The 144,179-nt window shown below is 39.6% G+C and overlaps 1 protein-coding gene and 1 long non-coding RNA gene across 2 annotated transcripts; both read left to right on the forward strand.

Annotated features, from left to right (window-relative positions):
- The first annotated feature begins 31,558 nt into the window (after nucleotides 1-31,558).
- On the forward strand, nucleotides 31,559-79,217 carry LOC124799221. The gene is made up of 2 exons (XR_007016985.1): nucleotides 31,559-31,649; nucleotides 77,065-79,217. It is a non-coding gene; the product is annotated as an uncharacterized LOC124799221 (long non-coding RNA).
- Nucleotides 79,218-87,243: 8,026 nt separating this feature from the next.
- On the forward strand, nucleotides 87,244-88,395 carry LOC124798156. The gene has a single exon (XM_047261438.1). The coding sequence runs from the start codon at nucleotides 87,244-87,246 to the stop codon at nucleotides 88,393-88,395; it is 1,152 nt and encodes a 383-aa protein (XP_047117394.1).
- Nucleotides 88,396-144,179: the final 55,784 nt, after the last annotated feature.

Consider the following 144,179-nt stretch of genomic DNA (forward strand, 5'->3'; position numbering starts at 1 on the left):
TGCTGCTGCTACAATTGGAGGCTGCACTAAGCCTGGCTGATTTCGGTTGAATTGTTCCATGATTGCATCGCACAGTGCTACTTTCCCTTTCATGTTTCTATGCAACCCATGGGTAGTGAAATCTTCTCTTTTTCGACTGTCTGCATTAATATATGTCACATTGCTGAAGAGCTTGCATATTTTCTCGAACTTTCGGTTAGTTGCTTCGATTTCTGCATTCACACACGATGTTTTGATGAGGTCATGTCTCATAGGGATGCTTATTACGAACACTTTCATGTCCGTAACTTTTGCCAATGTTTCCCTTAAAGATAGCAAAGCGAATTTTGCCTCGTTCTTGTAGACATCATTTGCGCCAGCTAAAATAATGCAAGAGTTACAACTTCCATGGTTACTGTGTGTGTCAATATGCTGAGTAACTTCTCGCAGTAGAACACCTGGCTTCACAAATCCAATAACACTTTCATTTATTAGTTTTTAGTTCATGATCTTTGCCAGTCCTTTTCCATGACTATCAGAAAATAAATAATGCCAGCATCTCGTTTTTTACGTTGACTGTTTTCGTCTGTTGTTTTCGGTTCCGAAACTTTCGTTTGTATATTTGCTTCACATTTCTAAGGCAAAGTGAGCTATATGTTATACGTACATTATAATCAAAGTATCTTAATGTATTGACAATATTTTTGAGTGTCCATGCGTAAATTAAATTTAAAAAAGTAATAATTTTCTATCCAGCTTCGTGCCACCAAAGAGGAATGGCTGAAAATTGCCAAAGAATATGAAGAAAAATGGAATTTCACCAGGTGTTTGGGAGCTATAGATGGGAGGCACATTGACATTGTGGCACCACCCAACAGTGGAACAGTTTATTTTAATTATAAAGAGCGCTTCAGCATTGTTTTGCTAGCAAATTGCTGATGCTAATTATAGAATAATTTACGCTGATGTTGGCACACAGGGGAGGATTTCAGATGGTGGTGTCCTTAAAGTCACCACATTTTACAAAATGTTAGAAACCAAAATTCTAAATATACCACCATCAACTCCTCTTCCTGGTAGGAGCAAGCCTGTTCCATATGTTTTCGTTGCTGATGAAGCCTTTGGCAGGTGTTCTCTCCATGCCCGCGTGTCAGTGGTTGGTGAGACGCTGGTGTCAGTGTAATTGCCTCGTCCGCCCTAGTTGCCCGTTCATTTCCCTTGCTGGCCGTCTTTTTAATTAGACTCAGTGCTGGTTCCCATGTCCTGCTTAGGTTGTAGCCGCAGTCTCAGTTGATGAGTCCATCCCTGGTACGAATTTCGGTAGCCTCTCTAACGATGCTGTCCCAGTATTTAGATCTCTGTGCCAAGACCCTGGTATGTTGGTAGTCCATTTCGTTTTTTTCGGACAAACAGTGCTCTGCGACTGCCGACTTGTTGGGGTACCCAAGACGAGTGTGCCTCTAATGTTCCCGGCAACAATCTTCGATGGTGGGCACTGCCTGTTCAATATAAGTCTTCCCACAGTAACACGGAATGTGGTATATGCCAGCCTTCCGCAAAGAGAGATTGTCTTTGACACTTCCCAATAGCCGTTTTACACTCCTGGAAATGGAAAAAAGAACACATTGACACCGGTGTGTCAGACCCACCATACTTGCTCCGGACACTGTGAGAGGGCTGTACAAGCAATGATCACACGCACGGCACAGCGGACACACCAGGAACCGCGGTGTTGGCCGTCGAATGGCGCTAGCTGCGCAGCATTTGTGCACCGCCGCCGTCAGTGTCAGCCAGTTTGCTGTGGCATACGGAGCTCCATCGCAGTCTTTAACACTGGTAGCATGCCGCGACAGCGTGGACGTGAACCGTATGTGCAGTTGACGGACTTTGAGCGAGGGCGTATAGTGGGCATGCGGGAGGCCGGGTGGACGTACCGCCGAATTGCTCAACACGTGGGGCGTGAGGTCTCCACAGTACATCGATGTTGTCGCCAGTGGCCGGCGGAAGGTGCACGTGCCCGTCGACCTGGGACCGGACCGCAGCGACGCACGGATGCACGCCAAGACCGTAGGATCCTACGCAGTGCCGTAGGGGACCGCACCGCCACTTCCCAGCAAATTAGGGACACTGTTGCTCCTGGGGTATCGGCGAGGACCATTCGCAACCGTCTCCATGAAGCTGGGCTACGGTCCCGCACACCGTTAGGCCGTCTTCCGCTCACGCCCCAACATCGTGCAGCCCGCCTCCAGTGGTGTCGCGACAGGCGTGAATGGAGGGACGAATGGAGACGTGTCGTCTTCAGCGATGAGAGTCGCTTCTGCCTTGGTGCCAATGATGGTCGTATGCGTGTTTGGCGCCGTGCAGGTGAGCGCCACAATCAGGACTGCATACGACCGAGGCACACAGGGCCAACACCCGGCATCGTGGTGTGGGGAGCGATCTCCTACACTGGCCGTACACCACTGGTGATCGTCGAGGGGACACTGAATAGTGCACGGTACATCCAAACCGTCATCGAACCCATCGTTCTACCATTCCTAGACCGGCAAGGGAACTTGCTGTTCCAACAGGACAATGCACGTCCGCATGTATCCCGTGCCACCCAACGTGCTCTAGAAGGTGTAAGTCAACTACCCTGGCTAGCAAGATCTCCGGATCTGTCCCCCATTGAGCATGTTTGGGACTGGATGAAGCGTCGTCTCACGCGGTCTGCACGTCCAGCACGAACGCTGGTCCAACTGAGGCGCCAGGTGGAAATGGCATGGCAAGCCGTTCCACAGGACTACATCCAGCATCTCTACGATCGTCTCCATGGGAGAATAGCAGCCTGCATTGCTGCAAAAGGTGGATATACACTGTACTAGTGCCGACATTGTGCATGCTCTGTTGCCTGTGTCTATGTGCCTGTGGTTCTGTCAGTGTGATCATGTGATGTACCTGACCCCAGGAATGTGTCAGTAAAGTTTCCCCTTCCTGGGACAATGGATTCACGGTGTTCTTATTTCAATTTCCAGGAGTGTATTTGGTGGGCAAAAGACTGTTCCTACTTGTTGTTTCCTCAATATTCATCCTAGTTTCCCTGATAGTACGCTAGTATATGGTATATAGGCAGTGGCTATCTCTTTCTCCATGTCTTCTTGGGGCAGAGAGCGCGTCTTATCTGCCATTCCGAGTACCCGTTTTTCCGGGATACAGTTTTGAGGTGTTCCAGCTCTTGGGGCAGATGCTTTGCATCAGAGGTGGTGCACCAGTGTTTTTAGCACCCCATTCCTCTTCCCGGGGAGGGGGGGGGGGGGGTGCCAGCTATCCGCTTGCAAATACAGGTCGGTGTGCATTTTCTTCCTGTATACCCCATGGCCCAGGGTGCCATCCGCTCTTCTTTTGACCATGACGTCCAGGAATGGTAATCTTCCTTCTGCTTCGGTCTCCATAGTGTATTTGATGTTCGGATGTATGGAGTTCAGGTGTCTAAGGAAGTCAATGAGCTTAACCCTTCCATGGGGCCAGATCAAGAACGTGTCATCCACATAATGTAGAAAACTTTTGCAATGTGGTAGTTTTCATGTGGTTAATTTTGGTATGGGTTTCTTGAAGTTCATTGACATGACTTTGAGGTCATAGATCTCGCAGAATTCTATCAGGTGTTTCCCATTTAGGTTTGTGTCACGGTGTGGTGTGTATCTTCCAGTAACGTGTCTTTTTTTTTGTTCTTTCCCTAGTTTTGTGTTGAAGTCTTCTAGAATAATTTTAGTTTGATGTTTCGATATTTTCTTGATTGTCTCCTCCATTACTGTCCAAAAGTCCTCGGTAGTGTTTGGGTCCTTCTTGTTGTGGTCATTTTTGTTAGTGCGTGTGTGTTTATGACCATGTATGCCCTGTTTGCTGAATTAATTGTCAGTGTGCTGATTCTTTCGTTAGGTGATGTGAAGTCCATTACTGCGTCTATGATCGTCCTGTGTACTGCGCATCCTATGCCATAGAACCTGAGGTTCTTCGTGTGTACTGATGGTTTTCCCTTGTATATTTTGTAGTTCCCTGTGTTGAAATGGTCTTCATCTGGGAATCTTGTTTCTTTAGTGCTCAAATTTTTATCTTGAACCTGTCTGAAGTATATGTGAGCTGTTTCATGTTGCCTGTCTTGAGTAGTGTGTTCATGTTGAGTGTTGCGATGTAGTGTTTCTGTTTTGTCTTGAGGGAGTTTGAGAAGCTGAGATACTTCCCATGATATCCGTGAGCCCCCGGAATCTGATGCTCACGACTGTTCCAGTCTATTGACTGGGGCCCAGGGTACTGAGATTTTCCTCATTGTTCCATCATGATGTTTAGTGGTTGGATTTGTGGTGTGTTGCCGAGTGCAACCTGATTTAGGAGAGGTTGGTTGAGGCTGCCACTAACATGTGATACAGATGCCTTTTGTATCCGCCCATTGTGGGAACCTACGCTACTGATAGTTTTGGTCCACCCTGAGTATTTAATTTCCTCAGTACCATCTATATCTAGAAGGCATTCCCCTATCACCTGGTTGCATGTCTGTCTATAAATGCCCCAGAGATTTTTTTGTGTGTGTGTGTGTGTGTGTGTGTGTGTGTGTGCGCGCACGCGCTTTTTCATTTAGTGTTTTCTGATGTTAATTACAGCTTCCAGTTCTTCATAAAGGTTGAGTTTGTGGCCTTTGTGAAGTATTGTTAGATTGTTCTCCTTGTTGTCAAGAATGTCCTGTGTCCTGAATGTATGTAGCTACGGGAGATTTATTGGGTGTGTTGTATCGAAATGCGTGAATGTGCTCTTTTTCTAGTTCGAAAGCTTCATCAGGTCTGGCTTACATATTGTACAGAGCATTGATTGTATTTTATCTTGTATACACGGGTTGGAGAATTTATCTGTATTGGCTTTCGTATTACGTGGCAGTCTATTACCTAATTTATTGTTTTTGGAGAAAGCAACTCTTACATTGTAATGTCACAATACATTCGCAATTTTTGTGAAACAGTGGCAAAGTAGGGAAGGCACACTGTCTTGGTGTCTGTCTTCTCTTATCTGTGTGTCTCTCTGTATTCCTTTCTTAAATATCTTCTCTATGATTGTAGGTTGAAAACCGTTTCGGCTGCTACCTGTTTGATGGCATCAATTTCATTTTGGAGCATTTCCTTAATGGCATTTTGTGTGCCCTGTGCAACATTGATCTATAGGCTGCTGATTTGGTGTGTTTGGTATGAATCAGCATGGGTATTTACATCTGTAGTTGTGTGTTTTCTGTAAATACTAAGCACATGTTCATTGTTTTTTCTAGTGACGGGGAGATCCATTGACTTTATTGAATTATTGCCTTCATATAATATGATATTCTCAAGTTCTGCTCTCAGAATAAAGAAAAATTACCTCACATTGTCTTGAGTAAATCCTAACTTGTCAGTGATTTTGATGTTCTTACAGTTGGGAACAGTTTTTCAAAAACATGTCCAGCCAGTTTCAACCTGCCATGTTTACTGGTTCAGAAAAGGAAATGAACAGATTGTTCCTTAAGGCAAGGTGGAATGTCATCCACTTTAAATGATTTTGAGTCAAACCAAAGAGATCATTTCCCACTTCCATAGAGTACTCAACCAGTTCTTCCTCTTCCACAGCATCAGCAGAGGTTTCCTGCCAGGTCTCTGTCTTATAGTTGCAATTTCCTCTTCATTGATTCCTTTTGTACATCTTTTAATGTCCTCTCCAGCCACTAATCTGGATAACTCGAATGTCTCCGATACTGTCAGCACATTTCTTCTTTCTGGAGAGTCTGACATGCAGCCTTATGATTTGATGCGCTCCAAATCTCGCCTTTTCCCTGGGTGTCTTGTGTGTGAACACTACAACAGCGAAAATGAGCAATTTAATAAAATCAGTTTTAAGAAGAAAATAAGTTTGGGATAAGAGAAAACATATTTTATCATTGTTAATAATACAAGTGGTACCTTATTTAACATAATTTATAATAGAATAAATGAATTTATGATATGTGTACACTTACCTGATAGTTTCCTTGATTCACTGCTGGCAGTAAGAATGTTTGACCCGGCCTCAGACACTTCAGATGCCATTCTGTTTCTGCTGTCACTCATAAAGAAGCTTCCAACTAGTGCTGGCCATGGGAAAAGCACATAGATGCCATATACCATAGATTGGAAATACAAGTAGATGGTGTTAGGCACGGGGGGGGGGGGGGGGGTTAGTTTGGGATACCTACCTTATGCTAGTTAACACATATCTGTTCACCATTTTTTTTATGAAAAACGCACTTCATCTTATTTCTAATTACATATCACACACATTGCAAATACAAATTCTTAATTATCAACATCTTATAAAAGATTATGCAAAATGGTTTGAATTGAAAAGAACATAACAAATGTATAAAATCTTCTATAAAATATTAATGATTAAGAATTTATATGTGTAATGAAAACTGGAATGTGATGTGTGATACATAATAGAAACAAGTAGTAGTGCATTTTTCGTAGACAGTGATGATGAGATATGTGTTTATTAGAATATATTTGACGAATTTTACATTTAAATGATGTACATAGTATTTGAATTGAACTAAAAAATAAAACGAAAGAAAAAGACCATACCAAGATTGAAGCTATGACCTGTTGATTACCAAATTACTGTGCTATAATGATGTCTTAATTTTAGTGAATTAAAGTTGCTCAGGAAACTTCAAAGGTGTTTTCTCAACAATTTTTAAGAGTTTCATTGAGTTTATTTGGTTAATTGATTTTTGAGTTCTGAGCAGCCAAGAAAACAATAACTGCACGTTAGTACTGTTTGAATGCATTTGGTAATAACATCGCCATAGTTCATATTTCCACATTTACTGCAAGCATGTGGAGATACACAAATGCCACACTAATCCCTTACCTAAACATTGATCCTTGTATACCAGCATCAGTGCCGCGCTGTTTTGCATACACAATGTGGCTATGTCTTCAAATCGAAACTTTTTGTTTGCCCGTATAGTTCATTGTTAGTGATTAATAGAACTTGTACTGACTATTTTGCAACATCACATAAATAACCATTCATTTCAGAAGCATATTTCAGCTATTAAATTATCAACTTAATTTTTTCTTTTGTTAGTGACATAATTCCTGTATCATTAGACACACAAAGCTATAAATGATACTTAAAATGAAAGTAATACTTCAAAATTAACTTTTTATTCTTTAAGTATTTACACAAATCTTTACATCAGCACTCAGTTTAGAAGTTTCTGTAATGTCAAAAGTAAACCTTGAAGAGAAAGCATATCTTTGACAAAAAGAGATTAAAATCAGCAAACAGTAGTTAAAATACTTGCATCGCTATGAAATATGGGTAGTGTATTACTTTAGAATGCAGATAAAAATAAATATAACAAACAATGCAAGTTACGAAATTCTAAAACAATGAGTTGCACTTTAGCTGCTTCTTCTTCTTCTTCTTCTTCTGAATAACCCATTTGAAGGGTACGATTAGTGAAATTTGGCTACTCTTCATTGCATAGATTTCCTTAGTTTTCAAATTGCTTTCATCCTTTTAGAGTGTTGTTCCCTTTCTGGTTGAGTCCACTTTCGTCTAGTTGTTTTCTTTCTCTCCTGAAATTCTGCCTTTTGAACTGCGTTTCTGAAATGTGTTTTGTTTTCTATTGTGTCTATTGTAATTCCAGTATTTTACATGTCGTTTTTAGTCTCTATGAACTGAACTGTGCGGGCTTGGATTTGTAGCTATTAAGTAATGTGAATATCTGTTTGGTTAGTCTGTTGTTATCCATTCTGAATATATGTCCATAAAACTGTAGTCTTCTCTTTCTCATTACACCAGTTAGTTTTTCAGTTTTCAAGTATAGCCCTCTGTTTGGTCTTAACATGTATTCAGCATTATCGTTTGTTTTAGCTCCCAGTATTTTCCTTAAAATTCTTCTTTTGTACTTCACTAGTTTCTCAAGATCACAATTTCTTGTTAGTTTAGGTGTTTCTGCCGTATACAGACTTCAGGTCTGGCCACTGTTTGGTAGTGTCTTAATTTCATGTTCCAGGACAAGGATTTTTGTTATAAACATTTTTGGTCATATGAAACATTTTCCATTTTGTGCACTCTAGTTTCTATAGCTGTCTTTTCTTTTGCATTGTATGTAATCCATTCTCCCGGGTATTTAAAGGAATCGGTTTTGTGTATTGTATTGTTGTCAACTGCAATATTTTGAGGAGCATCACAGATGTTAGTCATGAACTTTGTTTTTTCAAAGAATGTTTGTAGTCCTACCTTGGCTGCTTGTTTTTGCAGTTCTGTTATTTGTTCTTGGGCATTATCTAGTGAATCTGTTATCAATGCCATGTCATCTGCAAAGGCTAAACAGTCAACAGTGATCTTGTATGGATTTCTTCCTGGTTGAATCCCTTTAGTATTCTCCAACTACCATCTCTAACACACAATTGAAAATCAGAGGTGACAAAATCTCCCTGTCAGTCACCTGACTTTATTTCAAATGATTTTGAGAGCTCTCCCTTCAATTTTACTTTCAATTTTGTATTTGCCAAGTTGCTTTAATTATTTCAGTTGTTTGTCCCAATTCTTTTAAGGTGTCAAGCAGTATATTTCTATCAATTGAATCATAGGCTTTTTTTAAATTCCACAAAAGTAATCACATATTTTAAGTTGCTGATTTTCCTCATTTCTATTATGTTCTTTAAGTTTAATATTTGTTCTGCACATGACCTTCCCTTCCTAAATCCGGTTTGATACTCTCCTAGTTGTTTGTCAAGCATTTCTTCTGCTCTTTTTAAAAGTGCCTTAGACAAGTCATTGGTAAGAGGGAGATTCTCTTATAATTGATAGGGTCTGTTTTCTTCCCTTTTTTATGTAGGGGATGTGTTAGTTCAGATGACCATTCTGGTGGTAGTCTGTGTGTTGTCCAGATTTCTTTGAGTATTTCTGATAGATATTGTATCATGTTATCACTAGAGTGGTTCCATAGCAATTTAGCTGATATTAAAAAATCTTATTTTTTTTTAAAAAAAAAGCTCATGGTTTCACATGTATGTACTCTAGTATTTCACTGACAGTTCATTAAAAGAATCAAAGTGAACTCAAATTACAAATAAGCAACACACAATTAAAAAAGTGAACAACAGATATATAATTTTTACAACTCATATTGCTGTTTAGGTAAAACCATATCCAGTGCAGTCATCTTCACCCCAGTCTTCACCTTCCCCTTCCCCTTCCCCTTCCTGCGAGTGTGCTTCTTTTTTGTAGGAAAAAAAAACTGCTTTAGAGGCTTTTTTTCTGGAAGTGGAAGGTTTGGCATAATAGTTTGCCATGTGTACGCCTTCTGAATTCTTCGCTACAAACTCCAGGAAAGAAAAAAAATTTCCTTAGTGCTTGCAGTCTTTGATTAGTTCCAATTGAATTTACAGTTTTTCTGAATCTATCGATAGCCACCAATTTTTCTGTCTGCAAATTAGTTTTGTGTTTGGAAATACTATGGGAGACATGTGAGGATAATTTTTCCTTCTTGTAAGCTTTATGCATGCTTTTTCTGGATTAATTACAAAGTCTTACAGATCAGTTCCATCTCTGGCTTTCACAGACCAACAGACAAGGCGTACAAGCTTACACATGATTTAAGCAATACCTGCATCACTACAAGTTCAGTTGAAAGTGTGTAAGCAAGCTCTACATTCAGTGCGTCAAAGTTTACAAATAGGCTGACTTTTCCGCACTGAAACCATATACAGTGCAGCTTACCCCTCTCATATCACAGTCCGTATGTCACAATCTACCTTTCAGGCAGAATCTCCAGACAGTTAGAGAGACAACTTATTTCTCAGTCTTAAGAGTATAATTTGTTTGTAACTTTGCCTTAGTGAACAATATGTGTCCCATATAACTGATCTGCCAAGAACTTCATCAGAACATGAATGTTCTTAGCCAGTCTTCTAATCATTTTGGATATGAGATAAAGGTGATCCAGATTTTTAGACAAATTTTCCGATGCCTTCTTTGCATTCATTCATGCAATCTTGTGTGCACGCCGTCTGAGCCCAGTTTGAGGCTTAATGAATAAACTACTTTAATGTAAAAGTGTCTTTGCAAATGTCATGGCAACAGTATGGACACACATACTGCATTAAGGGGACTCGCCCCTGATCTGGCTGAATTTTTAGCATTATCTTCACCCTCATAGTGCAACTGATCTATAAATGAGAGTTAGCTGAAAATTCTTACACACAGTTAGCGTCATTAGTCAAAGCATTTCCCAAAAAATCATTCAGATATTATTATATTTTGGTACTGACAACAATATTGATAATAGTTTAAAAAGTGAAACACTATTTCACTGTGGTACCATTTTCTTTGGAACCACTGACGGCACAGCTTGGAAGAGTCAGAGTACAGACAGCATTCACATAAGTGTTTTATGCCTTCAGTTTCTTTCCCTGATGCTGACTTGTGAAAAAGACAAGTAATTTATTCTACTACAACAAAAATGTTTGAAAATGTAGCTCAGATATCACTGACATCATCATGATGTTATACATTTTTCAGGAAATAGTAAGCAAGGGACGTAGAGAAGGTCATTCTAAATATCTGTACCAATTTTTGTGAGTTTAACTTCAGTTGTTTATGAGAAAAGTGTACCTGAATGATGAAAATTCAACTTTTCAGTAAATCGCACTAGACGATTTACAGATTTATTAACTTATCACTATGCTGCACAATCCAGTTTTCCTCTTGTTTCCTTATCCTCCATACTCTTTCTCTTCATTCTTTACTTTATCCTTGACTCCTTGGTAGCAGCTTCTGCAGCTTTCTCTGCTTCAGTTACCCGCCGCTTATCAATAGCAGTTAGAGCTGAAGCCATATTCCTTCCCTTCGGGATGTTCAATTTCTTCATAACATTGATCCTTGAAATTGCACCATAATTGAATATTATCATCCATTACACCAATCTTCAGCACTGTCAGCCCAACAAATACAGTTTTGGGTATTCTCTCCCATATACAGCTGTTGAAGCTTTCATTTGCATTCTGAGAGAGACTATACATACATTTCCTAAGTAGATTTTCATTTGCCAGATCCCTGTATATAGGCCTAATTGCCTCCATTTACAGCAAGTGGTAAGGAATGGTTGTGGGGTATATTGTATGCCTGTAGCATTGCTCAACCAGTACTTGTACCCTTTTGGACACAAACCGTGCTGTGGGGTTTCATCTGTTGACACTCTGTGAAATAATGTTGCCCAAACACCTCGTCTCATGTTCTCTGAATCTTCTACATTTCTCCTTATTGCTAGTCCATAATATTGAGTCAAAGAATCAATTTCACTTACTGTAAGATGACCTGGACCACCTATGTGTTTTTTGTCTGACCGTTTTTTTCCACTGAAGTCTTTACATAATTTTCTCAACCGAACTCCCATTCTTTTTGTACATGCCCAACACATTCAAGCTTTTCTATCCGTGTGTTCCCATATAGTCTGTCATTAACAACAGTAGTGTGTCCTTTACAGTCTCCATCCCCAAGGTAGCCTACATACCTCACACCACGACTGACCTCTGGTCTTAAAAAAATGTTTAGAACTCCTTTCGTTTCCACTTGGGCCATCAAAGTTCTTTACACAAACATGGGTGCCAATAAATTTACTTTAACAACCCTGGCTGCTTTGTTAGACATTCATAATCTAGTATCTTACCAGTTTCAATAAATTTGGCAGTTAAAACCCGATTCAGAGAAGTATGACCTCTCTTCTGCCAAGATCCATCAAATGCTGCTACAGTGTCTGTATTCTCATACAAGGGTACTGCTTCTTCTGCTGCTCTTTTCATTGACTGTTCACTTACACCACATAAAGCATTATGTATTAATTTATTGTACCTGTCAAACCTCAGTGGAGGTGGAGGCAAATCCATCACTGCACAAAAAGACTGGGCAGCTCTCTTTCACCTTCCAGTATATCAAATTGCAGAAGCAAGCTGAATATTTACACTGTAATGTTAACTATCAGTTACTGGTGATATATCATCAATGTGCACGTTACACGAGTTACAGGCAATCACTAACAGACTGGAAAGACCCTTCCTTGCTGAAATGCCCCCAGAAACGTCAATACTGTCTTCGCAATTGCAGTACTTACATTTCACAGCACTTTTCAAAATTTTGACAGCATATTTAGGTTCACAATAACATTTCCGTCATTGTTGCTGCTCACAATACTACTAGGCTTGTTCTTATTACATTTAGAAAGTGAAAGTTTACGTCTTGAAGCACTGCTTGTAGACACAGTTTCCACCAGCGACTTTTGAAGCAAGTGACGTGTATTATTCGATGTGTTTGGAACTGGTTGCCATGAACCATTCGTTTGGTGCTAAATTTCTTTACTCGGCATTTGTAGCACAGGAAACACACACAGAAACAACACAACACACAATAACTACAAAACCACACGCATATGAAATTCCGAAATCATATATTCTCAGATTTTTGTTTACATTCGAACCATTGTATTCTAGACATGCCTGTACTCTGGTTACGGGAGTCAGTGCTTTCCAGAATACACCTGTGTTAACGATCAGTAACTGGTGATGGAAAAAAACAGTACAACAAAATAATGCATTACATATTGTGATGCACTTCAAACTGACAGATGTACAACATTACAACAACATTACAACAACATTACGTACAACATTACGTTCAACCTCCATTTTAGAAAGCCGAAGTGATTTGCCATATCAGCATATGTACTGCTTCCGGTGCATCGGGGTGATGGTTTCACTCACTTCTGTGAAACCTCATTCAGATAGTAGGACAGCAGAAGGCGTCTGACTAATATAATACTGTCTTTTTCCTTCCTGTGTTCTACCAATGAGAAACTCCCAGCCACAAGGACGGAATGCAGATATGGTCTCAACGTGAGTATAGACAGAAGTGCTCTCAATCACTGAACACTGCGTACTTGACGACTCCCTACCCGGAGGCGAAGTCCAGAATCGTATAAGTTCGCAACAGTACAATGCCTAACCATTCACTAATTACGAGGTTTGGAACTTAAATAGTGGCAGCTATTTATTCACAACTGATACAAAAGAGTTAAATGTTTGCACCTGTTACTATTGTCCTTCAAAGTAGTCACCAGCGTTGTGTAGAATCCATTGTCAGTGATGTGGAAGGCATAGTATACCGTTAGCAGAGCCTGTTCTGCTGATGGTGTGAATGGAGCGGTTTACTGCCTGTCCGTTCTCTGGAACTGTTCTGAAGCGAATGCCACAAAGTTGTTGCTTCGTCTTCGGAATCAAATCAAAGTCACAAGGACTTACATCCGGAGACTATGGTGGCTGGTACAGTACTTCCCAGTCCCATCGACCGAACAGAGCAGCCACAGCTTGTGCTGTATGCGCCTGCGCATTTTCGTGCAAATCAATGGGTGGGTTGCGCAGAAAGTGTCGCCGCTTCTTTCGCAAAGCTGGTCCCAGGTTATGCTCCAAAAACGAACAGTAATACTGTAAATAAACTGGAAGCAGTCTTGATTGCTTAACTTTGTTAATGGTGACCAGTTTTGACCTTTTTATCAGATCATCTTTGGACCATGAATGTCTGCTGGAGGTGGTGGCGCATGGCAATCCTCTTGCTTTTGGCTGGTGGAACTGTGTTCTTTAAAATGTTAGTAATACTGTGCATTGACGGCCTGCTGGGGAGGAACGTAATGTGTTAGGATAACACCATCACAGTCATACACGAGAATCACCGTAACTTTCACCATACTTGGGCTCTGACACACTTTCGACTTCCGCAGCGACCAATAATGATGCCATTCGTTGGATTGGTGTTTCAGTTTTGGCTCGTGCAATGTGTTCCATGTCTGATCCACTGTTACGATATGGCATAAGAAAGCCTCTCCTTCGCGCTCATAGTGCTCCAAGTGTGTCTGAGCAGCGTCATAATGCATCCATTTCTGCATTTCCATCAAGTCATGCGGAACCCATCGTGATGGAATTTTTCTCGTGACCAGGTGTTCCTTCAGGATGCGGAGCACAGTCGTATGCGCTAATCCGGTTTCGTGGGCGAACTCACGAATCGTATGGTGCCGATCACTGTCCACTAACGCAGCAACAGCATGCACTACTACTTCAGAGATGCTAGGACGACCTTCCCGATGCATGTCTGCCACAGTTTGCCGACCTTCGTTGAAGATTTTCACCCAATTTGCCACTCTTTTGTACAGCAATGCCGATTTCCTGCACGCCTCTTGAAGACCTTGATGACACTGTCGTGCTGACCACTCGCTCACAAGTGGCTGTGTTTCCCTCGATCGTGTGCACACCTGTGACATGGGACGGGCAAGTGCATTTGCTCGGAGGTTGGGTAAGTCAACAATGTGTGCTATCAGCGACAATAGTAGATTCCATTGCATAGTGTCTCCACAGCAGTGTTGCCACTATTTAAGTTCCAATGTAAGTAAAATTTAGTATTTTAGGATGTTTCTCTAATGAAGACATAATTTAATAACATAAAAACAAATTGTGATAACATAATCTAATTTCAATAACTGGTGCAAAGTAACCCCATATTAGCCTCAAATCAGTCCTGGGGACAACATTGTTCTCTGACACGAAATACTTTCACATGAGATTAACAAACTATATCAGACATTGTGAATAAATAAATAAGAAGTAATTTGATATGAATCTTACCTTCTTGTAATGCACACTGGTTGTGATGGAAGATAATTAACTTCACTTATATTTCACTCGCTGGATTCTGTAGATTCCATCCCCCCCCCCCCCCCCCTTCCCCACCCAGTCACAATATTGTCAAGCGTGTATGATGCTCTGGAGTAATGGGCTGACCGAGATCATTCACAGTCTTTATGGCAACTAAACATTTACTACACATCTTTCTCTTCACCAGGGCACTTACAGTTGCACCTGCAATATAATATAGGTAATTTTCTTTGGCATCTGTCAGATTTATGGGCATGTTCACATTTTCTAAATCATTGTCATCTGACAGGCCTGGTGTTGTAACATCAGAAGTCACTTGTGAAATCCAACAAATGTTTGTCAATATCAGCAGTATAATTAGCATTCGATACATCTGATACAAACGGTGAAATAACCACAAGCTATCGTGGCTCTCCTAGCTTCTAATGCAGTAGGTTTAGCACCTGTTTTTCTTCGCACTTGAGAAAATACATTTTCCAAACCATCCTTTGTCAACCTTCCTGGCATCACAAATTTTAATCCATGTTCAAAAAGATCTCTTGCAATGTTCATTACACTAATACTAGACATTATAATTCCTGTTTGAAGACGTTTCCATCCTTTCCCAAATTCCATGTCTTGGAAAATTTCAACAAAAGATGTGAAGAATTGAAATTTCTTTTCACTTTTCTTCACTGTTATAGACTTCAAGTGTCTAGCAGACATGATAGTAAACCACTCGTGCACTAACCTAATCCACCAAGCAGTGGAGAGAGCATCTTTACTTATTTGTTGTAAACTAACAGCCTGCTGTAAAGCTGCAGCAGTTTTAATGGAAAACAGTTGCACAGCTGGCACAACATTCATGGTGTTAAAATGAGTTGGAAACAAATGCATCCTGCTTAAATGACAGAGATCTCAAACGTTAACTGTTAGGCAATGCTCAAAGCTCTTTAATGTGTCCTGAAGATACAGCTTTAGTTGGTAGACTTTCTGCTTCGCTTATTTACTGAGGTAAAATGATAATATGGGAAAGAAAAGCAGATCGTATGTTTTTTAATAAATGAGGTACATCTGCAAAAGTGTGCATATTTTGTGAGAACCATCTATTTGAAACGTAATATTTCTAGTGCTCCTGTTAACACGAACTCCCAGAGAACTCCACAGTGCCTTGTTATTGCTCCCCATGTCTGACAGTAAAGCTCTGACACTGAGACCAACAGCTCTAACAGCAGTAACTGCATTTGTAATGAGCTGTTTCATCTGTATGCCAGCGGTAGATGGGCTTGTAATTTCATGGGCAATAACTTGTTTCCATGAGTTTTTAAGTCCTCATAACAAAACAACTTTATAATGGTTTTCAGTCTTTTCTTTGGATCCCAGGGTAACATGTCCAGTAAATGAATTACTTGCAGTATCATATGCAGTATCTTCACAGAGTTCCATTTCATCCACAGACATGCAGCATTCCCAGTCATTGAAGTCCATGACCTCTACTTTTGTTCTGAGTAGTGCTATTATGGATTCAATAATCCCATAATTTAAATCTATGCCACTTTTTCTCCTATTGAGTGTGCTGTAGTGTGACATGGGATATCCAGTCGATCTTAGGAAGTTATACCCATACTTACCTAAAGCTAAACGTAGTTTCAGGCCTTTAGTAATTCCCTCTCTTGACCATTCAGGTATTAATGTGTCTCAATTTTTGCCATTTCAGTCTGCTCCGCAGATAAAAATTTCAGCATGCTTCTATTTTCTGCTTCCAACTCAGTTTTTAAGGAAGCATTCTCTCTTTTCAAAGTTGGGTCATTCCATGTCAAATCAACCAATTGTACTACATGATTTGAACCATGACCCCTCAGATTTGGTTGAATTTTTTTCAGGTAATGTACCCACTAACACTAGTTTCAATTTGAAATTTCAAATTTTTCTGACCTTTGGTTTTTGAGTTTCAAGGGTTTAAAAATAAAAAATAAACTTTTTGATCAATCGATGATTTTTGAAAAATATGTAATAATCTGCCAACCAGTTGCATAGGTTTCCTATATACCTTGACCAGGTTTCGTCACCTCTAAGGGTGACTTCATCAGAAGGTAAGGTAATTAACTAAAAAGAATATGTCAGATTAAATATCTTATCTAATAAAAGTTTACATTAATGTAAACGAGTGTAAAACAAATAGTACTTACATGAAAAACATATCGTCAAAGATGTACAGTGATTTAAGAGCTCAGTTGCTCAAGTCAAATATTAAAATATGAGACATAATGTTCTTCAGAAGGTCAAACATTAAAACGTAACGAACATCGGTGTGGTGTGAGGAGACTGACTGTGTGGCAGTCACACTGCCAATTAAACGTAATGTAGGGCACACCACAAGCGGGCCACTAGTAACGTGAGAAAAACAGTTCTGTATATTACACATTTTCTGAAGTAAATCATACGTATAGCCAATATAGCTTTTAACAAAAATTAATTTTACAAATTATTGAGTAACATTTATAATTGAGCTTCAAACGGGATAAAATAGTACAAAGTTCGCTACGTTTTATGTAGCACAGGTAGAACCAGAGTTAAATACGGCTGGAATTACATACGTAATGAAGAACATCAGTTCATTATTTGACACAAAATTTGAAAAGAAAGCTTGCATAACTAGGGCACAGAGGTCATCTGGTGTGTTAGTAATGAGCGTAACTTAACTGAGGTAAAATAATGTTTCTGAAAAGGAGGAGAGAACCCGGATTATAAGTATCATAAAACAGAGAGCAGTGGTTTAAAAGCATTAAAGAAATATCTATTTTTCAACTGTACTTGTTCATTCAACATGTCATCTTTATTTAGTGTGTGCCTGAAAATTTCAGGTTCTTCCAAGACATCAAGTTTTCTCCCTTTCTTTTTTCTATGCAGAATTGTCATTTCATTTAATTCTTTGGGGTTATGCCCTGTTATGAAAAGATGTTCTGCAAATGTTGAATTGTGCACATTAGTGCCTTTTTTGCCTAAAAGATGTTCTTTGTAACTTAGGTTGAAAGCTCTGCCCGTCTGTCCAATATAAAATGCTGGACATGTGTTACATGAAATTTTATATACCCCTGAGCAATGTAAAGGTTCATTTGAAGCTTTTAGATTATGAATTAAATGTTTTTGTAAATTATTTTGTGTGGAGAAAGCAACCTTGCAGCCGTATTTTTTAGTTAACAGATGCTGAATCCTATACGGTATGTATCCTAAAAAGGGTATTGAGATGTACTTTTAATCATTATTATTAGTTTGACCAGTACCTTAAGTGGTGACTCTTTCTTTAGTTTTTTCTTTAAGGATGTTTTCCACTAGTAAGGGTTAATAGCCATTATTAAATGCTATTGTCTTAATTACATCAATTTCTTTCTGCAGTTTTTCTGGTGATAAGGGAGTAACCACGGCACGGTGAATTGCTGAATGAAAGAAAGCTTTCATATGAGATTGATGGTATGTCAAGTCTGCAGGTACAGAATGATGGTACTCGTGGGTTTTCGAAAAATGTCAAAAATTATTTTATTCTCTATTATCGCCAACTTCAGATCTAAGAAATTTAATTCGCGGCGTTCATTTTGTAACTCACACGTGAAACTAATTTTTTCATGGAGGTTATTGAACAATTGATGTACTCCTTCATTTTTTTTTAGTACCATTGTGTATAATCAAAATGTCATCTACATTTGCGAATAGGATAAAATACCTAATTCTGTAGAGTCGTACCTTTTGTAGAATTTGTCTTTGAGCGAATTGATGAAAATGTCAGCTAAAATTCCCGCTAGCAGATTACCCATTGCTAGGCCGTCAAGTTGTTTATACAGTTTGCCATTAAACTCGAAGTATTTATATTTTACTACCAATGACAACAGACGTATGAGATCAGTAATCTGTTCGTCTGCTATATCTTTTTTATAGGTACGAAGGTTATTCTCCACAATTTCTACTGTATACAGGATCGGTACATTAGTGTAAAGGTTAGTAATGTTGAACGATATTAACTTTGTCTCCTGTTTACATTCCAAATTTTTTATTTTATGAATCAGTGACTGGCTATTCGTTATTGAATAATTATTTTGAAATACGTGTGATTTTTTTAAATCTTGTCATGAAGGAACCTGGCTAAATCGTGATATCCGCTACTAATACTGTTTACTATTGGAGGGATAGGGTGGTTTATTTTATGTGCTTTGAATTGAGAACGAAGTTTGGGAATCTGGGGGTTCATGTTTATCAGCTGTTTCTTTTAAAAGGGCTTTAGCAAATGTTTAGCCTCATTTACAGCACATCTAATTTCTTTTTGTAGACCGAGAGTAGGGTCCTCCTCTATTTTAGATACATTATTAGCCTCAAAAAATTCTAAGGTTTTACAGATGTATTCATTTTTACTAGAGACAATTACAGCGCTGCCTTCGTCAGATTTAGTAACTAATGCGTCATTGTGCTTTAACTTTGCATTGATACTTTTGATTAATTTAACATCTGAATTTTTAGAGGGCTGACAAAAAAAAAAGTTTTTACTGATAATCGATGATTATTTTAAAATGCTGTAGCTCAAAAACTATACAACCTAGAGAGCTCAAACTTGCACCATTGTTTTCCTCTAAAAATTCCCTTCAATTTGATATGTAACATGACTATGCTACCAAAATCTGAAAATTTTAAACTATTCCAAAAAAACATTTTTTGAAATTTCCAAAATACGTACCCTCTGATTTTTTTATAAAAATTGTATGTGTTGTCCTGTCTAACTGACTACATACATGCAGAATTTCAAGACGGGATCTCAATGGGTTCTTGTATAAAATAATATTTTACTACCGCAATACACACTAGTGAGGTGAAAAGCAGACTATTTCTAGGCTATGAATACTAAGGTAGGCCTATGTAATTACTTAAATTATTATGTTAGCCTTTTTATGCAACATTACCCTCTTATTGTTTGTTAATTCATTAAATGATATAGTGTTGGTTTAATTTAATGTTCATGATTTTTTTAACTATGCATCAGAAGGAATTGAACACATTTTAATTGGTAATATACGTGCTACAAGTTAAAATTTTGAATAAAGTCACTCACCTTCATCCTTAGTTGTAAATGGCAGAGATTATCTTTTTCGTTGTTTTCCAGTGTTACTAGTAATCATTTACAACAAGTTCCTTATATTAGAAATTGGCATGTAAGTAATTTCATTTGGGAAAAAGATTAACTTGTTGATATTTGCATGGGTAGAACTCTGTATTTCTAATACTAATTGGTATTTACAAAGTTAATACACATGGTATTTATACAACTTGGTGTTTAGTGAGGGTAGGTGTAACATAATTTAAACGTGCTTCTTTTATGATCTTTTAAGATATTTTTCCAAAGCAAGAGAAAACAATTTCATTTCTGTAGCACTTAAAGTGTAGGTTCTTCCCGTAGCTGTTGTTGGATTTGCTGTTTGTACAAGAGTATTTCTTGGGACATCTAATATATCTCTTGGTTGTGGATAGTAAAAAGACTGGGCTGGACCCTTTGGGTGTAAAAAAATTTATTCGGTGCATGTCATCTTTTTTTTCTGTGCATCCTAGCCACCAAGAGTCATCATATGCTACTGTCACAAAATCAGCAGCAATATTTTCCATATGTGATGATGTTATTTGGTTCAGTGTTGTCACATATTCAAGAGACTCATCCAGACTAAAATGATAAGGCTTGACATTAATTTGACTCTCTGTGCGGGGTTTATATGAGTGAAACTTTTGTGTTCCCACAATCTCTTTTGATTCACTAAACTGAGAAAGTAAGTATTCTTTGGTCAGTTCATATCCTCTGTTGTGCAATATTCAAAGTCAATGTTTTTTATGTTTTCCATGGCAAATACATAAAGTGATTTGGGTGTTAGGAATTGTTGGTCATATGGCCTTTGTAACAGTTCCGCCAAGGCCATCTCATGCACTCTTGCAATGGGATGTTGCAAAGAACTCCGACTCTGCCTCAAATTCAAAATCAGTTTTATGCAAACACAAATTAAGGAAGTTTTTCTTATTTTTATATTGTGCAGTGCTGCCATCAGAAAAGTAAGTAATCTTTTTAAGTGCAAAAGGCAAGGTTTGCTTTATGATTTGTAGCATTTTTTTCTGCAATAAATAGGAAGCGACTGTATATCTGAAATGAAGACATAGTGCAGATGTTTTAGTTTTCCCTCCCAGTTATAATATATGATGAAAGGATGCAGTGCAGCTTGTGTGGTAGTCCAGTGGAATGATTGTATTTTGTCTTGTACTACAAAAGGTAGTCTTCTGCAAAATCACAGTTGACTACTACATGGCCTTCAGTTAAATTGTCCTTGATTTGGCTGTAGTATTCTTTCTGTTGACTAGCTATAAATAAATGAGTTCTTACCTTCATTAGAGCGTTCAAACACGTATCTACAGTTACCAACTTTTTGTAGAGAACTTCATCAATCATATCGTCAGTGAACTTTGCATTCAATAGAGCTTTAAGTCTAGAGAGACCAGGACATTCTTTACAGATATCCATAAAACATTGTTGCGATGGTGGATTGCACATCATCTTGACTAGGCAGGAACGATAAGATTTCAAATCAGTTTTATCTCCATCCAAAACAAAATTTTGCATCTTAGCACCATTCATCATTAGCTTAATGTTTTGGTGTAAGGTACACACACAAACAGTACGTGTGCCACTTCTTCCAGCCAGGATACAGTTCCTTGGTCTTAATTCGCAAAACTTGGCATCCCAGTTTTGTTTGCAGGGATCTTTTCCTTAAATAATTGGTATATTTCTTGCAAATTTGCCAGCACTAGCCTCTTTTGAACCTGGATCTTTCCATCTTTATTTCTTATGGTCACACAATCTTTTTTTCCCCGGCATCATTCTACTGTCATCATCAGAATTGTAGAAGTCTTTTACACAGTCAACAATATTCTCATTTAGAGTTCTTCCAGGCTTAGGATTAGGATTTGTCAAAATTCCTTTTTCTTTTACTAACAGTTTTACTGCATGAGCCATGCAGTTTGTCACTCCAAATTCTTCTTCTACTTTCTGACAGCTCCAACTCATAGGTAAGATAGACAAAATCATCATGTTTTCACTTCTTTTTGTCGTTTGAGCAAACTTTTCTTTTAACTGGTGAATAATCTCCGTTCATCTTTGGAATGTTCAGTAATAACTTCTTCAGGGCTCGATTCTGGTAGTAAGTTCTTTTCTAAGCTAGACTTTATTTTATCAAGTTTTTTCTTTGTATAGCACAGCAAACTTTTTCTTCTTTGGTGGTGCCTCACCAAAGAGTTCCAGTGACTTGTTCAAATAGTCAAAGATTGAGGATCAATAAAAGAATCATTTATATTTTTCTACTGCAGGGTAAAATTACTTCTGTTTTGTGTTTGTCACTAACCTTTTTCCTACATACATCACATATTTTCATACCACTAATGATTCCTAAGTCTAGAGAGCACATCCAGTTTGTTACATTTATTAGTGATTGTACACGGACTTTCTTTTGTTCTACTTTAAAAGGGTTACAACATTTAGCAGCAATAATCACCCAATTCTTCTGAGATGCCATTTATGTAAGGTAACAAAAAGTAAATATATATATACAACTTAAATAACTACATTTCTGTCATTTGGAACATTCTAGAAAAAATAAATATAGTAAATAATCGTATTTTATGATGTTTGGTATATTACCACATACATGGCACGGCGTACACCAAGACTACAGTGCTCTATACTAGATCACTTGGACAACTTAACACTAAAACACAGTACAATATAGAGCACTCACGTTTTTTTGCTATGATTATTTCATACACATTTTAATGTAGGGTCGAGGCCCCACTTATGGCCACATTAATGACATGTTTTTAGGTTTCATGATGTTTAACTTCTAGAAAATGCGAATATAATACTTAATCTTACCTCTCAATAAATTAAGTTTCTTCTGATGCTTTGTACAACATGAAAAAACAACTAGATTGTGTGTTACTTAAAGAAAAACACTACATAACTCAACTTCTGCAACACAGATCTTTTCATTAAATGGTGACTTCAAACAAGACCAAACAAAGAAATGTTTCTATAGACAATTGAATAGCACATTTCGTATTACTTATTATAATCTGTTGTAGGACTGGCTGGTATTCCAAAGGAACTTAAAATTGCACCTGTTTCATAGATGTGGCCATAAGTGGGGTAGTGGCCATATGACCCTATATGAAAATCTCACGTTTTTTTTATGATAAAAAGTGAATGTATAAAATCGTAAGATTCTTAAGTTTTTTTTAAATATATTTTATTCTTGCATTAAAATATCAGTTAATGAATTAACAAACAATAAGAGGGTAATGTTGCATAAAAAGGCTAACATAATAATTTAAGTTTGTTAGAATTACATAGGCCTACCTTAGTATTCATAGCCCAGAAATAGTCTGCTTTTCACCTCACTAGTGTGTGTTGCGGTAGGAAAGTATTAATTTATACAAGAACCCATTGAGATCCCGTCTTGAAATTTTGTATGTTAGACTGGACAGCATACACAATTTTTATAAAAAACATCCGAGGGTACGTATTTTGGAAATTTCAAAAAATGTGCAAGTTTGAGCTCTCTAGGTTGTGTAGTTTTTAAGCTACAGCATTTTAAAACAATCATTGATTGATCAAGAACAGAGGTTTTTTTTTTTTATTTTTAAACTCTTGAAACTCAAAAACCAAAGGTCAGAAAAATTTGAAATTTCAAATTTAAACTAGTGTTAGTGGGTACATTACCTGAAAAAAATTCATCCAAATCTGAGATATCAAGGTTCAGACTGTTAGTTGATTTGAGATGGAATGACCCGGCTGTAATTTCCTTATTTACTGCAGGTGCATTAGTGTCATCAGCATGACCCTGAAAGCAAAGGAGCATTTATTATTATATTATATGAGAATGAACATCACATACTGAAATGTAATGAATAAGTGGAAATGTGGGATGAAATTCATTAATTCCATGCATTAACTGTTTAATGCATGTTATTTTAACAGGTAATAATTATGTTATGTGCGCTATTCTGAAATACAAGAGTGAGTTCAAATAATGGGAGAATCATAATAAATGAATATTGAAATAATCTAATATTAAAATTGTAAAGTATTGCGGTATGAAAATCCTAACCAGTGTACTGAAGAATTATTATAGCTATGTAATGCAATGAAAAAATATAAGATAAAACTGTTCAAAACTTACACCTGTGTCTGTTTGGGACAATTTCAGCAGGTTGTGCAAATGCAGCACAGCCATTTTCCATTCTCTCAACAGACTGAAAGTAAAACCAAAGTAAAAAATATTTTTTAGCCTAAGAGTGTCTCTTCGTCAAATTGTCAAAAAATTACCTCTTCGGATGATTTTGCATAGTTGTGAAAGTGTTTCTTTCTTAGGGAGCCGCAGGCTCTTCTTCCGCTTACTGGCTAGTAACTTTGGAGGATTGGGTACATCAGATATAGTTGGCACAGCTGTTTGCTTAAGCTTTTTCCAATTATCAAGTCTGTTGTTCTCAAACAGCGACCCTTCAAAATGAGCCTGAAACAAATATATATTATTAGTTCAAAATATGAACTGTGTTACTAAGTGTGTGTGTGTGTGTGTGTGTGTGTGTGTGTGTCATCCATTGCAAATAATCACTTTTTGTTAATGCAAAAGTAGATGTATTTAGTACTGTCACACCAATCAAGCAACAAAAACTGTAGTTTTTGGAGCAAAAAAAGATAGAAATTTTAGTCACAAAGGTTAAAATTGCACTGAGGTGGCGGTGGTGGTGGTTCCAAGTGCACTTAATAGTAGTTTGTACCGCACAGCAAAACAATGTACTGTATTTTCAGAAAAGTGATTTTCATTTATAACTCTAGTGTCACTCCAGCATTAAGCAATTGAGTGTGATTTTTTGGTATTGATGTGTTCCTGAAAAATTATTTTCTGAAATAACTAACATCTTTTCAAAATATTAATATTATTAAATATATATAAAAAACAAAGATGCTTTAACTTACCAAACGAGAAAGCGCTGGTATGTTGATATACACAATAAAATAAAAAACGCACACACAAATATTCAAGCTTTCGCAGCCCCTGGTTGCTTCACCAGGAAAGAGGGAAGGAGAGGGAAAGACGAAAGGATGTGGGTTTTAAGGGAGAGGGTAAAGAGTCATTCCAATCCCAGGAGTGGAAAGACTTACCTTAGGGGGAAAAAGGACAGGTATACACTCGCGCGCGCGCCCACACACACACACACACACACACACACACACACACACACACACACACACACCCATCCGTACATATAGACACAGGCAGACATACGTAAATGCAAAGAGGTTGGGCAGAGGTGTCAGTTGAGGTGGAAGTACAGAGGCAAAGATGATATTGATTGACAGGTGAGGTATGAGGGGTGGCAACTTGAAATTAGCGTAGGTTGAGGCCTGGCGGGTAATGGGAAGAGAGAATATATTGAAGGGCAGTTTTGCAGTCTGGTTAATCTACTGATTTTGGGTTGTAGATTTCATGCACCACGTGGTCTACATTGAGGTTCACACAGCCTCTTACTAAAGTGTGGTGGGAACAGGAATGTTCCAGATAGTATAGATGTTTTCAGCATTTTCCCCATATTGAAATGCTTGTGCAAACTTGTGTTTATTATAAACAGTCCTATTCACAATTACTCATTTCCATGTGACACTATATACTAAATTCATTCTGGATTTTCCCTCCTTTCATCCTTGAGAGAATTGTTGACTGACTGGAAATAACTACGGAAGATGAGATCCTAAAATATCATAAATACAGATTCTGTTTAGCATACCTATCACTGTAGCTCAAATTTTTCTGTCCTTAGTGTCTCCAAAATGACAAATATTACTTACTTTACTTCACTCCACTGAACATGTGGCAAGGCCCTTATTGACCATATGCTTGCTCTATGAGCCTCTTCCACTTCGTTCTGTCCGATGCGCTTTTTGTCCAGTTGCTGTTGCTGTTCACCCTAGTTGTGTCCTCCCGAATCCTCCATGTATTGTTCTGCTGAATACCATTCTAGGTAGTCTATTCTGTCATTCTTGCTATATGGCCTGCCCAATTCAACCTTCTCCTCGTGAGCACTTCGACGATGTTACGGTGTTTGTACAGCCCTTTTAATTTTTCATTTCTTCTTATGCTCCGTTCCATGTTATTTTCGTCATATACAGGTCCAAAAATTTTCCTTGGTACTTTTCTTTTGAATATTAACAGTTTTTCTTCATCTTTCTTTCTAAATACTAATGTTTCACATCTATGTAACATCACAGGTGTAATGATAGATTGATATAAGCAGATTTTAAAGTTACTGCTAAGTGATCTTTTGCTTAGAATTTTGATGAAACTAAAAAATGTCTTGTTTGCTGTTGGTAAACGGGCATCTATTTCTAGGCCTATATCTGTTCCATTGTTATTACTAAAAAGACTTCCCAGGTATTTCAAGTGGTCAACAGTTTTTAAATTGAATCCCTCTACCATCAAAGGTGCATCTTTTCTGGTTTTCTTACTTATAGGCAGTTATTTTGTCTTTTTTTCATTAACATGTAATCCTGTTTTATCAGCAATTTTGTAGTAATTGTGCATCATTCTGATTAATTCTGTTTTGGAACTACTTATTAGTGCTACATCATCTCCATAGACGAGTCTTGTAATGTTCACATCCTGTAGCTGGATGCCTTGTGGACTGGTTTTAGAAAATTCTCTATTGATATTCTCTAGGACAAGATTAAATAAAATAGGTGAAATGGCATCCCCTTGTTTCAGTCCAGTGTACACCTCAAAATCTTAGATTTCTTCTACCGGTGTCTTTATGCGACATAAAGGTTCGTATATACATATTTTAACTATTCAGATTAATTTTGATGGTATTTTAAATTCCTTCATTATATTTAGGAGTGTCTGTTGGTTTATGCTATCATAAGCCTTTTTACAATCTACGGCAAATATGTGGACATCTACATTGAATTCCCACGCCTTCTCAGTTACTTGTCATAGGGTGAATAAGTGATCTAGGCCTAATGTGGATCTGTTTCTGTGGAAACTGCATTGGTAGTCCCCAGTCAGTTGTTCTGTTACTGGAATCAGCCTGTTTAATAGGCAGCTCAATAAGATTTTGTAAGCGACATCCAGTAAGGCAATTCCTCTATAGTTAACACAAACAAGTGGCTCATTCTTCTTAAATATGGGGCACACAATTGCAGTTTTCCAATCTGCAGGAATGGTTCCTGTCTTCCAAATTGTTTCTATTAACACCTGTATTTCTAATTCCAGTTGTGGGCCTCCATTCTTTAATAACTCAGCGTGTATCTGGCCTTCGCCACAAGCCTTGTTACTCTTTAATTTCTTTATTGCTTGCTGTATTTCATTTACTGATAGGGTAGTAACTGTATCAGCTGTATCAATTGTATCGGGTTCTTCCAATTTAAAGTAAGAGTATGGGTCATAGGAGTTGAGAAGTTGTGGAAAGTAAGTCTGCCATCTTTTTTGTATGTCACTTTTGTTGGTCAATATTTTCGCATACTGATCCTGTTGCCTTGTATAGAATTTACCAAAGGATTTTTTTTTAATATTTTGATCCATCTGCCTTGTCCTGTGATGTTGGAAATCATCCTCTGCTTCTCTGTTCATATTGTTATAGTATTACCTTTTCTGTTTTCATAGGGTTCTTTGGGTTTCTTGGCAGAGTTGATAGCATCATTCCTTCAATGCCATATTGTCCCTTTCTTTAATCCTTGAATTCCCCACATTTCTTCTTTCCAGCACTTTTTCATGACACTTTGTGTTAAACCAAATTTTGTTAGGTCATTTTCTTTTACCTATGATTTTGAAAGATGCTTGTTGAATACAGCCCTTCAGGTGTCTCCATCTGCTTTAGACATCCTGTGGTTCTGTATTGGTCAGTCTTGGTTTTGTTAGAGTGCCCTCAATTTTTTTTGTAAAATGTTGTTTTATATTTACTTCCACCAGGTTTCCTATGTTATATCTTGTAATTTCTTCTCTATTTCTATTTACTTTCCTTTTGAGTTTCACTTTCGTTTATGATATGATTAACATGTGGTCTGTGTCACAATCTGCTCCCCTAAAGGTTCCGACATCTTTAATACTGTTTTGGATTCGTTTTATAGCTACCTGATCTATTTGGTTGACTACCTTTCCATCTGGTGATATCCATGTTCCTAAATGAATGTGTTTATGTTGAACTTTTGTGCTGCTTATCGTGAGACCATTTGTCATTGCAAAGTTTGTAAGTCGAACCCCATTATCTGAACTTTCCTCGTGTAAGCTAAAATTGCCGATGGCTTGTAGATTTCGTGCTTTCCTTGGCATTAAAATTTCCTAACACTATTTCCACATAGTGCGTACTTAATGAGCTCGTTTGTTCCAGTTGGCTGTAGAATTCTTCCTTGGTGTTGTCATCCTTATCTTCTATGAGTGTGTGTGCATTTAGAAATGTAATGTGTAATCACTGCGTCTGAATAGTTACATATGATATACGATTATTAACATGTACTGTTTGAGGCTTTCCCGGCGCTGCATCTGCTTGATAGGTTCCCAGGAATTACGGCGGATGATATTGTAAAAACCGCACAATATTTCAGCGAGAGAACTGCCCGCCATCTTCAGTCGCGTCGCTGAGAAGCTAGCCAGTTTATATGTTGGCTTTCTAGAGCAGCGCAGGCGCCAGCGGGGCAAAACGTCATCGAAGACCAATCGTAGACGGCGTTGAGTACCAGAACCCTCTGCTGGAGAAAGGGGTCGCGGTCTGCGGAAGCACGCCACGGCGCGGGAAATGCGTCTGGGAGCGACGGACCCCGTTCGCACGCGCGAGGTGTTAGCGCGCGATTTAAGCATCTGCGCTAAGGTTTCCCATCTGCGTTGACTCGGTGCAGTTGCTGATTTGCGGCTGACGACTCCTTAGTTCCGCCAAGGTTGGCTCCCAGGCTTTGCTCAGGTGAAACCCCGTATCTCTGTTTATTAGGTCACTGCTTATACGTATTTCGACCGCCTCTTTGATGGTGGAGTCCCAGTATGTGGAAGCATACGAGAGGATCTTGGTTTCTTCATAGTTCATGCCGTGTCCCGTGGCTAGGAAGTGTTCAGCAAGCGCAGATTTCCCTGGCTGACCCAACCTTTTGTGACGTTAATGTTCGTCGCATCTGTCTTTAACCATACGACACGTCTGGCCAATATAAGACTTCCCACAGTGGCACGGGATTTTATATATTCCTGATCTTCTCAGGCCGAGGTTGTCTTTAACAGAGCCCAGCATTGATTGCACTCGTGCTGGAGGCCGGAAAATACATTTAATCCGGTATTTCTTGAAAATTCTGCACATCTTAAAAGACACGCCACCGACATACGATAGAAAAACCAACCCCGTGATGTTCTCTGCTTCTTCATGCTGTTCTTGAGGTTTGGACCGTGCTGGTCAAAATGCATTCCGGATCTGCTTCTCGGAGTACCCGTTCTGGATAAACACAGAGCGGAGTACCCGTTCTGGACAAACACAGAGCGGAGATGGTTAAGCTCTGCCGATAAGCTGTCCTGATCTACGATGGCTCTAGCCCTATGCACTAGCGTCCGTAATACACTGCTGTGCTGTGAGGGATGATGACAGCTCGCAGCTTGTAAATACAAGTCTGTGTGCGTAGGCTTCCGGAACACACTGTGACCCAAGGCGCCGTCTCCTTTTCTACGAAACAAAACATCCAGAAACGGGAGCTCACCATCTTTCTCTACTTCCATGGTGAAACAGATGCTAGGATGGAGTGAGTTCAGATGTTACAGAAAAGAAGGAAGCGTTGCTGTCCCATGCGGCCATACCACACACACACCCAAAAACATTTGGGTGTCAAAACCGCCGTCTGAAGTGCTTTGTCCTCGAAATCTTCTATAAAAGATTAACTACTATGGGAGACAGAGGGCTACCCATAGCAACACCGTCAGTCTGCTCAAAATACTGGTCGTTGAATAAAAAGTAAGTCGAGGTAAGCACGTGTTTGAAAAGGTGTAAGATGTCCTCTTTTAGCTTAGCTCCTATGAGTTGTAATGAGTCCAACAGAGGCACTCGTGTGAGCAAAGAAACCACATCGAAACTCTACTAGTAAGTCGGTAGATCCAAGGCGCAGGTTCTTCAGTCGCCGTATAAAATCTTCTGAGTTTCGAATATGGCGTTCACGTTTCTCCACCATGGGACTCAACAGAGAAGCCAGATGTTTAGATAGGTGGTATGTTGGGGCACCTATATTACTGACGATATGGCGAAGCGTAACATTCTCCTTATGTATCTTTGGCAGGCCATAAAGTCGTGGCGGAACTGGTGCTCGTTCTCTTTAGCTTTTCTTCAGATGGTCAGGAAGTTGGCTGGATTTGAGGAGAGCAGATGTCTTTTGTACGGCACCTGTCGGATCTTTCTGGAGACGACGATACGCGGTATCCTGTAGTAAGTCCATTATCTTGCCAAAATAAGATGTAGCAGGCAGAAGAACAGTGGCGTTACCCTTGTCAGCTGGCAAAATTACTATATCATTGTCTTCTTTTAAAGAACGGAGCGCTCTTCTTTCTTCAATGGTGACGTTCTGCTTGGGTGCAGGCATCCTGGTTATTGATCTGCAAGCCTCTCGCCTTGTTTCTTCAGCAGCATCATTCGGAAGTCTTAAAACACCTTGTTCAACGGCACTGATGAACTCTTTGATGGGCAAGGTCTTGGGAGTCAGCGCAAAATTAAGTCCCTTTTCAAACACTGACATTGCACCGTCACTCAGTGGTTTATCTGTGAGATTAAACACAGTCCGTCTGCTAAATTTCTCTTCTTGCAATGACCGGTGTGTAAGGCGTTGGAACTTAAGTGTTTGATGCGCCGTAATTAGCTGGTATTCGACGCCATCTACGATTGGTCTTTGATGACGTTATGCCCCCGCTGGCGCCTGCGCTGTTCTAGAAAGCCAACATATAAACTGGCGAGCTTCTCAGCGACGCGACAGTAGCACCTGAAGATGGCGGGCAGTTGTCTTGCTGAAATATTGTGCTGTTTTTACAATATTATCCGACGTAATTCCCGGGAACCTATCAAGCAGATTATTAATATGTTTGAACTCCCGTATTGAGTCATCTATTGGTTAATGAATGTAGAAACCGGTTCCAAATTCATGACGCTGACTACGGTCTCCATACATTATTGTCCCGTCTGCTACTTTCAGTGAAGCTGTTCCCTGCTTCTTGGAGAGCTACCAGTTGCACTCTATGTTCTCTTAATTTGTTTGTTAGTATTTGGGCAGTTCCAGGACGATACAGGTTTCTAATATTCCATGATCCAAAGGATAATTCCTTGCAGCTTTGCCAGTTTTTGTTCCAATAAATCCTGGCCTGTTTCCGAGGCTGGCGTTGAGTATCCTGACGTATGACAGTTGAACAGGGAAAAAAACATGCTGTAAGACAGCCACATCTAAAGACACTTTTCGTGCTTTCCTTTGAATTCTTTTTCAGTAATTTTTCAGGTGTCCTTTTTCCACGAGTTTCGCAAGTACTTGAGACAATTTTCTTATCAAAGTTTCTGTTAACACCACATTACTTGCAGAGGAATCAGTATTCACACATGTTTATGCAGAAAGCAAGTAAGGTCATTTTTGAGTATCAAGGTGCCTACTGCTGCGTGTTTACATATGAGTCTCAATACAAGTGGAGTATTTTCATTAAATCTAGAGAAGAATTCGTGTTGAAAATGGGTGGCTGCTCAGCTATGAACTGTAGTAACAATTGTAAAAATGGTTTTCGCATGTTCAGGTTTCCGAGGGACCGTAACCGAAGAAAAAGACAGGCCATAAATTACCTCAGAGAGAACTAGGAACCAGGACCTGGTGCTCAATTGTGTATGGTAAGTTTATGTTGATGAAAGTAGTTATAAACATGAAAACTAATTCTATAAAACTACGTTTTTCCCTCCAGTCGAAGACTATACTATAGCTGTTAGTCTCCAAAATTTTTCGAGGTCTGAGAATTTTTGGAAGTGGCAAAATGAAGAGGAATTCACTACGGTAACTTTCCGTATTTTTCAGCAACACTTGAAAATGGCTATCCAGCCTAAATTGCAAAGTGTTAAATAAAAAATAGTGATTGGCGAAAATTATATCCTTCAAAAAATATATATTGTTTTGTATTTGTATGTCGTTATCATAAATAGGTATACATACACAAACTGAATAATACTTAAACTCATGTCTTATTTAGGTACAGAAGGACGAGTGAAATTAAGATATTTTTATAGCGGATTGCAAAGTAACATAATCTTCAAAAAATAGTTTTGACCACAACTCAACAAGTAACAATTTTTGAGTGTTTATAACAAGGACACAATACCAGTATGAATTCTATATCATGGCTAAGTTAATCGAAAAATATTGATCATTTTGCCCGAGATTGTCCCGCGTTTAGACGGCTTGTATCAAATGTTTTTCTATATTCGCAAACTCGAGGGCAAAAACGCGGTAGGCCCTTTGTAAAGTTTTGGGGCAAAGATGGCTGACAGTTCAGCTCGATTTATAAGAGCCTTATCGTAGCCTGTGACCGGTGACGTCAGTAGGCTGGCTAGGCCGAGTTTACAATTGAACCGGTGAGTGCAGAAACCACTTCAGTTACAAATTGCAATTTTTTCGGGAGCGAGAAAAAACGTCATAACTCCTCCAAATTATCCCCCCTGTCATAACATGCATTTATGTTGCTAGTCTGCAAAAATTTCCTAATGTCAACATAAATTAAGCTCAGGAAAATTTAAAATTTGATCCGGACTTACGCTGTTTCTGCTTTCAAATGGTTTTTACAAACAGCTGAAAACTTAGAAAAAGGTAATCATTCATTTAAAGTTTATATTTTTTCATATTATATAAAAAATGAAGTTACAGAATTGTAAAGTTATCAGAAAACAGGAATATACCAAAGTAAAACGCTCTTAAAATAGATCCTTCTCGACCATTGTATCATTGTCATCTGCAGTGATTGGCCAGGTAAATAGTTCATCATGAACTTTGAAGTTTTCAGGAATATGAATTATCTTCTTCGTGTCTTCCATTTTCTTGATTTTGATTGGAACTTTCCCTAATGGGTAGGCTGCGATGCTTGAAGGAAAATCAATATGTACGTTCCGGGAAGCGGGTTTCCGCAGCTTATAGCTGTGCTTTTGTAATTCAACAGTGGAAGTGTATGCTGCGATTACCCCTTTTTCTTTAGGGTTATAGTGCAACTCTTTATATCGAGTGGGAGCAAACTTGAATTTTGCTTCTTTTGGCACATTCTTCCCTTGACATTCTCTGACTAAACGGTTTTCTGTGTAATATTCATTCCACCAACCATCAAAATCTTTTACGTCAGTGGTGAGTAAGTTCGCGATGTGACAGTTGTTACTGGACTGAGCACTCAGCTCTTCATATTCATGTGGTTTATACACTCCTGGAAATTGAAATAAGAACACCGTGAATTCATTGTCCCAGGAAGGGAAAACTTTATTGACACATTCCTGGGGTCAGATACATCACATGATCACACTGACAGAACCACAGGCACATAGACACAGGCAACAAAGCATGCACAATGTCGGCACTAGTACAGTGTATATCCACCTTTCGCAGCAATGCAGGCTGCTATTCTCCCATGGAGACGATCGTAGAGATGCTGGCTGTAGTCCTGTGGAACGGCTTGCCATGCCATTTCCACCTGGCGCCTAAGTTGGACCAGCGTTCATGCTGGACGTGCAGACCGCGTGAGACGACGCTTCATCCAGTCCCAAACATGCTCAATAGGGGACAGATCCGGAGATCTTGCTGGCCAGGGTAGTTGACTTACACCTTCTAGAGCACGTTGGGTGGCACGGGATACATGCGGACGTGCATTGTCCTGTTGGAACAGCAAGTTCCCTTGCCGGTCTAGGAATGGTAGAACGATGGGTTCGATGACGGTTTGGATGTACCGTGCACTATTCAGTGTCCCCTCGACGATCACCAGTGGTGTACGGCCAGTGTAGGAGATCGCTCCCCACACCACGATGCCGGGTGTTGGCCCTGTGTGCCTCGGTCGTATGCAGTTCTGATTGTGGCGCTCACCTGCACGGCGCCAAACACGCATACGACCATCATTGGCACCAAGGCAGAAGCGACTCTCATCGCTGAAGACGACACGTCTCCATTCGTCCCTCCATTCACGCCTGTCGCGACACCACTGGAGGCGGGCTGCACGATGTTGGGGCGTGAGCGGAAGACGGCCTAACGGTGTGCGGGACCATAGCCCAGCTTCATGGAGACGGTTGCGAATGGTCCTCGGCGATACCCCAGGAGCAACAGTGTCCCTAATTTGCTGGGAAGTGGCGGTGCGGTCCCCTACGGCACTGCGTAGGATCCTACGGTCTTGGCGTGCATCCGTGCGTCACTGCGGTCCGGTCCCAGGTCGATGGGCACGTGCACCTTCCGCCGACCACTGGCGACAACATCGATGTACTGTGGAGACCTCACGCCCCACGTGTTGAGCAATTTGGCAGTACGTCCACCCGGCCTCCCGCATGCCCACTATACGCCCTCGCTCAAAGTCCGTCAACTGCACGTACGGTTCACGTCCACGCTGTCGCGGCATGCTACCAGTGTTAAAGACTGCGATGGAGGTCCGTATGCCACGGCAAACTGGCTGACACTGACGGCGGCGGTGCACAAATGCTGCGCAGCTAGCGCCATTCGACGGCCAACACCGCGGTTCCTGGTGTGTCCGCTGTGCCGTGCGTGTGATCATTGCTTGTACAGCCCTCTCGCAGTGTCCGGAGCAAGTATGGTGGGTCTGACACACCGGTGTCAATGTGTTCTTTTTTCCATTTCCAGGAGTGTATATCTGATCATTTCTACGTATCATCCTATTAATAGTACTAAAATCTCGATCGTTTGGAAGATATGAATGCCCTCGAACCGGAAAGTAATGAAAAATCTGTTAAAAGAGCAAGGCAGAATCTTATCGTGGTGTAATTTAAATTCTGTCCGCAGATGCCATCGGAAAAGAAATACAAATTTTTAACATTTGATGGAATATTAGTGTCAATGTATTTGAATAGCATGCTGCATATCTCATTGGCTCCTTTGTAGGCTACTCCTTTGTGGTACAGGAATATTTCAGATTTCATAGTTTTTAGGTTTTTTATTCCAAAACAGCTTACCCAAAGTTGCCTCAAGAAAAATTATCTTGAACTGGGATTGCTGGAAGGGGGAGATTTTGCATAAAATCAAATGAACGTGCGACTGTGTCATCACATTTCACACATAACTTGATCATGCTTTTAAGTTTATTGTAAAAGTTCTTGGCTTGTCTTTTGTGGATAGTAAGTTAAGCAAGAGCAGCCCTTTTTAGTCGTATCACCAATAGAGGAGCTTTTGATTTTTACATCAAGTTCTTCACATTTTATGCAGTTATCTACCTCCAGTCGTCCGAACCTTAATGAAAAGCTGTCATGAAAATATGTAAGATAAAACTCATATTTTACATCCAAATGAGGGTACTTTCTTCAAACAAGGAATGCCTTTTCTTAACATCAAGGTTGGCATCAAGATAACTGGTATGTTTGGCGCCATAGTGGGTAATCTTGGTAATGATGAAACATTCTCATGTATTTTAGAACAGACTTCGGCAGAAATCCTGTTCTTCTTGAGATTTTTACCTCATTTATCTTGAGGTGATTTGCTCTGTATTAGGAGATTAGTAAGCCTTCGAACCCTGCCCTCAGTAATGCCGTAGAATGAAATAAACGCTTTCTTACATACCCTTTTCCTATGTCCTCTGTATAGTAAGAAATAGTCGAAACTGGCTGCTGTTTCTCTAGGCTGTTCAGAACGAGGCCTACGGTGCTTAAAGGCGTGTTTTTCAATCAGTTGTTGTTAAAAAATATCTTGCTTGTTTTTTGATTTCAACTGATTCAAATCAGCAACAAAATTCAGATTTTTCATCATCACTGAACTTAGTAAAGCATTGTAATTTACAGTTACAAGCAGCACCTGTTGTTCAAGATGGGATGAGACGAGATGCCCTTTCCAGTTGATGTGTTCAACCCCACAAACTTTAGAGGTTCTTTTTTGGATGTGAGGTCCGCTAGTTATGCAAAACACCGTTTTTCTCAGTACCCAAACATGTTTCGGCACCACTGTGCCATCATCAGTGGTTTTTGTTTTTATTTATTCATTACATTTGGTGTGCATCAATTTTTTGAATCACTTTTGTGTTAATTACTACGGGTAGCGTGTCATGTTTTCGTGTGGCAAGCCCTTCCATTCTCCGCATCATGCTGAAATATTGTGATGCATATGTAACTCTTCTTCTTCTTCGGTTATCAACCCACAGGTTGGTTGGCAGCAGCACGCCATTCCGTTCTTTTGTCAACTTTCTTCTTCATATCTGCATAGGTCTGGCACCCGATGTCATTTATCACTTGTTGAATGTAGCTTAATCTAGGTCGTCCTCGGCGAGTTCTTCCTTCAATGATTCCTTCTAATATTCTCTTAATGAAATTGTTATGCCATAAAATGTGACCTATGAAGGTTATTCTTCTTTTCTGTATATTTCGCCAAAGAGATCTGTTTTCTTTCACTCTTCTGAGGACATCTTCGTTTGTAGCCTTGTCTCGCCAGCTGATTTTTTCCATTCTCCGGTAGCACCACATTTCGAATGCCTCTAATCTTCTCTTTTCTTCTTTTCCACTAGTCCAAGTTTCACATCCGTAAAGGGCTGTACTCCACACATAGGTTTTCATGACTCTCTTTCTTACGTCTAAACTAACATTTCTACTCGTCAGTAAGTTTCTTTTTCCATTGAATGCTATTTTGGCAAGTTGTATTCTGTTTTTAATGTCACTTTTGCTCCTTCCATCTGCTGTTATTTTGCTACCTAAGTAGTTAAATTCTGTAACCTGCCCTAGTTTCTCTCCCTTTATTGTTATTCGTATGGGTTCATTGTAGTTCAGGGCGCCACTCACCATCACTTTAGTCTTTTTCTTATTTATTTTCATTCCATACTGTTCTTTTAAGGTGTTTTCCATTTCATTGAGTGCGGCTTCTAAATCTTCTTTCCTTTCTGTAATTATGGCGATATCATCTGCATATCGCAACATATCTATTTTCATTCCGTTAAGTTTTATTCCTACTTCAATATTCTCTCTTATTTTGTCTATTGCTTCTTGGATATATGCGTTGAAAATTACTGGAGATAGTGGGCATCCCTGTCTCACTCCTTTCCTTATTCTTGCTGTTTCTTCTTTGTTTTCCTTCTTAACTAAGGCTGTTTCATTTTGGTATATTTTAAAGATTATCCTTCTATCATTATATTTCAGACCAGCCTTCTTCAGAATTCTAAACATTTCTGGCCATACAACATTGTCAAATGCCTTTTCGAGGTCTACGAAGGCTATAAATACTTGTTTGTTTTTGGAAATTTGTTTCTCAATTATTAGTCTTAAAGATAAGATTGCTTCCCTCGTCCCTACACCGCTTCTAAAACCGAATTGGTCTTCACTTAGAGTGCTATTCAATTGGTTTTCAACTCTTTTCAAAATTATTCTTATTAGAATTTTTGATGCGTGTGAAAGAAGACTGAGTGTTCGATGGTTTTCACAGTCCATAGTAGATGCTTTCTTAGGTATGGGGACTATGATGCATTTCTGATAGTCTTCAGGAACTTCACCTGTTTTGTATATTTTCTGTATGAGTTGCAGTAATGTAGCTTTCATTTTGTCTCCTGATTTCTTAATTAGTTCAGAAGGTATATCATCAACACCTGCCGCTTTCTTATCTGGTAGTTCTTTTAGTGCTTTTTCAAATTCATCTTTCAGAATTGTGTCCCCTAGTTCTTCTTTCTCTACTTCTTCGCTTAATTCTATCATATTATCTGTTAGAGGGTCTCCTTGATATAGCTCTTCAATGTATTCTTGCCATCTCTTCAGCGTGTCATATCCAAATAGTACCTTGCCCTCTTTGTTCTTTATAGTTCCTGAAGATTTTACTTTCCGTTTAGCAAAGTTTTGTTTTATTGTTCTGTAGGCCAAGTCAGTTTTTCCTTTAACCATGTTTTCCTCCACCTCTTTACAAATGCTGTTGAGGTAATTTTCTTTTGCTTTCCTAGATTCTCTGTTTATTTGGTTTCTAAGCTTTCTATATTTGTTTTCGCTTTGCTCGTCAGAGGCATTTTTGTATAGTCTTCTTTCTTCCATTAGACAAATTATTTCAGGTGTTATCCACTCTTTCCTGTTTACAGGTTTGGCTTTCCCAATAAATTCTTCTGCTGCTTTATGTATGCCTTCTTTGATTTGTTTCCACTCCTCGTTAGTACTCCCGGGAATAATGTTTGATGCCATCTCATCAGTTTTCCGTGCATAAGGGATCACTAGTTCTTCAGACTTTAGGTTATCTCTGTTCCATACTCTGTTCGTTTTTCTCTCTAATCGCTTGAGTTTGAGTAAGCATTTCATCATTACAAGGTTGTGATCACTATTAATATCCGCAGACGGGTAGCTTCTGCAATCCTTGATTTGGTTTTTAAAACGCGATTTTACTAATATATAGTCGATTTGGTGTCTTCTAGTATCTCCTGGGGCTTTCCACGTGTACCTTCTTCTTTTATGGTGGTTGAAAAGGGAGTTCGCTATGACCAACTTGTTTTTGGCACAAAATTCAATTAGCCGGCTTCCTCTTTCGTTTCTATCTCCTAGACCATATTTCCCTACAATTCCGTCAACTTTCTCTTCTCCAACACTAGCATTCCAATCTCCCATTATAATTAAGTTCTCTTCACCTTTAACATAATTTATAACTTTGTTGATGTCTTCATACACTGTTTCTATTACATCGTCTTCTTCTGTCGATGTCGGCATATAGACTTGTACTATTACCGTGTTCTTTGGTTTGGTTCCAATTTTGACTAGTATTATCCTAGAGTTAAATTGCACATATCCTGTGACTAGATTCCCGAGTTTTCCTTTTAGAATTATTCCAACTCCACCGATTCCAGTTGTTCCTTGGTTAGTACCTGTATGAATGATACGATAATTTCCTGATCTGAAGTCTCCTGGTTCAGGCCATCGCATCTCAGATATTCCTATTATGTCTGTTCCCATTCTGTCCATCTCTAGTTTGAGGTTCTCTAATTTCCCGCATTGGAGGAGTGTTCTTACATTCCATGTTGCTATTTTTAGTGTATTCTTCAACTTTGCCTGACCTTCCATTGTCCCCACCCGGAGATCCGATTGGGGGACTATTACTCCGGATTTATGTTTAACAGAAGATTCTGGCATGGTGCGCTACTGATTCTTGGGATATCTTGAGTGATCTTTAATGGAGTGGTTTCCCGTTGCCTTCTCCATCCTATGCCGTTGACTGTGAAGTTCTTCCGCCTTTAGGAGCAATTTCTCACTCCAAGGACAAGAGAGTGCCCTGCCTCTATCCGCTCATCCGCTCTCTTTGAGACCGTTGGCACTTGATAGGGGGCGTTTCCTTATCCCGGGAAACACTCGGTCGTCAGAGCCTCGTTAGCAATAACAGGGTGTACCGTGCAGCAATCCTTAGCTGCAACTCGGGTAGGTGAGGTTGACATTTGTACAGGAGAGGCTGTTAGAGTCGCTTCACTGTACCTTACACCCCTATATAAGTATTTTCCACAAATGACATAGTAAAACTGATGTAGTGAAAAGTGTTTTACTACGTTATTTGTGGAAAATACTTGTTATAGATATGTATGCATGACACCATCACAACATGATGCGGAGAATGGAAGGGCTTGCCACACGAAAACATGACATGCTGAAATCTCCCAATAAGATTTTTACATTCTTTTTATTTCCTCTGTTCACAGTTTGTTCTAGAAGGTCCCAAAATTTATCTACCTATTCCTTTGTTTTTGCTAGACAATTTTTTTCATTTGTTGGGGCATGAGCATTTATTATTGTATAGGTTTTATTCATTGTTTTAAAGCTTAGAGTCAAAATTCTTGGTGATACTGCTTGGAAATCCGTTACTGAATCTATTATTGTTATGTTTACTAAAAACCCTGTTCGAAACTGGGGACATTGTTTCATTGCCCTCGGTCCTGGTTTCCCATTATAAATTCTGTATCGTTGTGATTCGAATGGGTCCTCTGTGGTGTTTCTCATTTCTTGGATCCCTGGTATTAAAATTTTTTTTTTTTATTTAGTTCATTTGTGAGCTCCTTGAGTTTTCCGGTCTGAAGTAGTGAGTTTATGTTGTGTGTTGCTGTAGAATTTAAATTCTTTTTGTGTTTTAGTGTGCATTTTGATGGTTGCAAACGCTCCGATTCATTGCTGTCTTCTAGTTGACTATCCACCGAATCCGATGTAGCCTGTTTCTGCCTTTTTGAGCAGGATGGTGGAATTTTTTCTTAAAAGATCTTTCCTTTTTTGACTTTCGATGGTTGTCAACCTTAGTTGGAGCAAGCTCAGATTTACTACTACGGTTGTTAACTGCAGAGGGTGTGTTTCGTCCGTGAGAGCTATTTTTGTACACCGGTGAAGACTTCCCTATCCGCCACCTGGTACGTGCCCCATAGGAGTATCACCTCTCCTCCTACTATGACAGTCAAGTATGATGACATCCAGCTCAGAGATTTGCCTTGAAAACCATAGCGTGCCAATTTTTGGAGAAGCAGGTCATGATTTACTGTGTCGAAGGCTTTGGACAGGTCACAAAAGATGGCTGACACACACACACATTCTATCATCAAGACATCTGCTGACTTTTGTGACTAATTCATTTATTGCATGGATTGTGCTGCAGCCTTTTCTGAAACCATATTGATTGCCTAAGATAATGCTGTTAGATGAATTGTTATTTTCGATCTGATCACATGCAGGTCTTTCAAATATATTTGAGAAAATTGGTAACAGTGAGATTGGCCTATAGTTGCCCAATTCATCTTGTTTGCCTTTTTTATGTATGGGCCGAACTTCTGCATATTTTAATCGATCTGGGAAACATCCCTTATCAAAATATTGGTTGATTATGAAACAGAGTGCATATGCAATACTGTGACGGACTATTTTTATTATTTCAGTGGGGACCTCATCCCACCCCGCAGATTTTGAATTTTTAGGGGACATTATGATTTTGATGACATCTGAGATGGATACATGAGAAAACTTAAAACATGGGCAATTGCTGTCTGTCATATTGGGCTTTGTTTTTGGTGGTGAACAGTCACCAAATTTGTTACAGTTTATGAAAAAGTCATTGAATGGTTCACAAATGGCACTGGGTTCTGTGACAGCTCTACCATTTATCACTATTTTAGAAGGGCATTTTCTCTCTGCCTCACTGCCAACTTCTCTTCTTATAATAGACCAAACAGCTTTTGATTTGTGTTTTGCATTTCAAATGAAGTTATTATTCACAGTACGTTTTGCTAGTTTAACTATTTTGTCGAATGTTTTTTGTATGTGCTTACATAATTAAGAAACTGAGGGCTTCGATTTACTTTTGCCTCCATATGCAGTTTCCTCTTAGTAGCACTAGACACTCTAATTCCTTTTGTTACTCAGGATCTACTTTTTTGGGACCTGGTCCTCACTGTTACAAAAGGGAAGCATTCATTGAATATACCCAAGAATTCAGTTAAAAAGTTGCTGTAATTGTCACTTGTGGAAGTGTGTTTGCTGACAGTCCACTTGGTTTGGCTTAGGTTTTTGAAAAATACTTCCATATTTTCTTGACTGAAATTCCTACATCTTTTTGTTGTGCAGACTGAATTTTGCTTTGGTAGTTATACAAATAGCGCTTTATGGTCTGATATTCCTAAATCTAGAAGAAACTTTTCTTTTACGTAATAATTATGAGTACTTACAATATTGTCAATACATGTTGCAGAGGTTGCTGCAATTCTTGTATACAGATCAAAATTGAGATTTAGCCCATTTGTGGCTACTAGGTTCTTTAAGTGCAAAGAAAATGTCATCAGTCCTTACATCTATGTTGAATTCAGCACATATAACCACTTTCTTGTACAGTTTCTCACTTTTTAATTTATGTAGCAATGTATCAAACTTACCTAAAAATACAGAGCTTATATGGTACCCAGGGGTGCAATATATGCTGATAATTAATATGTTATACTCTTTAAGTTCTATACAACAACTTTCAAATGTACCTTCATTCAGATGGCTAAAATTCTGTCTGATATCATAGTCTACCATGGAATGAACTAGTATGCAAGAGCCTTCCATACCCATTGATCCTACAAAAGCTGGTAGCTAGTTTATAACCTGTAAGTTTATTCAGGATTTTCAGATTTTAGCCATTGTTCGTTACGGCATTTTACTTTCACAGGTTGTTTCATGTTTTCTAGCAAAATTTCTATACCATAAAGCTTCCTGATCATTCCTTCAGACAGACCTCTGATGTTTAAGTGCATAATGAAATTACTACTGCATATGTTATTAGGTAGAGGGTCTTTAAAACTAATTTGACTATAAAGTAATGGGACGTCTCACCTGAGTGTTGACTACTTGTTCTGGATTCGTTGTATTGGGCCAAATTCGGAAAGAATTGGCCCCTTTCGCCAGTTTCCCTGTGTGTGAGCATCTGGATGATGAGTAGGTACAGTTTTCTTGATGATGATTTCAATCTCTGCTGTATCTTCTGAGGCTGGTTCTGGCACCGCCTCATCTTCTGGGTGTGATGTTCCTGTTGGAGCTGGCGCTGTGGCTGCGACTATGTGTGTGATTTTGAAATTGTTTTCCCGTTTTTCCATTTCCTTGGTCGAAACTGGTTGTATGGCAATTGGTTTTCTTGCAACGTCGTCATCTTTTTGTATTAATTTCGCTAGCATTTTGCCAATGTTAGACTTTCGTAACCAAATCTCTTGCATCAGGAAGATCAAAAAATGTTATATTTTGTTGGGACTTGCATATTTTGTAGAACTGTCTGTTTACTTCTGCAAGCTCCAGATTTATGATGGAATTGTCTTGCAGGTCGTATCTGTGAGGCAAGCTAGTAACTATATGTTCGGAACTTTCAGATCAAGTACGGTAATGTAGTTTTTAAACACTGGGGCGCATGTTTAGCCTCATTTCTGTACACATCATTACTTCTACCCATGATTATGACGGCATCATTCTTAGATACTTCATGAAGTGAGCAATTTTCTTGGCGTGGCTATCACCAAGTACAACAACTCGTCGTTTGATGTTCACTGATTTATTTTTCGTAGTAGATGTTTTCTTGACTGTGCACTCTATTGGAAGTTTTGTCACTGATTTTTGTTCGTCATTGTTCATTGTCTTATCACAATCTTCGTCTAGTGCTGTGAATATATTTGATAGCAGTATCGCCGGAACTGTGCTCACTGTTCCTTTTTTTTTTTTTTCTGGCACACACCACGTTTTTTGCGCAGAACGACGGTTAACAACACTGTCTTGTGCTGGACGATGATCTCGCTCTGTCTCTTTGTATTTCGTTTCCAGTTCTTGATATTTCTGCGGAAGTTCTTCATATTTCGTATTTATAGTCATTAAATCATCTCTAAGCACACTTATTATCTTTTCTTTTTATTTTATCGTGTCCATTACCTCGTTTTTCGTGACACTCACAAAGCACTGACGGCATGTCCGGTCATGTTCGTCTTTCATATATTTTAGATTCACTTTAACACATTTATCGTGATACCACGACCTGCACTCGATGCATAGGATACCTCTCTTTACCTTTTTTACGCAGATTTTACACACATCACTATCACATTTTAAGGAAACTGAGACATTGTTACAGAACAAAGTTTCATTCGGCACCATCTTGGTATTAACGTGTATATGTTGATAGTGAAGTGACAGGCTGTACAGCATATCACATACTTAACTGTGTACAACTTCTTACTGAAGCAGCAGGCTTTCAAATACAGCTCCTAGGGGAAAAAAAACATGTGCTGGATATATACTGCTCACCTAGCTCAAAAGTGGGTATAGCTCACACATTCGTTCTTTGTGTCATGTACTTCTTATCAAGGAGGACACTCTTCAGGGAAGTGGAATGTGTGAAGATCTGCATTAACATGAGACATCAGAGAAACTTAATCTGTAAACTGTACTGACAGTAAACTATCACAAAATTGCTTGAAGCTATTCATGAATATGCCATCTAAGTTGAATCACATAAATTAATAAAAAAACTGCTACTTTAAAAACAGCTGCTGCCTCCTTAGTTTTATTATATACCCACTGTCTATCTGCTATTAGTACCTTAACATTGATTTGATTACAATTGCATTTTTCAAAGAAATATTTGTGATCTACAAATACTAAGTACTTGTTTTGCAACTTGTCACATAGCTGGCAGACATTTTAAATCCTCACATCCAGAAATTTGGATAATTTGTAGACAGAGTGGCTAATTACTTTTCTTTTGAATTGGTTTGGATTCCCAATTCCTTGTTTCATGTTAGGTGGCAGCTTCTTGAATATATTACCACCATAATACATAACTCCATTCAGAACCCCTGGACAAGGAAGCAACACCTAAATGAAAATTATTTTTGTGCTAGGGTTGTGCCTATGTATATCACAGTTCAGTTGAAACTGGTTAACTGTTATCGGCATCAGAAACCATTAAGGAGTAAATATATTGTGAATTGATAGTAATATTTTAAAGATCATTAAAAAGGCTTCTGGATGATGTGTAATTATTTACTTCACATCATATTGTTACTCCTCATTTCTGCTGAACAATTAACTTTCGCTGCACTGCCCCAGAAGATAATTCACCATAACAATAGGTCGTGAAAACATCCAGTTATCTTGTCTTTGGGTCTACACAATGGGAGATCCTTCTAAGGACATAACATCCTGAACTCCACGTTCTGTATTAGTTTATCTATCTGTTGACACTTTTTTTAACATGTAATTGAACTTCACCCCAAGGCGTTTTACTTACTTTGCTTAATTCATTGTATGATCATTAATGTTTCTACTGGTGTTAAAAAGGTAACGAGTTCATGCTTACAGTTTTCTGAGTGTTTATTACTGGTCTCTTTGCCTGAAACTAAGATTTTATGTGACTAGTAGTTTCATTGACTGTGCCTTAAAGTATATCTTTCTCTATTTGTTATTAAAATATTTGTATCTGACCTGCTGTAGGCAAATTCCTTGGGATTTCAAATATCCCCTTATTGTCCCTTTTCATTTATATACTTATAGATGCAGCTGTCAGCAGCACCTATGATTCAAAATTTATCAAGTTTTGCAAGATTCAGCTAGGGGTGACCAGGTCAAAGTCTTGGGATTCATACATTATTAACTGTGGTTGGCTGTATTTTACTATTTGTGTTGGTTGTCCTATTGTTCGTCATCCTATGAAATAAAGAGATCTAGTTTTTTACCCCTAGTTGGGCCTAGAATTTTTCTTCATACTTCCCATACTTACATTGAACTCCCAGGCTGTACTTTATTTACGTGGAACAAAAATTGTTTTGGCACTGTGAATTTGTGTGAAACAAGGCAAGGAAGACATGCCAAATACGAACAGACTGAATATAACACTTCGGTATTCAGAAGAACTTCATCATTTAACAAATCATAATTTTACAAATAAGTTGGATAGCTGATTAATAATAGATAATCCATTCTACAGTTTAAGCGAATTATGGTAGTGTACATGTAGAGTTGTAAGATTATGACTGCAGCTCTCTAAAAGTGATTAATATAGGCTGACTAATTGGTATATGTAAAGTGAACATACACTGTCTTCCTCACCAAGTGAAACAAAACTTGAACCCAATACAACTTTCATGTTGTTAAGCCCTTTTGTCAGGATTATGTCATTACCTCTATTATTTCTGTGATGAGAGTCTTGTCAAAGTAGGAGAATAGGAACTTTTTCTACGGACTGTTCCACTATTTCAAGATGCCACAAAAATATAATAATTGAAGTTATATTATTTACTAGCTCCAACTGTATGCCACAAAGCAAACCCCACTATTACCTAATCAATTCATGTGTGGAAAATGTAACTGTCCCCAGATAGTTTGAAAATTCTTAGAGTATTACCCTTCAGAAAGGGTGATCCCAAGTGCCAAGATAATTTCAGACCAGTTAGGCTATTGCCCATTTTGTTCCAGATCCTAGAATGCCTAATATTTATTTGGTTAACTGCATTTTTTGATAAAAACTGTACCATAAATTGCAGGCAGTTTGTGACAGGGAAAATCTACAGTGTCATCTGCATTTGAACTGATTAATATAATCTCTGCAGACCTAGATCAAGGCCAGTTCCGTGCTAGAGTCTTATAAGCTTATCTAAAACATTTGATCTTGTTAATAATAATTTTAGAGGTACAAGATCCTCAGTATCACAAAGACATTTCTGCAGAACAGAAACTTGTACACTCCTGGTAAGAAAGATTAAAACTGGAAAAAGATTACTATTTGTGGTGGTTGTCCTATTGTTCGTCATCCTATGAAATAAAGAGATCTAGTTTTTTACCTCTAGTTGGGCCTAGAATTTTTCTTCATACTTCCCATACTTACATTGAACTTTCATCATGTAGTGGATCATATAAGAGAGAAGAAAATTTATGTAAATCCTACATATGTCAAATACAACATACCAAAAGGATTAGCTTACATGTAAATGCCAAAGAATCAGGCTCCAAAAAATTAATACCTTGTTAAATTTATGAAACGAGAAGTAGGTAGCAAATTTTCTTGGCCTGACAATGAAGGTATTGCACTTGCTTCAAACCAAGACATCGGGAGGAAACTACCCAACCCACTACAGACAGGAGACTACATCTTATGTTTTCTGTCTCCTTTGACTGCTTAATAATGGATTCAAAATTTTCTAGCAAGTTTTTTTTTTTTTTTTTTTTTTTTTTTTTTTTTTTTTTTTTTTTTTTTTTTTTTTTTTTTTTAAATACAGTACGTAACAGTTTGTATGAATGGGTAACACACGTGATAAGACAAATTCATGTTTAAATTTCTGTTTCTGTTCAAAAGTTTTATGATGGTGAGTAAGAAATATATCTTATGCCTTCATTTAATTTTACAAAAAAAGGCAAAATTTTCACTATTATCGTTATTAAATTTCTTAGCTTGTATAGTAAAATGAAGACATATACATATCATTTTTCTGTTAAAAACACAGCATTTTTTAAGTGTATACGCATTACTCATACTACAAGTTGAAATACAAAACAATTATTATCAAATATGTCACAAATTGAGATCATAGTTTTCTATTTCTGATCAATGTCCCAAGGAAAAATAGCAACAACACAAAAAAGTATGTCCAACTGTTCAACTTTTTCTCCAGATTTCAATTATGGGGTCAACATGAACATCACTAAGTAAATAAGTGGCTGTATTTGGAAATATCTATGAGTGTTAATCTTGACCCTATTCCCAGGGTGAATATGAACAGTACTGAATTTTTTATTTTTTTTGTTCCATATGTAATAGTACATTAATCTCTTCTGCATGTACAGTCACAGAAGTCCACAAACAAAACAATAAGTGTTTTTCACAAATGTTGGCATGGTTCCTGCTTTCTTGTGGTATGATCAGCCCCAATTGAACAGCTCTGTCAGGATGGTCAATATGGAGTTAAGTCAGCTGCTTCGGGCATCTACTTTGTCAGGCACAGGTTTGGTTCCTGTTGATACTATTGGAAGGTGGGACTTCACTAGGCATGGCATGCACCTCAATAGGAAAGGGAAGGGTAAATTGGCTGGGATGATAGCAAAATTTGTAGGGGGGGGGGGGGGGGTCACTGAAACTCATGGGAGTACCTCTTTTTTTATGCTAAGATAAGGGTCCAGTGACACAATATTAAATGAAATTAAACTTAATGAGAAGTTCAGGCAGGCAGGTACTAGAGATGTTAAAATATCACAAGATTCTCAGAAAAACACAGTGAAAAATGTTAGTATGTTATATGAGCTTCTTGTTTGTTTAGAAGACATAGAAATTGAGAGTGCAATAGACGTACTATGCCTGTCTGAGCACCATATAGTCACAGATATGGAAAAAGTAAATGAAGCATGTGCATGAATAATGCTGTATGGCACATTTTGCAGTTGGGAAATTGACAAAAACTGTTATTTCCAGAGAATTAATACGATATAATAATGTAATAGCAGATATGTATTGTTTGTGCATACGGACTGGAAAATACTAATTTCAGGTTTTTAAAATTGCGGTAAGCACAGATTTTTTTCGAAAATAATTAAGTTTTAAAATGGAGTAATGCTGTATGGCAATGGATATACAGCATGATTCCAGATCAGCCAGTGCTCTGCTGTAATTATAAGGTGTCTAGAATCCAAAAATAGGAAGTAAGAGATTTAAAACAAGATACTAAATAATATTTATTGTAAACTGAATTGCTTGATCTTAAAAAAATACAATATTAGTTTATCAAGTTTAGGCTAAAATCTAATACATTATAGTCAGATGTCACACTGCAGGTTTTCATAAAACTGCCTGTATTTTGGTTCTATATATTTCGTCATGTCCAATAGATCCCTTTTCTTCTCCTTATGAACTTACAGTGTCCCGTTATAGAGCAACCAGAATTCAGAAGGCAATGGACAATTTTTCTCAACCCTGCTTTATAATCCAGTGTCTTTCCTGTGGGCGAAGCACATTGTGGGTACTGTGCACGCTTGAACCTCAAGGATCGTCACTACACAGCTTCAACCATAGTACATCGGTAATTTTCAAAACAGGCGGCAAAACCAACTCGATGGATCCTATATCCTTGAAGTCTTCCATCATCATCTCGTGAATGGTCAGTTTTGAAGGATCGACAAAGGCCTCAGCAATGACGTGCTTCCATTCTGAAGGAACCATAACTTTGACACTTTCTTTCTTTTCTCAATGACTGCAGAATCCCTGTCACAAGGTAGGAAACTGTGACCCGAACATAAAGACTTCTAATGTATTTCTGTAAAGTACTTGCAGCTGATCAGATAGAAATAAAGCGCTAAAATTCTCCATTTGTTGTTCTGCCCAACACAGTGGTCAGACCAGTCAGTCAGTTCTCGTTTCATACTTCTTCAAGCGTATCATAATTGTGCGTCACAAATTTAAGCAGACAGGAAACTATTTCGGCTGAACCTCTCCTTGCGGTGGATTCATCCCACAAATTTACGGTGATGTTTCCAGTACCGACGTCATGAATTGTGAAATTATATGACGACAGCTGTCTCTGGTAGAATACCATGGAATGAGTCAATGTAGGACAAAGTAGAACCTGTTGTAGGTCAACACATATAACATGTATATTGTTATTCCTCTTAGCCATTTCCGTATCGTTTTTTAGTGCTTTGTATGCTTGGTCTGCCCTTGAATGATGCAACTGACTCTCAATTTCGATCTTGTGCGGTTCTATTTCATCTGAAGCTGCAATCATTTTGTTAAACAACAAATCGCACAGTCTGCAAGTATCTGATCTAGGTGTTCCGAAACGCAGATTAAAATCTGTTTGAAACACACTTTGATAGTACGGGCTTATTGACTTATCAGGAAACTTTTCGGTAAACAACCGATACATTCTACAGAGGTTGAGATCGGGGTGCAGACATTCTTTTGGCTGAATAAAAGCCCTGTCGTCATTTGATATGGCATGTGGCCTATTGCAATGTTTTCCTCTACCATCTTTAGGAGTGGTTATTCCACCTTTTACTTTACGTTGCAGAGTCTGCATTCATCGCTGGGTGATGGAGAATATGCCAAGCAATGTTTTTTGACACACTTCTTTTGAGTAAACTTTGTATTTGAAAGTAGCTTGTTTCCGTGAAGTATCGTCTGTCTTACCTCTTGCGCCTGGCTGGCACGCCTATTTCCATGGATTTTATTAAGTATATGGACTGCTCATCGTATGTTAAGGCATGATATTCTTCTTACAGCTTTAACTTCCATTTCCAGGTTTATGTCCTTGCATCCTTCTTTTGAGCACACTTCTGCATTGCATACATGATTCTGAATCACGAAAACAATCACTATTACTACCTAATATTAAACTAGATTATCAAATTTCACATTCTCTTTTAATAATATAGCATTACTCAGACTGAGTATTCTATTTTTTCGCCAATGATAACTACAGACTGTGGTTTAGTGCTGCCCTCGGACGGTGAACATGTCAATTATAACAGCAGGCGATGCAGACTGCCGTATACAGCATTATTCCACTCGATTATACGAAATGTCAAAATGTGCCATACAGCATTATTCGTGCGCACGCTTCAAATATAAATGAATATAAACGTTCTGCACATATAAGTAGAGATACTATGGAGAGAGGAGGAGTTGCCATATATCTCAAAATTCATCATTGTCTAAAAAATTTTGAAAGTAACAAATTTTGTGTAGAGCAGCATATAGAAGCATGTGCCTGTGATCTTAAATTAAATAATGGTACTTTCATTATTGTAGCTGTCTCTAGGTCCCCACTGGAAAACTTCTAGCCATTTCTGAAAAATTTGGTTTCTTTGTTGTGCTATCTGTCAGACAGAGGGAAGCAAATTTGTGTTTGTGGGGATTTCAGTGTAGATTTTCTGAAAGAGTCTGATAGAAAGAATGACCTCAAAGTATTGCTCGGTTCTTTCAATTTGACATCAGGTGTTAATTTTCCTGTTCGGGTGGTTCAAGAAAGCAGCACACTGATACATAATGTTTTTATAGACCAAGATAAATTTAATCCAATACAAATTTTTCATGTTAAGAACAGTCTTCCTGATCATGATGCACAGCTCGTTACACTATATGACATCTCCACACAGCACGGCAAAACAGTTCTCCAAATAGTGTGTTCAATTAATGATTAAATAATTGCAAATTTTAGGGAAAGCTTGCAACAGTTAGACTGGGACGAGGTGTACAGGGAACCTGATGCTAATTTAAAATTTCATCTATTTCATGACACTTTTGTGAGTAAATTTGAAAACTGTTTTCCTAAGAAAACAGTGAGACATAATTGTAAGACACCATCTGAAAAGCCATGGCTTACTAAAGGCATAAAAATATCTTGTTAACAGAAAAGGGAAATGTATCTTATAGCTAGATGGAGTAATGATCCAGAAATAATCCAACATTATAAAAACTACTGCACTTTATTAAGAAAAATTACTAAAGAGTCCAGAAGTACGTGGATTGCGTCTGAGATTAGTACCTCTAATAATAAAATTAAAACAATTTGGAATATTGTTAAAAGGGAAACGGGGCAACCAAGAGGACAGGAAGACTGTATTTCCATCAAACGCAGTGAAAATTTTGTTAACAAAAAACCAGAAGTAAAGAAATATTTTTAATAATCATTTTTTGTTTGTTTTAGACAAAATAGGATACAACTATTAAGTAGGAAATGCAAGGCTTTTGTATGGAGTAGCACACTTTGATAGAATATTCAAAATTTCTGGGTGTGTGCATTTTTTCGTTTCACTACCGTCTTTCTTCTTCCAATTGATGTGGATTGAATCAGAATGCGTTTTCTCGTATTATGTCTCGCTTTGCCTGAAACAATTACAAAAGATAACTTGAAGAAGTAAGCAATTATATTCTCTCTGTAAATGTGAAGTACATTTGTGCGGCACGTACCTTCACCAAGCATCAACAACGTGGAAGGGCAGGCAGATGGTGTTTTCTTCTTTTCAACTTGGAAGAGGAAAGCCTCAAAGCTCTTTGTCATCTCTTCCGGTGACCTACTGGATAGCTCTGTGAGATGAGCTACTGCTCTATTTAATAGATTCGTATTTGTTTTGTGGGAAATGTTTTTGACATGTGTTGTGTCTGGTATTTCTTCTTCAGTGTTACGTTTTTCTTCTTGTGCATCCATTTGCTCCACATCAGCATCATGTCTCTCTTCTTCTGTATTATCTATGCTGATCTGGAGCACATTATCTCTCTCTTCCTTTGTATCGATGTGCTCCACATCAGCATCATTTAATGTTACAGTATTTGGAGTTCCATGAAGAGGCTCCAGCCAATTTTAGGGGGGCTGCTTACCCGTCGCTATAAAATAATACTTTCGACGAATTTCTTCACTGTTTATAGCCTTGTCCTACTTTTCTGATGGGTAAACAATACTGTTGTTGTTGTGGTCTTCAGTCCTGAGACTGGTTTGATGCAGCTCTCCATGCTACTCTATCCTGTGCAAGCTTTTTCATCTCCCAGTACCTACTGCAACCTACATCCTTCTGAATCTGCTTAGTGTATTCATCTCTTGGTCTCCCTCTACGATTTTTACCCTCCACGCTGCCCTCCAATACTAAATTGGTGATCCCTTGATGCCTCAGAACATGTCCTACCAACCGATCCCTTCTTCTGGTCAAGTTGTGCCACAAACTTCTCTTCTCCCCAATCCTATTCAATACTTCCTCATTAGTTATGTGATCTACCCATCTAATCTTCAGCATTCTTCTGTAGCACCACATTTCGAAAGCTTCTATTCTCTTCTTGTCCAAACTATTTATCGTCCATGTTTCACTTCCATACATGGCTACACTCCATACAAATACTTTCAGAAATGACTTCCTGACACTTAAATCTATACTGGATGTTAACAAATTTCTCTTCTTCAGAAACGCTTTCCTTGCCATTGCCAGCCTACATTTTATATCCTCTCTACTTCGACCATCATCAGTTATTTTGCTCCCCAAATAGCAAAACTCCTTTACTACTTTAAGTGCCTCATTTCCTAATCTAATTCCCTCAGCATCACCCGAATTAATTAGACTACATTCCATTATCCTTGTTTTGCTTTTGTTGATGTTCATCTTATATCCTCCTTTCAAGACACTGTCCATTCCATTCAACTGCTCTTCCAAGTCCTTTGCTGTCTCTGACAGAATTACAATGTCATCGGCGAACCTCAAAGTTTTTATTTCTTCTCCATGAATTTTAATACCTACTCCGAATTTTTCTTTTGTTTCCTTTACTGCTTGCTCAATATACAGATTGAACAACATCGGGGAGAGGCTACAACCCTGTCTTACTCCCTTCCCAACCACTGCTTCCCTTTTATGTCCCTCGACTCTTATAACTACCATCTGGTTTCTGTACAAATTGTAAATAGCCTTTCGCTCCCTGTATTTTACCCCTGCCACCTTTAGAATTTGAAAGAGAGTATTCCAGTCAACACTGTCAAAAGCTTTCTCTAAGTCTACAAATGCTAGAAACGTAGGTTTGCCTTTCCTTAATCTTTCTTCTAAGATAAGTCGTAAGGTCAGTATTGCCTCACGTGTTCCAGTGTTTCTACGGAATCCAAACTGATCTTCCCCGAGGTTGGCTTCTACTAGTTTTTCCATTCGTCTGTAAAGAATTCGTGTTAGTATTTTGCAGCTGTGACTTATTAAGCTGATAGTTCGGTAATTTTCACATCTGTCAACACCTGCTTTCTTTGGGATTGGAATTATTATATTCTTCTTGAAGTCTGAGGGTATTTCGCCTGTTTCATACATCTTGCTCACCAGATGGTAGAGTTTTGTCAGGACTGGCTCTCCCACGGCCGTCAGTAGTTCCAATGGAATATTGTCTACTCCGGGGGCCTTGTTTCGACTCAGGTCTTTCAGTGCTCTGTCAAACTCTTCACGCAGTATCATATCTCCCATTTCATCTTCATCTACATCCTCTTCTATTTCCATAATATTGTCCTCAAGTACATCGCCCTTGTATAGACCCTCTATATACTCCTTCCACCTTTCTGCTTTCCCTTCTTTGCTTAGAACTGGGTTTCCATCTGAGCTCTTGATATTCATACAAGTCGTTCTCTTATCTCCAAAGGTCTCTTTAATTTTCCTGTAGGCGGTATCTATCTTACTCCTAGTGAGATAGGCCTCTACATCCTTACATTTGTCCTCTAGCCATCCCTGCTTAGCCATTTTGCACTTCCTGTCGATCTCATTTTTGAGACGTTTGTATTCCTTTTTGCCTGTTTCACTTACTACATTTTTATATTTTCTCCTTTCATCAATTAAATTCAATATTTCTTCTGTTACCCAAGGATTTCTACTAGCCCTCGTCTTTTTACCTACTTGATCCTCTGCTGCCTTCACTACTTCATCCCTCAAAGCTACCCATTCTTCTTCTACTGTATTTATTTCCCCCATTCCTGTCAATTGCTCCCTTATGCTCTCCCTGAATCTCTGTACAACCTCTGGTTCTTTTAGTTTATCCAGGTCCCATCTCCTTAAATTCCCACCTTTTTGCAGTTTCTTCAGTTTTAATCTACAGGTCATAACCAATAGATTGTGGTCAGAGTCCACATCTGCCCCTGGAAATGTCTTACAATTTAAAACCTGGTTCCTAAATCTCTGTCTTACCATTATATAATCTATCTGATACCTTTTAGTATCTCCAGGGTTCTTCCATGTATACAACCTTCTTTCATGATTCTTAAACCAAGTGTTAGTTATGATTATGTTGTGCTCTGTGCAAAATTCGACCAGGCGGCTTCCTCTTTCATTTCTGTCCCCCAATCCATATTCACCTACTATGTTTCCTTCTCTCCCTTTTCCTACACTCGAATTCCAGTCACCCATGACTATTAAATTTTCGTCTCCTTTCACAATCTGAATAATTTCTTTTATTTCATCATACATTTCTTCAATTTCTTCGTCATCTGCAGAGCTAGTTGGCATATAAACTTGTACTACTGTAGTAGGCGTGGGCTTCGTATCTATCTTGGCCACAATAATGCGTTCACTATGCTGTTTGTAGTAGCTTACCCGCATTCCTATTTTCCTATTCATTATTAAACCTACTCCTGCATTACCCCTATTTGATTTTGTGTTTATAACCCTGTAGTCACCTGACCAGAAGTCTTGTTCCTCCTGCCACCGAACTTCACTAATTCCCACTATATCTAACTTCAACCTATCCATTTCCCTTTTTAAATTTTCTAACCTACCTGCCCGATTAAGGGATCTGACATTCCACGCTCCGATCCGTAGAACACCAGTTTTCTTTCTCCTGATAACGACATCCTCTTGAGTAGTCCCCGCCCGGAGATCCGAATGGGGGACTATTTTACCTCCGGAATATTTTACCCAAGAGGACGCCATCATCATGTAATCATACAGTAAAGCTGCATGCCCTCGGGAAAAATTACGGCTGTAGTTTCCCCTTGCTTTCAGCCGTTCGCAGTACCATCACAGCAAGGCCATTTTGGTTATTGTTACAAGGCCAGATCAGTCAATCATCCAGACTGTTGCCCTCGCAACTACTGAAAAGGCTGCTGCCCCTCTTCAGGAACCACACGTTTGTCTGGCCTCTCAACAGATACCCCTCCGTTGTGGTTGCACCTACGGTACGGCTATCTGTATCGCTGAGGCACGCAAGCCTCCCCACCAGCGGCAAGGTCCATGGTTCAATACTAGTCCAATCAATATGTTCACATCTCTTGCCTGTATTGCCCTAAAGACAATTAAAAATAAGCACAGCCATGTTGACTATATAGTAGCAGTTCTCTGTACTCTCACTTGGAACCAACAGAAAGCCTTCCTGAATCACCATTATATTACTCAGAATTTCCGGTGCAAGTACCCTAATGGTCTCGTAGAAAGATTTCGGACTTGCTCTGTTAGCAGCATCAAGGAGCTTCATCTCAGTGTAAGAATTCACCCTTGTGAGTATGATGTCGACCATCTGCACTACATTGACTGCTTTTCTTCTCTCAAAAATGTAGTCTTTAAAAATCCTGAAGTTATTAGTGTGGTGCCCCTGTATCAACATACACGTTCGATAAGGAAGTGCCCATAGGTGTCGCCTTTCCCAATACCCATCTAAGTATGTTAAATTACTGTTGTGGTCGTCACATATATTTGCTTTAGCTGCATTATAATTATCTGTAGCTTCATCTTTGGTTTTTGAATACATGATTTTTTTTTAAGTCTTTAAAGTACTGCATTTGCTTGTCCTGCGATATTCCATGTTTGGTTTTTATAAGCCACCGCCACACTGCCTGCATCACAGCGAAAATGCAAAATAAGAGTGTTGAATGGGGAAAAGATCTTATAATGGCATTTTGTTCTGATTTGCAGTCATCAGTCAAAAAGACATGTGGTCCATCAATGTCCCCCCCCCCCCCCAAAAAAAAAAAAAATCTTTTCCTACTATCTCTCTAAATATCTGGAAGCCTATTTGCAAAACTTCACAGCTTTTTGATGGAGTTACTATAATTCCCAGTGGTAAACCTCCACACGCATTGGGTGTGAGTAACACAAAAACTCTACTGCCATGGTGGTCTAAAGATCCTGTTGAATCATTGAAGACCATTTCTGGTGATATTTCTTCACACATATGTACTTTCTTCATCAACAGTGAGCAAATGCTGGAAATAAAATAAATTAACATTAATATTGACAGATTGTAAAACTCTGCAGAGAGCATAAGCTTATATCCAAATCAACATATTTAAAGGGAAAGCTACATGAGCCTAAAATAAGGATATGTGCAGATTGGAGGAATGGATAATGGCAGCTATGCCATAGACAAAAATTTCTAAAAGAATGTGGAAGTATTAAGGAACAACTACAACCGGAGTTAGGGGATTACCGGGGAGGTTTCAGACCATGGATAAGCTGTGCAGAGCAGATCACTGGTTTCAAAACTTTAATGGGATACTATAGGAAACTGAAGAAACCTCAGGCAATAACAATGGAAGACTTTAAGAAAGCATGTGTCATAGATGTTCAGTATTAACAATTAAAGGAATCTCAGACTACATACAAAACTAATTAAACTAATATCATTTACTCTAAGAAACATCAAAAGTAAAGTTTACAGAAGAGATTAATGAACCATTTATCATACAGATTGTCTTACGGCAAAGTGACTGCCTATCACCATTAATATTTATTTATTTATCTAGTCCTTCAAATCCTATATGTATAGAATTATATACAAGAATGTTAGACATGGTTAGGTATTTACAAGATACAATACAGTTTGTATTGAAATTCTAAGGACTAGATATTGAAGTAATTTAGCAAAGATTCATACTTACAACAAACCTTACAGGCAAGTAGAATATTAATAATGCATCTTTATTTTTGTTGTTTGGCTTTTATATATTCTGTCAGACTGTAAAAGCAATGATCAATTAAATATGCCTTTACTTCAGCCTTAAAACTACAGAGTTTGCCTATTGATTTAATATGGTTAGGTAGATTATTGAACATCTTTATCCCAGTATGTAGTGTGCCTTTTTGGCACAATGATGTTCTCACCTGTTTAATATGAAAGTCAGATTTTTGCCTTGTATTGTGTGCATGTACATCTTCATTTTTTAATAAGATATCTGGGTGCCTATAGATATATTGTTTGATGAAAACTGATGTTTCGTAGGTAAAAATGCAAGGAAGAGGAAGAACTGACAGTTCTTTGAATATGGGTCTGCATGATTTCGTATTGTTTACCCCTTCAATAATTCTTAGTATTCTCTTTTGCATCCTGAAAAGTTTAATATTTGTTGTTGTATTTCCCCAGAAGATTATGCCATATTTAATTACAGTATGCACATAGAAGTAGTATACATTTAACAGGTTGACTTTGCTGCAACAAGTTTTTAAGATCCATATCATGTAACAGGTTTTGCTTAGTTTTCTTTGCAAATATTCAATGTGTACCTCCCATTTTGTGTTGTTCTGGAGCCAGAGTCCCAGAAATTTAGTGCTGTCAACACTTTCAAGAACTCTGTCCCCAAGTTCTATTTCTATGTTTGGGTGGTGTCTTCCTTTTACATTATAGAAGTTCAGTGTTACTGTCTTTTCTTTGTTTATAATTAGCTTGTTGTAGCTGAACCACTGTTCTACACTGTTCATTATTTGGATAGTGTAGTCTTTAAGTTTTTCTTCTGTTTTAACACTAATAAGGAAGCTTGTATTGTCTGCAAATTGGAGGGTAGTTTGGCAATACTTGTTGTACATAAGATCATTGACATACAGGAGAAACAGAATGGGTCCTAATACTGATCCTTGAGGCACGACAAATTTCACATTTTCATATCCTGAATAGTAGTAGCTGATTTTGTTATGGTCAGTATATTGCACTTCAACCACCTGTTTGCGACCACATAGGTACGTCTTGAGCCACTCATTGGATATACCTCTAATTCCTGATTGGTCAAGTTTCTGCAGTAGGGCATTATGGTCAATGACGTCAAAAGCTTTAGATAAATCAAGACATATGCCTGTCACAAACTCACTTGCATTCAGTTTAGTATAGATTTCATTAAGAAATTCAAATATTGCACTTTCAGCTGAATAGCCTTTCCTGAAGCCATGCTGTGAAGGAGAGAGAATTTTATTTTTATTTAGGAAATTAGACTATCTCTTATAAAAAAACTTTTTCTAAAATTTTTGAAAATGCAGGCAGTAGGGGCTATTGGTCTATAATTTGAAACACATTCTGGATTTCCTTTTTTGAACAGTGGTTTCAGTTTTGCTGTTTTTAAGCACGAAGGGAAGGTTCCTGATGCCAGTGAGCTGTTGCACAATTGTGTGTCAAGGGTTCGGCTAAGGCAAGACAGCATTTTTTAATAATTGCATCTGGTATTCCATCAATTCCACATGAGTACCCTGTTTTCAAGGTTTTTATAACTGATAAAATTTCTTCAGTATTTGTGGGTGAAAGGAACAAAGATGTAGACACATTTCTCACACTATTGCATGATGGAGGTGATATTTTGTTGTGGTCTTCCAGTTCACTCACCAACTGTTCACTTATGTTTGCAAAATATTTGTTGAAGGTCCCTGCAATTTCTGTTGGGCAAGAAATCATTTGTCCTTCATAACATAAGTTCATATTTTTATATTGTTTAGTTTCACTTGTTGTTTGATTTTTATAACTTCCCATATAGCTTTAGATTTGTTTTTTGAATTTTCAGTGTATTTGTCAGTTGTTCCATTAAGTTTCGGGTGTGCAGCCGCAAGAAATCTCCTTCTTCTTCTAATATTTTGGTTGTAAAACGTTCAGCCATCTTTAGAGTGAGCCGCAAGACTGCCGCTCCAGAGCTTGCTTCGTCCCTTTATACTGTTGTACCGCGCGACTGCGCATGCGGCCACAGATGCAAATGCGCCAGAGATGTTGGTCGATGGCAGAGACGTGCATAATGCGCGAGTTGTATCTATGACTCCGCAGTTGATCTTTGTTGGCATATCGATATATCATTGTGAGCTGCACTGTGACAACGTCTTTGCGAGTTTATTACAGCAAGTGCTGGATTACAGGATTTATCAAAATTGAAACCACTGTCTCTATTAATTAAGTTCGTCGTCAAGTGAATTTCAATTGCCTCCTTTACTATCGAGTCCCAAAATGACGATGTAGTTGCCAAAAGTTCGACGTTGTCGTACAACATACTGTGATCATTATCAATACAGTGCTCTGCCACGGCCGACATGTTAGGTTGTAAAAGTCGTGTGTACCTCTTGTGTTCTGTACATCTTTCTTGGACAGTACGAGTTGTTTGTCCGATGTAAGAGAGGCCACATTCACATGGAATTTTGTAAACTCCAGATTTTCGGAGCAGCAAATCATCTTTGACAGAGCCCACAAGTGCAGCTGGAGGACGAAAAATCACTTTTATTTTGTGTCTGCCGACAATGCGTCCTATTTTTGATGAGAGGCTACCCACATATGGCAGGAAGGCCATCGATTTAAAGGTTTCTTCATCTTCTTCTGCTTTCTTTGTGGCCTCTTTCGGTTTCATTTTCAGTGTCCTCTGTATTTGTTGTGGAGAGTACCCATTGTCTTCAAACACTCTTTGTAAGTGGGAAAGTTCATCTTGCAGACTGCTTTCATCAGAAATAATATGCGCTCTGTGAGTCAAAGTTTGGAGAACACTCATTGTCTGGGCAGGATGGTGGCAGCTATTTGCACGTAAATACAGATCGATGTGTGTCGGCTTCCTATACACTTCATGTCCCAAAGTGCCATCCTCTCTGCGCCGAACCAAAACATCCAAGAATCGAAGGCATCCCTCCTTTTCAATTTCCATTGTGAACTTTATTTGATCATGGAGGGAGTTCAGATGTCTTAAGAAGTCTTGCAAGTTGTCTTCACCATGGGGCCAAACTACAAAGGTGTCATCAACATACCTCCAGAATACCGTGGGTTTCAAGTCAGCAGATTCAAGTGCCTTCTCTTCGAAGTCCTCCATAAATAAATTGGCCACCAGAGGGGATAAGGGACTACCCATGGCGACTCCGTCCGTCTGTTCAAAAAATTCGTTGTTAAATAAGAAATATGTGGAGATCAGAACATGTTTAAATAAAGCTGAAATCTCTTTGTCAAAACTTCTTTCAATAAGTTGTAGAGATTCTGGAAGGGGAACCTTTGTAAATAAAGCCACCACATCAAAACTAACTAATATATCAGACGGGTTCATTTTCAATGATTTCAGTTTACTAATGAAGTCAGCCGAGTTTCTTATGTGGTGAGTACATTTGCCATTGTTTTAGCTTTCCTTACAACATTTTTGAGGATCCTCTTGTAATTCTTCAGGTACAAATGAAATTCAGGAGGCATGTTCTGTGTCTTTGCTATATCATGTAATCTTCTTTTCTCTGCACAAGAGATTCTTTGTTCTTTTTGAAGTTAGGTTGACATTTTTTTTTTAATGGAAATGCAGCTTCAAAGTATGACATGAAGATTTCCATGAATTTTTCAAACTTTTTGTTAGTATTTTCACGAATATTCTCTTCATACTAAGTTTCTTCACTTAGTCTCTGTACAAAAAGGTTTATTTGTATGTTAGTGAATTTCCTTACTTCTTTTACGAGTTCCTCTTTCTCAGTTGTTTCACTTGGGGTGTGCAAAGCAATAAACTGTGCATAGTGATGACTGAAGCCAGTTTTAAGATTTCCGGCATAGAAATTGTGATTTACATTTGTGTTTATGAATATCTGATCAATTGTTGAGCTAGTTGTTGGTGTAACTCTTGTAGGAGAGCCTATGGTGGCTTTTATGTTATATGTTTCCAGTAGGGTTATCAAGCTTTGCTGGTCTTTTGAGATTTCTTGAAAATCAGTATTAAAATCTCCACATATGATCACTGTTTTGTTTTTTATAGTATTTAAAGCTGCTTCTAGTTGATGACAGAAATCATTTAAGTTCCCATCAGGTCTCCTATATACACAGATGATTATTAATTTTAATGCAGAGAGTTCAATTGCGGATACTTCAAAAACTTTCTCTTCAGCTAACAGTTCAATGGGTTTTATGTTATAATAATCAATGCCACTTTTAACAAATATACATGGCCCTCCATGACTGAATGTAATTCTAGAAAATGATGATGAAAGATTGAAGTCTGCAAGTTTTGTGACTGACATTGAATCTTTAGGCAGCCAGTGTTCAGTTACACACATTACAGAAGCGTTTTTTTAGCTGATTGGACATTTTGATGAATCAGCAAGAAATTAAAGGATTTGTTAGGCTTTGGCATGTTGTTGAGACTTTGGCATATTTAATTGATCACTTACCTTTACCTTGTCAATAAAAAATTATCAGGTGTGCTGGAAGTACTGCTTTTCTTTTCCTGACTGCACCTATTCTTCTATTATCATCTGCAGCAGAATTTTCTTGTGTGTCTGGCTCCCCTGGTAGTTGTTCAGCTGCTGATACTACTGTTGATAATATTGCTGCGGGTGTTAGAGCTGGGTCTGCAATTGGTGGAGCTGTTACTGCATTCATTGTTGCTGTGCCTGAATATTGGAGGCACCTTGTTCCTTCTTTTGTTGTTGATGTTGGAGAGTGAGGTCTTGCTGGTGTTGTTTCCTTCGAATATTTGGGGGCCAATCCAGGATGATTTTACTTTTGAGTGTTTGATGCCTCTTGATGATAATTTCTTCAATTTTTCCGACGAGCAGTTTTCCCCCCATGTTGTTAACGTGCAATCCATGTAATGTGTGGAATCTGCGCCCAATATTGTTAACATTTGCGAGTTCTACATTTCTGAAATGTTTGAAAGTAATGAAATTTCTTGGTTGGCATTGATCATTTCTTTATTTACGCATGACCAAGATGGTAAGTCATGCCGATATGGGATGTTCAGGACTAAAACATTTGTGTGTGTCAACTGTCCTAAGCACCTTTTTAGTTCTTGTTTTGCTTTGTGTGTTTCGTTTTTATATACGTCATTTGACCCACCAATTATCACAACAAAGTCTTCGGAGGATAAGTCAGCAACGTCTGTGGATCGTACATGATTGCAAACTTCCGACATAGAAGCACCAGGCTTTATGTAAGTGATTGTTTGTACACTGGACTGACCGTTCAGAAGGCGAGCAAATCCACGACCATGACTGTCTGCCATCACAACTACTTTTCTTCATTTAGGTTTCTCTGCATGTTTAGAAGGCCCACCGGCGTTATGGCCTAACAATTTAGTATCAGCGCTGGACAAATACTTGATATTTAGGTCACGCAAGTGTTCAGGTCTTTCAGTTTCATTTTCTTTCATAACAGTAGTTGAGTTGTTAGGTATTCTTTTGGATGTATCACTCCGCGTATTTGTAGTTCCATATTCGGCTCGGAAGTTAGTTTTATCACATGCACAATGTTTCTTACCTTGCACAGTTGATTGTACATTGAACCTGCTTGTAAACGCGATATTAGGCTCATACAAAAAGGTTCGTCGAGAATGAGGCACTTTGTTTTTCACTTTGCCTGTAATTTCGCGGTTATTGTGAGGCAAGTTTGATGTAGGTTCACACTTTCCGGGCGTAAGTTTTTTTAGTTTCCTCATCAGAGTATTAATGGTTAGTTGCAGACTACTTACACGATCATTTAACTTTTTGATTTCATCACTACAATTCGTGCACACGCTGTTTTTATGGGTGTAATTTTCACGTTTTTCGCATGAACACTATGCATATCAACACTAGCCACCATATTCAACTGTGCACTGGAATATAAAGTGTGAGAATGGTACAAGCATAACTCAAACAATATTAAGTATTGCAAGTGGGTAATTCCACACCAAGTGGACCAATGGTCCCCACTGTACCATTTCAAAATGTAATGCAATATCATGGGAGGTTTCAACAATGTCTTGGGTGGAATTTACAATGTGTAAGGAATAACTTTTATGAAAGGCTCTGGTACGTTACATGCCCCTGCTTTTGTATAATGAAAGAACATTTTGTACTGAGGAAGAATAGTTTAGTGATTAGATTTCTAAATACATCTGGTGACAGCTGCACTCCCTCAAAAGTGACAGAAGATTCATTGTGCTACTTGGAGAGCCCATAACAGTCATAAATTGTACCTCTATGCATGTACCTGCAAAACTGATGATTATGTTTAGGGGTTTTTTTGGGTCCATGTTGTTTAATCATTTTGATCTTGCTGTATCTAGGAATGGTATTAATTTAAGCTTCGGAAGCTATAAAGTTTAATTTTAGACCCAATGCGTGCTTCTGGATGTAATGACCCCAAAAAGATTTTTCTTGGCATTATTGATAACATAGCCAAAACATTTCTCACCACTGTTGAACAAATATAATTAATTTTGCTTTCAATTGCAACTTCCCTGCTGGTGTTCATCTTGTGATTAGCTGGCTCTCAGAATGTCTCAGTGATAAGTGGAGTGAGGGGTTGTGGATAGAATCTGTGAGTGGTCTGTTAAGCCCAAACTGCAATGTTGTCACAAAACCAATGGATAGCCTCATACCTAGTGAGGAGCTTTGTTTGCTGATCACGTGCCTTTGTGAGACGGATAATTTTTTGTCAAAAGAAGTGAAGGGACTGAGAATGTTACCAATGTGTTGTTGAGGGACAGCAACAATGCAAGAGCCACTACCTTCGGACGTGATGGACAGATGAGCATGACATGGGATGTGCTAATGTGACAGCATTAGCCAATACCTCTTTGGGGGCAGAAAAGGACTGGTGCACGAGTTTTGTCCACACAACTTTCTTCTTCCCTGCGGTGTATTTTCCTGCAAAAGTGTCTGTAAGGGGTGCCTGAATACCCGATGCTAGGGGGATGTGCTCATGATGGAAGTTGCACAGCCCAAGAAAATGGTGTTGCACAATCAGAGATTTCTCATGGTTGATTTCCACATCGTGCAAATCTAAAGCTGTGTGCACCACGCTCAAATGTGTATCGTGCTCCTTGGGAGAGGTGGAGAAAATCAGGATATCATCCAGGGATGTATAGCTAAAAGGCACTTTGAGAAGAATGGAGTTAATGAACCTTAGAATAGGTATGCTCATGGGTGGTAGCCAGTAGAAAATGACTGTCAAACTGGCAGTGAATTTCCCAAGATTATTGACAAACAGTTCACTTTTGGGTTTGTTGTCAATAGAGCAGTCTTTCTACTAAACCACTATAAAGTCTGAAAGCTGGTAAAAATTTATAAGCTGTATCACATTACATTTTTCTTTGAGAATGCAATCTGTACCATCCATCACCCAAATTGTGTATTAGTTTTGTTTGTATGCTTAATTTATTCAATAGTAAAGAAATTTTTTAATTTCATTGAATAATGTTTAAGAACTACAGAACTCTGTAAATTATATTTTAATGAAAATTGTTTATATAAGAAAAAACACTGACAGACAGGACATGTTGCTTGCAATGAATTGTGCAATTTATATGAGACAATTAAGTTAAAACGTACCCCTAAAGCATCAAAGCAGATCATGTCCTTTCTGCTTTACTATCTTTGAAGAATGTTAAGAAAATGGATGACAAAGGGAGATCAAAGTAATATCGTCATGGTCTGAAATCTGATGAGGTAAGTGAAGTAATACGAGGAGGACAGAAAGGAAGAAAGCAGCAAGTATTAAGGAAAAACAGGCTCTCTTAAGAAACAATGTAGCTTTGAAAATGAAAAATGAGAAAAAAAGGCTAAGAAAGCAAAAATACTGGTTGAAAAAGAAAGAAAAGTCCACTGGAAGTAGTACCTCATTCACTTCAAGTTTAGGATCCCATAAGTGTCTTCAAAGCCTGGGAAAGGCTGTAAAAATGAACGCAGTATGCCCAGGATCACTGAAGAAATAAAACAGATGAGTCATGATTTTTTTTTTTTAAATATTATTTTACAATAAGCAGGAAAGAAAGACGCAAGGTCTGCAAAGAACTACTGTACAGGTAACGTGAAGTTCACCACAATGGCTATATGATGCTTACTGTTAATAGAGGCATATTAAATCTTTAAACAATAAACAGGAATTGTCATAAAGGGTACCAGCTTTGTCCCATGTACATACTGCCTGTTTCAGATACTCCACATAATGTGTGTGTTTGCCAACCATGCTAACTTAAATTACCTGTTGGTGTAAGTAGTGTGTGCTTAAACTTTCCTAGTACTAGCTAACACTTGTTTCCTCTAATTTCTTGTGACATGGAGAAATCTGTGATCTTTTCAGTTTCTTCCAGAAGGGAAGGTGTTGACAAGAATCAGTCTGTCAAATCGAAGAGGGAAAATAAAAACCTAGTCCCCTTAAGCGTAAGTGGCACTGTACATGAATTGATTTCTGAAAATGAAGGTCAGGTTCCAGTACTCCAGAAATTTCTGTTATAAACAATGTTCAAGCTGCTGAATTAAGATAGAAAACTTAATACCAGTGAAACATAATGTGTTCTGCAGATAGATTCCGCAGAAAACTACTCAGTTTCCCAGAGCAAAATACAATCAGCATATTGCTGTTACAAACAAGTGAGTATCTTCAACACAAACTGAAAGATAAGCTACCAGAACAGTAAAGCAATCTATGTTTCCTTTGATGGAGCACTGCTTCCCAATTTAAAAATAAATTCATCTAGAGCGCATTACAATATTGAAAAGATGACACTTGGGATTACTGAAGACCCCCCCCCCCCCAGTCTGCATGACCAACGTCATCAACATGATGAAACCACCTTTATCGATCACAACAACATTCCCATGAATCGCGTACTCGCAAATTATTATGAAATACACAAAAATGAAACTAGTGGGACAACTGCGGGAATCAGGGGGTTTTGAGCTGGGACAATCTTAAAAAACACCCAGCAAACACGAAACCTCAACTTGAAACACCACAACTGAACCAAAAACTACAAACGTTAGCACAATGTGAGATGAAAATACTCAACAAAACCTGCCGGTATCCCAAACTACAATAGAACTATATAGGTCAACTGAAATCCAGGGTACCAGAAACCTAGCTCCCTCTCTAAAACCTACAACCCCCCCCCCCCCCCACCCAAACCAACTGCAATAGCCAATACTCGAAGAATTATATCAACCCAACACCAAAAAAATAATATTTCTGATATCTTAAACTCCAGTGCACCTACACAGGTAAACTGAATACCAGAAACATCTTCCCTCCCTCCCGCAAAACAACTGAAATAGCAGTGAGAGTCTAGTTATGGTGTCGATAGCTTTTACACGACCTGCAGAAATTCATAACAGCATGATTAATCACGGAATGCAGTGATGATATAAACTACAATCCTTAGACACATAACCAATTAGAAACATTTCAAATATGATTATGAATAATCATTAGTTACATTTGAAGAATGTATTAATGGTTCAAACAAAGAATATTGGTTAAAAGCGATAGCAGAAGAAGAGATCTTGTTGTTACGTTTTTTTGGCACTAAAAAGCGATTGTTACTTCATTTAGTAACACATCATGGAGGATAGCCACAATCTTAACAGGGATATGGATCTTTAAAGGGATAGAGAAAAATTTCCATATGTGTGTGTTGATTTCATGTAAAAATCATTTCTCTATGGGAAGTTTATGAAGAGATTAACACTTTAAATTTCAATATCATGAAGCCATAAGAAGTCTTTTGTATTTGTCATGTAAAATGAGAGCAGATCTTGGATTTACAGTCAATTATGAGGGCCCCTTCAGAGATGACCCTTAAAAATGGTTTACCACGCTGCAAAAAGACCTCAGATATCTACTAAATTCCGAAAATGATGGCGTTTTATATAATAAAACAGGAGGTGATACTATTCATCTACATGTCTATTGTGATGCTGACAATGCACAAGATTTAATAGACAGGAAGAGTACAAGTGCATACATTGTTCTTTATAATAGTGCTCCGATCATTTGAAGTTCCAAGAAGCAAAGTGTGGCAACAGCAACTTGATCAACTTCAGCAGAATACGTTTCAGCAGTAGAATGCGTCAAAGAAATCAAACACAGGACCCTATTACAAAAGTTAATCAGAAGCAGAGTGAAGATCATTCTTCATGTAGATAATCAAAGTATTATCCAAATGATCAAATCAGGATAGTTAGTTAGACAAAGGAAACGTGAAATTTCACAATGTTAGTGAATAGTATAGAGAAAGTTTGAGATAAAGTATTGTTGTAAAGAGGTATGATTCTCAGAAATACTGACCAAAGCTCTTCTGAGATCAAAGTTTGAGAAATTTGAAAATGCTGATATGAAACAATTACCATAACTCATTGGTCCCACAAAAATATTAAGTGGCAACAGTTTATCGTGTGATTGAACAAAATTCGGAAAGGGGGGATATTGAAAGTGTTAAACAGGTAAAATACAGTGTTTACTGTGTGCATTTTTAAGGGTTGGCAACCATAAAAAAAGAAGTGCTAAAAATATCTACGAGTTTATATAGGAAAAATATATATGTGTATAGTAGGTTGTTATAGCACATATAAATTTTGGTAGTGTAAAATGTGTATGTCTGTTATTACATCCACAATGAAGTGAAAATAATATAACAAGTCACTGCAGAATTGCCATAGCTTTCAATCAACTAGTCTCAAGATGAGCAACATACTATGTCTATTAATTATGTGGATGCAGTTGACACTTGCCACAAGTGAGTACTCCACTAGCAATTCTCAGAGATTTGCCTTTCCAGGCTTCTTTGAAATACCAAAAGGGGTTCATTGGGTTACGTGAGGTGGAATACATTTGCAGCTCAATTCATCTTCAAACAAACTAATACAGCAGATATTTAGAGAATACCAGTAACTTAGGGCTACTTAAGTTACAAAGTAGAATAAATTGGAGATGCATAAGTAAACAATACCAAGTAAAGGGGCTTTAAATGCTGCAGTATAGAAGAAAATACAACCAGTAAGAAGAACAATTGGGCAGAAATATCTTTCTCTGGACATCTGATGAACAGGAAACACATTTAGTAGGACAATAATAGAGAAACTGTGGAATAGTAAGAGCAACATTAAATAGATTACAGAATTTCAGGAAGATTTAAGGCAAATCCAATTACATAACATGGTTTAAAACAAACACAGACACCAGAATACTGCTATGCAACACAATGCAATGCAACACACACACAGACAGAGTCTGATCGATTGAGGGAATATTGGACATAGCAAAAAAAACATAATTGGCTAGTTACAGTGGTCCTAAGAGGCCATAAAATATATTTTGATAAAATAATAATTGGCTAAATGTATGAAAAACCACTTCTTATCACTACAAACATTTGAAAAAGGTCTCTTACCATATTATATAATCGGCATCTTTCATAACCATCTTGCAACACACATTTCCAACTTCTGTATTACATTTCAGCAATCTCCGTTGCAGGAATTCCTTTCCTTCATTAAACTCCATAAGTCCATAATCCTTCTCAAGTGTTTTCCTGTATAAATTATAACAGAACTTGTAATGTGGACACTGACTTCTGTCTCCCAGCACTAATCGGTAATCGGAATGATTAAGCTGAATGTCAGTCTTAATACATTGAAGTGCGATAGCAGGTGAATGACAGAGATATCAATGTTTCCTGAACTTCACGAGACTGCTTTCTATATATACTTTAATGAAGCAGCACTGTCAATGCTGTGATTATGGTTCAGTGAACATGAATTTTTATCATCATTTTCGATGGACAGTTGGTGTTTTTAGTGACAGGATGCACTGCAGTATCATGAACTCTTTTGGAAACTGTGTTATGATGTCAGAACATCAGCTGCCTCAAAATGAGGCGTTTAGTTGACTGTGTTTCAGATGACCTGATACTGTAAGTTGTTTTAGTTTTCTCTTCAAACAGTGTTAACCACTGCTTAAATTCATCTCTTGATGTCGCAGCCATTAGGAATTGTATGCTTTCCACTTGTGGCACATCACTGCACTTTTCTGAATTTGCAGCACATGCGTTTTCCATTGTGGAAGAAAATTCTGTTGAGGAAAATTCATTGGTTTGTTACTACGATGCCAAACACAAGAATCGTAAGAGAACAATAGTACAACTAGTTCTAGATACTTACAGCCACTTCTCTCTTGTGCTCATCCCCAAAGTACACTCAAGTAAAACCTGTCCGTGTGGAGGTGGAATCACGTGACCGGCCTGTGGCCGTTGTGGATGGGAGACAGCAAATTTTGTGTGAAACTTGAGTCTTGCCGAAGCCAGCGGCTCGTCGGGTACCCGGCTGTCAAACAGGGGGTCGATGCAACAGCGAAACGGGCGTCGTCTATACCCCTTCAAGAATCGTAAAGGCTCGATATGCAAGGAAGAACCTTCGTAAAGAAAAATAATTGGTAAACAATCGTTTTATATCCTTAATATAATAAGTTTTAGATGTGATCAGTGGTCTACTCCTTCGGCACAATGAAAGCAGCCCGAAGTTGCTGTCACGTGCAGAAAACTTGTGGACCCTGTTGGCACTGTAGTAACAGCAAAGCATCTCCTAACAGTCAGAGCAGTAGCAGTGGCAACTTTCCGGCGTCAGCAAAATCTATTGTCGTGGTGAAGTGTGTAACAGTGTGCACAAGAGATCTGTGTGGCCCTTCATCAAAGGGGCAGGACAAGGCTTTCTAGATCTTGCTCAGGCACTGCCAGAAACAGAACCACAGTATCCTAGTGCAAGAGACGCGCTTCCTCTCTCACCTACAATTTCTCGCCATGAAAACGAAACAGCACCGTGGGGCTGTGGTCCCCCAGTGTTGCAGGATATGGAGAATGATGCGTGCGCATGTACGACTGACACCTGGACAGACGTATACGCCAAAAGGCATCATTTTACTCTTATTCCGCATTCAACATCGCCTAGTTGCAGTGCGAAAATCGGGTCGTGTTTGTTGCACTGTTCCTGTCTGGTGGAAAAAGTGCTTTAAATATACAGGACAAAACTGTGACTAACATAAGCAAGTTTGGGGTATTGACAAGCCATCTCTTGAACGTTACATGCATTACCGATCAGGGGGAAAATGTGAAAAAGTCCTCAGAGAACAATTGTCGCCTTCCATACACTAACCACTTCGTCACTGTTTTATGCTACACACTTGAGGAAAGGTGGTTGCAAGAATATTGTCGTAATGTTCGCTCATTGTTGCAATCAACGAAACATACTGTAACTTGTTGAAAGAGGAGTGTCCATGTGAAAGACTTAAGGTTGTAGTTTACCGCCAAGCAGCACGTTGAGACTCGCTGGAATACTTTGTGTATCGTACTAAAATCCGTTTTTATACAGCGCGAATAAATTGAAGTCTTACGTGATTTTGAAACAATGCACTTGTTAGGGAATTGGGATTACCAGGTAGCTGACAAATTAATTTATTTTCTCCAAGTATTTCAAGGAGATACCAAGGTTATGGAAGCTGGCTGATTCGACACTGCAGTTCCTTGTGCCATCGGAGAATGAAAATGCGGCGGGCAGTAAGGAAAGCACTCACGTATATGTAAAACGACGCATTTATAAATGAAATTTCTATTTTAGTTAAATATTTAAAACACCCTTAACTGAAAAAGACATCGTATATAAAGAAGTAGTAATGCGTCGATATTTTAAACATTTCCGAGAAGCAACACTAAAAGCAAGAGCTCGAAACCTCTTAAGCGAAAAAATGAGAATGAAGTTAGTTCATTTGCTTGCATTATTTTTAGTATCATAGGTGCGTCATTTACACTAAATGTCGATAATTGAGAGAGAGGAAGTTTATCCGCAGCAAGTTCCAGATATGCTGCACTAAGAAGTAAATGCAAAGTTAATAAGCTATGTTAAGTGAAGAGGCTATTTTATCAATACTGACGTCCTCAGTGTTTGATCATATAATAGTGAAAAGATGTAAATTTATGTGAACAGTGCACCAAATTTATTAACAGCTACACGATATAACGTATTTGTCCTCCATGCTGGCATGATGATGTATTATTTGCAAAATGTCATACAGAGAACGAAGCCTCAGCATCGACGCCTTCAAAACGTGGAATGTGTGTGCAATGTGAGAACAGTTCTAGTGCGATGTGACCTAACTTCACTGTGTGTCAACTTTTAAATACTTGCCATTTCCTCATACAGTATTACAAAAATTCGGTAATTATTGGAGCAACCTTTAATAAAAGTAACTGCATCGATAAGTATAGAGCTTTTTACACGCACTTACCAAGAAGCTGGTTTACCAATTACAAGCAACAGTGGAGATTTAAGTATCCATCTTGGTTCCAGATGTTTCAGCCAACCGGTATTTTAATACAACACCGGAGGTCAAGTACTGTGTCGATAAATAGTGTGCGGAGTAAAAAATTGTTTGCAAACGAGCCATAAAGATTTCGTTCCGCGACAGTGACAAGCAGCCGAGCCGCAAGGGTGACAGTGACTGACACGCACTAATGTGAACAGTGGCCTTGCATCTCGTAGGAAAGTTTAATTGTAGGTATGATTCCAGGTTCTTATCAACAAACTGACTTTTCAATTTATGCTTGATATGGTTCATGCTTGAAAATAATTGTTTGCATGCATATGTAGACCCAAATTAGAATAGAACACAAACTAATTTTTTCAGCTGATTGTACGAGTCAGGAATACTATTCCAAGGATTAAAAATGAGCATATCTCCCTTCTCCAGGTATTGCAAAGCAACTTCTCGTTCTGTGAATGAAATTCATATTTGGTTTCACTAATATTTCTATACCAGCACAAAGACATTCAAATTTTGTACCTCCCCTGCATGTACAGGCTTATTGTAACATCATGACCTGTCAATGAACCGAACAGCACTTGAGTTGTTGTGTGTGTGTGTGTGTGTGTGTGTGTGTGTGTGTGGTGGGGAGGACTGATGGAAGAATGTCACAGGTGGATAACCCTGGAGGGGACTCAAAGCACTTCGGATATTGACAGTTGGAATTGTCAACCACAGGGGTGTAGATTTAAACCCATTCAGGCGCAAAATAAATAAAATCATTTTTTAAATTTTTTGTTCTATTAGGATATAACTCATACAATATTATGGAAAAATGTGATAAAAAATTTTCGTGCAGTATTTCAGCAGGCACAGGCTGGTTTCAAATGAAACCACTGCACACTAAATGCGGTGGCTTCAAATGAGACCACCACCATAAAGTTCATTACTTTCCGTGATAGGACACAAAGCAGTTTATCTGCTGATAAACACAAAGCAACTTGACAGGAAGAACATGTCCATCTGCTTCTATGTGGATTACTTTTTGTGCTGCAGTGTACACATCGCCTCGATGTGCCATGTACTGTAGATGTTTTGATTCTGTTGTACGTTTTTCCACTGGAACAACAGTTTTACACTTTTTGGCGCATGGTTCAGATGATGCGCTTGGGCGAACATGACTGTCTTTGAAAACACTGGATCCTACACACAGCCGAAATTTCTTTAGCTTTTTCTTTTCATTCAGCTTGGTTAGTCGAAACAATATAAATGCATTTCCAATAGAATATCAATCATATACCAAAACAAAAATGGTTCAAATGGCTCTGAGTACTATGGGACTTAACATCTGAGGTCATCAGTCCCCTAGAACTTACAACTACTTAAACCTAACTAACCTAAGGACATTACACACATCCATGCCCGAGGCAGGATTCGAAACTGCAACCGTAGCGATCGCGCGGCTCCAGACTGTAGCGCCTAGAACCGCTCGGCCACTCTATACCAAAACAGTCTGAGCCACCAGCGTCTAGATTTTCTGTCAATTGCATAGGAACTGTTTACCATGTCCGCTTTATCTGCACATCCCATGTTCGAATTATAAGATTTTACTATCTGTGGGCAAGGCATTTTTGTAATTGCGCCCTCCTTTTCTTTCGTACTGACTTCTTTCAAAGTTACAGGTGAGTCAACACGTTTATCTTTCCATTTCATGCATGCAATCCCATCAGAACGAACTGACCACTCACTTTCTCCTCTTCGTAACTCTTTGTCCGGTTTCAGAGCAGGAAGTCCTTTTCTGTGGGCTCTAATGGTACCACAGGCTAGGATACCATCAAGTTGTAGTGTCTGCAAAAGTCGAACACTAGTAAAAAAATTGTCAAAATATATGTGATATCTTTTGCCTTCTAAGCCTTTACACAAATCTCTTACACTCCTCTCTCCCAAACATTTCTCCACTGCACCATCTGATTTCCCAGTATATACCTCAAAATCGCAGATATATCCGATTTTGTCAGATCTGACCCATATTTTGTACCCCCTCTTGCTGGGGTTTTGAGGCATATACTGTTTGAATGATATTCGCCCTTTGAATTTCACCATGCATTCATCAACAGATTGCTTCTTAGTTGGAGCATAACATTCTTTGAACCTTGTCAGTAATTGATTTATTAGTGGTCGAATTTTGTACAATTTGTCGTAACATTTATTCCCTTTTTGTGGCATAAGAGCATTGCCATTTACATGTATATGAGATAAAATCCAGCTGAATCTTTTCAGTGACATAAGTGAAGAAATGTACTGACCTCCGAGTTCGTTGTGTGATGACCAGCAATCACGATATGTGGAAGGTTGTTTGATACCCATTAGAATATTTATAGCCAAAAACACCTTGAGTTCATCTTTTTCAATAGGTCTGTAATTCTTACCTTTCTGAGTCGCATAAAGGTTAGTCTGGAGTACTGTGTGTTCCAGCATATTGTCCCTTAAATAGATATAAAAAGAAATCAACTGGCAGCATACCTTCACCTTCAGTTTTCCTTTGACACCAACTTCCTCTAAAAAATCGACAAAATGCATCGTATTTGCTCATGTAAAATTCACAGACCTTATTAGTGGCACTTTATCTTCAGAACTGAAACTGTAATCACTGTCATTTTCAGAACGATTATCACTTTCACTTTCAGAAACAACATTAGATATCACTGGTCTTGGCGCTTGTGAATCAAGACCACTGTCTTCAGCCAAAATATCACTTTCATTATCACAGGTACTGTCAATCTCAGAGTCCACATCACAAGGAATTTCTTGTAAAAGACACACCAGAACTTCCTCATCCTTTAATTTGCGAGAAAACGCTTTGCAAAACTGATTTTTTTTTTAAGATAAATTTCTAATACTACCCCTGCAGCCACAGTGGTTTCAAACGAAACCACCAGAGTAAATACGGAAAAAGTACATGATTTTCATTATTGTTTCAATAGATATAGCATGTACTTATATAGGGAAGTATTATGAATTTGTTCCATGTGTAAAACTTAGATTTCAAAGACAAATTCAATCACAAATCAAGAAAAAGAGAACCAGCACACCACAAACAATAATGGCATTTATACTTGTGTGGCTAACTGCAACCACATTAGAAATATTGACGTAGTTCAAATTTTCGCCGCTAGATGGCAGCACCATCTACGCCCAGAAGCGTTGTTACCGATGTAGCCACTGTGCTCTTGCCACCAAATCAAAATATAATGGGTGGCTTCAAATGAAACCACATTGTCACGACAGGTTAACTGCAGGTCAGGTCTTTCATGCAGGGGACACATTGTAAAACATGATGCAAAGATGCAGCTGGACTATATGAGTTAAAGGGTTTTCATTTTTCTGGAAATGTATGTGCCTCATCAAATGTAGTATTTTCTGGAAGAGCCACACTCAAGGAACCAAAGAACCACATATGAGTCACAAGCCATGGTTTGGCAACATTTCACTAGAGGTTTTTCTGAGATGTCTGTTCTTGACTGTGATGAGGTCTACTAATTTGATTAGAAATATCTGGAAAAATAATCTTCTTCAGTTTCCAGATTTGCTTTTTTCCACCTGGGTCTTGGATACAATTTCATTTCTCCAAGCTCATCAGATCAGGAATATTATTAAGTTCCCTATCTCAGCTGTGCACAAGTCCTTAAGACCCATCCAGCTGGAGTGAAACCAACTTATTAAAAGCATCTTTTTTTGTAATACTATAGCAGTATGAAAGTAAGAATAATGAGTACTGGGTTGTGAGGGATGTAACATTGGGAATTATTAATGACACTATTTGATTTGTCTAGACAACAGTTCACATGGAAGATCTTTTTAAATTTTTAATTTTATGTTTTGTTTCGTCAGAGATTGCTGTTCGCCAGACTACAAAAGTATGAATGCTAGGCTACTGAGAAACTGATCACTCCTCTTAAGTTTTTTCTGCAAATTTGTCAACATTCTTGAGTGATAAAGACTTGTGTAAAAAAATTTTCAATAGTTAGTATGTTTTATTATTTAATCTTGTCATGTCAATAACTTATGCTGAAAGTTCATTGTATCTGATGCTTCGTCTGTGAAAATTCAGTGTGACAAAATATAGACTTTAAACACCCAGAAATACTTTTTGTGGAAAGGCTTTCAGATATTGCATGTGTCAATTTGAATGAGTATAACTGAAGTATATGTGTTAATATAAAGTATTTAGTTTGCTTTAAACGAGTTAGGGTGTATCGGTTTTAAAGAATTTATTGAAAGTGATTTTGTGTACTATGATTTCTGTGACTGGACATATTCTCTAGTTTTTTTTATACTTCATAAGTTTAATTCTAAGGCCAGAATAAAAATAACAAAACAGAGAAAGCTGGCCAATATGTTGTGTGAATTTACAACTGTAGCTTTAGATTGTGAATGTAATCTTTTTCCGAGTGTAATGTAACATGTATCTATATTTAACTATATATTTAAACATTTATGTGAGAGTAGTATATGATGTTAAAACGAGCAAAAAATTTTATCTGTGCTCAAAGTTTGTCTTCTTTGTTCACAGAAGCTACACATGTAATTCTCAATAATATTGTTTTGTTCATTTCCGTATGTTGAAACTATTTTACAGTGAATTATGTTTGGTTATACACGTTAAAAAGATTTATTTGCTTGGAAGTATCCATTTAACAAGTAGGTTGCCAATTTGTCAGGATATAAGTTCATGTTATAACTATCTGTACAAGTTTTGTGTAGTCCTGCTTGCTATGGCTGGCCGTTACAGTGCTGGCATCAAGGCACTGATATGTAGCTCACAATTACAGAGTCAAAACCGCTTTTTATGTTAGTTCACATGGTGTTAATATTACACACACACACACACACGCACACACACACACACACACACACACACACACACACACACACACACACAAAAACTGTTGACATATTGAACCAATAGGGCCAGAGTTGAATCAAAGTGTATGAAATGTTTACATCAGTGGTGTAACTTCATCAGTGATGTAAATGGTTATTTTCATTTGTAAGTTCCTTGATACTATGTACATTTACATGATTTTGTTGTTCCTCTGCTGAGTTATCAACAGCTGGTAGATACTTTACAGCAGCTTGTGTTAAGTAACCCTAATTCAGATAAGTGTAATATCTATTATATTACAAATAATGTAGACAGAGTATACGTAAACCATGGTCGTTCATTGAGGATAAAGTGATAAATGGCCAGCTGATTGAACCACAGTTGTAGCAAGTGGTGAACAAATACACATGTACATGGCTTTGTCTCCTCTACTAAGCACTGGTTCATTGCTTTTACAGTAAATGAGCTGAGCTGCTGGACATCAGCATTCCCTTTGTTACAGCTCTGTTCTGTCTTATATATATATAGTGTAAAGGCACACATTGCAGCATAATACATCGTGTTTTCTGTTGGCCATTAACAGCAACCATTTCTCATAAACTAATAATGCCTTTAGTTAATTATTACTATGTACTAGTTCGTGAAATTTTATATGTGCAAAGTATTGTTTCGTTTTATTTGTAAACATTATTTCCATATGAAATAAGTGTTATTCATTTGGCAAGTAAAAATGTGACAAACATTAATTGTAATATAACCTACTTACAGCATGATTTAATGAAAATGTTGTGTTGTTAATTGAATCAAAGTTGGTAAATGGGTTGAAGGATTTAGTGTAAAATTCCATGAAAATTGATAATAGTTCATATAATTTTGAAACTGGCAATTTCCTTATTATGTGCTTATTACTGTTGGTTCTTTTTCTTAGAAATTCAATGTATTGCAGAACCACATCAGCTGTATCAATTTTAGTTTAAAATTATACGTGACAAAAACTATCTGTACCCCAAAATAAATTTTGTTGTTCCGTCTTTCAGTCCAAAGAGAAGATTTTGGGCATGCTCACTTTCTGTTGTCTAAGAAGGTGGAAATTAACACAATGAACTACTTCCAAGCAGCTAGTCTAGGAACAGTTACTGCCGTAAGGTACAGATAGAACAGAATGGATGTGGGTGATACCAATCAACTTGTACATATCAGCTCTAAATGCCATCAAACCACTGGGCTGAAGATATATGTTTTCGACACCATCAAAACTTTACCCGTTTCAGGCATCTGTAGAAAAGACTGAAACCAAGGACGATAAAACTTGCTGCACTCGTAATTGTATATGGCGTCTGGTAGCTGCCACTGTCTGCCATTTCAGCACCTACTATTCATATCATACAGAGTGACTATGACTCTTGCCTTCCAGGATATGCACAAATGCTCTGAACTGATGGAGTAAAACATTCCGAAGTCTTCAGCTGCAGTGTAGTGCGAGAGTCATTCTTCACCTGTGAGCAACACCAGAACTAAGATCCAAATATCATTTTGCAGCTGAGTGTTACAGCATTAACATAGAACAACAGCCTTTGAGATACACTATTGGGACTGTTGAACAACCAGCACCTGAGCAACATTCTCGAAGCAGTGGATGCCAAATTGCAAGTGGTGTTTTGCCAGTATTTCAAATGTTCTACCTTGGTTTTTATTCGATACCAGCATACTGTAGCACTTGGTGGTGTGGTACCTCACCGAGCTTCTGATTTGACCCACTCATCAGCTCTGATGGAATGTGAACTATTGCTTTTTGACTTTCGTGGGTGCAGCTAGCTTGGAAAAAGTAATGATAGTAACAATGATCAATTCTCACCTTGTATGGAATCTCCATGCTTATGAAACAGATCAACTATCTACCAATTAGCCCAAAGGAAAATCTTCAGCACATAAAGTTAACACCAGTATCTGGCTGCTTCTCCAGCTGACAGTTTTGTTTGATGTTTTGTGTAGGCAGGTCAGGTGTATGGAAAATGCATCAGAGACAGGATGATGATATTCAGTGTATAGTGAGCAGTGGTGTGGGAAAGTGTGTTGTCTTTGATCTTGTTCAACAGTGTGTTTGGATTCTGTGTAGGATATACAATGTTGATAGTCAGACAATACTTCATCACCATTTTGACCTCGACTTCTATCAACTACATAAACCCAAGAATGTGAGTGTCTGATCCTGTTGCCCATTCTTATGTGGGTTGATAACAGTATGTCCTTTCTTCTGATGTATATTTATTGTGGTACAGACATGAATTATTACTTGCCTACTTATATGTGTTATGATGTATTATCTTGTAATTATGACAATACAACAAGCACGAAATTCACTATTCCTCCCAATGAACTGTAATTGGTAGACATAAGAGTGAAATCAGTTCCTCTTTGAGCACCTTCTGTATGTTTGTTACTTGGCAAATTTGAAATTGTATGTATGTTGTAACCCCCACTGCATATGTTCTGTGTACTTTGTATGTGTGGTATAATACTGCACAGAAAAGTTCCATATGTACATAGTTAATATGTGGTGCAAACTGTTTCTCTTTGGTTCCCTAAAGGAGAACTGGTATCATTAAAGCCCCATCCCGATACAGATGATTTGTTGAGTTTTATATAATCAATTGTCACATTAGACCATGGATGGGATATTATGAACATCTGTGATGTCATAGCTATAGTTTATTTTATATGTTAAATAAAATGAATATGTAATTTTGAGGTTGTTGGGTGAAAAACAGATGAATTATTCCGAGCTACATAAAATGTTTGTATTTTTACAACACTTGTTCCTAATTTACCATGTTCTAGTTGTATTGTTCAAGATTTCCTAAATTTGTAAAACATCAAAACTGCTTTTCATTATGTTGCTTAAATATTATTGTGTGTCGACAGAAGCAGAAAGGAGGACAAAATGAGAACCAAACAGTAATGTTCATTATTGTAACATGAACAAGTTGTATCTGAGTCCATAGGTAGTAATTTAAGATAAAGAGAATTAGCGTAAATCACACAAAAGCTGTCATCACTGTCAACAGTTGACATAATATAGAACCATACTGCTGCTGCTACACACACACACACACACACACACACACACACACACACACACACACAGAGAGAGAGAGAGAGAGAGAGAGAGAGAGAGAGAGAGAGAGAGAGAGTGTGTAATTCAAAAGTTTCAGTGTTTTATGTTAATGTAAAATGTTGCACAGAATTCATATAATGATTGGAAAGACAGGTAGATCACAACTAACGCAAATTATTGCGTAGTTGATTGACACATTGAAATTGTTTAATCTTTGTGCTCTCAAAAGAATTTAAAGTTCGAGAGTCTCACTGATTTATGTAGTGTTACGTAATCCATTTGTCAGTAACTGCACTTCAGTCTGGAACCGTGTGACCGCTACGGTCGCAAGTTCGAATTCTGCCTCGGGCATGGATTTGTGTGATGTCCTTAGGTTAGTTAGGTTTAAGTAGTTCTAAGTTGTAGGGGACTGATGTCCACAGCTGTTAAGTCCCATAGTCCTCAGAGCCATTTGAACCATTTTTCAGTAACTGCTTTCACTATTTTGTTATTAGTAAAGAATTAATAGGTTCTTCATATTCTTTTACTGATTGGCCTCTTGTATGATTAATAAGCTTTACCTTGATTCTAGCTTTTATTGTAATACTTGTATGAAATTCCAGGCTTTGAAAGTTGATGCCTACTACTCTCCTGAGTTGCCGTTTTGTTAATGAGATACTGTAATGTAATGGTTTGTACAGTCAATATTTATTTTTATATCTGTGTCTTATTGAGACCTGTTAAAATGTATGTTTTTGATGAAAGTTGTAAAATTTAATATGTAGTCCAACAAGCATGGTTTATATTAGTAATGAAATGAAATGTAAGAGATCCAACTGCTGTGTGTTGTACTTACTGACCCACAAATAAATTGATTACACAAGCAATAATGTTGTAGCTTTTCATATGATTACATCACCAGAGACCTATAAATTCTTCAGCATATGCATACAGATACATATTACAGCTTTGTATCGAGGAAGCTTAATTTGGAGGGTAGGCACTGTTCCCTGAATGATGCGTCCGGTAGCAGAACAAAACAAACAATATCATGCTCTCCCACCTTTATTTACAGTTCCACTGCTTATGACCATTCTTTGTTTATTCCCTTCTTACAGTTAGTTTAGTCTCAAGCTTTCAGGGTAGTATTTTCTGTTCCAATAAGAGTGGTATGACACAAGTTTTGACAGTGTACATGAATGCTGAACACTGACTCTCAGCAATATGATGGTGTGTGCATCAGCAACAAGTTTGACGCTATCACATTATACAAGAACTAGCTACACAACTTGTGGACTGTGTATTCTAAAGTAAAGAATTATTTGTGGCAGAATAATTCCCTAACCACTGTAGTAATAATACCTGGTGTGCATAGTTCGCTTTTTAAAAATGTTTTCAGGCAGTGGGTTTCATAGAGTGCACAGATTCATAGAGTGCACAGATTCATCTGGCAGATCTCTCGTTCTACGTCAGATTTAAACTGATTTTAACTAAAATCGTTAACATGTATTTAAGCTTGGGAGTTCCACTGTATGTGGATGGAAAAGTTTCTGTTACACACCTGAAAAACAGTGGACTTCATTTGTTCTACTGTAGGATTTCTTCCATCTCTCTCTCTCTCTCTCTCTCTCTCTCTCTCTCTCTCTCTCTCTCTCTCTCTCTCTCTCTCTCGTTATTCACATTCCTGTCAGAAAATAGAAACTTTGAATCATTCCTAAACAAATAGATTTCACATAACTTCTCTGCCACAACCACAACCACAACCACCACCCCCATCCCTACCCTCCAAATCAACATGAAGATCTTTCAGTTTTTGTTGAAATATTAATAGAACATTTGAACTATTGATGAATCAAATTATACAGCAGTGTTTGTTGTCGCAATTGCAGATGCTAAATTTTTAAAATTGTATGACTGAGTCTCTATTAAATTGAAACACAAAATCATTACTTGTAAGCTCTAGAGCTACGGAAGTCATCTTTCTGACCTGATATCTGTTCATACAAGCTGAGGCAGTCCATGTTAAATACCTGATATAGACTGTGCTACAACTGGAGGTAGGGAAATCTCTAGCAGTAATTATATTAACTTGTTCTGCTTTCCAACACCTCTACCTTGGCCTGACAATCAGATTTTCTGTAGGACTTTGTTCAAAAGCTGTTGTACCAATGTCTATTCCTCATTTGTTCCATATGTTCATTTTTGTCCTCTTTCACAAACATCTTTTTTTGTGAATATCTGTTTACTATCCATGAATAATGTTATCTGGATTTTGGCTATCACACCATTGTGTATGTCATAACACCATTTGATTACACTTGCTAAATGACATGTTGCAAGGTTAGTGGTGATAGGGTACTGTCACCAGTTCTTTCATATGATACTGTTTTGTAAACAAATCTGTTCATTTGAAAAGATGAAAAGACAAAAACCTTTTGTATTATCCAAGCAAACAAACCCACATTTATACACAATCAGTACTTGTTAAATGTGGCCTCCATTTTATATCACCATTTACTCAGCATCAACTGACTAGATGAACTTGACACTGAATGGCAGTGCCAGCCATAATAATTTTCACAATCATGTTACGAGACAAATGCCTTCATTGACATTGCTTCCACTCACATTCCTTGTAATGTTGGCTACTGATTAGACAGCAGTGATGGCATGAATCAAAAAGCAGATGTTGGCCAAGTGATGCTTTGAAAATAAAATGTTCATATAAAACACATTTTTGGAACATTATTCTGAATCTATTGTCGTACAAAGTCTGCGAGCACAGTTAAATTGGCGCACCAATTTCTGGCAGGCCTAAGATTTAATACATGTCAAAGAAAAACATTATACAATGTACCAAACTATTGTATGGGATAAATAGCAAGGGGGAAAATCTTCCTGACTTTTAAATGAATTATGAACCAGGAACCCATTCACATACTATGGCAGTCCAAATACAATTTATGTGTAAGAATACAGATAACAAATGTAGAAAATTCCAAATTATGGAACTGCTGTCACAGAAAGTTTACTTAATATTGTCCAAATGAAATTCACATATATAAACATGAGTGTTTTATGCACAGGACAGCAGACAGAAACATGTGCATGAGGAGGTACTTCCTGCAAGTATTATTCTTATTTCACGTTTCCACTTGGAAATTTTCACAAGTTTCTAGAAAGTTTATGACACAAATACACTGCACCACATTAGAGGAGACAAACAAGACTATAAGTCACAAAAATGCTATGTAACACTTGTTATCTAACATTATTCTAGAACTTCCCACTAGAATTGGAGGCTACCGCCTAACAGATGTATGGATATTTGTTCATGTGTATATAATTAACTACCACATACCAAGATCAAATTAGCTATCATTGGTGCTCATTTACCCATAATCAACAACCTGCCCTAATTTAAATATCAGTATGGGAAATGAGCAAAGTAATTAATTGATAATAGCATCCTGAAGCTACATGGAGTGGTTTGTATTTTGTGTTAAGTACCAGTTATAAAATTATTATTTTTACACACAAATTTATTTATACCTTCATCAGTAATTTTGAGTGAGAATTGTGAAACAGTGTGACAAGCGTTCTTGGTTCTACAGGTGCACACAAGTATCCATGTTAAAAGCTGTACCCGCTTTACCAATCAAGGTAGGACATTATCTCTGAATGAGGTGTTTTTTTTTCCCAGACAAATACTGCGATGGTGATTGTAGGAATGTGTATAACCAGCCCAAGATGCAACCTCGTGATAAAATTACAGCATTTTGAAAGTGATTCAGCTAAGGAACGTGGTATGTAAGCGGTATTTGCGACTCCCTCACACCGCCCAAGCTAGATAATTCTATAGTATTTGTAGTGCAGTCTGTCTCAAGACCATACAGAGGTTACGCCATATATCCACTGAGTTACAGGTGATGACTGACTGAGGAGGAACACAAACAGTAGTAGTAGTAGTAGTAGTAGTAGAAGATAATGTGCCGATTGAGGTCGTAAGAAAATGTACACTAGCTTCCCAGATCTCTAGTGTTACGCTATCCGCTAGAAATGATGTCCATGATTTTGAATTGGGTCTTTCCATTCAAGCACATACCTGCGTTGGATCCTATTGACAATTGCTTTAAGGATTACAACCACTACCCAATCATACTTCTGTCACTCCTATATCTCAAAACAACTCACCATTACCGAACCTAGCTGCTACAGTAAAATTCCAACATGGTTTTAGTCACCCCCTATGCATCTCCCAACCACTTCCATTTCTACAGCCTTCCACATATGATGGTTACAATTTAAATTGGAACTGAGCAGAAGTGTCAGAGAAAGACATATCCACCACATTCTGCAACCCATGTATAAACAGAACGACCTGAGTTAGTCCATCAGGACCATGTTTTGACCATTCGGTGGAAATGCGCGCAATGTGGTATGTCTCCAAACTAGATGCAGATACTTCAGCCTGAAGCAGATCGGTATCTATTCAAATCAATCAGTCCAACATGCTATCATCGTTATTCTGTACCCTCCCAACAGAGAAAAAAAATTACGAATTATAAAAAATTTCATCCGATTTAGAAGTCAACTAGGCACCGATGCTGGCGCAATGACACATAGCTGCGTTGCAGTCCAGCATGGAGAAAGAGATTTCACAATGCTCCCCGACACATAGCTGTGGTATGGTCCAGTGCGGAGAAAGTGATTTCGAAGTTCTTTCCCAGAATAGCGCAGCACGCAGCCATCCAAGAATTCCTCATGGTATACCCAGTCCCTCACCGAATTTACACCTCAAACTGCTGCTGCTACTACTGCCTGTGTGGCATGATCCTATTAAATATGCAGGCACTGCAGAGGCCAGTTTAAAGTTGATCACCTATACTGCAGGCGAATGATTGTATCCAACATACTATACTAAATCGCATGAGATGCTCCCTCTGGTCCTGTTTAGTTGTTTGAAACGCTGTTTTATATCACCCTTTTGTACAATGCCAAACATTTCCTTTTTTCTGTCTTGACTTCGGGTCTAAACTGACATTAAGAAGTTCTGATCCAAGGCATTTCACAGGAAACTATATGTTCCACTGCAAAAATCATGTTCTTACTGGGGATAGCATAACACTCCACACATCAGCTGATATTAAATAAGAGATATTTACAACATAAGGAAACTGGAAGAGTTTTACGGAGTTGGCGTAGGTTTCCAAACTACAGTCTGAAGGTGATTCACGAGCTCCACATACAGACTGGTCTCTCACACTGATGGAATAGCTGACGGCTGTACGTTTCATTTGACTGATTCCTGATATTGCACCCATGTACGCGATCATTGTTTCAATGCTTTCCACCCCAGAAGGTGCTGTCCATCCAGCAAAACTCCTTCCTCAACTCAAACAAGCGATATCAGTCAATCATTATTTCGTAACCAATGGCGTGCCAGTGCATGGATAGGATGGAAAAGACACTATGTACTCTAATAATAAGCATCACAGTTGATAGCACTAGCAATTTCACAGTAATTCCAATACAGGACAATGATGTGACAGCGTGTGTCCCCAATTTCACTATCATAGCTAACCCACCCCATCTCCACTTTGCGAGTATCATTGCGAACGTGGATGGATTACTGTACAGTACATCTATTCAGTGTTAATTCTCAAACACATAAAACATCAATGAATACCAGACAGCTCTCCACATATTTCTATTGTCTCGAGCATAGTTTTTATTTTATGATCTGTGTCTCTGAGTATGGGAGTCACAGAGCATTCTCGCTGTCTTAGGGTAAAATTAGAGAGTGAAAGACCTTCCCCACACTGCCATTGACCAATGCACCCTGCAGCACCATTAGCGAATTAATCTCCAACTGACCAGAAGAAGACCGCTACACTCCACATCTCGTGAATGAATGGAGCTTTCTGAGTTCTTACCCATCTCGAGATGCATCCACGTTGAGGAGCTTAGCACTCCTTATCAGTGTATAGTAACAGATTTCAAAGTGCCATGATGTAATAGCAGACAGTTAAGAAGAACAAGAAACAAATGATTTTTATATGCGATGGAGCTCTTGATGGATGGAGTTCGACGCATTTTTACTTCAATCAACCAAGCCATCAACTCTAAAGTATTGTTGTAGAGTCTGGGATTGGTACCTGGACGGTATTGGTAACAGAGAACATAGACACTCACACTCCTAAGCCTACAACATTCTGCACTTAAAACAGGCTATAATGTTAGACCGCCTGCGTTTCCGACCTATCAGTCATATGGAATGTAGAATTGTTAATATTCCATTCTGAGAAATATATTTAAAGCGCATGACATACATCCTTCTCCCAGATTTCTCTACCATAAATTATCTTATTGAACTGTAAAACGAAAAACAAACTACTGCTGTAAAACACTTGTTCTCCGTGATATGAGCACAATATTGCTTTCTGGAGACGTATAGTGTCCACCGTTCACATCTGATCACGGTTCAGAAATTATACGATGCCTGCTTCAGGCCTATATGAAATGATCATTAGTAGTGGGGGATACATCCTACAAGGAAACAGATAATCGCATAGCAGCAGCATCCGACATGTTAAAATTACATGTCATTCTGTCACTAACTCTGTAAACACCACATCTGTAGGGAAAATGTGTACTCGGAGATTGCAGTGCTTCAGAAGCTGATATCGCTAACTTAGTTATCACCCTGAAGTGTCGATTCGACAGGGGGATTGCATAAAATCAAAATTCCTTTAGACAAATGTGTCAATTTTTATCACACATGAGATGGAAGTCCTCTGATGACCGACATGTTTGCTATTAACGATCACAAGTAGACATTGCTTTAAACCACATACAGAACGTGGCTGTATACGAGTTGAACGTAGGCTATGTCATGCGACTGATGCGTCTGGACAGAACACTGGAAAAAAATTGACCTGCAGCAGCTTCTCCTTCTCTAGATTGCATTAGTCAAGCATTAAATTGTACCTCGTTACAGCTCTATCTCAATCGATCACCCCGTCCACTCTCTGTTATTCTTTAACGCAGATGCAAGTAAGTTTAGAGGTGAATGGTTCTCTGACCTACTGAATAGCATCAAATACAGTAGTCAACTCGCGTGTATCTCTGGTACCTCAATAGACATACAGTCGACGGAAAAAAAATTGACTGCCTCCCTGATTCCCTTCATTTCGATGTCGACGTTTTCCGGGATTCCTCTTGATGCCGCATACTTGTTCCCATGTACAAATTGTTCAACGCGAACCAGAAGATAGACAAGTACATCCTCAATTTCCCCGCATTTCGGTGTATATTTGGTCAATTTATACCTATTCCCTCCTCATTTTTTCGCAATTCTATCGATTTTATCCCCCTCAGGAGACACCGCCTTAACGAAACACTGTCCGTGTGGGCGAGGGGGTTTGTGTGATCCAATGAAGTGGAGGGCTATGCCGGCGGTGGTGTAACTACTGGCAGGGCCTCCCAAGCCGGACAGGTCTCCATAGAGGATCCAGACAAAGTGTGTCTCACAATGTCCCGTCTAGTGTCCTGTCCTATCCTATTCTGTTCTGTCCCATCCTATACATTCCCTTCATTTCCTTTTCCTCCTTGTGATTGTGTGGCAGCAGACACAGTCCCCTAATGTGGACAGTGGAAGATCCTTGGAAACCAGAACAACGTTGATGCACATAGGCCTTACTGCGAAGGGATGGATAACGTTCTGTAGTCGTGGTGAAGACAAGCTATGTAAGGGGTAAGGCCCTGAAATAAAACCTTGGCAGGTGTCCAGGCCATGAGGTGGCAGCCCCAACAGGACACTCGGGGGCTGTGGACTGATAACCCGCACCACCAAAAAACACATATCACAGAAACTAAAAGGAGAAACAGCTGGATGGATCTTAAGGATATGACCTTTGGCCTGAAAAGGAAAACCCGTATCGGTTTTTGGAATGTAAGGACGTTGAGAGAGGCAGGAAGGCTAAGACAAGTTGAAAAAGAGATGGAGAACTATCGACTAGATATATTGGGACTAAGTGAAGTAAGGTGGCCAGAATCTGGGGAATTCTAAACACAAAATGGTGGAGTGTTGCTGTATGCGGGTCAGACCGGTGAGGACGCGATGCACAAGAATGGTGTAGGGCTCTTACTACCTAAAAGCAGCAAGAAGAGCTTACTGGAGTGGAAACCAGTCTCAGAACGGATAATAACCGCACGCTTTAAAACAAATGTGCGATATGTCACTGTAATTCAATGCTATGCACCTACTGAAATAGCTAAAGGAGAATTAAAAGATGCATTTTATACAGAGCTTAACGGAGTTCTTAGACAGATAAATTCTAGGGACATAAAAATTTTAATGGGTGACTTGAACGCAAAAGTTGGTTCAGAAAATGAAGGGCTTGAACATATCATGGGTGTGCATGGCATGGGGATCAGGAATGTAAACGGTGAACTGTTGATAGATACATGCGCTCAACATGACCTAGTCATTGGAGGCACATTGTTTCCACATCGTAACTGCCATAAGATAACATGGGTTTCTCCAGACCACGTTACCGAAAATCAAATAGACCACATAGTCATAAGTCGCAAGTTCCGACACTCTCTGTTAGATGTCAGAAATAGAAGAGGGGCAGACGTTGGAAGTGACCACCACCTAGTTTTAGCGGAATTCAGACTGAAGATAGTGGCAAATAGAACCAAGCTCAATCATAGGTGCAAGAAAATAGAGGTGGCAAGATTAAAAGACCAACAGATCAAAGAAACATTTGCCCTTGAACTACAAAACAGATTCCAGGTCCTCTCTGAAGAAAACTTTATGGAAGAGGGAATTGAAACGTGCTGGCAAAAAATCGAGAACTGTTATTTAGATGTGGGAGAAAAAATCCTAGGATTTAAGGCACATCAAAGGAAGGAATGGATCTCCGATGCTATGTGGAATGAAATCAGCCACAGGAAAGAACTAAAACTTAAGTTAAATTTTTGTAAGACAAAAGCGCAGAAGAGCGAAGCGCATAAAGAATACATGGAGGCAAAGAAAAAAGTGAAAACATTGCTACGTCGAGATAAAAGGAAATGGATAGATGAGCAAGCAAAATTAGCAGAAGAGGCAGCAAGACAAGGAAATATGAAAGACCTCTACAACATTACCAAACGGTTGTCAATGAAGAACTTCAGACATGAAGGACCAGTTAAGAACAAGAATGGTGTGATGCTTACAACTCGACAGGCACAGCTACAGAGATGGGAGGAGCCTTCAGGGAACTGTTAAATTGTGAAGACAGCCAAGAGAAACAAGTACGAGATGTTCCAGAGGAAGTCGAAGAAGACCAAAATATAAATTTGCAGTGCCCCACAATGGACGAAATTAGGATTGCCTTGAAAACACTAAAAAATACAAAGGCTCCAGGCCTAGACAACATAGCACTGGAGCTCTTAAAAGCCGATACTGAAAGTACTGTTAAAATGCTCCATCCTTTGCTGAAGCATATTTGGCTTGAAGAGAAATCTCCAAAGGAGTGGAAAAATGGCTTGGTGGCAAAGCTCCCAAAAAAGGGAAATTTGTCAGACTGTAACAACTGGCGTGGTACTACATTGTTGTCAGTGCCCAGTAAGGTCCTCACAAGAATTATTTTAAACAGAATTAAAGAATCCCTTGAAAAGCGACTGCGTAAAGAACAGGCCGGTTTTAGGGCACAACGCAGCTGTGTTGATCTTATTAACACTCTTAGGATCATCTTAGAGCAAAGCAAAGAATTCCAAGCAACCATGTACCTGGCATTCATTGATTTTGAAAAGGCCTTCGATTCCGTGAAACATAAAGTGCTCTGGCAGGTGTTGCGGAAGTACGGCATACCACAGAAGATCTTAAACATCATAAAAGATCTATATGATGGCTACGAATGCTGCATACTCCTCAAGGGAAATATGACAGAGCCCATAAAAGTAACAACTGGAGTCCGGCAGGGTTGCATTTTGTCACCAACACTTTTTCTACTCATTCTAGACTCTGTTATGAGAAGAGTCACAGCAGGCAGGAGACGAGGAATCCAGTGGGGGATCCACGAACGTCTGGAGGATTTGGATTTTGCAGACGACATAGTTTTATTAGCTCCAAGGCTGACTGATATGCAAGCTAAATTAAGCTTGCTGAAAGAAGAAGCAGAGACTGCTGGCCTCAAGATAAATACAGGCAAAACAAAGGAAATGAGAGTAAATTCAGGTAACTTGGAGATGCCCCTGTTAATAGGTGAGCAGCGAGTGGAGACTGTCAACTCATTCCTGTATCTGGGTAGTATAGTGGCGGAAGATGGCGGAGCTGGAGATGACGTGAAAAACCGCATTAAAAAGGCAAATGCTGCCTTCATACAATTGTATCCAATATGGAAAAATAGAAATATCACATACAAAACAAAAATCCGTATTTTTAATACAAATGTGAAGGCCGTCCTTCTGTACGCCAGTGAAAGCTGGAAAATGGATAAAAAGATAACAACCCAGTTACAAAGCTTCATAAATAGATGTCTTCGACGCATCATGAATATCTGGTGGCCAGAAAAAATATGTAATGAGGAGCTCTGGCGGATAACAAACCAGATACCTATAGAAGACCAGATACGAGAGAGAAAGTGGGGCTGGTTGGGGCACACCTTGAGAAAACCAGATGGAGCCATCGAGAAAAAAGCATTGGAATGGAATCCCCAGGGAACAAGGAAGAGAGGAAGACCAAGGGGCACATGGAAGAGGACAGTGTAAGGGGAAGCAAAAAGAGTTGGCAAGACCTGGGCAGAATTGAGGCAAATGGCCAAAGACAGAGACGGATGGCGAGTTCTCCTGGATGCCCTATGCCCCCATAGGGGCCAAAGGAATTAAGTCAAGTAAGTCAAGTATCGATTTTATGTCAGATCTATCCATGCGATCATGACATAACATCTCGTTCTATGTTCTGAAATTGCTTGTAAATGTAGCACAGCTGCCAACAACTAGCCCAGATGCTCTGGTCGGGAGGTGTACTCGACTGTATCCAGTCACCTACAAATTTGGTGAGCACTGTTTTCTGTATATCTTTTCTTCCAGTGTTCTGTCCGGATGCATCAGTCACGTGACATAGCCTGTGTTCCACTCGTATACAGCCATGTGTTCTGAATGTGGTTTAAAGCACTGTCTACTTGCGATCGTTAATGGTAAACCTGTTGGTCATCAGAGGACTTCCACTCGTGTGATGAAACTTGACACATTCCTCTAAACGAACTTTGATTTAAGTGAACCCCCATGTTGCATTTTTGGTGTGAAATCGAGACTTAAGATCATAACTAAGTTAGTGATAGGAGCTTGTGCGGCACTGCAATCCCCGTGTACACATTTTACCGGCAGATGTGGTGTTTACAGCGTTAGTGACAGAATAATTTGTAATTTTAACATGTCGGACGCTGCTGCTATACGTTTATCTGTTTCCTTGTAGGATGTATCCCCCATTACTATCATTTTATATTGGCCTGATCAGGCATCACATAATTTCTGAACCGTGGTCGGATGTGAACAGTGGACACTACACGTCTCTGGAAAGCTATATTGTGTTCATATCATGCAGAGCAAGTCTTTTACGGAAGTAGTTTTTTCGTTTTTACGAATTGATAACGTAGTTTATCTTAGAGAAACTGGGAAGAAGGATGTATGTCATGCACTTGAAATACATTTCTCAGAATGGAATATTAACAACGCTATATTCCATACGACTTGATAGGTTATAAACGCCGGCAATCTAATATTATAGCCCGTTTGAAGTGGAGAACATTGCAGCCTTAGGAGTGTATGTGTTTATGATAGTAGGGGCGCAACAAGGACGTGGCCCCACATTCCATTGTTGCCAAATTTATCCAAGATGGCGGCGATGACGTCATCCAAAATGACGGCCGTGACATCACACACACCCCCAGCGACGTCAATCAAGATGGTGGATTTTGGCATGAAGTTTGAATTTTGGCAGAAAATGTCGTCTAGTTCAAATTCCATTACAATAATGGCGGGAAAAAAGGACTTGTCTTTATTATTTAATCAATTTCAAGCATGTGTGTTCTCCAATGAGTCTGGACTCCAACTGGCTTCATTCATACCCGTCCCAGCAGAGGCCGCTGCCGTGACGTCAGGTGATGACGAAAGTACCATCATTCAAGATGGCTGCACCTGGTTTATCTACCACTAGCTCCAGAGCCCAACTGGCTTAGGTCATATTGGTGCCACAGAGTTGTCAAGTGATGATGCAAGTGATACATCCTCTAAACCTGCTTGGCAGAACAGGTAATAGGATTGAGGAAAGGGTCAAAGGTGGAGGTCAGTTTCTCCTTCTAATTGTCATTTATTGTAACTTAATAACCTTTACAACCAAAGGGGCACATAGCTGGACCTTTACCATATGCAACTCTTTAACAGCTGAAGGCCTGCAACAAGAAAACTTAACAAATCAACAAGATAAAAATCCAATTAAGATAATAATAAAATAATTAAAAGAACAGCAAACATATGTGAAGTGCAATGCAAATGGCTGAGGGCCACAATTAGGTTTCAAAATTTTAAAATATATTACCATAATCTTTTAAAAGGCAAAGGCCACAATGTTTAAGCTTGAAAGATAAATTTAAAAATTAACTTTGCAAAATTTTTAAGAAAATAAAAAAATAACCATAAGCCTTTAATTTAAAGTAGCTGACAACAGATAATTAAACACTGGTGGCACTCAGAAGTCTCCAGTGTGGTCGGTCTGCCCTTGTTCACTTAGGCAAGACAGGTAGTGAGCCCAAATGTACTTGATCCGTAAGAACCCAACCAGGAGACAGCCATGGACTGACCGACACTACGACTTGCTTCCCATCAATCAGTACATGAGAACTCAAACAGAAAAGGATGCAAACGTGATAATCCACAATGAATTATGTATTAGCTGTCAAAATTACACACCATGTTGGACAGCGACACTGCCTGAAATTTCGTTATTGGCCAGGGTAGGTAACCAGAACACTAATGGCCACAAGGCAGAAAATTCCGCTTTTGCAATCAAATTGTAGTCAACCAATATAGTTAATTGCACCACATGACAGCTACATTTCAGCAATAGAAACACTCAGTGTTGCTCAAAGGTAAACATCCCAAACAGCAAACCACCGAAACGAACCACACAATGTGGATGGGCCGTGGTTTGGGTAGTTGAAACCACTACTCAAATTTGACGTCCTGGGTCGGTAAACCATGAAGCTCGTAGCGATCGGACAGCTCCACACACGCTCCGACATTGCGCAGGGACCGGCAGCAGACCCAGCCGACCACACTGCACGGATGTCTTCCCTGGCCTGCACCAACCGACAGACTGTCTGCTGCTCCGTCTGTGACTGCTGCTCCGTCACGACTGCACTGCTGCTGCGTCTCCCAATCACTTCAAGACACACGACGCCAGAAATTCTGGCTCCAACTCAACCATACAGAGGAAACCCACCCACTGGCGAAACGACATCCCTGCACCAGGAAAAGACCGATCCAAGTTCCACAAGATGGTAGCTGAAGGGGCCCAGAAGCACTCAGAGGGAGAACCAGTTACACTTTGCCTGATGAGACGATCGACCTCTCAGAGGCAGTATGCTGTCAACATATAAAATAACCTGTCAATGGAAATAACGCGAACTACACACACAACCTGACAAAGACTTTCACGAAGACCTGAATGATACGCAACAGTAACTAAGCACACTCTAAGACAAATGGGGAGTCGATGCACACACACACACACACACACACACACACACACACACACACACACACACACACACACTGCCGACTCATGAACGATCGGCGAGCCAATACGCGTCTTCCGGTAGAATGACTGACCGACGATCCACTAAGACCACGGTCCGGCCCAAGTGAAGCTCGGCGGCAATGGCTGGATGAACCGTGTCGACACAGACCTCACTGCTCCAACCTGACTGCACTAGTGCCCCATACTATGAGAGGGGAATATATCGATATGCACTGCTAATGCCCCTCACGATCAGGCAAAGCAGCAACTCAGTGACAGTAGTATTTTAAATTAACATAGTGGGGTGGAAGTACGTAAAAAAAACTGGATGTGAAATACATGATGGCGGGAACACGACCCACGTACAGCTCAGCAAGTACCGGTATTCTAGATGGCCGTATACAGTGTGTTCACCGCAAGCTCCAGAGCCCAACTGGCTTTGTTCATATCGTGGACACCATAGGATGCTACCATGATGTCGGTTGGTGACCCAACATCATCCGCTCTCTTTCGTGCCAGGCCACCAGCCCGTGTGCGACCGACCGCTTACGTCAAACACCCTCAGCCGCCACCTCCAAACATGCGCTGTGCATCAATCACCCTCGGCTGCCACCTCTATACACGTGCCGTACATAGTCCTCTATAAATATGCTAAATAAACTAACACCCACATCACACATCTAACATATCAGTTATCTAATTACTTAATTCCATTTCTATATTCAACTATCAAATGAGAAGTTCGACATTTTCCCTTTCATTCATGAGATATCACCCCCCCACCCCCACCCCTAGAATGCTGCATTCCTACTGGTTGGTGCATTAGTCATGTGATTCGACTTCATTGAACCTAGGACTTGGAATGAATTTCACCAATGCCTCACCCACTTGGACTTGGAATCAATTAGTTAAAGTCTCCACCACCATCCTCAACTCAGCACCACACCCTCTTACCGACCCATGTTGGCAAGTTAACATGTACTAACCAGCACTAATGTGCACAAGCCTGTACCAATGTGTACTAACGTGCATAGCACATGACTTCATCTAAGATGGTGAGGCGAAATGGCGGGAAAACCGATGTGAACACAAGTCTTTATTTTGCAGGCTGTGTCTCCAGCACAAGGTTTACTGTCCAACTGACATAGTACACATTACTCCCATAAGATCGTAGTGCCATCCCTCCTATGACCTAAGCCCACATTATGCTAAAATTACTCACGCTGTGCTAAGCTGTTGGGGAGAGTAAGGAAGGAGCCCACTCTATTTACTTTCCGACATTTTATTTACAGATCTAATATATTTATCACACTGAGTCAAAACACTCTCCGTCTAATCCTTGTGCTCACAATACACACTCTACAGACACACAAACAACTCCTGATTTTCGCAAATAATTTAGTTACAGACATTCATACTCCTTGTAAATAATTCAGCACACTTATGTTTAGACACGATCAATACTCGTAAACTGTTCAAATAACTCATAGCACGGACTGCAGGCCTGCTCGCGAAATAATGCAATCAACGCACGCAAGCACCCTCCACTACACCCTGTCCACAGCCCCAACCACATGGCGCAGCCGTCAGCTGTCAAACCACGCACAGCCCCCACGCCAGGGTCGCGCAAGCGGCCACGTCTGAGTCATACTTCATTTCTGAGAAATTCCTATCAAAATACGTGTTCACCTACACACATGTCCTGACGTGATCAGGTGGGAGGGCAACCGCGAGCTGCAGCCGAACGCAGGCGAAAGTTGTATGTAGGCGCCGTTAATGACGGGAACTGCGCACTCCAAGCAGATCCGTGTGCGTTCGGCGTTCCTCGCTACCCTCACTCTAACTGCGGTCCGGCGAAGATGCTGCAGAATTGCATTCCACAGTAGCAGAACCTGCTTTCTCCTTAGCGATTCTAATGGACCATACGTCACGTTTGACTGACGCTTCACCCCGCGTAGCTACATACCGTGGCAAACGCATCTAGCAATGTTATCAATCTTATACTCAAGTCACATTGCTATCTAAAATAATAACCAAGTCTAACTCCACTAAATTCCATAGCCCTCTAGAAATACTTAACGTTTGCTTTTGTACTAGTTTTCGTCTTCTCTCAGCTTTTATGCATGGAATTTCATGGCCTAAGAGAACCTCGTTACGAAAATAACGTACAATAACGTCCAATGCGGTCTTCCTCACGGATCTAGCGTGATACCCACCCCATCATGTGATACCCATCATGATCCCAACATACGCAGATCTTCGCACAGCTATGTACACACCCCTATATCACAGCACAAACGATGCAGCATTACCATTTGCTCATACCGAATTTACACGCCGAGTGACTTATGCAGCCGGTATCGAAACACAATCGACCTATTCTTTCTTGTGCTTTCAGTAGTTACGTTACACAGATCGCTAAATTGCATTGACAGTTAAACCCTCAAAATTTTCTCCCCGTTATCAAATACATACCAGACTCACAAGAATATTGCAAGCGAGGAACATATTTACCCCTGTACCTACAATTAAATATTGCTATTCCTGCTACAGTTTGACACAAATCAGTGTACACATAATCTCACTGCTTGACCACTGTACTTGAGTATTTACAGCGAATATAATTTTCCACTTAAAAATTCTCACTGATACCCTCGTCCTTATCAATCTGCTCAATCTATACGTCCCTCACTATAGAACATAGTCATCCTCTCTACTCATGCCATAACATGAACCATACTATCTTTAAAATGCAATATATACACAGTTTATGCAGTGTAGGCCACATTAATTTCACAATAAAATATATATACACATTTTACACAAACAGTGCACTTATCTTTTATATCTGTACAGCAACCGAAAACATTTTCTCTACAGATCATCAAATACATACCAGACTAGCAAGAATATTGGAGGGTGAAAGCGATCACCATCCCAGCAATATACGAACGAGTACCTTGTCGACCTAGTAAACATGCAGTTCACATCCCCCATCATACAAAATCACCCCTTTTACATCAGTGAACTGAAGCCACTCTCAGAACTGTTCTACAAATTCGTTATCGTTTCCTCTAGACACAAACGTGTTACTGTCTCTGCTTCCTTGCCTGCTCTCTTTGCTATGCACATCTCCAGAATCAGGGATTACAAGAACACACCTACTTTCGCCATAATATTATACAATTTTTCGCTATATGTCTCGATATCAAGTACACAGCTCCCGATAGCTAACACAACATAATTCTCAACATATAGACTAGAAATAATTTCACTACAAACACGAAACTTTAGCTATGTGTAGCGTCCTCTAGACCACTAAGTAACTGGAAACAAACACATAAAAATCATATTTCCACCCACGAATACCGATCTCGCTTATCTAACATACTCCAAATCATCCATATAATTTACAAGCCAACTAAGGTCTTTCCCACGTCTAGAGAACAGGCAAGCGTATTTTCCACACACCACATTCGATCTTCTCTCAACTAAATAAAGACCCCAAATATGCACAAACAGTCAACCGAACAATTTACATGGGAGTCAATACCACTCCATCTCAATCATACCATATTCTCAAAGTTCCACTTGATCACGAAAGCCGCCCACCACATACTAAGTATTAGTTCGCTATCTGGCCGTCTAGACAAGCCGTCACGAAAGCCGCCCACCACAACTAAGTATTAGTTCGCTATCTGGCCATCTAGACAAGGGCAAAGTTGACTCATATACATTCCTACAATCCAACAGGCCTCTGCATTCGCATGGATGCTGCTGTTAAGAGGAAACGTGTATCATTACCACCGCACCACGAACTTTGCATACACAGAATCACTGCAGAAAACCGCTTCCATATAGATTTATCATTATACTTACAATTAAATGTTACCATCGCGCTCTCAATTGACCAGCATTCGAGAATGAGCTAAGTATCGGAAATACACACTCTTATTAGCAGTGGCTCTTGATATGGCTGTACCCTCCTTACAACTAGACATACTCCTCCCCACATTGCTATCACAGTACTCAAATTCAAATCCTTACCTTCCATACAACAGGACATAGTCATCTCCTTTCCACAAAGACACATACTCTATAAAACTGATGCTCAAATGCGAACCCACTAAGTATATTACTTCATCAATAACTGATTGCCTACCATACCAAATAATACTGATCGAAAATCAGTGATGGATATGCATCTCTCTTAAGTTCTACTTTACAGTCCTACCACTGTGTCCTAGAAAGAGACACGTAATCGGCGAAACGTTACAGAAAAAAACGGTCCCAGCAACTAGCGCATGTTACTGTCACAATAAGTCTTCGTTCTACAGGTGCACACAAGTATCAGTGTTAAAACCTATACTCGCATTATGAATCGATGTACGACATTACCTCCCAATGAGGTCGTTTTTTCTGGACGTCGGGAAGCTGCAATACGGCACTAGTGCAGTCGAGTTGGAGCAGTGATGTCTGTGTCGACATGGCTCGCCCGACCATTTCCGCCGCGCTTCACTTGAGCCAGGCCGCGGTCTTGGTGGATCGTCGGTCGGTCGTCCTACCGGAAGACGCGTTTTGGCTCGCCGATCGTTCATGAGTCAGCTGTGTGTGTGTGTGTGTGTGTGTGTGTGTGTGTGTGTGTGCGCGCGCATCGACTCCCGATTTGTCTCCGTGTGCGCTTAGTTACTGTTGCGTATCGTTCAGGTCTTCGTGCAAGAGTTTGACAGGTTGTGTGTGTAGTTCGCGTTATTTCCATTGACAGGTTATTTTATATGTTGACAGCGTACTGCCTCTGAGAGGTCGGTCGTCTCATCGGGTGACGTGTAACTGGTTCTCCCTCCGAGCGCTTCTGGATCCCTTCAATTACCATCTTGTGGAACTTGGATCCTGGTGCAGGGATGTCGTTTCGCCAGTGGGTGGGTTTCCTCTGCATGGTTGAGTCCGAGTCAGTATTTCCGGCGTCGTGTGTCTGGAAGTGAGTGGGAGACGCACCGGCAGTGCAGTCGCGACGGAGCAGCAGTCACAGACGGAGCAGCGGGCAGTCGGTTGGTTGGTGCAGATCAGGGAGGGTCTCTGTGCGGTGCAGTCTGCTGCGTCTGCTGCTGGTCCATGCGCAATGTTGGAGCGTGTGTGGAGCTGTCCGACCGGTACGAGCTTCGTGGTTTACTAACCCAGGACGTCAAAGTTGAGTAGTGGTTTCAACTATCCAAGCCACGGCCATCCATGTAGTTTGGTTCGTTTTGGTGGTTCGCTGTTTGGGAGGTTTTCCTTTGAGATACACCATGAGTTTCTGTTGCTGAAATTTAGCCGTCATGCGGTGCAATTAACTATATTGGTTGACTACAATTTGATTGCACCAGCGGAATTTTCTGCCTTGTGACCGTTAGTGTTCTGGTTACCTACCCTGGCCACTAACGTAATTTCAGGCAGTGTCGCTGTCCAACATGGTGTGTAATTTTGACAGATAATACATACTTCATTGTGGATTATCACGTTTGTAACCTTTTCTGTTTGAGTTCTCATGTACTGATTGAGGGGATGCAAGTCATTGTGTCGGTGGGTCTATGGCTATCCCCTGTTTGGGGTCTGACGGATCAACTATAGTTGGGCTCACCATCTGTCTCATTCATTCACGAGATGTGAGGTTTTCTTCTGGTACGTCGCAGATAAATTCGCTAACGGTGCTGCAGGGCGGGTTGGTCAATGTTAGTGTGAGGAAGTTCTTTTACTCTCTAATTTTACCCTAAGACAGAGAGAATGCTCTGTGACTTTCATACACAGAGAGATAGATCATAAATTAAACACCATGCTCGAGGTGATAGAAATGTGTGTAGTGCTGTCTGGTATTCTTTGATGATTTGTGTGTTTGAGAATTAGCACTGAATGGATGTACTGCACAGTCATCTATCCATGTTCGCAATGATATTCACAAAGTGGAGAGGGGGTGGTTTATCTATGATACTGAAGTTGGGGAAACTTGCCATCACATCATTGGCCTGTATTGAAATTACTGTAAAATTGCTAAAATTGTTCGTGCTATTAACTGCGATGCTTATTACTAGAGTATATAGATGGTGTCTTTTCCAACCCATCCGTGCACTGGCACACCACTGGTTACCGAATAATGATTGACTGATATCGCTTGTTTGAGTTGAGGAAGGAGTTTTGCTGTATGGACAGCACCTTCTGGGGTGGAAAGCACTGAAACACTGATCACGTACATGAGTGCAATATGAGGAACCAGTCGAATGGAATGTAGAGCCATCAGCTATTCCTTCAGTGTGAGAGACAAGTCTACATGTAGAGTAAATAATTCAAAAGCCAAGATCGCTTAAACACTGTTTACTAGATGACCAGTTTCAACACACTGAAGGTGCCATCATCAGATCTGCGAAGATATAACATGACAGGTTTGAGGGAGGGATTACATCAGTTCCACTATATACATTACTATTAGTACAGCACCACATGCCTGAACGTAGCTTAACATACATAAATCGTTTGGATATAACGATACATGAGCCAGACCAGCTGATATAAAATCACTGCCGCATAAATAAAAATTAAAGAACAACTGCTCTCATGGTCATTCTAGTCCATCAGATATATAAAACCGAAGCCACAAAATAAAAGTTGTTGACACATCACCGCTCGACGAACAACGGTCGGCATCACACTGCCATCTTTAGCGCCGGTTTGCCTGCTGCGAGTCTAGTTGTTCACAACCAGCCACTAGATAGTGCTGTCCCAGCAGTGCATACACTCTCATTACTACTACAATACAACTTTACTATTATTTCTAATCAAATACTCATGCAAAGAACACTTTTTCATACAGTTACTTGCATATTATACATTCTATGCGTACTATAAACATGGTGGTCCATTGATCATGACTGGGCCAAATATCTTACGAAAAAAGTGTCAAACGAAAAAATTACAAAGAACGAAACTTGTCTAGCTTGAAGGCGAAAACCAAACTGCGCTATGGTTGGCCCGCTAGATGGCGCTGCCATGGGTCAAACGGATATCAACTGCGTTTTTTTAAAATAGGAATTCCCATTTTTTATTACATATTCGCGTAGAACGTAAAGAAATATGAATGTTTTAGTTGGACCACTTTTTCCGCTTTGTGATAGATGGCCCTGTAATAGTCACAAACATAGGGCTCACAATTTTAGATGAACACTTGGTGACAGGTAGGTACGTTTGAATATTTTATTTCGCTTGTGCCAATGTGATACATGTACCTTTGCGAACTTATCATTTCTGAGAAGGCCTGCTGTTACTGCCTGATTACCAGTAAATACCACATTAATTGAATAAATGCTCAAAATGGTGTCCATCAACCTCAATGCATTTGGCAATATGTGTAACGACGTTCCTCTCAACAGCAAGTAGTTCGCCTTCCGTAATGTTCTCACATGCATTGACAATGCGCTGACGCATGTTGTCAGGCGTTGTCGGTGGATCACGATAGCAAATATCCATCAACTTTCCCCACATAAAGAAATCCGGGGACGTCAGAACCGGTGAACGTGCGGGCCATTGTATGGTGCTTCGACGACCAATCCATTTGTCATGAAATATGCTATTCAGTACAGGTTCAACAGCACGCGAGCTGTGTGCCGGACATCCATCATGTTGGAAGTACATCGCCATTCTGTCATGCAGTGAAGCACCGTGTAGTAACATCGGTAGAACATTACGTAGGAAATCAGTATACATTGCACCATTTAGATTGCCATTGATAAAATGGAGGCCAATTATCCTTCCTCCCATAATGCCGCACCATACATTAACCCGCCAAGGTCGCTGATGTTCCACTTGTCGCAGCCATCGTGGATTTTCCATTGCCCAATAGTAATAGTGCATATTATGCCAATTTACATTACCGCTGTTGGTGAATGATGCTTCGTTGCAAAATATAAAGCGTGCAAAAAATTTGTCATCGTCCCGTAATTTCTCTTGTGCCCAGTGGCAGAACTGTACATGACGTTCAAAGTCGTCGCCATGCAATTCCTGGTGCATAGAAATATGGTACGGGTGCAATCGATGTTGATGCAGCATTCTCAACACCAACGTTTTTGCGATTCCCGATTCTCGCGCAATTTGGTTGCTACTGATGTGCAGATTAGCCACAACAGCAGCTAAAACACCTACTTGGGCATCATCGTTTGTTGCAGGTCGTGGTAGACGTTTCAGTTTCACATGTGGCTGAACACTTCATGTTTCCTTAAATAATGTAACTATCTGGCGAACGGTCCGGACCCTTGGATGATGTCGTCCAGGATACCAAGCAGCATACATAGCTCAGGCCCATTGGGCATTTTGATCACAATAGCCATACATCAATACGATATCGACGTTTTCCGCAATTGGTAAACGGTCCATTTTAACACGGGTAATGTATCACGAAGCAAATACCGTCCGCAATGGCGGAATGTTACGTGATACCACGTACTTATACGTTTGTGACTATTACAGCACCATCTATCACAAAGCGAAAAAAGTGGTCCAACTAAAACATTCATATTTCTTTTGCACTACGCCATCTGGTTTCCCCCTTCAAGGTAAACGAGTTTCGTTCTTTGTAGTTTTTTCGTTTGATGCTTATTTAGTGAGATATTTGGCCCAGTCACTATCAATGGACCGCCCTGTATACTACAAAGTATGGAAGGCCCCGCCCCACAAAAAGAGAAAAAAAAGAAAAAGTGGCCAATAAACTACATGTTAATTTACCCTTATTCATATTTGGAAGTCCGGAATTTACACATAGTAAGCTGTTCATAACACGACTTAGATACAGTGTGAAGGGTGATGAAACCTATATGCTGGGATTTACCTGTCTGGGCACTACAGTCTTAGGTATTGTAAATGCCAAGAAAGTACTAATGTGCTGTAAAAGGCTCTCACCATCTATACACTCATTATGAACGTAGTACGGACCGACTATGATAACCTGCATAGGCATATGAAATTAAGGAAGGGTAGGTCAGAAACAAACCGAGGAGGCACGGGAACAGGGGAGGGAAAAACCGATAAGCGCACCAAGATACACAGCCACCCCACGTGCGCTCCCATTGGCATGGAAGTCGTTCCGTCCATTCAGCTCACCGAATGGGAAGTAAGGGAAAACATTAATACGATACTATTTTGTTTTTAATATTGAAACGTGACAAAGACACACTTGGCGGGCAGTGGTAATCATGAAGCAAAGGTTTACTGGCGAGACTGACCAACTACACGTTAGACCTCATAACAAGCATGTGCCATAACATGGCAGGCCACGCCCTACAAAATGAGCAAAAAAGAGAAGAGAAAGATAGAGAAAAAAGGAGAGAAAAAGTGACCAATAAATGACATTAGCAGTAGTCTATTGATGGTTTTCCGAGCATAAAAGATACACCCATTATAGTTTGTGAATAGGCCGCACAGGATCTCAAGAGCACCGCATCAGATATGTCAAAGAAATTATGGTCCACCGATTCTAATTGGTCGCTCAACAATATGCTTGAAAACCCCTTTCTGTTTTTGTAAATTTCGGTGTTTTCCAAAACGTTGAGTTTGCATCGTTTAGGTGCTTTCTGCAAGATTTTCATTCCTTGTTGCATATCAGTAATCTTGTGGTTCGTGTCCCGCAAATGGTCACGCAAAGGGGACTTACTGTGAGCACTCGTGTGCTCACAAAATCGGGTAAAGATCGATCTCCCCATTTTCCCCACATAAAAGCCTTCACACCCGCCACATTGTAATCTGTATACCTCCTTGTTTCTAAATTTATCTTTGCTGTCTTCAATCGTATGCCTAAGTTTCGAGAACAAACTATTTTTGGTGCTAAATGCCATGACCACGCCGCCCTTACGAAACTGTCGGTCTATTACGTCAGAAAACGGGCCTTGATATGTCATTGGAACATACTTTTTACCCCTACTATTATTGGATGGTGTTTCCTTCTTATCCTTTTTTTTCATTTTTATATACAACCTGTACACCACGGCCGCATCATAACCATTGCTACAGTCTATATGCTTGAAGAACATCTATCTCTTGCCTAACGTTGCTCTGTTGCAGCAGCTGCTTTAAGATCCTACGTATCATTGAGCAAAAATAGGACTTTTTATACTTAGATGGATGGTTGGATTGCACATGTATAACAAGGTCTGTAGATACTGGTTTCCTGTAAATGCTAAACATATGATGGGTGGCTGCTTTTGTAATAGTGAGGTCTAGGTAGATAATACTATTATTACTTTCAACTTCTACTGTAAATATGATCTGCTTATGCATAGCATTCAGCGCATTTAAATAATCATTGACGTCTTTTCTATCACCTATCATGAGGGCTGTAATGTCATCTACGTATCTCTTATAATAAACAGTTTTCTCTCTTAGCTTACTTTCCAGGCTATTACAAATATATCTGTCAGCATACTGGCTAGGCAATTGCCTATTGCTAAGCCATCACGCTGACAGTAATACTTGTTATTAAACTGAAAGCAGTTAAATGATAGTGACGTTTTTAGTAATCGACAAATTCCACAAATTTAATCTGGCTCAGCTTACAATGCTTTATCGAATTATTCTTAACCTCTTCAAGACATTCTTAAATTGGAATACTAGTATACAAATTTTTTATATCAAAAGATACCAGACGTGCGCCCTCTGGTACTGCTACATCCTTAAGGCAACTTGCCAACTCATAACTATTCTTTAAACTGTAAGACGTTTCAGACACACATAATTCTTTGGGTGACCATCTGCGGTACTGGAAACATAAAATTACTGATATGCAACAAGAAATGAAAATCTGGCATAAAGCACCTAAAGGAAGCAAACTCAACGTTTTGGAAAACATCGAAATTTACAAAAACAGAAAGGTTTCCATGCACATTGTTGAACGACCAATTAGAATCGGTGGACCATAATTTCTTTGACATATCTGATGCGGTGCTCTTGAGATCCTGTGCGGCCTATTCACATACTATAATGGGTGTATCTTTTATGCTCGGAAAACCACCAATAGACTACTGCTAATGTCATTTATTGCTCAGTTTTTCTCTCATTTTTTTCTCTTTTTTTCTCCTTTTTGCTCATTTTGTAAGTTGTGGCCTGCCATGTTATGGTAGAAGCTTGTTATGAGGTCTAACGTGTAGTTGGTCAGCCTCGCCAGTAAATCTTTGCTTCATGATTACCACTGCCCGCCAAGTGTGTCTTTGTCACGTTTCTATATTAAAAACAAAATAGTATCGTATTAATGTTTTCCTTTACTTCCCATTCGGTGAGCTGAATGGGCGGAACGACTTCCATGCCAATGGGAGCGCACGTGGAGTGGCTGTGTATCTTGGTGCGCTTATCGGTTTTTCCCTCCCCTGTTCCCGTGCCTCCTCGGTTTGTTTCTGACCTGCCCTTCCTTAATTTCATATGCCTATGCAGGTTATCATAGTTGGTCCGTACTACGTTCATAATGAGTGTATAGATGGTGAGAGCCTTTTATAGCACATTAGTACTTTCTTAGCATTTACAATACCTAAGACTGTAGTGCCCAGACAGGTAAATCCCAGCATATGGGTTTCATCACCCGTCACACTGTATCTAAGTCATGTTGTGAACAGCTTACTATGTGTAAATTCCGGACTTCCAAATATGAATTAGGGTAAATTAACATGTAGTTTATTGGTCATTTTTTTCTCTTTTTGTGGGGCGTGGCCTGTCACACTTTATAGTATATATGGTATGTATAAAAAGTGTTCTTTGCATGGGTATTTGATTAGCAATAATAGTAAAGTTGTGCTGTAGTAGTAATGAGAGGTCATACCACGGGACTGTGTGTGCACTCCTGTGACAGCACTATCTAGTGGCTGGTTGTGAACCACTAGACTCGCAGCAGGCAAACCAGCGCGAAAGAGGGCAGTGTGATGCCAACCATTGTTAGTCGAGCTGTGGTCATGTGTCATGTTTTATTTTGTGACTTCAGTTTTGTATATCTGGTGGAATAGAATGACCATGAGAACAGTAGTTTTTTAATTTTTATTTCTGCGACAATGATTTTATATCACCTGGTCTACCTCGTGTATTGTTATATCCAAATGATTTATGAATGTTAAGCTACGTTCAGGTATGTGCTGCTCTACTAATAGTAATGTATACAGTGTAACTGATGTAATCCCTCCCTCAAACCTATCTTGTTATATCTTCACAGATCCAATGATGGCACCTTTACTGTGTTGAAACTGGTCATCTAGTAAAGTGTTTATGCTATATTGGTTTTTCAATTACTTATACAAAAGAGTGATCGCTCCACAACACACTGTGTGTTCACTGCTAAATGTAGAGCTCGTGAATCACCTCCAAACTGTAATTTGGAAACCTACAACAACGCCCTAAAGCTCTTACAGTTTCCTTATGTTGTAAATATCTCTTATTTAATATCAGCTGATGTGTGGAGTGTTATGCTATCGGCGGTAAGAACATGATTTATGCAGTGGAACGTATAGTTTCCTGCGAAATGTCTTGGATAAGAACTTCTTAATGTCAGTTTAGAACCAGGACAGGCCTCGTAGTCGAGGCAGAAAAAAGGAAATGTTTGGCATTGTACAAAAGCGTGTTGGAAAACAGTGTTTCAAACAACTAAACAGGAGCGGAGAGAGCATCTCATGCGATTTAGTATAGTCTGTGGGATATGAGCATTCGCCTACAGCAAAGGTGATAAACTTCAAAGTGGCCTCTGCAGTGCCTTTATATTTAATTGGATCATGCCACACAGACAGTAGTAGCAGCAGCAGTTTGAGGTGTAAATTCGGTGAGGGACTGGGTACACCATTTGGAATTATTGGATGGCTGCACTATTCTGAGGAAGAATTGCGAAATCTCTTTTCTCCCCACTGGACCGTACCGCAGGTATGTGTCGGGGAGCATTGTGAAATCTCTTTCTCCATGTTGGACTGCATCACAGCTGTGTGTCATTGCGCCAGCATCGGTGCCTAGTTGACTTCTAAATTGGATGAGCGTTTATAGTTCGTAATTTTTTTCTCTGTTGGGAGGTAGAGAATAACGATGATAGCATGTTGGACTGATTGATCTGAGTGGATGCGGATCTGCTTCGGGCTGTAGTATCTGTATCTAGTTTGGAGACGTACCAAATTGCGCGCATTTCCTATTGAATGGCCAAACGTGGTCCTGCTGGACTAACTCAGGTCGTTCTGTTTATACATGGGTTGCAGAATGTGGTGGATATGTCTTTCTCTGACTTCTGCTCAGTGCCAACTTAAATTGGAACGATCACATGGTGAAGGCTGTAGAAATGGAAGAGGTTGGAAGATGCATAGGGGTGACTAAAACCATGTTGGAATTTTACTGTAGCAGCTAGGTTCGGGAATGGTGACTTGTTTCGAGATATGGGAGTGACAGAAGTATGGTTGGGTAGTGGTTGTAATCTTTAAAGGAATTGTCAGTAGGATCCAATGCAGGTATGTGCTTGAATGAAAGACCCGATTCAAAATCATGGACATCCTTTCTAGTGGATAGCGTAACACTAGAGGTATGGGAAGTTAGTGTACATTTTCTTGCGAGTGCTGTCCGGAGATGTCTCGCATATGGGGGCTGCGCCTTGGAGTTCTGTGACGTCAGTATAACAGTGGTTGAAAATAGATGCAACTTTCACATGCGTCTGGTGGCGGCTTGTGGTGGTGGCGGCTTGTGGTGGTGGCGGCGGCTGCGCCGGGGTCATTGGCGGGATTTTTTTTTTTTATGAGCAATCTTTTGTTGAAACTATATTCCGTCGATTTCACCGACCAGTAGGATGCTGCCAATTAAGAAAAACTACTGCATACATGTGAAGAATACTGATTTAATTAATTTGCGTAAATTTTTTATATCAACATAGTGTTAGTGGTACAGTAGGTAATGAGAAGGAGTGCGTGAGTGGGTGACTTGGAAGAGAAGAGCAGGTTATGTGCAGAACACTACATTTATTTGCATAATTTTTATGTAAAACGCAGTACAATAGTTTAAGGGTGTGGGTGACAAAGAAGAATGCGCCAGAAATGGCGTTGAAACGCATGTGAAATTCGAAAAGTGTACTGGAAAATGGTGGGAGGACATAACTGATTTCTTAATTTGGTATCAAAGGCGGTACAATAGTTTAAGTGCAGTGACATGGAAAACCACTCAGCAGAACAATAGGTTAAGTGCCGACAAAGGCCCAGACATTAGGTTAAGACACCCAGAGTACAGTGCCTAACATTAGCTTATGCAACATGTCCCCTCCATGTAACTGCCTCTTGCGAGACCTACATTCTTCCAAATAGGCGAGAATGATGAGCAAGCAAAATCGAACCGCCACAAACTGATTTTTCATAAATAAACAATATACGATTTCCATATATTCCATACATTGTCTAAATTGTTTAAACAATATTCCACACAGAGCAATCGAATTCCTTCCAGATGATCGATCAACTGAGTCTCTTTCCTGCGAATTCCTAGGAAGAAGTGGAGGTCGGATGACTTAGGTTAGTGGAGGTAGCCAAATTGCCCTTTTTTCCCACCAAAATTCAAACTTCATGCCATGAGGGGGGGGGGGGGGGCCTGGGGCATCTGGGATGAGGTCAAGTGTGTGTGCACATTAGTACACGTTATTGCATGTTAGTCCGCCAACATGGGTTGGTAAGGGGGCATGGCGGTTGGTTGAGGATCATGGTGGAGGCTTTAACCTTTTCATTCTAAGTCCAGGTGGGCGTGGCGATCGCGAAAATCTGATAACAGTTTGAATTTCCAGATTGGAAGGGGGGCTTGTCAGGGGGCATGGCACTTTCCCACCAGAGAGGTTAATTAATTGATCAATTTAATTAAGTAGTCAATGTGACCTATCTTCCTGCCATTTTCTTAGGTTAGTAGAGGTTGCATTGTCCTGATGGAACTTGAACTTCCCACCAGGGGGGTGTGGCACTTTTCCACCAGAGAGGTTAATTAATTGATCAATTTTATTAAGCAGTCAATCAAATTGATAAGAGTGAGAGGGGTCGATTCCAATAACTCAGACCTTAAAGTGTACCTGTAGCAGCGAGGGGAGGGGGGAGGGGAAGGGTGTGGTGGACAATAGGTTAAGTGCAGCGATATGGAAAACCACTTAACAGAACAATAGGTTAAGTACCTGTCAATGAAAGGAGAACAATAGGTTTGCCCCTGATTGCATACCTGCATCTGATGTAGGCAACCTACACTAGCAAGTGCGCCAGAACCCCCCTTGCCCACCTACTCTTGTGTTGTGTATTATAGTCTCCTAAAGACTTTGATCGCTCATATGTCATTAATTGACATTTAATGAAAAGAAGTCCTAACAAGAACGACATTTTTTCATGAAAATTCGACGTATATTTGTCTTAAAAGGGCGCAGTTTCATAATATGCGAGTAGTAACACAAAAGTAGCCAAATAAGAAAAGTCGTTAACCACCAATATAATGTTCCCATCATTTTGTTACAAGAGATCGTACCAATAACGTCACTTTATCGAGAGGTTCATTCTGGTGGTGCTTAGAAAGAACATGTACTCATAGGGTGTAAGTTATATCATAAAACCCACAAATATCCACTTCAGTAGAACTTTACAAAGACAACATGGCGTCTTGAAAACTCCGCAAGTGAGTAGGGAACATTCTTGCTGCTTGTAGGTTCTACTTTATGTGGCACACTGCCAAAATATTACAGAACTTATTTTGTTTTTCATGTGGCGAAATAGCTCCTCAACACGAAATAGCAGGAAATGACATCAAAAACCTCGTAGAACGCCACCTCAAAGTTAGTCAGCTCTTCCTGTGTGATGATAAATTTAAATTCTGCGAACATGTGTGCATATGTACCCACTAGGAAATTCAACCCCTAAGTTGCTAAATTGGGTATGGAATGTGTATTAAAAATCCCTTTGCACAGAGAACCAATCGCTCATATGTTACAAACAGGCATTTTATTAGAATTCAGTTCACTCATTCACTCACTGATCATTTTCTGTCAAGTTAGAGTTTAATATACCACAAGAACGAGGTCATTAGAGCTGTTTTGTAGATACCATCACTTGAGGGATGTGAACTCTGTTATGGTTTAAGTTAACAAAAGACAAGAAAATCACAGAAATTTAATATTTAATATTTTTCAGTCCTCAGCATGCTGTAACTGTTCCCTATCACCTTACAGGGGTACCAGCTGCTCACTTAGCCACCAATGACAATCACAAAGACGTCAGGAAATTTCATTGACATGATCATCAGCACCCAACCTGTCGGAGCACTAGTCAACTTGGACTTCCTTTTCTGCTATTGTGACACACTTATTATTGTTAGATAAGAAGACTATGTTCACTGATACAAAAGCAATTGTGCTGGAAGTCACAAATAGGAAATACATCCAGCCAACAGGAATATATATTGTAAGAATAACTATCTTTGACAGAACACAGCTTTTCGAATTTGTCATGTTATCAGAATGTTGTCATAATGTTATTCTCAGGTGGGACTTCTTGCAAGCATAGACTGTGGAAGATCAGAGCTGCAGACTGACGAAATTATTCCAACAAACACACATAACAAAGATAGCTCTGGGTGGATGTTGGCCACTGAAGACAGTGTTACCCTGCCATTGTCAATGATTCAAGGTCCAATCATCAGTCAAGATGCTCAGTTAAACTATGAATATTTTGTCAATTGCAAAAAGCTTCTCAGGCTCACAAGAAATCTACATATCAGCAATAGTAACAAGCATCTTAGATGGTCAAAGGGAGCTTTAGATCACTAATTGCCACCAGTAGCCATAACTCATCTCTAAAAGTATATGCATAGGCGCAGCTGACTCAGTCCACTGATGGCAGATTATTGTCATTGATGAAGAATTATGATCTGCTATCACTACAGACAATGGCAGTGGAGGAAGCTACTATTCAACTTCCAATAAGATCTGGCATGACTGAGGAAGAATTTTGGCAAGTGATAGCTTTCTGCATTTATTTTTGGATGTCTTCAAGTCCAGATCATGCACCAGTTAGTCAGCACTGTTTATATAGAGCATCGCCAGCTGAATGGTGGAGAATCTGGGAGGAAGAGGAGAAGATGCTTTAGATGACATCAGTGAACCCCCAGAGTGTCCTTGGTCCTCTCCTGGGGTCCTAGTGAAGAAGGATACCACATGGCGTTTTAGTGTTGCCTACCCATGACTGAACAAAATCACTGAGAAAGATAATAGCAATGCGCAATGTCAGTTTTTTTGGACTTGTCCGAAACAACAGACACGTAGCAGAAACTGAAACTGTAATACGTACGAGGGCCATTCAGAAAGTAACCTCCGGTCGATTTAAAAAAATACACCAAGTTAAATAAAAATATTTTAATATATACATCTTACAACTACATCTTTGCACTATTTTTCTACATAGTCTCCATAGCGATTGAGGCACTTATCGTATCTCTTCACAAGCTTTGAAATTCCTTCTGCATAAAAATCACCCGCTTGTGCCTGGAGCCAGCCTGTGACCGCATCTTTGAGCTCTTCGTCGTCATCAAACCACTGTGACCCGAGCCATTTCTTCAAATGCTTGAAGAGGTGATAATCACTTGGCGCCAGGTCTGGGCTGTAAGGTGGATGGTTGATAACGTCCCACTTGAAGGACTCAAGAAGGGCCGTTGTTCTGCGAACAGAGTGAGGACGGGCGTTATCGTGCAAAAAAACGATACCGGAAGTCAGCATACCACGGCGTTTGTTCTGTATAGCCCGTCGTAACTTTTTTACTGTTTCACAGTACACGTCTTGATTAATGGTCATACCACGTTCCATGAATTCAACCAACAACACCCCTTTGGCATCCCAAAACACCGTTGCCATCAGTTTTCTGGCAGAAAAATCTTGCGAGGCTTTTCTTGGTTTGGTAGGCGAATTTGAATGTGCCCACATCTTTGATTGTTCTTTTGTCTCAGGGTTCACATACTTAATCCAGGTTTCGTCACCGGTCACGATTCTGTTTAACAATGGTTCTCCTTCGTCCTCATAACGTGACAGAAAGTCTAATGCAGAGGCCATTCTTTGAGTTTTGTGGTAGTCGGTAAGAATTTTGGGCACCCATCGTGCACAGAACTTACGGTAACCCAATCTTGCTGTCACTATCTCGTACAAGAGAGTCTTAGAAATCTGTGGAAAACCAGTAGACAACTCCGAAATTGAGAAACGTCGATTTTCACGAACTTTTGCATCAACTGTCTGAACGAGTTCGTCAGTCACCAATGATGGTCTACCACTCCTCTCTTCATCATGAACGTTTTCTCGTCCACTTTTAAATAAACGTACCCATTCACGGACAACTCCTTCACTCATAACTCTTGGTCCGTACACGGCACAAAGCTCACGATGAATAGCTGCTGCAGAATATCCTTTGGCTGTAAAAAAACCTTATGACAGCACGCACTTCACATTTGGCGGGGTTTTCTATTGCAGCACACATTTCAAACTGCCACAAAAACTAAACTAGCGCAGGTACGACGTTCACTCGACCATGGCTTGATGCCGACTGACCTGTTGAGTGCGTGAACGCACAGATGGCGTCGCTACTCCCCCCACAACCCGCACTGTGACCAATCGGAGGTTACTTTCTGAACCGCCCTCGTATTATGTAATTGATTGTGGAGTGGGAGAAAGGGAAGGAGCTAATGATATTAGCTGCCTAGGGCTTATGCACAATCAGTGGTGATGAGTGAAAAGGGCTCCAGATTGGGACTCGGACTTGGGATCTCCTGATTACTAGACAGTTGCGTTAACCACTGCGCTACCCAGATATAGTGTTTATCGCAAGTGTGCAGACTATCTCAGTATTCTTCCTGGCTGACCCATATCTCTACCCAGCGCCACCTATCCACAATCCCCCCCCCCCTCAACCTTTAGTTACTTAGAAAGATGTCTACCAATTGCCATTCATTGATGACATCCCAAACTGCTTGAAAGAAGGAAAGTGTTTCTCAACGATGGAAAATGCAGATATGGCAATGGAATATCAAGGTTGTTTAGGCTGACTGAGAAAAGACTGCCTCCATAGCTCCTGACAGCCTCTGTGAGCTTAAAGTTTTGCTGTTTGAACTGTGTAACACTCCACTACTCACCTTCAGAAATGGATGATGGACAATCTGCTTCAATGCCTTAAATGGATGACATGTCTGCTATCTGGATGACATTGTTGCTTTATGAAATATATTTGAAGAACATCTAAGGCATCATGGCAATCCTGTTCATTTGTGTTCAGACTGCAGGTCTCTACCCAAATCTGAAAAAGTGACTCTTCATCCCCTAAGATATAAAAATCGTGGGGCACCTAGTGAGATGTGCTTGTATTACCAATGATTCACAAAGGAGTGCTGTACCAAGGCACACAGCTTGCAAGAACTATTGCAGGACAATCCCAAATTTTCCTGGAATGATGTGGCAAGTCTGAGAGGCACTATTCTACAACCGAGAAAGAAGTCTGGCAATTTTTTTGTCGATCAACAACTTCAGGGCATATTTATTTAGCAAACCTCTCATCATTGTGGTGGGCCACAATTCTCTATACTGGCTCACTAGCCTGTAGGATCCATTGGGTGGACTGGCGAGAGGGCACTAAATCTTTAGGACTAAGGAATTCCTTGGCAGAACAGAGCAGTGTTGATGAAATGTCAGTCATCGCTGCATTGACTGACATTGCTACTGAATATGAGGAAGCGATACTGCTTGAAACCATACAATTTTTGGAAGAGCTGGAGCTGAAGAAAGGGGAGCTTTAGTTAATAAGTGGAGTATTGTATGAAAGGAACTATGATCCAGTTGGTGTAAATGGTTGCTCGTCAACCAGCTCCCTACAGCGCGTTATCCTGAAGTATTTCAATGTCTCTTCAACATCTGGTCATCTGGGATTTGTGAAGACTGTAAACAGTCAGACTCAGGTTCACTGACCAGGTCTCCACTGATCTGTTACACTACGTGAGCCTCTGTAAGAAATATCAGTGACAGAAACAAGTGCAAAAATTGCCTGTGAGACGTCTGGTACCAAGTGTGCCTACAGCGGAGCTATTCCTCTGAATTGGAATCTACCTCTTGGGGAGGCTCCTGAAGTTGACAAATAGAAGTCTACAATGACTACCTCACATGCTATGTTGTCACTAAAGCTGTGCCAACATCCCTTGCCAAAGATATCATTTTGAACCGTTGAGCACCTCGTGTGACTATCTCTAATTGTGGAAAAGTTTCCAGTCAAAACTAGTAATTTCACTATGCAACATAACCCACAAAACGATAACTGCCTGCGATCCACAGGTGAACACTTTAATAAGACACGGAAGATACATGTTCTTGATGTATGTAGATGTGAAACAGAGAGACTGGGATACAATACTGCCTGACATAAGATCCATATACAACACAGCAAAGCAAGACACTACAGGCTTTGCCTCAATCATTCTGCTCCACAGTCACGAGGCCAAAACGACAATGGATACACTATTCCCATTTCAAAAGGACAATATTCATGATGACTATGTGAAACATTTCATTACTTTCACCAAAGAAGCAATACAGTTGGCTTGCATAGAGACATTGGGCTTTATATTGCCAAGTATCAGATGGTGAGATACTGCCCAGGAGATTCGTTTGTATTTTTACGCCTGTGCACTAAGTGGGACTACTGGAAAACTTACTAAAGCGATATTATGGGCCATACATATCATTTGTCGATTGTCGGACATCGCACATGAAATAAAGGATTATGACCCTACACCAGTAGATAAAAGCACAAAAATGTCATTGATGTCTTCTGTATGAAACCACATTTCTATCCAGAAGCACAGATTGATGATAGGAGTTTGAAGGAGACTGAAAATCCCCTCAACTAGTGTGAAATTTCGATTTGTGCGTGGGGGAGCTACCTTAGATGCTCATCATAGGGAAGAGGATGTAACAACACGACCAGAAAGTGAGAATCTGCCGCTGGCCGCTGTGGCCGAGCGGTTCGATGCGCTTCAGTCCGGAACCGCGCGGCTGCTACAATCGCAAGTTCAAATCCTGTCTCAGGCATGGATGTGTGTGATGTCCTCCGGTTAGTTAAGTTTAGGTAGTTCTAAGACTAGGGGACTGATGAACTCAGATGTTAAGTCTCATAGTGCTTAGAGCCATTTGAACCATTTTGAGGATCTGCCAGTGCGACCATACAGAGTACCACAGACAATATCTAGATCGAATTGTGTTCTGGGACAGCATGTCGCTGTCTCTCTGTGAGAGGGAACAATGCCACAAGTTGTGGTCATGTTGTGTGGCATAGCGGTTAGCTTCACTGCCTGGTGTGCTGTGGGTCGCCTGTTCAAACTGTACCACCACCACTATTTGGTATTTAAAATTTTTCATTTCTCGAAGGTTCTCGAAATATGTTATGTCAGTATCGTTTGTGTATTCTAAAATATTTCCTTATTGTATAAATAAAACCATTCTGAAATATTTGATGTGCATATAAATAACTGCGCTTTCTGTCCAGTGCGTCAGTTCTTTTCTGGCTTCATGTTGGGTAAGTGTCAGTAATAAACATGCCTTCAGTATTGTCTTAAACGTCACTGACAACTCTGCTTTTAATTTCGACTTGATTATGGCTTCGACATGATAGTACAAAATAAAGTACAAAGGTACTTGATCCTGTGTGCTTGTTTTAGCCTGATTTGCATTCAGCACCTACAACTGAATTGTCTTCTTTGCAGTCAGATGATTTAGCCACTATATGTACAGACAGGTAGGTGATGGCATAGGTCACTTAAAACATGAGGTTTTCAATACATGACTATTTTTCACATTTGCCCTTCATATATGACTTTACACAGATACTTAATCCTTTTCTCAATGTCTATTCATGTTTTATCAACCAATTTCACTTCAGCAGCCATTCCTCATAAAAAAGTGACACAAAAACTTGTTTCATTTTCATACATGCTGGTTGAGCTGTAAGTGAGGAAACAACAGTGTGTTGCTTCACACAAGTCGGATACAGTCCTTACTTTTTGCTCCTGGTCTTAATTTTTACGAAATAAACCGTTATTCCATAAGACATAAAAATTTCAAGATTGAGGCTCCTCATGTAAATACCATACGCAACACTCCAACATTGTCATGTATTTCTTCTCATTTGAGAGATAAACAAAGTCTGGTCTTGCTATATATGAGAAGTCATGTTGAGGGTCCTGAAGCACATATTCTGACAGTTGGTGTTGTGTGAGGTTTCAGTTATAAATGGGAAGAGTGGAAGCAGTTCAAGGCAGGAAAAAAAAAATTCATTTCCCAATTACAATACCATTACTTTTGAGAAGTGTCAGTGTGCTATCATAAAAAAGACTAATAATTCAGAAATGTAATTAGTGGGAACATCTGTTAAATGATGATGATGTTACACTCCTGGAAATTGAAATAAGAACACCGTGAATTCATTGTCCCAGGAAGGGGAAACTTTATTGACACATTCCTGGGGTCAGATACATCACATGATCACACTGACAGAACCACAGGCACATAGACACAGGCAACAGAGCATGCACAATGTCGGCACTAGTACAGTGTATATCCACCTTTCGCAGCAATGCAGGCTGCTATTCTCCCATGGAGACGATCGTAGAGATGCTGGATGTAGTCCTGTGGAACGGCTTGCCATGCCATTTCCACCTGGCGCCTCAGTTGGACCAGCGTTCGTGCTGGACGTGCAGACCGCGTGAGACGACGCTTCATCCAGTCCCAAACATGCTCAATGGGGGACAGATCCGGATATCTTGCTGGCCAGGGTAGTTGACTTACACCTTCTAGAGCACATTGGGTGGCACGGGATACATGCGGACGTGCATTGTCCTGTTGGAACAGCAAGTTCCCTTGCCGGTCTAGGAATGGTAGAACGATGGGTTCGATGACAGTTAGGATGTACCGTGCACCATTCAGTGTCCCCTCGACGATCACCAGTGGTGTACAGCCAGTGTAGGAGATCGCTCCCCACACCATGATGCCGGGTGTTGGCCCTGTGTGCCTCGGTCGTATGCAGTCCTGATTGTGGCGCTCACCTGCACGGCGCCAAACACGCATACGACCATCATTGGCACCAAGGCAGAAGCGACTCTCATCGCTGAAGACGACACGTCTCCATTCGTCCCTCCATTCACGCCTGTCGCGACACCACTGGAGGCGGGCTGCACGATGTTGGGGCGTGAGTGGAAGACGGCCTAACGGTGTGCGGGACCGTAGCCCAGCTTCATGGAGACGGTTGCGAATGGTCCTCGCCGATACCCCAGGAGCAACAGTGTCCCTAATTTGCTGGGAAGTGGCGGTGCGGTCCTCTACAGCACTGCATAGGATCCTACGGTCTTGGCGTGCATCCGTGCGTCGCTGCGGTCCGGTCCCAGGTCGACGGGCACGTGCACCTTCCGCCGACCACTGGCGACACCATCGATGTACTGTGGAGACCTCACGCCCCACGTGTTGAGCAATTCGGCGGTACGTCCACCCGGCCTCCCGCATGCCCACTATATGCCCTCGCTCAAAGTCCGTCAACTGCACATACGGTTCACGTCCACGCTGTCGCGGCATGCTACCAGTGTTAAAGACTGCGATGGAGCTCCGTATGCCACGGCAAACTGGATGACACTGACGGCGGCGGTGCACAAATGCTGCGCAGCTAGCGCCATTCGACGGCCAACACCGCGGTTCCTGGTGTGTCCGCTGTGCCGTGCGTGTGATCAAAGCTTGTACAGCCCTCTCGCAGTGTCCGGAGCAAGTATGGTGGGTCTGACACACCAGTGTCAATGTGTTCTTTTTTCCATTTCCAGGAGTGTATATACGATCCGTGAAATCCAGGAAAAACCCGGAATACTCTAACTGATACTCTAACAGAGAAATTTACTGTGTCCCACTACTGCAGAATAATACTACAGCAATAATATATAAGCGAGAGGGGAAAAAGGAAATGCCAATAAAACACAGTGCCCAATCAAATGTCTGACAACAGTGAAATGAAAAAAAAAGAAATGATCGTATGGCATTGATGGCCGGGAGGCCCCATTCGGGGGAGTTAGGCCGCCGTATTGCAAGTCCTTTTTAGGTGACGCCTCATCGGCGACTTGCGAGTCAATGATGATGAAAATGATGATGAACGACACACAACACCCAGCCCCCTGCCAGGAATCGAACCGGGGCCCCTGCGTGATGGGCGATAAGGCTACCGCTACGCTATGGAGCCGGACGGTAAAACGTTTAAAAGGCTTTGGGACAAAGAGCGTGCAATACTTTATAACAACAAATTGCTTCCGATGAGCGTTACGTCACAACTGTTAACGTTAGAACCAGTTGCGAGAGGGCTCATGCGCATGCGCAGTTGAGTCACGAAAGAGCAATACCTTCTCCCACTTCTGGCTGTTACATGTGTACCAGATGCTACCGGAAAAATTTTTCTGGCGTGAGCAAGCCGCCAGATTTCGTCCAAGCGAGCAGAGCAGATTGAGTTGTAGTAGGGAGTAGTAGTCTGCATGTGACCTGTACTTACGTTTAATGATTTTGCTGTTTCCTCTTTATTTAAAGTATTCACATCAAATGAAAATGTTACGAATTTCTGTGGCAGGGAGCTATCAAGCGAATTAAAATACGTTCACATAAATATGGAAGGCTAAAATAAGTTAATAGTTTCAGTTTTCTGATTTTATTTTGTTTCCACATTTTTGGCTATCAAGCATTAATCGCCTTGCAGAACAGTGAAGCTATTTTTGTCGGTTTTATAAGGAAATTTGGCTTTTATTAAGCATTTCCACAGAGGCAGTAAATTTATTTGAAACGAAGTGCTTCATTCCATAGTATTGGCTAGTCTCAACTGCTCGCTGAATTTCAAGTGCACATTTTCATTTTCTGGCACATATGACATTATGTCATAATAAAGAACCTAACATGAGGTAATACAGTACTGGTACTCCAAGAATATTTGCATCCAGAAAACCTCACTGAAAAGCTTATTACCAGGTCGGATCCTACTTCATTGTGAATCTGGACGTACGAATATGCACTTTAAGCCAAATTATGCATTTGGTATGGTTTACGAAATTCTGATGCTAGTGGAGTATTCTCTGATGTCCTGTTTCTTTTATGACTTAATGTAAGATCTCTTAATGCTTTATACATACAAACACATAGGCTTCCTACGTCATCGCAGCTGCACACGCCTGTTTTCTGGCGCCCTCTGGCAATTGCTGAAAAGAACCTATTTCTAATAGGTCGCAGGAAAATATTGCGAATGGTTGTTTGAAAAGCGTTGCTTTCAAAATAAATTTCGTTTTATGCAAGATGAATTATGTATGAGAATGTCCGATGAATTTCTTAAATCATAAAGCGTTTGATTCTCATTTAAAACTTACATTTTGAGGACGAGACACTTTGAAGGATTTCGAGCCCGGAATACCAGACATTTATGTCCTTATTTAAAATTTCACTGCCACATTTGTGTGAGGTATCTTACATGGTAACACATGCAAAAAAGACCAATATTATATGTGAAAGCTGAGCTTTTCTTGAATCTACACTTGGCTATTAATTAAATCATTAACTTTTCCTATTCATGTCTTTGTACTACCTAAACGATGGTGCTTTTGGGTCTGTCCTATACTCTGAATATCTACTATCATCGGCTAGCGAGACCACGTGACATGACCTATGACTACCTTACAAAGGCGCATCACGAGCCTTGGAAAACAACATGCTGTGTTTGGTATAATTCGAATTTATACTTTCGCAGTATGAAAATATGTATCGTATCATATTATGAGAATACGCAGTGTATCATAATATGAGAATATGCAGTGTATATGTTTCTGTACGTCGAAGAGCCTTCGGAAACGCGATTTTTTACTCTGTGTTTCGTTTTCCAAAGTGCAACTAAGTTATACGCTGGTGTATAAAACTTAACCATTCAAAAGACACACAAGTTTCACTGTTCCAAGGGAAGGTACACTGTCACTTAACTATTTTTAATTGGGAAATATGGGAATTTTTTCCCTTGTCCGCGTATACACCCTGTAGGAATATACAAGGCGGAGATATTTGAACGATAATTAAGAGCCTACCGGAATTGACCCAAAGGTGACAGAAACACAAGAGACTGGATAGTGTATTCAGAGGCAGACGCAACCAGTGGCCCACTAATGTCAACAATCATCGTGGCGGGTGCAGCCAGCAGGACTTGGAAAGGTTAGAACGTGTCGCAGAGGTGAAATGTAAAAGTGAAGACACATTTCTTGGGGGCTGACACACGTTCACTTTGGTCCCAGTGGATGCATCCATCAAATGACCCAGCTGGAAGGAGAAAAACATTGTACATTTTACTGTGGTGAACAGGAGAGAAAGTCTTGCAGGCTGTGAATAATAATAATAATAACGTGGTTGAACTCTATGTCTGTTGATGACAAACCGTTCACGATTAGACGTGAACAGTTCATAGCTTACGTCATATGCGACGCATTACTCCCGTGTGTGTGGTGGTAGGTATTGGTAAGCTGTTAGATACTGAAGTGTTGTATCGCCAGTGCAAATAGTCCTTTCACCGCCACTCGCAATTTGTGGACTTCTGGACTTGGAGGGTATCAGATTACGTATTTACAGCTCTCCTAACTTTTGTGGCAAGGTGTGAGAAGTCCCTTATGGCAAAGAGTATTAATTCATCTTCCCAACAAATATTGGATGTGATAAGATATTTATAAAACAAACTCATACATGAATGACGTTTCATGTGTGGCCTTTGTACCACTGGTAATGGCATACTCATGTTTGAGTAAGCTCTATGGAGTTTGATAGGTGCCATTTTTGAACGCGTTTTGATGTATTGAGTGTACAACCAGTTAATTTGAGGACACTGCGCAGTAAAGTCTGATTCTACCAAAATTAGTTTCCCTTTGTGCCGACGAAGAATCCCTTAGTGTAGTTGTGTTGAAAAATTCATTAGGCAGAATTCACATGTCGGAGAGCAGTGTGCAGGTAACTATACTAGAGGTAAGGTCGGATGAATTTCACAGGTTGGAGCAGTGCATCTGGCCAGCAAGGCTGCAGTACTGGCAGGTAGGTCAGTACTAAACTAGTGCCACACATCCATATAAACTGTTCCATGTTACAACAGAGAGTTATTTATGACTGTACATTCTCAGGTAAGGTTTGTCATCCCATATTCTCTGAGAGCTGGCCTATATAATTTTGTTATGATCTGCACCAACACAACTGTTGTAAATTACCCTGACCACAAGACGATATCGGAAATGTTAAAAAACGATGCGTCTGTGTCTGGGAAACAGTTTAGGATAAGGCCGAGTGTACAGCAAAAATTTGTTTCAACTGGGTTGTAGATGTGCAGAAAATCGGTAGGAAAGTTTGCAGAATAATTAATAATAGGGCATGTAGGCTTTGTCAAGTATATGTAGCACTTGAGTAAAACAGTTGTGTTGGAGATGTTACCTGTTTTTGGCACAATAATGAAATGGTAACACCCAAAGCACTTTAGCAGTCACAGAGTAGGTGATCAACATGAGGTCGTAGGGCCACAGCAGCGGCTGGCTACATGGCGGTCGAGGACCAGGTGAACAGGCTTCAATGGGATAACTGTCGAGTGATGTGGATGGCCAAGTCATTCGTTTGAATTGTCCAGAAACTTCTTCAAACCAGTTGTGAGCAATTGTAATCCAGTGACATGACATCGCTGCTTGGCAACGTGAAGTCCACGAATGACTACATGGTGCACTGTCAACCAGAAAAATTCCATCGTTCTTTGTGAATATGAAGTCCATAAAAGGCTGTAAATGGTCTCTAGGTAGCCAAACGCAACCATTTACAGTCAATGATCGGTTCAGTTGAACCAGAGGACACCCTCCATCCCATGTAAGCGTAGCCCACACCATTATGTATCCACGACCAGCTTGCACAACGCCATGTTGGCAGCTTGGGTCGTTGGGTTCGTGGTGTCCATGCCACATTCGAACCCTACCATTAGGTCTTATCAACTGAAGTCGGGGCTCATTTACCCAGGACACAGTTGTCCAGTAGTTTAGAGTCCAACCTATAGTCAGTAGCCCAGGAGAGGCACTGTAGGTGATGTTGTCCTATTAGCAAAGGCTGCCATATTTCATTAACTCCAAAATTCGTCGCACTGTCTAATGGATACTTCCGTCGTAAGTCCCATATTGGTTTTTGCGGTTATTTAACGCAATGTCGCTTGTCTGTTAGCACTGACAGATCTTTGCAAAAGGCGCTGGCTCTCGATCGTTAAGAGAAGGCCGTCGGCCAGTAGCCTGTCCGTAATGAGTAGTAATGCCTGAAATCTGGTATTCTTGGGGCACTCATGACCAGGGCCCGGATTTTAATTACCTAAAAAACAGTGAAGTATGCAAGCATTTATGACCTAAAACTTACATAAATATGACCTTAACAAATAAAATATGAGTTAACAGAAGTTTATTTAAAGCATTCTTGTTTGTTTATTTAATTTTTTATTCACCATAAAGTAATACAGAATTCACTTCTCAAAATATTGTAAGTATAGTTCTTTCTTTCTGTAGGGTTTGTGGCTAATTTTCACATATTTTTCGAATGTCTGAATGTTTTATATTCTAAACACAAAGTACAGTGAAAATATCATCTATCGAAACAGTAAAACAATGTTTTTATTTCTACATAGTATTTAAATCGTTTCACATTATTTAATACCATATGTCAATCTTCAGTATGTGCAATGTTGCACTGGATCACTAGGTGCATTTTCAGGTTTTACATTGTCAAAGACCTACGGTTGTCACTGAGGATAGTTTTGTACCTGGAAAAGCTCCTCTCCACTTCACAAGACGTCACTGGAGCGTATTTGAAGGCAACCAGGTTACTGGAGTTTAGTTTTGTTTCAGTATCTTCAAATGTTGTGGCATTCCCTGAAAACTGCCACTAATTTTGCAATGTAGAATATCCAGGATTCCGTTGGAGAACATTTTGCAATTTGGTTTTCACTTTGTCAGCAACATGACCACGAGCTCGACCCAGCTCACTTTGCACATGTTGCACAATACTCAGGGCCTCACATAATTGAGTGCCAACAGCTTCCCGTCGTTTGATGGCTTTTGATATCACTGAAAATTGGCGTTGATGTATGTCAAGTTTCGAGACAATGTATCTGTAAAAACGTCTTTCACAATTTTGATAGCACTTGATTCATAGCTATCAAGCTCACAGAACATTGTCTTTATTTGGGTGTAGTTGGTGCAGGAATACTCAGCAGCATTAAGCCAAGAACCCCATCGTGTAAGAACAGGTTTAGGTGGGAGTGGCATTGAACGTGCTTGTTCCTTGAATTTCTGCACCTGTAGCAGAGCCTTCACATAGATTTTCTTGCCACAGAAAATTAATTTGTCCACGTCAGGGTAATTTGATCGCACCTCTTCGGCATCTCTGTGCAATGCATGTGCAAGGCAACCATACTGGGGTAGAGAATCTGAAGCCCTTTGGCTGCTATAGCCATGTATGAAGCACCATCTGTTACAAGCAGCAAAACGTTGTCTCTCTTCACACCATCCGGCCACAGTAGCTTCAGAGAGTTGTCAAACAAAATAGCAATCGTCGAATTGTTTACTCTATCGAGAGTTTCACACGTTACTAGGAACATATCTCCAGGGCCATCAGCTTATAGAACACCACCAACAACATTTGCAATATATCGCCCACTAATATCTGTAGTTTCATCTATCGACAGCCAGACCTTCTGCTCAGCAATAGTAATTCGTATTTTGTTGAGAACATCATTGTAGCATACGGATAAATAGTTCTTTCTCTGTGTAGATTCATCTGGAACTGGATGTGTTGTGTACTTCTCCAAGAACCATCTGAAGCGTGGATTCTTCAGCTTTCCCAGTGGGATGTTGCAGGACACCATCATCTAACACAAATCCATGCAGAATGATTGCACGGTTGACGATTGACCTGTCCAAGTAACAGCGTTTGCCCGCTGTTATTTTCAGCACTTCGTTTCACACAGCTACTGTGTTTAGCGGTACTACAGTGTTGTTGCACATAAAGCACTTTTCTTCACTAACTTTAACTTCACACAGTTTACAAACTAATATTTTCCCATAAGTACTAAAGAACTTCTCTCCAAATTCTCGAACATATCCTCGCAACTCCACGCTGTCAGAGCACTTTGCTTTAGGCATGTTGAACAAGGCAAAGGCTGTATTCAAACTGGTTACTCGGAACACCTGTGCGACTGCGATGGTTATTATGGCAGAAGCCGCCTTTGATGGTTCTGAGAGCGTATTGTCGACTCTGTGCAACAATGTCTTATGTTCGCGAAACGACTGTTGTGGTACACTGATTTTCTGCTACAGTCCTGAGAAATAAAGCTGTGTACTAATTTATCTGTTTATCTTTCATAATAGCACGTTAAATATTGTCTTGTGAGCAACATATTCATTTTCTTATTCGTGTGTCCCGTAAGATACGAGAAAAACGGTATATGCATTTTTGGCAAAACTTGACGGAAATATGACGTATTATATTAAAAGTTAGACAAAATATGACCTATTACTAAAATTTGTTGAAATATGACTTTATATGCACAATCAAAATACATTTTTCGACACTAAAATGCCTAGATTTGTGTATAAATTGTTCTAAAATTAATCCTATAGTTCAGAAAAAAATATGACTTGTCATTAAAATTCGGGCCTTACTCATGACATGGTGGATCTCGAAATGTTGAATTCCATAACGCTTTCCGAAGGGGAATGTCCCGTGCTCCTATCTCCAACTACCATTCCAAGTTCACAGTCTGTCAGTTCCTGTCGTGCAGTCACAGTCTCGTCAGAATCCTATTAACATGAGCCAACTGAGTACAAATGGCTGCTCCGCCAACAGCCACTGACTACATATTCCTGTCCCATTACTTTTATTATCTCAGTGTATATTCATGCCGATATATCGAATTGCAAGACACAAAATGGGTCTATTTGCCCTTAATAATCATCTTCGTCTTTTCTCTTCAAAAGACAAGATGAGAATTATCTTTTATCGAACAAATTTCGAGTAATAAAGTGTGGAAACCTAAATTGAAGTAGTGATAACAATATACATCTGAGCGCTTCTAACAGCTACTGTCTAGATAACGACTACTCTGACTTTCTCATGGTGAATTATACTTTTGAGACAATACAAAGCTGCCGATGGGAACAGAAATCATAAACTTTTAAAAATTGCTGTTTCTATTCAATTTCCACAACTTCTGTGGCTGAAGGCCATTCTTTAAATTTTATTTTAATTTTTACATGAATGATTTATATTCGGTTGGTTCTCTTTTACCAGGATAAGATGCGATTTATAAGTTAACTAATTATTTTTTGTAGACATACAGTTAAGATTATTGACATGGATGAAAAACAGTAGTGCATACATCGAACAGCTGTTAGCATTGAGTCACTTTTTGTTCAAGTTAACGTCTCAACATTAAAAAGTTAATGAATGTTTGTTATCTCTTTTGAACGTATTAATTTGTAGTATTAATTCTTTTAATTTTGAGGCACGTTTGCCTTTATTCAAGTACTACAACTACTAATAAATTCAAGGTTGGATAATATTGCATCCTCTATTTGTAAGTGTTATTCTCCACAAGTTGGTTAAGTGTTTAGAAAACAACTGAAATATAAGGAGGAGTCTTCAACCTTGAGTAACAAGTTTTTATACATCTACGTAGCACTGTATTTAAACTTCAAGTAGTCTAAGTTATACATTTTTAGAGAAGAAATAAAGTGTGTTATTGTTCATTTTAGTTGAATTTGTTTGTTCATATACCAAACGAATATTTCAGTTATTAATCTCTATACCTTATATAAAAGAAAATGTTCAGACTGTCCGACTCAGCATTGCCCAAACCAAATCCCAAAAGGATAGAAACTTGGAATTTGAAGAGGGTGTTGATCTTATACTGCAGGAATTGTTCGAGAAGGGACTTTTCAAAATTTCTCTGCTAAGGGGCTGGAGTAGTGGTTGGAAGATTTTTAAAAGCATTTCCCTACTTTTGCAATTAGGTCATAAGTAAAGAACTAAATGTTTTAGCATTTTTGGAAATTCAACCCCTAATGGGCTGAAGTAGTGGGTGAATGATTTTTTTCGAAATAAATCTTTATTAAAGAAATGCTGAACCATTTTAGTTACATTTATCAAAATTGGTATTTTACTTCTTCACTAAAAATAAAAGAAAGTAAGTATTGGTCTTTTGTAAATTCAACCTCTAAGGAGTGTGAAATAAGGGATGAAAAGTTTTATGAAAACGTTTCACTACAAAAGCATTGTTAAAGCTAAATCAATGAAAATTTGTGCTCGGATTCTCAATTTGGAAATTCATACACTAAGGGAGTGATACATGGAATGAAACGTTTTATGGAAATTTTTCATTATGAAAGCATTTTTGACGCTAAATCTACGTAAATTTATGTATTTGACTTCTTGGTCAGAAATTAAAAAAATGTTTCAGTAGTTTTGAAAATTCAACCCCTAAAGTGGTGAAATAGGGGATAATAATTTTTATGAAATATTTCGTTGCATGAAAACACATAGGCTGTTGAACATAATACCATAAGCATAATATAAGAAGGCAGTTTTCGAAATTCCGCCACTAAAAGGGTGAAATAAGGGAACAAAGGTTTTTCGAAAATACGTCTCTATTAAAATATGTCTCTATTATGGCAATTTTGAAGCCAGGTCTACGAAAACTGGTCTGGTGTATGGGTTCTGGAACCATCCTCAGTTCACAATGGCGGCTGGCGGAGCTGGTGAGGGCTGCTGGCCTCGTTCATGGGGTACAAGTGGAGTTCGCAGTTGGCAGCCCTGTTCCCTGAATTGACTGGCGTCCTTTAGTTAGGAGGCGAGAGGAGGGTCTCAGTCATAGGCTTCATCAACTCTATACCTGCCTTATCGAGTGGAAAATAGTAGGACACCCCGTAGTAGGTCAGGTGTGCACCACCTGCTTGGTAGCAGAGTACTAGTGTGGAGTGCATGTGGGCTAGGCAGTACTTCGAGATACTCTGACTAGAACCCACCAGCTGATAAGCAGAAAAGGAAGTCAGTTCAGAGTAAAGACACTTCTGCTGTCAAAATTTTATCAGTAAACTGTTGAAGTATTCATAACAAAGTTCGCAAATGTACTGTCCTCCAGGAAAGTGCTCACGCTCGAATTATGCTTAGGAGAAAGAACTGGGTGAAACCCAAAGTAGAAATTTCTGGGATATTTAGCGAGTCACCAAATATATACTGAAAAGACAGATTAGACGCCGTAGAAGAGGGAGTATTCATTGCAGTTGAGAAAAATATTGTGTGTGTTGAGGTCACAGCTGAGTGTGACAGTGTAGTTATCAGGCTGGGTGTAACAAATTAATTATTGGCTGTTTTCACCGGATCCGATTTCGCTGATACAGTTCTCGAGTCACTCAAAGGAAATCTACTCTCAGTAGCACATAATCATCCGAATCGTTCAATACTAGTTGGAGGCGACTTTAGCGTGGAAGGGTGTCTATGGATTTATTGAAGGGGTTGCAAATAGAGTCAGGCAAAGTACTTTTGAACACACTTTCCGAAAACTGTCTTTAGCAGCTAGTTCGGCAGCCCACATACAAGGAAAATATCTTAGGCCTTGTAACTACAAATAGGCTGCATGTTACTGACAGTGCCAGTGTAGAGATGGGGACGAGTGATCATGATGTCGTAATAGCAACTCTCGTTACAAAAGTTAATAAATCAGTCAAGAAGGCGATGGGAGTATTTCTGCTGTAAGGAGCAGATAAGCAGTTGCTAACATCTCACTTTGACAATGAACTGACACCACTTAGTTCCAGGAAGATGGAAGTAGAGGAACTATGGACAGTTTAAACAGAATGTAAATCATGGTCTGGAGAACTATGTCCCTGATAAGTGGATTAAGGGCGGAAAAGACCCAACTTGTACTAACAACGAAATTCAGAAAATACTGAAGAGGCAAAAGCTGTTGTACTCTCGGTTCAGAAGAGAAATCGCAAATGACGACAGGCAAAGGTTAGTAGAAATACTGCACTTGCGAAAATATCTGTGCACGAAGCACACAACAAATACCACTGTCATACTGTAGCAAAAGATCCTGCTGAGAACCGTAGACAGTTGTGGTCCTATGAAAAATCGCTGAACAGCTAAAGCTTCTAACCAGTCATCTATTGGGTAAAAGGTTCAGATTCATATTGCGTGATATGTCATCCCATCGAATGAGACACATCTGACCATGCAGTTGGTAATTCTTATGGCATTATGCCACCAAAAAGTAAGGTTGTCACTCTAATGAAAGATGCACCTAATGGGGCACAGATAGTGGGAGTATGTAAGGCTCCATTCAAAAATATATAAGTACTGAATAGATAGAGTTGCAACCCTTATATGAGCTAAGGCTGTGCATTGTGGAGCTGCAAGATTCTCATGGCTGATGATTACTTGAAGTGCGTTTATGATGGCATTGGTGTTGGTGCTCCTCTCCCTCCTCCTCCTCCTCCTCCTCATATGGTGCATCAAGTCAATTTTGAACCAAGGTGCCAAGTTGTGCATATTGTGGCACAGCTGAAAATTGGATTGCCACGACATGATGACAAATGAGCCACTGGTGAAAATGTAATTATAACCCCAGCATACACACACTGTTTACTGAAAGATCGAATGTATTTAGTGTGTGTGTGTGTGTGTGTGTGTGTGTGTGTGTGTGTGTGTGTGTGTGTGTTTTAGTATGACCTATTTTATCATAGTGTATATAATTCTTGTGCATACACTAGTGTCCAAAATTAAAGCCTAAAAGTGAATTGCAAGGCTGTCATTATTTTTCCATAAAACAGTATAAACAGGTGACAGTAAAGTAGAACCAATGTAAAGCATACAGAACGTTAACAACTACAACATGTATACCGGTAGATAAAATGTTCTTCATTTTTCCAATTTAACAGATTTGCACACACATTCTGATAACTGATTAATGTGCTCAGTATGGGGTGTGAGCACCTCTGGCAGCAACACAGGCCTGGCAGTGACAGGACACACAGTGAATGATGTCATAATTCTCATGTTGTGGCAATAATGCCCATTCTTCCTGCAGAGCTGATCGCAAATCTTGGTGAGTCCTTGGTGGATGCTGATGTGATGCAACCCATCTCCACTGTGCATCCCAGACATGCTCTATGGGATTTCTATCAGAAAAGCGAATAGGCCACGCCTTGCATGCAATATCTTCCATTTTCAAAGAAACATTAACCACCCATGCTTTATGTGGTCGAGGATTGTTGTCCATCAATCCAAAATCTCGGTCTGCAGCACCTTGCAACAACTGCACATGAGATCCCAAGATCTCATCATGATACCTGACGGCAGTTGAACCTTACCAATTTAACCGTACAGTTTCATGAAGAGCTCTTCAAGTGGACAGCATAATCCCTACGTACACCTTTAGGGATCCTCCTTGATATCGGTCACTATCCACAATGTTTGGGTCCCAAAATCGTATTCCACGTTCTCTTCACAGGCAAATCCGTCGAGAATCGCTCTCCATACCAAATCGGGACTCATCTGTGAGAATAACATTTGACCACTGTCCGACCAACCAGGTAGCATGTTGACGACTCTGCTCTAGACGTTCCCTTCTGTGAAGATGCATCAGAGGTACACACACAGCAAGTCAAGTCTCTGACAATAAAGGCAACTCTGCCAAAGTCTTCTGTACAGCGTTTGCCTCGATACAACACGTCCAGGGGATCCTGTGAGATCAGATGCCAGTTGCCATGCACTACTAAGGTGGGACTGTTGTACCCTTAAGCCAAATAATGGTTTCTCTTTCTGATGTCACACATGGTCGACCCTCCCTTGGTCTTTGGGATACAGTTTTGGTCTCTATAAACTGTCATAACATACAGTTTTGGTCTCAATAAACTGTCATCACATCCGAGAAACAACAGAAAGATTCAGTTCAAGCCATTGGGCCAAATCTGTTTGCGACTGTCCTGCTTCCATTCTTCCTACACCTCTTCACTGTAGAGGGTCTGGCAGGAGTCTTCTCTGTGCTATACTACACCGTCTGTGACTGTCTACACAGTGATTGTGGATGTGGGACTACCCGGCAAATACTATGCCATTTGATGATGGGTGCCATGATGTCATCACCTGCATGGTTGTCTGTTGACTGGAATGCCATCTTCCACATACAGCACCATTGTACGGACATCTGTTGACAGTTTGTATCATCATATCGTGTATTAGATACAGGAAGGTGAAATAGCGGTTTGTTGCTTTATATTTGTACATCAGCGCATATTCATGGATATATGCATCAGCTCTTAGCCAGCTGAAGTGATATTACTGTAGTTTTCTGTGTAAATAAATAATGCAAATAAATACTCCTTTGTAAACATCTCTGTATGACAAACGTTTTTGTGCAGAAATACATACAGAGTGTGGTCAGAAAGAGTCTGAAAGTTTGTAAGAGTGCTGCAAGTTAGGCTTCCTGAGAAATAAATATTAAGAGAAAAATTCGATATGTTGGACCATTATTGAGTTTATTAGCATTGAAGTTAGCCAATCAAGCTGTTTTGTGTGCAGATCCAAGCGGACCACCAGATACAATTGGTGTCAGTTGTTTTCATATCACAGATAATAATGCACAAAACTGCTGAGCCTTCGGATCTGGTTTGACCTTTACTAACATAGTAGCTCCAATTTTTGTATTGTCCTCTTTTGCAGTTTTAGGAAACCGAGTGAACAACATGTCTGGCAACAGCATCTCTGGCAGGCCAATTGATTTGTGTGCATAACAGCCTGATTGGGTGATTTGAATGCTAATTAACTTGGAAATGGAGCAATGTATAGAACTTCTGTTTCTTAAAATTTATTTCTCAGTACAGCCTACCCTGCAACAGTGTTATAAGCTTTGCAGACAGTGCGCACCCTTTATATACAGGGAGAACATTAATGAAAGCAAAAAACAGCAGGAATGTAATCCAGACTGTAAATGAAGGAAGAAACGTCCTATGAATATGTGTCCAGAAATGGACGGTCTGCATGCAATTACAACAAATCGTCCTGGAACACAGCACAGAGCTACACTGCATCCACATCACAACAGATGTTTAATGGCCACCATAGGATTGTATATGACAGGGGTAGTAGCATTTGTCATGCAGCATACACATAGTCGACCTTTGGCTTTCACTATGTTGGTGGGCCACTTGCCTGGAGCTTTCTATTATGATTCATCTCAACAGCCTGTAGAAGCCAGTCTTCCAGATCTGGAGCATGCACAGTCGGCTATCTCCCTGCATGTTAGTCCATGTAATTATGTGATGTGATTGGTGTCAATGAGGAAACTTGTTTTGGTACAGCCGTGCTGCCTCTCGACCATTTCAATCTGCTTGGCTGTACACAAACACCATCTCAGCTTGAGATTTTCACTCTGCAGCGGAGTGTGCGCTGATATGAAACTTCTGGCAGATTAAAACTGTGTGCTGGACCGAGATACGGACTCATGAAGTTTGGAAGGTAGGAGACGAGGTACTGGTGGAAGTAAAGCTGTGAGGACGGGTCGTGAGTCGTGCTTGGGTAGCTCATATGGTAGAGCATTTGACCGCAAAAGGCAAAGGTCCCAAGTTAGAGTCTCGCTCCAGCACACAGGTTTAATCTGCTAGGAAGTTTCACCATCTCAGCTTGTTCCCAACATGAATACCGGACCATTCTGCCACTTACATTGAACTGCATCACACAGCCTGCAACACACAAGCAACCCATGGCACCTGGTCAGAGGAACTGTCATTCGTTAGCGCCATCTAGCATGGCAATGATGCATTTCTGGACCTTTTTTCCTCAATTTCTAGTCAGGAGCCCATTCCTGCAGGATTGAATGTTATTGCTTCTTCTTACATCCTATAATATTGTTTAAATGACTGATTTTTATAATTACACATGTAAATTCAACTCATATGGATTTAAAACTTACAGGTGTGATAGCACCTGACTTCGGCAGTGGATTCATATATACGTTTATACATTGTTCTAAATGCTCATGTACACTATTTCCTCACACATACACCACATCATCATCAAATAGTGTTTTCATACAAGGTTCTATTGACACAGTCTCACTGTTGCAAATCCATAATGCACTGTATATCCAGTGCAATTTGACTGCACTTGAATGATGTAAATAAATGCACTGTGATCGGTCGTCAGATGTTAACTCCAATGTAGGAGCTCTATACGTGCTGAAGATGGGTGTAGTGTTGCTAAGGATGTTGATGTCTAGAGGAAGATGTGATGGGCCACACTCTGTCACCATTAACCCATCGATGTACTTCATCTTGCTGTATATATGATCACAATCTATCTCAGTAAAATGCACTTACGTTTTGTGTCAAATATTCTCAGTTTCTCTTGTTACTTCAAAGATGCTATTTGCTGTACTGCTGCAAACATTTCTACATTTCGACCCATGTGTTGTTAATATGTATGTACTCATAAACAGAAGAATTCTGAAATGAACCACAGATATGTTCTACCTAGTGAATTCTATCCACAACCATAGAAGCACATCCACGGCAGCAGCAAAGTCGTTGGTGAGGCCAGCGTGGAAGTTGAAATTTGACGAATTTTAAGATAACTGTACATGTCTGGTATCGAGTGCAAAATGTTTCAGGTATAATTCTGCCTTAGCTAAGGGCAGTTGGGACAGTATTGCAATCAACTGTGCTGTAATATATGGAAAAATAGACAAATTTTTAGAAATATGCACATGATGTTTATCAATGAATCTGTTTTATATGATTTAGTTTTTAAATCATAAAAGAAGAAAACTAAATTATTTAAAAAATGAGTTACTACTAAGGTTTTGCCTTCAGTTCGAAAACGTGTAGAATATAAAGTAAAGCAGTTATATGAAGATCTAATAGATCTTACTGAAAAAAAGCTAGAAGAAAAACTTCAGCAACTGGCAAGTTTGGGAAGTTGCTCTAAACTGTAACCACCAACTTGGCTAGTTGCTTGGTTAATTTGGGGAAGGGGACAAAACAGTGAGGTCATCAGTCTCATTAGAGTAGACAACACTGTGGAAGGAAGTTGGCCATGCCCTTTCAAAGGAACTGTCGAGCATTTGCCGGAAGCGGTTTAAAGAAATCATTGAAAACTTAAATCACAATGGCCAGATGCTGGTATGAACCGTTGTCTTCCCAAATGTGAGTCCATTGTGCTAACCACTATGCCATCACGCTTGATGCCAACTTGAAGAAGCTTCTACTGCAAGCAGATGAAACTTGTGGAAGTCGACTTGCCGTGGGTGTTTCCATGTGAAACAACTTCCACAAGTAGCTGCAAACGACTTGCGAAAGTTTACTTGCTATTGAACACACAAGTTAATGCAAGCAAGAGACAACTTAGAATATCATTAAAGGAGTGCATGCCACCATACCATCCACCCCTCCCTGAGACTGTGATTTTAGTTAGCACCATTCCACTTCAGATCTAAAATGAGTTTGTAAGTGGTACTACAATTCACGAAAGAAAATTCAAGATACTTATTACCACAAGAGCACAGACCTTATTAATGTGGTGTTGCGTAGATAGTGATAAGTTAATTTCTATACTGCGACAAAAATGGTGTGATGCTATGTACCCATGGAGAGGTTGATGTAGAATTATGTTTAGGCCAAGAAAAATACACAGCAAGATTGCAAGCAGTTTCGCATAATGAAACCTGCAACGACAGTGTACTTGATTTTGATTTATTGTCTGGTAATTGACAGAGATATTTGTTGCAAGTAGAAAGACCAACCTTGGCTGCAGTAAATATGGTCTACGATATCATTCTTCAGTTCACACTCAAACGATCAGCAACACTCATGTTGTGGGCTTGTACCACCCAAATGACACGTCAGGTCAACACCATGTACACGATGTACAGATTAATCAGCCTCAGCAAAGTTCACCTCAATGCAAAGAAGGAGCTCTGAACTGACCAAGCACTCAAAGAAATCTGAGTTACTGACCAGATGCATTATTTTGTCACCTGAAGTGTAGGCATGGTTATAGCAGAGAGGAAAAATGCACCTAGAGTCAACAATAACCAACATAAGCAACGAAATGTTGTATTACTATGAGGAATGGGGGTTGCTGACGTATCAAGCATAAGTAAGAGTGATGTAATACAGATTGCAAACAAAGTATCAAATTTTGAAAGGTGACTGTGCTTTCCGGGCAGGCCACTGCCGTAGTAATACCCGTCAGGCACTTCCCCTTTCATTTTGTTTTGGTGATTTTCATACAATTTCATTTTCCTGTGGTGTATCTATATTTTCCCTTGTTGATATTAATCTGAAGGACTATTAGGGTTAGGATAAACCACTGATTGATCTCACAGTACTAGCATGACTTGAGTAGCAGTACTGGAATTAAACTCGTTTATAGAGACAGATTTTTGGATGCTGGAGGTGACCATTGCATTAGGGACAGCTTTAGAGCTTCCCCCAAGCAGCAGGAAAGTTCTTGGCACCTTCTCACTCCTAGCCTTCCCTTTATAGTTACCGAAACTGGCCACGGACTCTGCAGGGCAGTGGTTTGTGGGCCGTCATTCTGGCGGCTGGCCTTGTTCCGCTGGCAGCCAAGCAAGAGGGTGGGAATGCCGTGACTGAATGCAAAATGACACTTCTTTAGAAACTGGCGGCGCCGGGCATCCTGGCACCGGCCTAACCGCTTTATTAGTGAGTGGACGTCATGTGAGAGTCTGGTCTCCTTATCCTGTATGCAGGTCCAGGTAAAGCGGCGTTGGTCCGGCGCCCAGCTAATGTGTTTATTACAAGAACAGCATATCTAGTGAGACGGGACAATGAATTGTTCTCGATGTCGCGTTTCTTATATGCCACTGCGCCTCGCCAAAACAGCGCACACTAAATCGTTTTATGGATCAGATGGAGCTTGTTTTCTCTTGGAAGCTTCCCTCATATTGTGGAATGCGCCAGGGCTTTGGCTGCAGCACCTCCAGGCGTTGTGTGCATTTTTTTTCAGAGAACAGAATGTGTACTGCACTACAATGATTGGTTGAGGAAGAACGGGTCTCCTTGCTAGAAAACATGATTGACACGGTAACCACAGCTGGGCGATGATAGGTTTACTCAAGAGTATCAGGGGAATGGCTGTTTTTCAGAATTTTTTTGAGCAACAGCAGACGTGAGGACTTGCTTCAAAATTGTCACAGAGTACAGTCACTAGAGCTCTTCCGTTTCTATGGGGAGAGCAGTTAATTGTAAAGACGTCTGGACACCTGGGCGAAGCTGCGTATTTTTGCGGATGTGAGACAATCACCGACAGATGTGGGATCATCTCCCGCAGTATTATCTGCAACCGAACCTAGCAGCTTCAGCAGCACCCACACGCAGACACAGCATCTTGTGTTTCACCTGCTATATTGGCAACGCTGCGCAGCTTCAGAAGGTTATAAATTGTTTCCATGGTCATCTTGCTTATAGCAGCCTTGTACTCGCAGTAGTCACTCCCAGTGTCCATTGCATGCTTAATTATATTTTGACGTGAAAGATCAATCAGTGGAACGATACAGCAGAGTGTGCTTGCCTAGACTGGCATCCTTCTTCTTACAGTAGCCAGCCTCATCCACATGTAAATTCCAGTTAGGTTGCCAAGTCTATTCTCAAGCAACCTTAGTTCATGTTAATAAAATGTTATACACTTGAAATTTCTGTTTATATGTTTGCTCTCTGTTGACCTTGATATTAGTTAATTTGCGATACTACAGGTCCTCGTTATTAATTTTTCAGTGACATCTATTCTCATTCCCTACAATTTCACTTATTTTGTTGTGGGTTTGAAGGAATTAAATTGATTTAATGTCAGGCTAGTCAACTCATTAGATGATACACACAGGGGCCACCACTATGTCAGATTTCCTTGCACTACTGATAACCTGGCAACTCCTGGGTGTGGTGGTTATGACTTTTTAGTCCTTTGGCAGATGGAGAACAGCTGCCACCATAGGCTAGTTTGCAATGTCACAGTCATGAAGACAGATTTTTGTGATGATACTGCAAAATTGCAACAAGGAGTTGATTCTAATAATGAACTAAAGAACAATATTTGGCAGTTGATGATCGGAAGAATTTAGCACCTGTTTTGTATGGGTATGCGGATATTTTCAGAGAATGCTGAAATATACCTGTCACCCATTTGGTTCAGCATTGTATACATTCAGCGCCGATAACTCAAAAAACTTATTGGATTCCATTCAGTCAAAGAGAGTTAGTACAATAAATGATTAAATGAAAACTAGAAGCTGGAATTATAAAACCAAGAAGAGATCCTGTGGAACCACCATGGATTCAGCAATAGTTATTGCTAAGAAGAAATCTGTTTCTGGAGAACCACAGGTATGTTATTTCGTTAATTATTAATCACTGAATGCAGTAACCCCACCAAACATTTACACCTTACCAGATATTGCAGAAACACTGGATTAACTAGGAAGATGAAGACATTTTTTTGGGTTTATGATCTAACAAGTGGATATCATTTGAAACTTCATTTGTTACTGCAGCAGGAGTGTATAAATCTTCTGTATGTCGTTTGGACTTTGCAATGCACCAGCAACTTTTCAGCTCCTAATGAATACACTATTACAAGGGCTCACACCAGCACAGCCTCCTGTATACCTAAACGATTTTGGTGAAAACGTGAAGCAGCATACTGAGAAGCTATAAGCAATTGTTGAGCACATAAGAAGTGCAAATCTGTCCTTACCAACAGATAAATGTTGTTTTGCATGAAGTCAGTTGAACTATCTTGGACATTTTAAATTCAAAGAAGGCATACACCGTGATCGAAAATTAATTGAAGCTGTCAAGAATTTTTTCTAAACCACAGATTTTAAAGGAACTGCAATCATTTTTTAGATCAGTGCATATATACAGACGTTTCATAGCTGGTTAAGCAAGTATAGTATATCCAATGACACAGCTTCTGAGAAAAGGAATTGTATTTACATGGTTGACAGAATGAAAAAAGAAATCCGCCCTACCCACATCTCCAATGTTAGGCTATCAGATGTCAACCAGACCTTCATTCTTTCATTCGATGCTTCACATTTTGCTGTAGGTGCTGTTTTGTGTCAAGAAATTGACAGCCATAAACATCCAATATCATTTGCTTCCAGACAGTTAAACAAAGCAGAATGTGAACATCCAATATTATTTGCTTCCTAACAATTAAACAAAGTGGAATGCAATTATGCCAACACAGAAAAGAAGCATTTGGTTTGGCTTTTTGTAAAACACATAATAGATGTTTCTGGACAGGAAGAGAATTTGCAGTGATCACAGATCATGCCACCCTGAAATTGTTTATAAGCTTAAAGGAGGCAAGTTCGAGATTAACTAGGTGGGCTTTAAGCTGAGATCCAGTTTAACATTATTTTCCAACCTGGTAAACAACATGTGAATGCTGATGTGATGAACCAAAAAGTGCATGTTAGCGTTTTGGTAAGTCACAAGGAAGAGTTACATGCAGCCCAAGAGAACGATCCAGAATGAAAAACATGGAAAAAGAACAATGTTTTGTCAAAATAAATAGATTGTTGTACAAAATCACTAGTAAAAGAAACGGCTTAATAATTCCAGAAAGACATGAGAGAACAAATCATGTTGGCACCATGATTCTTTAGTATCTGGATACTGCAGTGAAAAAGCAGCTGACATTAAAACAACCGAAATGCATTGGTGACCAAGTCTTAAAAGTAATGTTGTTGAACTTGCTTCACAATGTGAGTTCTGTAAAAGATGGAAAAATAAAATTATGGCACCATTACAAAAATTGCTAGGGACTAGTGAAAGGTTCGAAGCAGTAGGACTGGATGTTGTTGGACCATTACCCAAGAGAAAAGACAGGAATAAATGCATACTGATCAAGTTGGATCATTTCTTTAGACATCTTATTATGATACCAACACCTGAACAGATTGCTGAGATTCTGGCTGACGTTTTTGTAAAAGAGTGGATTCTACAGTTTGGATCACCACTAAGCACAAGCAGTGATGAAGGTCCAAATCTCATGAGTGAATTACTTGAACAGGCTTGTAAGCTGATACAAATAACCCAATTAAGATATACACTAGCACACCCTGACACAAATGGCTGCATCGAGTGAGTCCATAGAACAGTCATGAAGATGGTCAGCCACTACATGAGCAGCACACATAAAACTGTTATGTTTGTCTCATGTATGTAGTAAATGCTTACAATGCAAAGATGTGTAAATCCATATGAAATTGTACATGGAATAAGGATTCATTCACCCTTGGACTTCGCCCAATTAACCACTGGAATCAGCAACAAAAACGTAAATTAATTAGCACACAAGCTAGATGAGGTATGGAACCAAGTGAAACAGTGTATACATAAGTCCTTTCTTCAGCAACCGAAACAATACAATTGCCAAGCAGTTGTGCCACAGTATTGCGCTGGAGATCCTGTATACCTGAGCAAAGCAATGTTAAAGAAGAGTCAGGTCAAATAGTTTAAGAAGTTTTGGAAGGGACCACACCTGAATTTGGAGGTGTTGCTGCTAGACACTCTTAAGCTCCAATAGCCTTTTAGTTAAATTATCATTCATGTCAACCATGTAAAGCCATTTCTAGGTAGGCTTCCTGTAGCATTGCAAGTCGACATTGAGGACAGACTGAAAAGCAGACCAGCCGTACCTGACTCCAGGAAGAAAGCAGCACGAGGTTGCAGTCCCGACTTCAAGGCCAAAGTGTCACTATACACCAAGCAATCTAGTCCCAGACACTCCTACAATCTATGTAGATATGTGTAGTGTGAGTGAGTGGAAGGTGTCTATTTATTTTTCGGTTATACGCATATGTGAATGTGTTGTACAAATATAAACTGCAGTTATTAGGTGGATTGCACAAGTGTAACTAAAACTTGTTTCTTGGGTTACCACAAGGGATGAATTTGTATTAAGTTCATTGTCTAATTGTAGTGCTTAGAACTAATTCACCATGTTTACTATAGTTCTAAATCAATGCAATAGTAATGCATTACATTACTATAGCATTTAATATATTACATTAATGGTATGTAGTAGTAACACAGAAAACATAAGTGTTTTATTTGAACAATAATCAGATATGGTAGTGATGCTAAACTACATGTTTGCTAAATACATGCTAAACGGATGCTAAACTGTATGTCAGTGATGCTAAACTGTTGCTTAAATGCATTTTGAGTTAGATTCAGCAACAATTCTGTTAAGGAGCAAAATGACGTAATTCATTTAGTTAAGCATAATCATATAGTTTTTTAAACAGGAAAATTTTGGTATAACAACTGGATTGCCGCCAAAGTTTACGTAGAGTTCACATTTGCTAAATATGACTGTTTCTCGTGTCTTTTGGCACACAAAACCTTGATTAGGCAGAAGCATGCCTGGTTTGATTTTGGAGAGAGTGTCCTTTCTACTGTATTTCGTACTTTAACCAGCCAAGATCTATTGAACATTAAACACAAACTTTGAGCTTTTCAACAACAGTCTAGTGCGATTCAGTTAACCTCTCTAATGAAATAACTGTATTAAGGAAGTGCATAGAACAACCATACAGATTTTATTCAGCAGATTGCAAAGCAGTTCAGTACACATCTCAACATAATTCGTGTTATGATGAATGCAACCACCTGAAAGCTGTTTGAAAGATTGCATGCTTAATGCTCACTTAAGGGGACCACACTGTGGTTCAGGTCGAAAAATATAGATTTTCGGTTTTCATCAGATTTCGATAGATTAAGGTTTTATTTAAGTACTCTGAAAAGGATTTTGCTGAAAAAATTGTTTTTCGAGCATTTAAGGAGCATTTTCCTACCACGTGTGTTTATGTGCCCCACCCACTTTTCTGCATGTATTTTACATCTTTATATCCCCTACATTGCACGTTAGGGATTTTTTTTTACTCCCGAATGTGTTGGCTATCTTTGGAATGCAACAGTCAGTATTCTTTTGTTTCTGCTGTTTGTAAACAACACACTTTCGAACACGTGGTTAGTTTTGTTCAAATTTGAGAATATTCTCAGATGTAATTTCTAAATTTGTACAATGTAAACAGTGTGGTCAGTCACAGAGTGTGAAAATTTGTGAGAGTGCCAGTGGTAGAAAAGGCCTAGCTATTGCTTATGATTTAATTTCCACTAAATGTTCAGCTGTGATTTCATTTATGAGTTCTTCAAAATCAGATGCTAGTGGCCCTTATGAAACCAATATTAGATTAGTTCATGCTTTACGATCCATTGGCAAGGGCATGGCTGCAGGGAGAACATTTTGTTCAGAGATGAACTTACATCAACCACCAACTAAATTTGAAAAACCGACTGCAGTATTAGAGAAAGCTCTATGTGAGGTCACTGAGGAAAGCATGAAACTGGCTGCTAGGGAAGCAGTGGAAGAAAATGATGGATGTTCGGATATTGCAGTTGCACTTGATGGAAGTTGGCAGAAAAGAGAACATACTTGTCAGAATGGAGTATGGCTAATTTTAGAGGAAGAAATAGTGGAATGGAAGTTCATGGAATACAGCAAATATTTCATCGCTCCGTAAAAACAAGAGGCATACGGTACACCAAAAATTTGGGCGATGGTGACAGTAAGGCATACAACAATGTGGTGAACTCTAATGCATATAGAGATGGCATTATTAGCAAAATATAATGTGTAGGCCATGTTCAAAAACGTTTGGGAACAAGGCTGAGAAAACTAACTGTTGATATGAGAGGAAAAAAATTAGAAGTTGGAAAATTGTTGACCAGACAGGGTCAGTTAACTAAACCTGAAATAGAAAACTTGCAGGTATACTATGGACAGGCAATTAGGAGAAATAAAGAAAATCTGGAGGCATTGAAGAGAGATGTTTGGGCCATATTCTTTCATAAGTCCTCTACTGACGATAAGCCATATCATGGATTGTGTCCATTAGGGGAAAATTCGTGGTGCAAATACAATAGGGCTCAGGCAACTGGAGAATCTTATTCTCACCAGCATTCTCTTCCTGCTGCTGTTATTACAGCAAATAAATCTATTTTCAGAGACTTGGCTCATCCTGACCTTCTAATGAAATGTCTGCGTGGGCAGACACGTAACCCAAATGAATGTTTCAACAGCATAATTTGGAACCGCCTTCCTAAAACTGTATTTGTAGGCATGCATACAATGAAACTAGGAGTTCATAATGCTGTTATTACATTCAATTGTGGTAATACTGGAAAGTGTTGGGTACTGAAAAAGCTGGGAATTAATCCTGGTGAAAATATCATCACTGGACTGCAACACTGGGATAAAATGACGATAGCTGATGCAGACAGGTCTGCATCTAATATGGCCAAGAAAGCAAGACAAATATCCAGTAAGGTGAAAAAGAAGATGGAAGACCTGCTAGAGCCCAAAGAAGGGCCATCATATGCAGCAGGACAGTTCTAATTAATTTTAAGTAACAAATTTCAAAAGTTTTTTCTTTAAAGTGAATTTCCAGCAATCTAAAATTTTCAGTACTTATGTCCCATTATATCAGAAACTATCATAGATAAATGAATTAAATTTTCAGAGACTCTGAATAACATAAAACGCCACCTCTGGTACGACATTCATTAATATTCCCCCATCATAAAGATCACAAAAAAATATTTTCTGCAGAAAAAACTTAATATTTTTTGTTAATAAATTTAAAAAAGTATTTCTTAAAAATAATGAAATGGATTCAGTAGATTTTAGTACAGTTGACTCTGTTAGCATCATGTAACATACAGTAAAAATATTAAGGTCCTGCATCAAATAGTTTTTTCAGAAATGGCTCAAACACTTGCCTAAATTAACATGGGTTAGACAGGCAGGGTGTGGTCCCCTGAAACACCATATTTAAGAACAATTTTAGAAAGTGGTTCAAATGACTGTTTAAGCTGTGTTCTATTGCATCCAGACAGTTCTTACAGATTCTACTGTTTACTGAATGTAAACTAAATCCAATGAGTATTCTGATTTATCCTTTTAATTCTTGTAATTTATATGCTTACAAACATGTTAACTACCACAAGCTCTGTAATGACTGAAGATGAATTAACTGATATTGTTTCTATTTTTGTTGTCAGATCTAAGTATAATTTTGAATTGTATAAGGTTTGTACTTAACTCCATGAAGAGGCGAAGGGTCAGCATTCCTGTCATTGATAAACTTAGGTCTTACTTATTGATCAGTAGGGATGGAAGGTATATTTTATCTCTGAATGAGCATGGTCTGCATATACATACAAAGCTATTCAGAGAGTAAGGTCCAATCAGCTGCAAATTGTAAATCACTGTGAAAATTTTAAAAAATGTTTTATTTGCAACAGTTAGCTACAACTTCCAGCTAGTTGTCTACATAGTTGCCGCCTTTCTTAAACATTTTTCATAGCATTGTACCAACTTTCCAATACCCTTGTCATAGAAGGCAGCCACCAGTGCTTTCTGCCAATTCTCTACGCTGGCCTACAGCTAGTTGTCTGTGCCCAAATACTGTCTTCATAGCCAGTAATTCATGTGAGCAGAGATGAAACTGAGAGGGAGCCAATTACAGGCTTTATTGTGGATAATGAAACACTTCCCAACGAAAACGCTGCAGGAGCATCTTCATTGCCCTTCCATAATACGACTGAGAACTGTCTTGAAGAAACAAATGCATGACAGTTATGCACAGCTTGAGGCGAAATTTTTCACCAGGCCCTTGTACTTGGCGGGAGACAGTACTTTCTAGGCCTCTTTATGTGCTTACTGTGAACTCAGAACTGAAAAGAGCAACAAGACGAGATCGATAGACATATTGGACATACTGTCCAACACATCTAGGCAAAGCTTCATCTTATTTTTCACAGTGGTTTCCATTTCGTTAGCGATGGGAACTTACTTTCGGAATAGCCCTTGTAAATGTCGTCGTAATTTATTTGTCCAGAATTCTTAGATAGTAGATAATAGTTACTAGTGCAGAATTCTTAGATAGTAGAGTGTACAGCTGTGAGAAAGAATTGTGTACATCTACATCTACATCTATACTCCGCGAGCCACCTTACGGTGTGTGGCGGAGGGTACTTATTGTACCACTATCTGATCCCCCCTTCCCTGTTCCATTCACGAATTGTGCGTGGGAAGAACGACTGCTTGTAAGTTTCCGTATTTGCTCTATTTTCTCGGATCTTTTCGTTGTGATCATTACGCGAGATATATGTGGGCGGTAGTAATTGTTGCCCATCTCTTCCCGGAATGTGCTCTCTCGTAATTTCGATAATAAACCTCTCCGTATTGCGTAACGCCTTTCTTGAAGTGTCCGCCACTGGAGCTTGTTCAGCATCTCCGTAACGCTCTCGCGCTGACTAAATGTCCCCATGACGAATCGCGCTGCTTTTCGCTGGATCATGTCTATCTCTTCTATTAATCCAACCTGGTAAGGGTGCCATACTGATGAGCAATACTCAAGAATCGGACGAACAAGCGTTTTGTAAGCTACTTCTTTCGTTGATGAGTCACATTTTCTTAGAATTCTTCCTATGAATCTCAACCTGGCGCCTGCTTTTCCCACTATTTGTTTTATGTGATCATTCCACTTCAGATCGCTCCGGATAGTAACTCCTAAGTATTTTACGGTCGTTACCGCTTCCAATGATTTACCACCTATGGCATAATCGTACTGGAATGGATTTCTGTCCCTATGTATGCGCATTATATTACATTTATCTACGTTTAGGGAAAGCTGCCAGCTGTCGCACCATGCATTAATCCTCTGCAGGTCCTCCTGGAGTACGTACGAGTCTTCTGATGTTGCTACTTTCTTGTAGACAACCGTGTCATCTGCAAATAGCCTCACGGAGCTACCGATGTTGTCAACTAAGTCATTTATGTATATTGTAAACAATAAAGGTCCTATCACGCTTCCCTGCGGTACTCCCGAAATTACCTCTACATCTGCAGATTTTGAACCGTTAAGAATGACATGTTGTGTTCTTTCTTCTAGGAAATCCTGAATCCAATTACAAACCTGGTCCGATATTCCGTAAGCTCGTATTTTTTTCACTAAACGTAAGTGCGGAACCGTATCAAATGCCTTCCTGAAGTCCAGGAATACGGCATCAATCTGCTCGCCAGTGTCTACGGCACTGTGAATTTCTTGGGCAAATAGGGCGAGCTGAGTTTCACATGATCTCTGTTTGCGGAATCCATGTTGGTTATGATGAAGGAGATTTGTATTATCTAAGAACGTCATAATACGAGAACACAAAACATGTTCCATTATTCTACAACAGATTGACGTAAGCGAAATAGGCCTATAATTATTCGCATCTGATTTATGACCCTTCTTGAAAATGGGAACGACCTGCGCTTTCTTCCAGTCGCTAGGTTCTTCCAGCGATCTATGATAAATTGCTGATAGAAAGGGGGCAAGTTCTTTAGCATAATCACTGTAGAATCTTAAGGGTATCTCGTCTGGTCCGGATGCTTTTCCGCTACTAAGTGATAGCAGTTGTTTTTCAATTCCGATATCGTTTATTTCAATATTTTCCATTTTGGCGTCCGTGCGACGGCTGAAGTCAGGGACCGTGTTACGATTTTCCGCAGTGAAACAGTTTCGGAACACTGAATTCAGTATTTCTGCCTTTCTTCGGTCGTCCTCTGTTTCGGTGCCATCGTGGTCAACGAGTGACTGAATAGGGGATTTAGATCCGCTTACCGATTTTACATATGACCAAAACTTTTTAGGGTTCTTGTTTAGATTGTTTGCCAATGTTTTATGTTCGAATTCGTTGAATGCTTCTCTCATTGCTCTCTTTACGCTCTTTTTCGCTTCGTTCAGCTTTTCCTTATCAGCTATGATTCGACTACTCTTAAACCTATGATGAAGCTTTCTTTGTTTCCGTAGTACCTTTCGTACATGATTGTTATACCACGGTGGATCTTTCCCCTCGCTTTGGACCTTAGTCGGTACGAACTTATCTAAGGCGTACTGGACGATGTTTCTGAATTTTTTCCATTTTTGTTCCACATCCTCTTCCTCAGAAATGAACGTTTGATGGTGGTCACTCAGATATTCTGCGATTTGTGCCCTATCACTCTTGTTAAGCAAATATATTTTCCTTCCTTTCTTGGC

Source organism: Schistocerca piceifrons, chromosome 5 (assembly GCF_021461385.2).
Source record: "Schistocerca piceifrons isolate TAMUIC-IGC-003096 chromosome 5, iqSchPice1.1, whole genome shotgun sequence".
Lineage (NCBI taxonomy): Eukaryota > Metazoa > Arthropoda > Insecta > Orthoptera > Acrididae > Schistocerca > Schistocerca piceifrons.

Bases quoted from the DNA above. Each gene is read 5' to 3' on its own strand.
- LOC124798156 (XM_047261438.1), top strand. From the start codon at position 87,244: ATGCACAAGAATGGTGTAGGGCTCTTACTACCTAAAAGCAGCAAGAAG.